This window comes from Momordica charantia (genome assembly GCF_013281855.1).
Source record: "Momordica charantia cultivar OHB3-1 chromosome 8 unlocalized genomic scaffold, Mcharantia_2.0 BLBB01000008.1, whole genome shotgun sequence".
Taxonomy (NCBI): Eukaryota; Viridiplantae; Streptophyta; class Magnoliopsida; order Cucurbitales; family Cucurbitaceae; genus Momordica; species Momordica charantia.
The window spans coordinates 6,316,127-6,448,521 of NW_028275166.1; the positions used below are offsets into that span (position 1 = coordinate 6,316,127).

Sequence of the window (132,395 nt, forward strand, 5' to 3'; positions counted from 1 at the left end):
ACTTTTGCAAAGGTATTTATTATTTTTCTGTCAAAATTGTTCGTATCGGCTGCTTTACAGATTCTGTCATAACTTCTCTTCAATTTTATTATATTCTATTATCATGAGGGGCAAATTATATATCAGTTCGTTTGCAGAAGTTTGTAGAAATTTCATCATAAATATCATTTTCTTAATTTGTAAGGGGTCATAGGAGAATTGGATGTTACTTTTTTAAAATGGGCTTCTTATGCTCAAATATTATTCCTTATCTACTTAATCTGAATTCTACGTGAACTACCGATGGCTCTTTAAAGTTACATTTACAACACTTGATATAAATCAATGAATCTCTATCGACCTTTTCCAGTGTCAAACATCTATTTAAAATTAACCCATCAAGAAAAATTAAAATGAAGGAAATATTTTCAAATGCCATAAATGAACCAGAAATTTTGAAAAGCTTAGAAATACTTCGAACAAATGACAGGACTCTTTCAAATGTGAGAGACCCACAAAATCGTAATCTTATTGTTTTTCTTGATGATATATATAGGAGAACAAGGGTCTTGAAGATTGACAACAAACTTTGATCTACACCATCAATTCTACATCTTATGAGCTTTTGATGTTATTTAATTCAATGTTATCCAAATAATTCATAATAGAGTAAATTTATTCTTATCCTTCTTTATTTAATACATGGTTTCACTGTTTTGGATTTATTCAATGTTTCGGTTAGGACTACAAGTGAGACGTCAAGCTTAGTTAGGTCATGTTTACTCGAATGGGAATGAAAAAATGAGAATGCAAAATTTTTCATTATTACCTTTGATGTTGTCTACCAATCCCCAAAAGACAAAACTCGACCCCTGAACATTTAGGACCACACCGCTCTTGATTATAATATGGCCCACATGTGTTGCAATTTTTTTTATTATTTTATTGAAATTCATGTCTCATAAATATCTTTTAATACTTTTTTAACTTTTTTTCAAAACTCATTTCTCGTTTCTTCTCCCCCTTTTTTTTTTCTCCGTACAATCTCTCACGCCCTTTTTTATTTTTTATTTTTATTATTATTTTTTTGTAACAGATTAATTTCCGTTCTGCATCCCGTTTAGGCAAAAAACCAAAAACCCAAAATTCAAAATAAACTTTTATAAAAAAGATAAGGTTAATGTGAAATTTCAGAACCCACCATTATTATTATTCTTCTTCTTCTTCTTCTCCTATCAAAACCAATGGCGACGGCTGTGAAAGTGTACGGACCACCGTTTTCCACCGCCGTGTCCCGAGTCCTGGCCTGTCTTCTCGAGAAAAACGTCGAGTTTCACCTCATTCCGGTCAACATGGCCAAAGGAGAGCACAAGCGCCCGGAATTCCTCAAGATTCAGGTACTAATTAATTTCTCAAATTCCTCTTCACTCATTCTCTTAATCTCACTCTCGTTTTGCTCCTCAATCTCCGATTCGGCAGCCGTTTGGCCAAGTCCCTGCGTTTCAAGACGAAAGCATCTCCCTCTTCGGTAATTAACGCTCTCTCACTCTTCCAATTCACCTAATTCCGAACTTCAAAATTAGCGAAACCTAGGGTTTAACTCGCAATTGGGCGCAGAATCTAGGGCAATCTGCCGCTACATTTGCGAGAAGCACGCGGAAAAGGGGAACAGGGGACTGTACGGGCTGGACCACTTGGGGAAAGCTTCGATAGAGCAATGGATTGAGGCGGAGGGGCAGAGCTTCAACCCGGCGAGCTCGGTTCTGGTTTTTCAGCTGTGTTTCGCGCCGAGAATGAAGGTGCGGCAGGACGAGAAGGCGATAAGGCAGAACGAGGAGAAGCTGTCGAAGGTGCTGGATGTGTACGAGCGGCGGCTGGGGGAGAGGCGGTTTCTGGCCGGAGATGAGTTCTCGCTGGCCGATCTATGCCACCTGCCCAACGCTCACTACCTGGCGAACGTCGCGGACACGGCGGAGCTTTTCACGTCGAGGAAGAATGTGGAGCGGTGGTGGAAGGAGATCTCCGGCCGGGACTCTTGGAAGAAGGTGGTTCAACTGCACAAACAACCATCTGCGTCTGCTTGATTGTTGTTTTGGCATTTGATCCATTTCTCCATGAAAACTATTTGTGGCATTTGATTCAACAAACCATAGCCATCTATTCAATAAATGGTGTTTATTTCAGTGAATTGTGTTTTACTAAACAGAATAAAATTGTGAAACTGTATTTGTTGAGTACAGGGTTTTTTCTTATTATAAATTTATATATTATTTATTTGAGTTAAAATCTGATTAGATAATGATCAATATTCATGGTAACACCTATATAATTTATTTTCATGAAATATGATGATATTCTCACACAAATGCGATTATTTTTAATTTCGAGGTATTTTATTTCTATATATCTATTGTATTGTTATTCAAGAATATCTTTTAAAACCTTTAACTAAACTAGTCTCTACAAATTAGACCACATCTCAACTGATTTAGATTTTTGAAAGAAGTTTTCCGTCTTAGGGCTAAATTTTAGTCACATAATTGAAAATGTAATTTTGACACAATTTTTTAGAATGTTTTTCACTCTCCCTAGAAAATAAATTTCAATTCTTGGCTAAACTATCCGGTAGTTTTCAAATTTCTAAAATTTAGGTAACCAAAACAAAGGAATTATACATTCTTATCCAAATTAAAAAACTAAACTACTTTTCAAATGTAAAATGTATATAGATATAAATAATGATTTGATTTTTTGATTGATTGATTTATTTTATATATAATATAAACAAAATGATAATTCTCAATATATGTATACCAACGGCCAACTCGAATTGCAATTCGTCCGTTTTGAGACGATGATATGAACAAGCGGCCGCGCCCCAGTGTGAGTGCCTTTCTTTAATCTTTGCTTTCCTGTCCGGTAAGGCTTCATCTTGGAATTTGTAGCATATTCACATCCCGTCATAATCTCCGGAGCAAACGCTGCACTGCGTTTGAAAGATAATGGTAGATGGTATTTTTGCCTCGATGCTGCTCCTTATTTCTGTTTCCTACCGAATTTTTCATCCGCCACTACCAGGATCCTTCAGTTCTGTTCAAATTCTTGACCCACTCAAGAAAACATCACCCCCTTCTTCTGCGGTCATTTCACTCGGTCCATCAATTAGAAACTTCAGAAGCGCTTGTTTCAGCTCTGGTGATCGCTGTGAACTCTTGCACTTCCGTCTCCAATTGCAGGACAATTCATGCCCGAGTAATCAAATCTTTTCTTTATAGAGATGGGTTCATTGGGGATCAGCTGGCCGCTTGCTATAATAATCTGGGTTGTGCAGAGGATGCACAGAAGCTGTTTGATGATATGCCTGATAAGGATTTGGTTTCTTGGAACTCACTGATTTCGGGTTTTTCACGAGGAAAGTGTCTTGATATGACCCTAAAAGCATTTTATTTGTTGAAGTTTGAAATGTCAATTAAACCCAATGAGATCACGATTCTATCGATGATATCAGCTTGTAATGAAGCTTTAGATGCAGGGAAGTATATTCATGGCTTTGCAGTTAAAGTCGGCGTTTTTTTGGAAGTTAAGGTCGTTAATTCTCTCATTAACATGTATGGGAAGTATGGGGATTTACAATCAGCTTGTAGATTGTTTGAGGCTGTTCCATACCCGAATACGATATCATGGAATTCAATAATTGGAGCTCAAGTTACTAATGGCTGTGCACAAAAGGGAATTGACTGTTTTAATAAGATGAGAAGGCTTGGGATTGAGCCGGATGAAGGGACTATCCTGGCAGTGCTTCAAGCTTGCGAGCATTTGGGTATAGGAAAATTGGCAGAAGGCATTCATGGTTTAATCTTCCGCAATGGTCTAGGCACGAAAATCAGCATAGCAACTGCTCTTTTAGATTTGTTCGCAAAATTGGGGAGATTAAGTGCTTCATGTGATGTTTTTTGGGAGATGGGCTGTGCAGACAGAGTTGCATGGACTGCTATGCTTGCAGGATATGCAGCACATGGATTGGGAAGGGAAGCGATCAAGCTTTTCGAGAGCATGACCGAGAATGGTTTGGTGCCTGATCACGTAACTTTTACTCACTTGCTTAGCGCTTGTAGTCATTCAGGGCTAGTCAGAGAGGGGAAAAGTTACTTCAATATGATGTCTGAAGTCTATGGAATTGAGCCCAGGCTAGATCATTATTCATGTATGGTCGATCTACTCGGTCGTTGTGGACTTTTGAACGATGCTTATGAGGTGATACAAAACATGCCTATGGAGCCTAATGCTGGTGTGTGGGGTGCTCTTCTTGGTGCTTGTAGAGTTTATGGTAACATTGAACTTGGTAAGGAAGTTGCAGAGCATTTGATTAATTTGGAACCTCTGGACTCCAGAAACTATATCATGTTATCAAATATGTATTCTGCATCTCGTTCTTGGAAGGATGCTGCCAAAGTGAGGGCCTTGCTAAAGGAGAGAGGTCTGAGAAGAAACCCCGGAAGTAGCTCCATTGAACATGAAAACAAGATCCACTGCTTCTTAGTCGGTGATCAATCTCACCCCAAGTCGGAGAAGATCTATTCCAAGCTCGAAGAATTGCTCGAAAAAATAAGGAAAGCTGGATATAGTCCAAGAACAGAGTATGTTCTACAAGACGTTGAAGAGGAAGTTAAGGAGGATATGATAAACAAGCACAGCGAGAAGTTGGCCATTGCGTTTGGGCTGTTGGTGTGTAAAGAAGGAGCAGCTTTGATCATAACAAAAAATCTTAGAATTTGTGGAGATTGTCATAACACTGCAAAGCTCATATCATTGATCGAAAGGCGTACCATTATTATCCGAGATCCAAAACGCTTTCACCATTTCTCAGATGGATTCTGTTCTTGTGGAGATTACTGGTAAGTCTTTACACTGATCCATAATGCCACTAATGCATATTCTAATGCATATTTATACCTTTAATATATATAGCTAAGCTACGTAGATCGATGACTTGACAGCTTGTTCAGTTTGTGTTTAATCAATCCAGTTAAAATGGATTGTTTAGTAAAGTTTGTCACATTGGATACCCTTAATTTTAGAGGTTAAAAAACACTTTCGGTACCATACTTTCATTAAAGTAGCGATTTAACCTATGAATTTTAGTGTAACAATTTAGTCATTGTACTCTCAAATTGGTAACAACTAAGACTTTAAATTTTATTATGGAACAATTTAGTTTCACTAGTTTAAAGTTTGTACTAACTTATTCCTTATCGTGGTTTTTTTTTATTTAATAAGGTTTTTTATATATGTAGATTGATCAACTAACGAGGGACCAAATATATATATAAGTTATAAAAAGTGAGTTGTTATACGATAAAAATCGACACTTAATTTTGATGAAATTTTTCACGATAGGGATTAAATCGTTACAAATTTTAAACTACAGAACTAAATTGTTACTAATTTAAAAATATTGGACTAAATCGTTATAAACTAAAGTTTAGGGAGTATATCATTACGAATTATAATTCAGGGACTAAATTGTTATTTCAACGAAGGTAAAGGAACCAAATGTGTTTTTTAATCAATTTTATAACTTGAAAAGATTATAAGGGTGGATATCAAAAATCATTGTGGACCATCCTACAACCTGGGTTGTAATAGGCTAGTACAACTTGTGCATCGTGCTTTAAAATTCGAGCTCGATATGTCGACATGTAGAGGGGAGGGGAATGTCATTTTTCCTTCTTGTTGACAAGTCGACGTGTCACTGTACAATCACATTTGTTTTTCTTCTAATGTTTATTTTTTACTTTTTACTTTTTACTTACTTTTTCTTTTCAAATTTAAATTCACACAATTTCCAAATTTATTTCTAAACTACTCTTCAATTTTTATTTTTCCAATCAAACTTGCATAAATTCCGAGGCTAATCTTAGTCACTCAAATTACTTTTTTTTTTCTTAATTTTAATTTTGAATTTTGTTTTATTATTTTCTACCGACTACAAATATCTCTTTTACTTTCACTTCTTCAACTCTCTCTAATTTTCTTCACACTTCAATCTAAAAATTCTCAATATTCTCTTATGGTCTCTAATCCTCTCCTACTACTTATCTTAAGTTACAAGTGAAAATTATCTTTCAAACTCTCTTATTTCGACTATTTTCTATATTATTATATGAGATACAATATACTTTTTAGTACTTGAGTTTGACGAAATCTCTATTTGATCCTTAGGTTTGAAAAACTAACACTTTAGTCTCCAACCTTTATAAAATTGTTCTAAACAACTTTATTTTAGGTGACAGTTAAATTTACTCTTGATTTTTAATTGAGATGGCAAAATATGTTGAAGTAATATTTGTTTTAGGGCTAATGTGGCATTTTTCCCTCTCTTTCCTTTCCGTTTGCAGGTTGCAAATCTGGAACAATTGACCTTGCGCCTTCGCTTTCTCTGTATCTGAAACTTTTTGATCTAAAACGAGGGAACTCGAAAGAGAGAGAGTTGTCGGCGGCGACGGTTGGTAAGCCAGTGGCGGCTGCAGGGAAAGGGTAGGGAGAGAGAAGGAAAGAGATATGAAAATGCCACATCAACCCTAAAATCAATATATTTTAACACCTCATTAAAAAAATCCATGTTAGCAGAGTCTATTGAGAACCATTTTTTAAAAGCTGAGGATTAAAATGTCAGCATTTGAAATCTATGGACCGGGTAAAAACTTGTAGTTGTAACTAAAAATGTGTTTTTACCCCATCATATTTTAGTTTTAACTTTTTTTTTTTTAATGATGTACTTATTATTAGTTTTCAATTCTTAATCTTTTTTTATTATTATTTTAGTAATTTATTAAGTAATATTAATTTTGTATAAGTAATTTGATTATTAATCTCTATTTTTTTTAAAAAAATTAAAATATCAATTATTATTATTCTTATTTTATGTATGGATATGAAAATTAAAATATCAATTACTATCATTCTTACTTTTATGTATGGATATTTCATATCTAGGTCAATTATGGAACTATTAGATTTGATATAAATTATTAATAAAATATAATTAAGTTACGATTGGACTTTAATTTACTAATTCAAATAATTTATATAAATTTTGATCTTATTCCAACATTTTCATTAACAGATGGTTAAAAGTGATACACTACAGTCTAATTAAGCTATAATTAAAATCTTACTTACAAATTCAATTAATTTCTATCCATTTATACAATTTTCATGATTTTCTTTTTAAATTTTCATCGACATCGACGTTTCAAACTTTAAGGTAAATTTCTCTTTTTTCTTTTTACGAGATAAGAGATTGAAAACCTAAAGTATGTTTAAAAGCTGCTCTCGTGAACAAGAACTTGAATAAGGACTTTCTTAAAATCTTCTCCCTCTCTCTCAACTCTTCTTCAGCCTCCACTGCCCCTATCCTTCAAAAGAAAGTTAATATTACAGACCAAAATGGAGCAAAAGAGTAAACTCAAAACTTAGGAACTAAAAATGACAAATAGAAATTCAACTCAAAATTTAGGAACAAAAAATATACTTCTCCCAAAACCTAATCTATTTTATTCTAGTAAGTGTAGTTTTTCTACTTTTAAAAACAAAACTTCCACACTGTAAATATTCACTAAAAAAAAGCCCAATGTATATACATTTCTTAAATATTCATAGGATAGGTACTAAATATTTTCTAGTGGGAAATAACTCTAAGCTAATAACTAGTACAAGAATTAAATCCGGTAAAAGTATTGAGACTAGATATTCTTAAATATTCATAGGATAAGGACTAAATATACTTCTTTTTATTTTTTCAGATCTCAAGATATGTTCTAGTCGAGAATAAAGATAATAACATACCAGAATATAACTCTGCTGGCAAAACTCTGTTAATTTCACCGATTACTATTCGAAGAATCGCCTAGAAAGTTAAAAACTTTACACACGGCCTGGCTGGATAAATATTCGATGAGTCCCTGAGTTGTCGGATAATCCCCACCGAACCAACTCGGATCAGACCCATCAAAAGGAACAATCCCTTCGAATATTCCTCTAATTCTCAGACCCCACTCTCTCTCTCTCTCTCTCTCTCTCTTCCATTTTAAACCCATAACTCTGCACTGTACCTTTCACTCTCTTTTCAGTTTCCACCATGAACTCTTCTTCTTCGATTTCATCCCTCTCTCTCCCCGACCAACTTCACCTCCTTCGGAAAGTCGAGGTTTTTAACCTCCATGGTCGTGATAAAGCTGGCCGGAATGTCCTCCTCATTGTCGGGAAATACTTTCCAGGTACTCAAATTTGAAGAACCCATTTGAAACTTGTGCAGGCACTTAATTGACATCAATTCAAGACCAAACTTATAGTTTGCTCTCTGTTTTACTTGTGGTGGTTGTTCTTTTGGATTCAGCTCGGTTTGTGAGCAGCGAGGCCGTGAGTTTTTACCTCAAAGACAAGATTTTCCCCGCCCTGAAAGAAGGGCCGTTCACGGTGGTCTACGTCCACACAGACGTTCACTGGACTGAGAATTTCCCCGGAGTCTCCTACCTGAAGGCAATCTGCGATGCCATCCCAATCACCGTTAAGAACAGCATAGAAGCTGTTTATTTTGTCCACCCTGGTCTGCAGTCCCGTCTCTTCTTCGCCACCGTCGGCCGGTTCATGCTCGGAGCCGGGTAAGGATTCTTCCTCCCCTATGCCCTGAATTTGAATTTCCACTGCACAAAGAAGTAAAAATACCAAATCTTATGGTGGGATATCTGGGTTCTTCTTTCTGATTTGCAGGTTATATAACAAGCTGAAATATGTGAAAAGGGTGGAGTTTCTATGGGAGTATGTTAGAAGGAAAGAGATGGAGTTACCGAAGTTCGTGTATGATCATGATCAGAAATTGGAGTTCTGCCCGGTGGTTTACTCTAGTTTAGAAAATGATTACCTCAGGGTCTTCTCCGCCGTGCCGTCGCTGGACTCGCCGGTTCCTACTTACTCCATGCGGTGTTTTGCCTGATGATCATGACCCACGGCAGCCGGTCACAGATGGCGGCAGGATACATGGGTCTTTTTGGGTTTTGCTGTAGGGGAAATAGCGGTAGAAAATATTGTACAGACTCTCTGTGGACAAAGTTGGAGGTAGGAGGTTTCCTTGTGGAAGAAAGGAACGGCTAATACTTCTCAGGAGAAGCAGTGAAAATATATAGGTTTAAATGAAGTTCTTTTGGTTCCTAAGTTTCCAAATTTTACTTAGAAGGAACTGCTCATCTCTGAATAAAATATATGCCCATGTCAGACTTTTCTAAATGACAAGGACTGAAAAATAAAAGAAACAGGTTTAAAACAAATACAACTTTTGAGGGGACAAATTTCAGGGTAATTAGATTCATAAAGGGGAAACATGCCGGGATATCAGCCATCAGGGAATTTGTTTATTACAGGGATGGTTCTGCCTTGGCTACATCTGGTATAAAGGCCAAAATGGACACTTTCCACCAACTTCGCTTTCACTATGATGGTTTGCAATAGGGATCTTTTTTAGTAAAATATACAGGAAACCATGTTGGGAAAAGAGGCAATGCAATTAATTAATGCTTAGGCAAAATTAGTATTTAGATGAAGTGGCATTCAAAGTGACAATTTTGTGTGTGTGTACAATATATAGTAATAGGATCACGTTTCGAGAAATACCAGTTCATTCTGACGTCTTGCCGTTTAGCCCTCTCTCAAACTCCAACCTTCGTTGCTGGCCGTCCGCCCAGTCCAGTCCACCACAGATCAGTATTGGCTCATCCAGTTACACTATGGTATTAACAGAACTATATAGTGACTATCTAAAATCACAATCAGTTATTGAAGCACTATTATTGAAGGACAAAATATATTAAATTTGTAATTTAGCCCTCATTAAATCATCTATTCTAATAATAACAAACCAACTGGAAAAATCTGGACAGAACATGTCTCTTTGAAAATTCGAAAGTTAGAAAAAACGTTGTTTCCACCGAGCGGAAGACAACAAGATTTGGCTCCTGTTTGCATAGCCAAATATCTTGGCAGGTTATCTTGAGAAAATGTTGCACATTAGTCAATAAACAAAATTTATACTCTCTCAATTTCTACAAAATTGACTCCATGCAAGATATAGGAATTTAACACCCTCTTGCTTTCAGATATTGATGGCTGTAGTATGAATGGCTCAGCAGCGACTAGCGAGGTAGTAGCTCAGTATGCGCATGGCTGTAATATGAATGTGAGGTCCATGAAATCAGAAAATACGTAGTCAGTCTTCTTCCTCAAAGACTTTACATGTAGTCCCAATTAGAAGGGTTCTCAGCCATAAGAGAAGTCCAAAATAATATGATCCTATTATTACTGCGGTGAGTGGTGCAACAGATCAGGTAAGTGAGAACAAGATGGGTTGGATTGAATCAGATATACCCAATAATTAGTCGGTAATGTCATACGTATAATGCCGTAGAATCTATATCTTCAGGCGATTCGTGAACTTCATCCTTCATATGCTTGCTCAATCTTCTTAACTCTCTACGTATATTTGCGATCTGTGGATGAATCTGGTCGCCAACAACAAACACATGAACCTGACTTTTCAATTCAATCCAACTACAACCTGGATCCTTATTCACCCCTCGAAGTTTCATCACCCTTCTAACCCGTTCGACATCATCAGACCTTCCCAGTGCTGCATAAATACTAGACAATAACACATAAGCAGATGATTCTTCTGACCCCAACTCCATTAGTTTCTCGCCTGCATATGCTCCCAATTCGTAATCGCGATAGTTTCGACAGGCTCCTAATAAGATACGCCATAAATACATACCATGATCAATAGTTGCAGATTCTATGAATTCTTTGGCTTCCTGTAGCTTCCCTGCACGGCTCAGAATATCTACCATGCAAGCATAATGCTCGACTCTTGGAATAATGCCAAACTCATCAAGCATCATCTTGAAATAGACCTTACCTCTTTCCACCAATCCCATGTGGCTGCAAGCAGAAAGAATGTTCACAAAAGTAACATAGTCGGGTTTCGTGGTGCCTTGCCGCATCTCTTCGAAGAGTTCAAGAGCTTTACGTCCCTCTCCGTTTTGAGAAAGGCCAGATATCATTGCATTCCATGACACAATATCTCGTGTAGGCATCCTCCTAAAGACAAGGTTCCCATCTTCCAAACTACCACACTTTGCATACATAGTTGAAAGAGCACTCCCTATTGGAACTTCAAGATTGAATCCATACTTGATTGTACGGGCATGGATTTGCTTGCCCTGTTCCAAAGCAGCAAGGCTTGAACATGCTCTCAAGACACTAGCCATAGTTAGCTCATTGGGCAAGATCCCTTCCATCTGCATTCTACAATACAGATTCAAAGCAGTTTCGTTTTCACCATTTTGAACATACCCTCCAATCATGGAAGTCCACAAAACAATATCAGGTTCTTTTAAATAATCAAATCCCTTTCGTGCATCAACTAGGCTTCCACATTTTGCATACATATCAACCAAAGCTGTCATTATGAAAATCTGGGATTCATATCCCATCTTCAGGGAATATCCATGCATTTGTTTTCCTTCCCCCAGAGCACCTATGTCACTACAAGCATTGATCACCCCAACAAAAGTAAACTCACTAGGCTTATTCCCATTAAAATGCATATATGAAAACAACTTTAAAGCCTCATGCGAGTCCCCAGCCTGCGCATAGCCAGTTATCATAGCTGACCATGTAATAGAGTTCTTATCACCAGTAAATTCAAATGTCTTAAGCGCATCATCTAAACACCTACATTTAGCATACATCGTAACAAGAGCATTCCCTACAGAAACAACTGATAACAACCCATTTTTAAGGGCAAGACAGTGAATTTGCTTACCATGGTCAACAAGCTCAGGAACCGTCAGTGCACTAAGTACACTGGTATAGATAAACTCATTATGAATTCCCTCTTCACGACACATCAATAAGAACAGCCCCCAAGCCTCGAGAGCCTTCCTTTGCATCGCATACCCCGAAATCATAGTAGCCCAAGAAACAGAATTTCTCTCCGGAATTCTGTCGAACACCTTACGAGCATCCAGCAGACACCCAATTTTGCAGTACATATTGAGAAGCGAACTGCCAACAAAAACATCATAAAAGCTAGAAGTCTTGATCGCAAGCGCATGGGCCTGAAGGCCACCCGAAGTTTCGGGCGAACTTGAAGCAGCGGTGAAAACACCGGCAAAAGTGTGGGCATTGGGCAGAGTGTTCTCCGCCCTCATTCTCTGAAAAATCTCCATTACCAACGGAGATCCCGCGGGACCCTGTTGAGAGTAGCCATTGATGAGGCAATTCCATGAAACCACGTCTTTGTTGGTTATACTCTCGAAGATGAGCTTGGCCTTCACAAGGCTTCCGCACTTGGCGTACAAATTAACGAGGCTATTGGCGAGGTAAACTGAGGAGAAGGAACCGGTTCTGAGGAGTTGAGCGTGAATGGCCTTCCCCTTCTGTAAATCTTTTAGATTGGTATACTGTAAGAGAGAATTGAAGAAGGAGCGATGCTGAGGAAGAAGAAGAAGACTCATCAACTCCGCTTCGATAACAAATGAGACCCGACCAGTCAGTATTATTTCATTTTGTTATTGGGCTGGGCCCACTTTCGGTCCAGGCCCTAAAACAATTGGGCCGGCCTGAATCTCGCAAATAGCAACTCAAAAAGTAAAATTTGAATAGGATTATGAATTTTAAAATTGCAAAGAATAAGCAATTCCCCCTTCATTCTTGTGACTGCAATGCTCTTTAAAATATCATCTCTTTTTAATTTCTTTGCATGTAGGGTAGGTTTAAACGAAAATTTGTTTTCAAAATATTATTTCGTTGGAAACTATAGAAAAAGCTTATACAAATTATGTTTGATTTTTTTAGAATAATTTTCTTAAGAAAATACTTTATTTAATTTTTTTAACATTAATCAAGTAGTTATCTTTTTAAAGATATATTTGAAAGTGTTTTTAGTTACCGTAAAAAGCTATTTTAAATAGCCTAAACTCCTCAAAATAGTTACCAAATGTACATAATTCTCACGACCTAGAAACAAAACAAAAGATAGATAACTCTTTAATTTTCAGAACTACTCTTCTTTAATTTTTTGTGTTCTTTTCAGCAATGGTCTCCCTTTACTCTAGTCCACTATTATATGTTGTACCTTAATTTTGTAGGTCACCCCCTTATAGTTTAGGCCATCCTTGATTATTTCTATATATATCTTTGACTTATCTTTCAGCCTTCTTAGTCTGTGCCTAGCCCTAATATGTCCCAAGACTCTAGTTTATTAGTTTATTCATTGAGAAATACAAGGCAACTTTACAAAAACTAACCCAAGAAAAGAAGAACAAGAACTTTTAACAAAAGTTCAAGTGGCAGACAGTGGATTATAATACTATCCCTAGTAGTAGTAGGACATTTTTTCCAACCAAAGTACCAAAATTTATCTTCCAACAACTACTCTTCTATTAGACTTCACAAGATTGTTGACGAAACATAATAAACCTATCTACAAAATTGTGCCATTCCGAAGTGCCTAGCTAGTCTTGGGGCAGAGCCTGCAGGCATCCCATCAATTTGTGGGCTATAACATTTGTGAGTTTAACCCAAAAGAAAAGATATATTTTAGTTAGCTAGATCCAGCTTCTTAAACGTTATCGAAAATAAAGGTGCACGTACCTGATCGATTGACATGTGTAGTAATTATCAATTCTATAAAACATTTTTTAACCATAGTTTCTTAGTATAAAGATCCCTCTTATTCTAATGTAATGTTGATTAATTTGTATAGCGTCTGTCCTAGCTTGCATATTCAAGTCATTTTCCAAGAGATGGGAAGGAAAGAAAGTAAAAGGATTAATGGGTGGAACAAAAAATGGTTCTACTACCACAGAGAGAGGGGGCAATAATTATAATGGGATGGATATGAATGAATTGATATCTCACCTGTTTGGTAAATGTCAAAGATATTGTGTATAGATTTGAATATATTTGATTGATAACGAGAGAAGTGGAAATGTGAGAGACAGCAAGTCACATGGTTACAAAGTGGAGAGGAAAAAAAATAATAATAAAAGAAAGAATCTATCCCACATCGATCACAATCATAAAACCCATCGTCATCTTCCCCATCATTCATGTTTTGAACCTCTCTAAAAGCAAATATATATATACACACACCAGAACACAAATGCATTATTCCCCAGCTCCTTCACAATCTCTAATGAATAATCTTTGTATATGATATGCTTTTTAATGTAAACAAATAGCATATAAATAAATATATAGTCGTTTTCTCGCGTGACATCAATAATTTAGACTTTGGAAAAGCAATAATCTCTCTTTTCCCATATAATCCTTAATCCCTTTTCTTTTTTCCTTTTAATAATTCTAAAACTCCAATGATTATATGTTCTCTTTTGCTTGACCCAAAGTTGGTTCCTCCAAAAAAGAAGTTAATTTGTTGCTTTCTGTCTCTTTCTGAGATGGGTGTTGAGAGAGAGTCAGCTTCAGCCCTTTTTTTTCTTTTTTCCTTTTTGATTTCTGGTATCGATTGCAAGTATTACTTAATCAAGTTAGTACATCCCTATAATCCGAGTTCATTGCTTAGGCCGAACAATATAAGATAGGTGGTACCTCAAAGTCCAATCACAATTACCACTACACCACCGTCTCCCAAGATACAGCTCAGCTCATTATCTTATGCATATTTTTTTAATCTATTCTTTTATTTCCATGTGGCTGGAAGAACTTGGTTTTGTCTCCTCCAAAGAGAGCCAAAACTTATGCGCATGGCGATTTTCCCAATCTGATGTTGAGACTTTGAGAAGCAATATTTTAGGGTTGCCTTTTACTGGTTATCCAAAAGGGGTTTTTAAAATAACCAAACAAAAAATTACAACAAAGATAAAGGTAAGTGCATGATTCTGCCCATCTGACTTGCACCAACGAGCATGATAATTGATATGAATTATGATGTGCTTCTTTTTTTTTTTTTTTTTTTTGCTCTTATGAAAGGGAAATTTTTATGAGAATAAATCTGAAATGTATATGGACCACATTATGCAGCTCACAATGATTATCAATGGTGGGTTCCCATGCATTGAGCTGCTCGATATGCCAAAGCCACCCAAAAACCCTAATGCCTCTCACTTTTTTTTTTAAAGAGTTTCCTTGTTCTTGGATTTTGTAATTAAAAATTTCGGTAGGTGAAGAATATGTATAAAAGATTAATATATTATGAATTATAATAAACTTAAATTTTTGGATTTGGTGGTAGTTTAAACATGTACGAGAACAAGAGATTAATTGGGTCCAAATTTGTGTAATATTTTGTCCTACTCCAATTAATATTAATGTATTGACCATCACTTGTTAGGTATTGTGTTGATTTCCAAGGGAGGGCGGAGTTAAAAAAATTTAAGAGTATGGATAAAATTTTACTTTCTGAGGAGGGAGAGAGGGGTATTGGATAGAAAATTTTAAAATCTTAACTTCTTTTTATATAATTTTTTTTACTCATCCTTGTTTCTCAGCTCACTGTATAACCTTATGGCAAGGATAAAAAACTATTAAAGATTTATAATATATATGGTTACGTCTCTATTGATAATTGATTTTTAGATAGAACTTTATGAATTTTGAAAGGGTATCAAAGTTTAGAAAGGCTCAAATGAGCATCGAGTATAAAAATTGTTCAACGGTTGAGAGATTGTCGTAGAAACCAGCTCCGAAATCATCCCATTGGAGCTGTCAACTAAGCACCAAAACGCATTTCAGGGAGAGAACCCGAACCAAAATTGATGAACCCAAAAAGCTATCATTTTAATATTCTCAAATCCTATAAAATCATTTCTTGTCCAACTAATATTTGATAGTCACATGTTGGATCTCGTTCTACATGCTTTGAAGTTTGTGTTAAAGATCCCACATTGGAAAATAAAAAGTACCTTACAATGGTTTATAATAGATATGGACTATCCCTTTCATCGCCAATTGATTTTGAGATGTAACCCAATGAATATTAATAGTTTGGTAGTAATTCAAGGTGATATCAAAGTCAAAATTCTCCCTATTGAACTCGAGGGATATTATTTTTTCTCAAAATGAACATTGATGATTATTTATTGGGTCTTGTGCTAATATCCAATCCGAGCCTAGAAAGGAAGAGTGTGTTAAAGATTTGAAGTGGGTTTTTGTTGGATAAAGCGAGGAGATTCCATGGGAGGGTATTGTGTGCATGTAAACATGATAAAGAGGAGATTTTTGGGGAAGTAGAGTGCTCACTCTGCAAGTAGAAATAAAGAGTGTTCCCCACCATCGCACCACGATGCTCATGGCTTTTGCCAAAAAGAAAAGAAACAAGGTCGAAGGAGGAATTTAAAGGTGGCCATTTTGGAGTTGCTCAGAGGCAAAGAGAACAAAAAGCATTAACCTTTTCTCCACTTCTGAGACTTCTAGGCCCGAACTGTACAAAGAGAGAAGGGAAAAAAAAAGTTGCTTCCTTTTTTTTCCCCTCTCTGTTTCAAACTTCACCTTCTGCCCTAAAAAATTTTAGGGTTTTTCAGTCATTGAAGTTTGAATATTTCTTTTCTAACACAGTGGTGGTAATAACCATACTATGTGATATGCATCAAATAATTCGTTGGAAGATTGAACCTTTGAACTTCGATGAATGTAATTGATATCTTATTTACTTACAGAATTTGCAAATAAATTTAGAGGTTAACTTGACATGAACTTGAGCAAATAAATGTATGATCTAAATTGATCATACGACACCTCGTCCGATGTTGAATTCATGTAGCTTTTAGATGTTAGTGCATAATAAAATCATTTACCACTTAACGACTTCTTCATTTACATGTTTAGATAATTGTTTTGACAAGTTTTATTTTTATTTTTCTTCAATATATATTTGACTATTTTTTTTCTAGTACTGCAGATTGAAAATTCAAACTTTCGAACTTGTTGTCTTGGATAGATGTTACTACTAAATGAAAAGTTTTATGCTTAAGAATTTATGTATAATTTCAATTTGTTCAATGATATATTACCATTTATATGTCCTCTTATATAGTAGTTCTTAACAGAATTTTTAAGTGGAAATAGAAAACTATATTTTAAAAAATATTCCTCGAACAAGCACGTAAATTATAACTTTTTAATAAATTACTAGAGACATAGCAAGACCTAAAAATATAAGTTAGATTATAATGTTGGTGTCCATAATTTGAAGGCTGTATTTATTTGGTCTCTATATTTTAATTTTTTTTTAACTAGTCTTTAAAGTTTTGCGTGGAAGAGGTAGCCTCGATAGCAAGGACATGACCTTGTGTATCACATGTCTTGAGTCTTGTATTTGAACCTTTGTGTAACCTTAATTTAAAAATTCTTGATGCTCTTTGGTGTCTGGTTTCGGAGTGGGCACAGGTGCCCCCAATAATTAGTTATGAGGGTAAAAAGCTAAAGAGCTATCGATTTCGATTTTAAAAAAATATTATTAATAATGCAATAACTCCGCTAAAATTTTATGATCGTATCTATTATTCAATCTTTGTGTTTTAGTTTAGTCAATAAGCTTTCAATTTTGCATCTCTAATAAGTCTCTATCGTTGACTTCATTAATTTAATGCTTACATGATATTATTTCACTTGTATTATATTTAAGAATTACGTTATAATTAGTATGCCAAATGATCTTTAATAATATATGGTTAGTGTTAAACGAATTAATGATATACATAGACTTATTAGATACAACTAGAAACACATAAAAAGTTAAATTACAAGACAAAATGAACACAACTCTAAAAGTTGAAGGCCAAACTTATAATTTAACAAAAAATATAATTTAGACTAATTTTACAGCATTGTTGCTAATATTTGTGTCAACTTTTAATTTCATTCTTAGGTTCTGTTTACTTACTCTCAATCATAATGGAAACAATCGTAATGAAAATCAATGGGAATGTGAATGTTATTCCATGGATGATTTTTACTTGAACATATCTGAAATCGAAATCACAAACAAATTTATGGTGTTTACTTCCATCTGGAATCAGATATATGTTGATTATCAAAATATCCAACTAATATAAAATTACATTAATTAAAAAGGATTTTATAGGATTTTTTATATTGAAGAAAAATAATTACTTATAATAATTGTTAGATCTACTTATATTATTTTATTTAATAGTAATAAATTATATATTTTGTATTTAAGTATAAAATTTTTTTTTCACTTTATTTGATATTATTATTACATTATTTATTATAATAAACTTTTCTTTACAAATTCAATTTAAAATTAAATAATTTTATAATACAAACAAGAGAAAAAGCGACAATGGAGCAGTTGAAAAAATAACCTAAAAGAAAGCCAAAAAATCTTTGAGTCTAGAGAAAAGGGCATTGGTTTTCAAATTACCAAAAAATGAATGGGATTACACAGCTATTTTGCGTGTAATGGGATTACGCATTTTTTGGGGAGTGATTCCAAAATTTGGGACGAGTCCCACGTTTTATTCCCATTCATTTATTTTGGTAAATATAATCAAATATAATGAAAATTTTGATTACGATTCCTTGATTACGATTACGTGCAAGTAAACAGGACCTGAATGTTTTAAAAATTTACATTTTATTTTTTATTTATTGATTTTTCTCCGCCATTAGTGCTATTAAAGGTTAAATTAAAATGATTATTGCGTAAGTTTTAAAACGATACTTTTTACAAGACTTGTTTGTTGAAATTAATATAATAGTATTTTTTAATAGGTTCATTTTCATTAATAAAAATCTATTTTGAGTTCGACTAAGTTACTATATATTTTTATATAGTTAATGAGAGGGGGATGAATATAGATCAACATATATATTTATTAACGTAAAACATAAGAGATGTTTTAGGTAAGGTTAATACAAAAATGTGTCAACTTGAGTGTAGTTCAAATATACTTAGAGTACATGTCTGCTCTAAGTCGTAAATTCGAACATCTAGCTCCTATTTTTAGAACGTAACATCGTTATTTTGTCAATAATAATATTTATTGATATCACATCACATCATTATTTTACGAAAACTATAATGAAGTCATCTCAGTGGACAGTAGGAGCAAGGAAAAAAAGGGACTAGAACATTTTAGATTCTATGTGGCTATCTACCTAGGGTAAAATTCCAACGTTGCAACTTTATGTTATAGTCTCCTACAGCTGCTTTGTAAGTTTAATCGAGTTGTACGTAAGCTGATCCATGCAATCACAATTATAAAATATAAAAACAAAGAATTATCCACAAAATTAAAAAGAGGAAGGAATGATTAGTAACAAAACCATATGTATAGTGAGTCATGGTTTTGAGTGGAATGGACACAAATGAAGACGAGAATGCCTACTTCTCTTCTATCTTAGGTTATAATTTGTTTGCTAAAAGAAGGGCAGCCACTTTTATGGCAGGAGATAGCTTGTACTACGTTCGAGGTAAAAAAGGGTTGAAGAAGAAGGGTGTTTGAATTTTGAAAACGAACCAAAGTTTTCTTCTCGAATTTTAATGCCAAGGAGAAGAAGAATAAGAAGAAGAATGTGTAGGAAAAGAAGAGAAAAAAGTTCAAAGAAAAAGGAGTAAATTGAAAGGGGATTTGGTTGGCAGAAAGGGACAGCCATCACCAATACAACTAGCTATTGAATGGCATTTTTTTTTACCAAGGAAATAAAGGTGCTTTAACTTGCCTTTTTGGCCCACAATTTTTTAAGTGCAGTCAATTGAGGGGGAAATGTTTCAATCTAATCTACTTTTGCTATACATTCTTTTTCAAATGTATGAATGTATTATACTTCACTTTTCAAATAGCATGAGATAGATTAGGGTAGGGTATGTATAGATATGTGTGCGTACCTATTAGAAAAAAAGAGAAAATAACGTTATAGAAATTTGGATTCAAACTGAATTATTTTAAGTCATCTTCTTTTTGCTAATTTGAATTGTCTTTGTGAATGTTCAAACATGTGTACGATACGATATGACTCATGCATATATCTTCAATCAAAAGATTGTAGGTTTAAATCTCACTCCTACATATTATTTTACTAGAAAAAACGTTCGTATCAAAGATCGCTACATTTTGATGTTTTTCTGCAACAATTTCACAAGATATCTAGTTCATAAATTAAGCTTGCTGATTTGCTTAGTCATTTCCAAACTATAGGTTCATTAATTTTACAAATATACATTCATGTTACATTAAACTCAAGCTCATAAAATCCCCTGCTTTTATGCTTAATATTAATTTTTACAAACACGACTAAATAATGTTAACGGAGTCTGTGTTGTCTTAAAATTGTTTTGATTGGATCCACCTATGAGAATTTCCACCCAATTTGATTCAGTAAAGCTCATCATAGTCTCTGTCTGTCATATCTTACTCTTTAATGTCTTAAATTTGTATATAATATATTCCTTCCAATAATCTAAATTACAGAAATTCAAAGTTTGTAAATTCAAACTTTGTGAACTAAAGCAGGTAAGAACCTAAATATATAGAGAAAATGGATGAAATTTCTAATACTAGAATAGTATAAACTTTTCATGCCACTCTCATAATCTCCTTGATTGTTTACCACATCAATAGGAGTATAAAATAACATATTATATATTATTTAACGATGTATGAGACAATATAATATATAGTATATTAGAAATATTTTGGAAAAAGGAAATGGTTTGATGTTCCCAATGATTTTAATCATGGTGAGGGGTTTGACAGCAACAGGTTGAGCGGTGCAGGCGGCTGCGGCTTGGTAGCTGGTATTGTACCTTACACAGAATAATGGGAATAACTCCAAACCACTATCTCTATTCTCTTCTCCAACTTGAATTTTATATATTCCTGCACAAACCGATACCTATAATACCATGTCTTTCTCTGTTCATTATTATATGATCGTTGAGATGCCAGAGAAACATTCATTGGGTTTGGTTGGGAGGTAGCTTTAACACCATTAATGTTACTCGTCAACTCTCCAGTATAGTTATAGTTTGATTAGTTAAAATATCTATTCTCGATAAAAAATGATGTGAGTTTGAATCTTCGTTTTACTTATTGTTGTAAAAGAAAAAAGAAACATCATTAATATACTCGTCCCCATCTCCAAAAAAATGAAAAATACCCACTTTCCACATTACTCATTATATATCTTATGTCATCGTTAGATATGGCTAAAAAATTATATTGGTATCAAATGAGTACTCTAGATTAGCACTAAAAAATTTATAATGCGACGTTTTGCATATCATCACATTATTGATGTTTACAAATAATTAATGTGAAATTTATTACAATAATTAATGTAACAAGTAAGAATGCGGTTGTTGTATTAACATGAACAATAGCTTCCTTAAAGTCGTATATTTATATACTCCATACTAGGTATATCAATTATATTAAGTATATACTTTATATTAGGCATATATGTTATATATCTAAAATATATTATATCATTGATATATCTATTAATAATAAAACTACAACATTGCTTGAACAAAAAAATCTTTCAACCTAAAGAAGATTTATGAGTGGATACCTAGTTAATATGAAGTTAATTATCATAGGTATTTAAGTTATATTAATGATATACTTTATATAAGTGTTAGACTAAAATGAAGTATATCACCAATAATTTGATTTATCAATAAAAATTAAAATGTTACTTAAACAAAAATTGTGCAACCTAAAAGATATTAATAGGTGATATATTTAAATATATTATTCATATATTTAATGGTACTGATATATTTATATTAATTATTAATTAGTTGATATTTTGTATATAAGTTATAGGTATATAACTTTATATACTCAATATTAATTATATTAGTAATATGGACAAAATTGAAATAACAGACAAAAAAAATTGAAATTTTGATTTTAAAAATTTGTCATGTTGCAAACTATAAAATTGTTGTTCTATTTGCAAATGTATGATAAATATTTTTGCGATCCATTAAAAAATACTCTTATTTATTTTTATACCCTTTAAAATACTTTTGAAAACTAGTTCAATATTAAAAAATAATAATAAACTAAAAACCTCCTTATGGTTTTAGAATTTGACTACGATAAAAAATATGTTTTAAAAGTAGATTGTTAATAAATATATATATATAAAAAGGATCAAACTTATCTCAAATTGACGATAAAAATAAAGTGCATGCAAGTAAATATTAGCAATGCTAATATTAACTATTAAGTATACTATTTGAAAATGCTAAAAACTTATAAATTCAATTTATACCTCTCTTTTCTTCGTTTTTCACTTTTTTTTTTTTTAAAAAAACCTTTTGATATCTTAATCAAATTTTAAAAATAAAACCGAATTTTCAACTACAGTCTTGAATTTCAATTCTACTGTAATTCACGTCGTCAGCATCGTTAAACAAAGAATGGTGATATATAGATTAGACAAACATTAAGTACTTATTTGAATTTTTTATTGCAATTCTATGCGGTTCCTATAGGTTCCTTTTTTATTTTTCTTAAAGATTGTAATTCTTATATGTTAAGTGTATTTGTATTTGTATAATTTAATATTTGTATTTTCACTATTCAAATCTTTCGAAATCTTTTTTCTCAAAAAAAAAAAATCAAAAAAACAAAACAAAACAAAAGAAATATTGTATGATAGGTTCATACATTTTATTACTATTATTTATATCTAATCAATGAAGGAAAAGTGGAGGGACTTTAATTTTATTCACAAATTTAATTCTCTTTATCTTCGCATTATACAATTAACATCCTTAAATAAATATATTAAGATAACATAACCTCAACATGTGCCTGATTCAAGCTTTATACATTTGTCTAAAAGTGAAAGGTTTGAATCTTCACTTTTACAATTGTTCAACTATAAAAAGTAAGATTGCATAACCTAAGAAATGAATAACATGATATACATACCAATAAACATTAATTGGTTTTCATACCACATGATATATAGGTAGAAAGAGAAATACGTACTCCTTACTAGTCAGAAAACCAAAATGTTCTCCTCACCATTAAAATAGCTTCGTTGGTAAGAAGCCAAATATTTTTCAGATAACGATAAATTGAACAAAAATAAGTGTGGCCTACCATTTACCAAACCAAAAAACATTATTAAAGGATGCTAAGAAAAGGATTTTGAGGGTAATGAAAGGTTGCTTTCAAAACTACACAAATCTATGCAAAAAGTGTATTATTGTTGTGGGAGTTTGTTCTTTTTATTAGAGGCAATTATAGTGAGAGAGAGTGAGTTGGGGGCTTATTAAGAAGCTAGCGTGGGCATTTGTGGGAGTGATGAGTGCGACTCATCGGTAGACAAAAGGGGAATAACCATTTTCAAAATTCCTCGCTGCCACTGCCTCCTTTTAAACTTTTAACTTTTTTTTTTTTGGGTGCGAGTGGGAGACTGCAAGTAATTGGCTGTGTTCCCATGAGAGGGTGCTACAATTTCTTCAATTTAGTGTCTAATAGATCTCTTTTTTTCATCAAAGAATTATGGATTTGAACTTACAATCTTGTGATCGGGGATCTATTGAATTGATATTTAGGTTGGCGTTTCTAATAGATCTTTGACATGCATATTTAAAAAAATTTGCCTATAGAATCATAAACATTCAATTTTGTGTATATAAGTTCATAAATTTAAAAAACATATTGATTAGGTCAAAGGTCTATTAGGTACAATATTAAAAATTCAAGAAACTAGCTAGTTGACATAAATTTAAAAATTTAGAGACCAATAAGACACTTTTAAAGTTTAGAACCTTCGGTCATTTTTAAACTTCAAGTATGTACTGACGTAAACCTAAAGCGTTGAAGAACTAAACTCGTAATTTAAAAAAGTGCTGGCTGCCTTTTTTAGGTTTCCAACCTTTTGAGTAAAGCCATTTGTTTTAATGGGAATTTAACAACTTAATTAGAAGTTACAAGTCAAAAGGGAAAATGTGGGTTTTTTTTTCCTCACTAGAAAGTGCATATGGGATTTCCTAGGATTCCATACTTAATGGTGAAAACAGTTGGACCCATCAAAGGGTGTGTCTGCCTTAGCTCCAAAAGTCAGTGTAGGCCACTAAAACCCTCTGTATTGACCATTGGTAAAATATAAACTCAAATGTCAATGGTGTTTTCTTTTTTCATTCTCTGTCTTTATCATGGTAGATATTAAAATTCCATCATCAAATTAATGATCAATGAAAACTTCAGCTAATACTGCTATGATACTTTTTAAAATGACATTAATGATTAAATCAAGTATATGATGATAAAGTTGTAGAGAGAATTCGGCAAAGTTTATGTATTTCAATGTATTTGTGTATGATGGTGTACCTCAAATAATATGAAAATTGACCCGTATAGAGGAGATAATTGAATTCTGAGTTCCTAAATAGATAGGATTGAAGATCTCGCCATAGATTATAAGGATGTCAAAGAAATTATGTTGTGATTGGTGAGGTACTATATGATATGATACGATGAAAAGTAAAGATATGCTACCTACTATGTGCCGAGATAAAGGGTCTTTGTGCTAAACAATGGTTAAGTAAAAGCGTACCTCGTGTCTGCCTTAAATCAAGTCATGCTAAGTGATATAAATTGTCATTAGCACTCGACGTTGTGTGACGTAGTTACTTTGTTTAATTATGAATTGTCATTGCCAAGTAAATGGACAAAAGTTATATCAATAAAATTATTTTTGAAGTACTAGTCAGGGTTGAAATTCTTTTTTTTTTCTTTTTCGTCCTTGAGAACATAGGGTTGAAATTTGATGAAAAGTTTATTCTTTTTACTTTTATCTTTTGTAATATATATAAAAGTCATAGAAGATGACCTTAAGCTTTGTGGGTGTTAAAAGCATATGAAAAGTGGGTTAAAAGAGACATGAGTGCTATATGGGTTGGTTCCTACTTTGTTTCTCAATTGATCCATGTTGTTGTATTGTATGTTTTATGCATATTTGGATGAATAGAAATGGCCAATTTGCTTAAACTCTGTGAGATGTTTGCTTTCAAAAGTTTGATCCTCCAAGTTTGAAAATTGGAAGTCAAAAAATTCGCCATTTAATTCCAAATTTTCTCTAATTTTTTTAATATTTCGTTATTAAAAAATTAGGTTAAATTATTTAACTTTAACCTTACTATTAATATATGGTTTATGTACTTTTATAAATTTTATTGTTATCCTTTAATTGGAAGCAATGGAAACTCAATATGAGAGGTTAATGGCAAAATATAACAAATGAATTCCATAATGTGACATTTCAATTCAATAACATGAGAGTTTTGAAGCTACTCTTGCTACCAATAATGCTAGTGTCGAACTAAAGAATTGATAAATGCTTGGTATTACAAAAGCTACTCTTGTAACAAAAATTTAATGGAATCAATGAACAATTGCCAATCTGTATACTTCTTTATCATTACAAATAAAGCTAATATAACATGTGTTTTTTTAAAAATAGTATAAATCACAAATAGTTTCTTTTTACCACTCAAATCCATTTGTAAATGCTACTATTCTTATGTCAAATTTTCTTTAGTAATAATATAATTCTATCGATTCTACTCCTCCATCTCACTTAAAATCTATCACGTGAATTTTCGACTCGAATTCAAACTTGTATCATAGGATTGAACATTAGAAATATCCTAACACTCCACTTTGGTCATAAATTGTTTATTATAGCACGTTAAACTTTCAAAATATTTTTTGAAAATTGAGGGAAAAAAATAGAAAGAGGGTGATTAAAATTGGGACGAAATTGAGTGGTGGATTTGAGAGTGGAGTTCCTATTGGGTGGCTTGGGAAAATGGTTGACAAGCGCATGCCAAGGAACAAACAGCAATATAATATCGTGCTCTAATGTGTCGTTTCCCATTGTTGACATGAGTGTCCCATCTTTGCCTTTCATTTCTTCTCATAATTCAATTTTCTAACATTGAAGCTAGGCACCCCAAAAAAAACAAAATTCTAAGAATTAATCTTCAGATATTCAAAATCGTCAAACATGAGTCAGTGACCTAGATATTCATTGTCTTTCTTGAGATTGAAGGTTCAATATCTCACACTCATATTTGCTATTTTAAAAGAATGGAGAAAATATTCAAAATAAAGCTACAAAAGTTGTTAAAAAAAAGCTACAAAAGTGTTAGGGCCATCGATAATGTGCATTTATCTCAAACGAAGAAATTGTGAGTTCGATATCCTACCCCTGCATGTTATACAAAAAAAAGTGTTAGGCTAGGAGAATACCTACGCTTAATCACAAAATTAAGTAAACAAGCAGTAAAATTTAGCAATACAATGTCTAAATTGAACTAAAAAAATATCCATGGAAGAATCAGTATCCACAAAATAGTCCTGTGTCAATCCTTTAAGAATGTTTATAACTAGCCACATATCTTTAAAAACAAAATTGAAACTTTACCTAATTGAAAGTATTAATCTCACTATTGGTAGAAATAGCTCAACCATCAAAACATCTACTTCTTCTCTTCAAATTGGAAGTTTAAATCTCCACCACTCTACACTCATTGAACTAAAAGAAAAAGCTCACAACTTATTCAACGTTGGGATTCAATTCAATAAAATTGAAAAGGAGGATAATCTTCTTTCTAAAAAGTATCAAACCTGTTTAACTCAAGAAAAGCTCTTAGTAACTTATTAACGACAAGTTTAAGGACCTAATTAAGACTGAGATGAGCTCTCTGGAGTGTCAAATTTGTAGTTTAACTCAAAAGAGAAGAAAAAGAAGAAAAGGATGTGGTGCAGAAGGCGTAACACTGGCCCCGAATGAGTTTACATAACTTAGGCATAACGTTAATGTCATACATACGTGCGCACAGCCTCCGAAACGTCCACTCAAAACCCCTACTAATTAACCTCAAATCTCAAGCCAATCTTTCTCAAAATTTGTCCCCTTTTTTGTTTTGTTTTGTTCAGTTGAGTAACCAAATTAAAATTAAACCCTTCACTTTTCCTCTTATTCTTCTTTTTATTTTCATTGACACCAAAAACGAGGCCACTTACTCACTCCCTCACTCCTCCAGTACTCCAGCCACAGAAAAGACAGATGCAAAAAATGGAGAGAGAGAGAGAGAAAAAAACCAAACAAACAAATTACAAACCCCTACTTTTCTCTTCTCTTGCGGGAAACCAAAATAAAAAGAAAAAAGAAAAAGGAAAAATAGTAGAGGAAGAAGAAGAGGAATAACTATAATGACCCTTTCTGTGTTCCTTCTAAATATGCCCCCTAAATTTGTATCCAATCTTCATCTCTCTCTTCACTTTCCCAACCCCACCCCTATAATTTTAATTAATTACACACCCACCCCTCTCTCTCTCTTCTTCTTCTTTCATCTTAAATTGTATCCATCTGCTCCCCCTCTTCTCTCCATCTTCTCTCTTGCCTTGCTTTGTTTCCATGGCAGCTTCTTCATGGGGGTTTCTCAAAGGGTTTCCAACAGAATTTATTGGCATTCTGTCCACCTCCACAACACCCTTTAAAATTCACTTCTTTCTATCATTCTTGGAGGTGGGCATACTGCCAACTGAGCTCTGTTTGGCTCCTCTTTGTAACACCCTTATGATCCATTTTCATCTTACTTGAGTCCCACGCACCACCACGGTAGATTACGGTAAATTTAATCTTCCTGATCTTTCTTTGTTTTCTTTAACTCAGTCGTAATTAACATATGCATATATATTTGTCAAGGAGGGTACCGAGTTCGAACCTTGAACACTTGTTCCAAAGAAAATAGATCCCGAATCTAGGGTTTCTCGAGCTTTTTTTCTTTTTCTGAAAGTTTGAAACTTTGACCCTGAAACAAATCTTCATCATCAGGGGGAAGTTCCCTTTTGCTTTCTTTTTCAAATGGACTTAAATTTTTACGTACATGGGCTTATGATTACGCCTGACAGAACCCATTAAATATTTTTTCTTAAAAGACGAACCCTCCTTCTCCATTTCCCTCCCAGAAAAAAACCCACCAAAGAAGAAAAAATGGAATTCTAAGCTGGGTGTGTGAATTTTTGAAGTTATTTTTGTATAATTTCTCGTGGGTTTGTTCTCTCGTAAACATAATCTTTGTGATGATATTTTTATCTTCTGATGTTTTAGTAAAGATGGCGTGCAAAAATTGCTGTCCCCTAAAGCGATGGCCCAGCTGGCGGCAGTAATGGAAGGCCTTTAGTTTCAAAATTTTATGATACAAGTATATGATATGAAAAGTAAAAAAGAACAATTGCTACAAGCAATTTGAAAGATAAAATATTTAGAATGTTTTAATGGAAGTTTTTGTTCTGAAAAAATAGGATTTTGTTTTGGACATACTTTCTCTAAACACTTTTTTTTTCCCTAGTTTGGTAAGTTTTCATTTTCTCAGTGTTTTATTTCTTCTTAGCTTTTTTTACCTTCTTTTTCATTTTCCTTGTTATCTTTCCTTTTTACATCAGAAATTAAACAAAAATGTGTTGGAAAATATTGACTTTTGTTCCCTTATTCTTTTAGGAAAAATCGACATTTTTGTTCTGTGGAAAAGTTTGTGACCATTTTATTTTATTTTTATGCTGTATATCAAACTCGTGAGCCATAAATAATTTTAGAAAAATAGTAATTTCATTAATTTTGTTACATTAGAAACATGGAATATGTAATACGCGATTTTTTTTCCTTAACATTTGTCTACAAACTTTAGGAGGGTTCTTTTAGATAATATGGAAAACCCAACACGAAAGCAAAAATTAGGAATTAGGAGTGTTACATAACAGCATGCTAATAAATGTTGGAACTTTGAAGGTGATGTTTTAGTATATAATTAAGTAGTTCTATTCCTCAGTTCTTTTTTAATATTACAATAATTTCGAATCTTTTAATTAGGGATACATATCTTAACCTATGCTCGAGTTGAGTTTTGTAGATTAATTAATTGGGTGGCAATAGATAAATGTTATATTCATCTCTTTTATTTTTAACTTTTACTTTATATTTAATTTTTTGAGAGTTATATAATTTTAATATATACTTTTAAATTACTTTCTGTAGGTGTGCAAAGAATCAAGGCCAAAATAATGACTTTGAAGCTTAGCGAAGTCAAAATAAAACTTCAAACTTAAAACCTACTAGACTAGATACATTCTTCAATTTCCTCTCTTGTTTTTTCTCTCTCTTTTTATTTTTATTTGATCATAGCGTCATATTCCAGATTCTTTTTTAAGTCTACAATTTATAATAGCTTTTTGCTTTAATTTCTCATATAATTCCTATTTTAAGTTCATGATTTTTTTTCCGTGTGTTCGGGCCAACTTGTGCCACCTCAACTAATCACGGGCCAATTGTCTTATCCTACTACATTTGGTTGATAAGGTAATTTGTAGGATATTAAATCCTAGGTACGTAACGATTATGGTTTGAACTCATTCTCTCTAAATCTTTTGCTATTTCGAGTTCATGATTGATCTCTTTTATTTAGGTTGAGTTAATCATTCTATTCTTAAAGTTTGTGATTGTTTGCATATACCAACTGTAAAATTAGATGTCTAAATCCTTAGACGAGAGTATTTGGCTTTTCTGATTTTGATTTTGATTATTTCCCTTTATTTCTTTCCTTATCATATCTTTTAATTATTAGTAAGTTTACAATATTTATATAACACTATCAGTTTTTTATTTGTATTGGCTTGTACATTTACAAAATAACTATCAAATTTTTGGTGTTGGAGCCTAATAGAAATTTTATATCATCTTTTTTCTTTATATCTTATCTATCTTAATTTATTTATTTCATTTTCTATTTTCCATTTTCAGTTTATTATTGGTCAACTTAGGTCTATGGAAATGTGGTTCTAGCATGTGAAGGCATCCATAGAATTCAGCAACTTATAAGTCATACCTACTACTTTGGTTCATCTTTGGTAATGGAAAATAAAAATCAGTTTAGGAGTGAATGTCTTGTTCAAGCCAGTAAAGTCTATGGACTTCAATTTCCCATTATTATTTCCAACAATTTGTAACTAGTCAAGATACTTAACCTCGGTCTATATCGTGGGTTTTGTTTCATGAGTATAGATATTAAATATTTGATAGTTAAAAACTTGAGATTTGAATGCTTGATGATAATAATTATCTGTGGAGGGATGATAACTTATTCAAGCCTAGTTCGTGAAAAAAAAATGTAGTAACAAAAGCTAGCTTCAAATTAAGGGGTTTTACTTCCTCATTAATGATCTGGTTAATCTTTTTCTTCTATCTAATTGATGATCAACTTTGCACCTTGGGTGTGACCTCGATGATTATAACTAACCTGTGTAAACTAGTTGATTAGGGAAATGACTCAACTTAATTAGTTTGAAAAGTCTCCAAGTTTGGTGGTTGTTGAGTTAGATATATTGAGGCAATATTAATGGTTCTTGTTGAGTCAATCATGTGTATTTGGACAAAGCCCAAACTTAGTGAACTAAACTTGATTGAGAGTTGGCTCCGCTCGACTCGACTTGGCTCGTGAGCTTAGGCTTTGGTAAATAGTTGTGTTAAGCTACCCTCTTTGCATTATTAGTGGCTATGGTTGAGGAATAATTCCTTATTGCCACCCCCAAAAGAGATTTTTTATGCATCTAAATGCTTTTAGATACTTTAACCTCCTAATGGAAGTGAAGATGATATTGCTTTCATCTCAAGGGGCCTTGAATTGCCAAGGATCAGGGTGTAGGTGGATATTTGTACCCAAAAATCAGCTCATCAACTTTAGTAGAGGGTCTTCCTTTACCTGACCTTCTTGAGTAGTCTTCCTATGTGTATTGAATATAGGGTAATCTCACAATACGACACAGCTAAGGTCGTCTTGTTCTTCGTCTACGAGTTAAGTTGCTCGATTGTTAACGTTTTTGCTTTCAAATCTTGCACATTTGTACCATTTGGTTTCACCAATGTGATTTGATTCTAGGTTTCTCAAACTTGCTTTTGTGCAGTTCTTAGAATTGATTGTGTTTATTCACACAATTTATATCTCTCAATTGGTCTACAATCTCGTAGATTGTTCTTTGCAAACCAATTAAGGAGGTTTGTCTTTTAAGCTCCACTAGATTGAAACATTTGAAATTTGGTAAAATATACTTTTGATACTTAAAGTCAAACTGGAATGCTGACATTGGTGAGTTGCATTATTTTTAACCATTTTTTTTTTTCAAAAAATTGTTTTCTTTCTCTTTCTCTCTCTTTCTATCTCTTCTCCTCCATTCTTCGAACTGTAATCCAATTGAATGGTACATCGACCTCAAAACCAAGTAAAAGAAAAAAAACTGTTTGGGTTCGTGATCATATGATATTCTTATGGAAGCTAGAATGAAGATATGCTTTCATTGCTTGGTGAAGGAGATGAATTGCAAGAATCACTAGCAAAAGACATGACGGTGGTTAATTTATCACTTAAATTGGTATTAGGTTCCGTGGAGGAAACTACTTGGCTCCTCACTAGTAACTAGTAAGAAACAACATTGTTCGTACCACGATTAAATATTTGACAACTAAGAGAGAGAAATGTAAAAACGTAAAGGTGTTTTAAAAAATGATGAGTTGTTAAATAGTGGTAAAGACAAAGTTGTTCTTCACTAATGAGGAGTCAAGTATCTTCCTTTTTCATAATTCATCCACAATCGAGTTTTACCCCTTCCCACCTCCCAAAAAACCTTGCATAATGAATTATTAGAAGCTATATGGTTTGTTGAAATTCCTTGTTGGATCCTGATGGTAAATTGTCCAATAGATGTCTAAGAACAACTAGAGGGGTCACGTTTCGAGAAGTAGGAGGATGGAAGAGATGGAAAGTGAAGAGTAACAGATTTCGGAGGAGAGAAAGATGAAGAGAAGGAAATAGGAAATTTTTGTTAAAAGATATACTACTCATCCATCTCACGTCAGCAGTTATACAACCATCCTACGCTAAACTATTTTTTGTTGGATTAGATTGAAATGTTTGAAATAATTCTTCAATGTCTAATTTCGCTCCATTTGCAAAATATGATAGATTTCACAAGTTTTATTTGTTTGTTTTCTAGTCGCAAAAATCACAAAAGTAAAACTTCAGCATGAGTTTGACATAGTCATTAAACGTACAACTCTTCAACTAGTTAAATCATGATAGTGGAGTGCCCCTAAAGTTGTACTCACAATTCATTGCATCTCTACCAACATGTAGAATGCTCGCAATAACATTTTGGTCTTTCGAGCACTAGACTGTGGAGTAGATGGTGAGATTTTTCCATTGATCACTTCCTCTGTAGCTCATACTCACATTATCGATGTTAGTCCAACTCATCTTTTGTTGTCAACTATATTTTTCTTCATAGTTCTCGATTCTCATGCTCTATAATGGCTATCCAGTTGAGCTCACCCAACTTCAATAGCTAATAGAGCCCAAGTGAGAGACCATTGCTGATGAAGAAGGATTAAACGTTTCTTGTTCCTACTTCGAAGTTCAAAGTATGGTCAACAAAAAATAAGTTCAAACTTGTACCAGTATGACATTTGTCAAAGCAACATTAATCTTCTAATCAAATGTTGATGGCTAAAGAATGAGGTAGTGTATTAAAAACATTTATGGGTTTCTGCTCTTTAATCTAATCAATCATAACATTTATATATCAGTTGTTCAAAATTAACTAAGCAAGAACAAAGTGATCTATTTTCTCCCAAACATATTCCCCATCTCTCTTAAATCTCATTTCTTTATCCCTCAAAAAAAAATCTCATTTCTTCAACACATCCCTAATATATATTGCATGCATTCACCATCATGCATATATAAATATCATGAAGTTATTAAGGGGAAAAAAAAAAGAAAACGATTTGTTTTGCAAATGTCAATTGATTCCTCATTATTAAGAAGATAAGTAATATATAGGAATCCCTAGGGACAACCAGTAACCACAAACAAATTGGAGTTAACCAACAATTTATCACAACTTCAAAGAAAAGTTGAAAAGAATACCAGGGAATTTGAAAGGAAATGTAGGGAAGAAAAAATAAATGGGTGTCAATAAATAATATAAACAGACAGAAAACTAATTTTGAAAACAAGGAAAATAATTACTAAAGTAGTTTCAATCATAACCATAGAGAATCAAATTGAAGAAAATTCAGAAGCAAATTAATGAATCCATTCACTGCATTAGTACATGCGTTAAGGAACTTTATTCCAATGACTCTAAAACAGAATAACAAGGGGTCAACTTATTTATTTTCAACATATAATATAATATAAAAAAAGTAGATTTATTATTATAAGATGAAAATAAATTTACAGTGACGAAGTTGCATGATGGAGATCCACGTAGCCAGACAACACACTCCGGTCTCGCTCCTTCACCTTTGTCTGATAAATTACCCTACATTACATATCCACACTTCTCACATTAGTTTCATGTATTTACACTGAATTTGGCCTCTTCTAAACCAAGTTTTAACTAATTTACTTTTCAAATTTATCCTCGCATTTAAAAGCATGCTTAAAAGTGAAAAAATCTAAAATTGATCAGCACCCATCCTTTACTGATCACTGTCAAACTTTTGACAAGAGAGAGGAATGTAGAATGGAAGATATTTTTTCTATTTTTCAAAAAAAAAGAAAATAAGACGACAAATTTTTAGTGGTGGTAATTAAGAAGATGAATGAATGAATGCTGACTGATCTATACTTAAGTATTAACAAAAAGTTTGTCACTTTTAACTAATTAAAAGCGCTTTTCAAAGCCTGCTGTGAAGAACTGAATGTTTGTTTATATAGAAAGTTACCATTTTTCTCAAATACCATCCAAACACACCTCTAAATACCACTAAATTTATTACTTCCGCTAAAATTAAGAACACTTTTCTCTAAGAACCCATTCCAAACACACATTACTAAAAAGTATTTTCAAAGTGCCTGTACTAGAAGAGCAATCAAATCAGTTTTTTTTTTTCAAAAAGTGCTTGTAGAATAAGAATTTCACTTAGAAATACTACTTCTACAACATTTTACTCCATAAGACTTGAAAGTTGAGATCTTATGAAAAGGAAGGAAACAAAACCATACCTGGACCCGTCAAGCCACATCTCCGTGACCAAAGTTTCACCTGGGTAGACATGCAGAAGAAACTTCCCTGATAAACATTTTACTTTTCTCGAGTCTCCTTTACAAATGCATTTAATTACAGCCCGCACAGCAAATCCCAATGTACACAATCCATGGAGTATTGGTTTCGAGAACCTATGACATTGCAATTGAAGAAGATTTTATGGTTATAAGATTGCACTGGGACATCCAAAAGTTGGTTCAAATACTATAATGTTAACCATTGCCCCTATACATCTACAAAAACCAAATATCAATAGCCCGTGGGATAGCGAGTGATGTCTTAAGCCGTTTGTTAATTAATGGAGAGCAGGAGGAACTAGGGAGGCGTTTCGTATAGGAAGGTGAACGTTCATATAACTCATTTGTTGTGGATGATACAATGGAACTTTAAGGTGGGCTAGGATTTCCAAGGTGACATCAGGTTTGAAGGAGAATATGGAGAAAACTGCTGCTTGCAAAATTAATATCATTATGGAAAGAATGGATATCATGGATGGCTACTACAAGTGCTTTAACCCATTGCATATTTGGCCATACCGTTGGAGGCAATCCAGAGGTGGAATTTTGGACAATAATATGAATAAAAAGTTGAAGATAATTGAGAAATTGAAGAACTTCAATCTTTCAAAGGGAAACAGAACTCCAGTCCTAACATTATTCATGAACAGTTAAGTTTATTCAATACGACATGCAGTGATCAATATGGCATCAAAATTTAAATCATCACTACTGTCCCCATAGTCTAGATAGTTGTAACTCAGTTAAAGGTATCCTGTACTCTCATCATACATTAAGGCAAGGATCTAACCAGTTTTATTGAGCATTTACGATGTAAGGATGTGTTACATACTTCTGCTAGGTTTAAATGAGATTATCGAACATATAAAACCACGAGGATTCAAATTATCCAAACACAGTGATAGGAATGGGCCTGAGGATAATTAGGTATATTATTAGGGCATTGAGGGTACCTTAGTAATTAGATAAGGAAGTTGTTAGGAAGAGTTGTTATAAATAGAATGGGGTGTAAGAATGAAGGTATCCAATTAGTGAGTATGGTTTTGGCTTGAGTTAGAAATAGAATACTCAAGAGAGGGGAGGGTCCAAGTACCTCGAATTACTTGATAGGTATTGTAGTTCTTATATCTTTTTACATCTCAATATAGTTCTTGTTTGGGTTCTATCACACAGGCAACCAAAAACATAGAAAATATTGGTCTCACTAGATCAACTAAAGCAAACTAAGAAAACATAAAGCAGCAAATAAGATGTGAGTGAGATACAAACCCTGCAATTTTCGCAATCATAGGATCGGAATGAAGCGGGTTATAGTCACCTGATAACCTATACAATAATGCCTGCAGATAAAAATCACAAGCAGAGTAAGTTATACTAATGCTACAACAAGATTGAAGTATAGGAATATTATTAATAGTACCTTAGTATAATAAAAGTAAAATAAAACTTGCCTGAGATGGTCGAGTGCAATCCTTATACACAGCAAATGGCTGTGTTTTTGGAATTCTTCCTACTGATTCTTGATCTTTCCGGTAGTTTGTGTAGGAGTAAGGATGAGAAGAGTTTGAGAATCCGCCAGCACCTCGCAGAAAAAGAGTTGTCCTGCAAATCCATCCATAGTCATTCCCTCGCATAACCACCTGAAACGCTTTATTAGAAATAAAAACTGCTTACCGATTCATGCATAATAGTTGTCCAGAATTTTTTTCATAACTTTTGGTTTCAATCTCAAGGATAGCTGCTTTTCCTGAAAATGATAATGGTATGGATATTTAAATGACACTTCACAGAAGAGGTTTACATTTAATAGATTCTCTCTCCAATAAACCCTCTTAGATTGAACTTCACTTTTCATAATTTCATCCAGCTATATGCAATAGAAATCAAATAATATCCAGTCTAAGAAATGCAAACCTTTGTCGTGCAGTCCAGCAAGAGAGACTTTATTATCCAACTGTGCAGGTGAAAACCCATAAAATAAAGTATTTCAGCATTCAAGAATGCAAATAGAAAAACTGATCTGGGAATTAATAGATGATAATATACATAGATCCAGTACGAAGCCTCACATTTCCACTTGATGGTAGTGGCTTGTACAATTCTATGTATTGCTGGCCATGAAGTAAAAGTTTCGGGTCATACCTAATGGCAGAGACAAGAAAAGAAAATATAATAGAACAGCTTTAATAATTAAAAAAAGAGAGATTAGATTTTTATTTGCTCACAAAAAAACCTCACAAGATTCTTAAATGTATACTTACGACAGCCCTGGCAAGTCCAGACCCCTTTCCATAGTTCCAAGCGTAAACAGAGCAGCAAAAGTTGGTAAAACCTATGGAAAGAAAAATTATAAGTAAAAATTCTAAACTACAAGCAGCCCATGATTCCATTCCTCGGTATTAATACATTTCATCTAGAAAGTTCATCCCTACTCCTGATAGGGTGAATTGTCCTCTAGTACATTTCACAAATAGAAGGAACTAGGAAGTCCCTTGGGTGAGGTTGTTAGAGAACATTTAATGAGTGGCATAAGTAGGAAGAGGTATGTTAGTGAGTGAAGAGTAAGGGAAAGAACAAGCCTTCTCTAAATAAAGATAAATGTGTATTTTCTTTTCCTCCATTTAGTATAAAAGTGTATATCCTAAAACTCTATTCAATCCATTGAATAATCCAATCATAGCTTCGCAGATAAGGCGTCTATTACCTTCCTCAAGATCAAAGGCTTATTAGTTGGTATCTCTCTATCTTGAGTATGCGGAGAGGGAAGAAGATAAAGAATCACAGGGAAATATTGGATTACAAATGACGAGTTGTTTTGAGGAGGCACAGAAGATTCCAACAATGAAAAGAAACATCGCCATGCATCCAGAAGGATTGAGCCAATTATTAAGAAGATACATAAAAGGAAACAGAACCTGATGGGGCAAGGGATTCTGTTCTGGCAAATGGGGAAAGACTGATTGATCATGGAATGAGAGGAGAAGTAGGGGAGACAAGTGAGGCTGACCTGTGACCGGCCTCAAATACTTTGAAGGGAATCACAGAAAGAAGGAAAAAATTGGTACAATGGAATGTAAATAAATGGGGAATCTATTTGTGGAGAACTGGATGTACTTGAGAGAGCTACTAGGGGCCAGGGCCTCTCCAATTACCCTTGGTGTTTATTTTCTTTGGATAAATGAATATAATAGTTCCTGTCGTTTTGAAACCAGAGTGATTAGGTTTCCCAAAAATGGGTGCTAACAAAAAGAATGGAAGTGACATATGATGCATTGGGACTAACAAGAAAACACAACAAACACAAGGAGCGAATCTGACTTTCCCAAAAATCATGATAATGCATTTCTTCTGGAACTATATTAATTGGTTCATCACCTCCACTCTCGGACCTCTTGGAAAACGAGAGCGAAAGAACAGATTGAAACAAGGAAATATAGTTATATATTAAGGGGAAAATCAGAATGAACTACAACTGAAAATTCCTTAACTAGAAGAAAATGAGAATCTCAACTTCAAAATCCAACATGCTCTGCCCTTCTAATATATACTTTTTACAAAATACTAAACAAATCACCTCGATGTATTCTTGCCCATTTTCATCGTAAACATATTTCAGCTCATCAGCATCCACGGCTTCCCGGCAACATGCTCCAATACCCAGAGCATAGAGTGCAACATCTCTGTCAATCAACAGCAATATATACACTAATTGACAGAAACACCAGCCTCCCTCAAGTAAAAAAGGTTGAATGCAGAAGCTCAGTGTATGAGGATTTACCTTTCACTATAGTTTGATGTTGTCTGCAGAAAAAATAAATTAGAACAAATCAATCTCTAAACAGCTAATAGAAAGAAGATCAAAACTTCTTGTGAACAGTAGTAAATTTTTTCCTCCAACCTATACATACAGGTTGATGGCCTCAGCTATTAACTTACTTCAAATTTAAAATTTGCAAAAAAGGAAAAAAAAAATTGTATGCATGGAGCTAACTAACCAAACTTTAAAAGACAGCACCTATAAAATTATGATCGATCAGAACTTGGTAAATATACCAGCTGACGTCAACATCCCAAAGCTAATGTCAAATAAGTGTAAACACATTCAACATCATCAAGAAATTGAAGAAAACAATTACACATTCATGATAAAGCAATGCCTCATAAAGGTTTTGAAAAAAATGAAAACCTAATAGTCATTTTTAAAATAATTCAACACTTAATAAGAAATAAAATATAAAACCAATTATCTTAATACAACACATGCTTAAGAAAACAAAGTTTGATGTTCTTTACTTAAAATTAACAATTTAATCTCAAATTTTGATATGTGTCCACATGTCATAGAGAAGGAGGAACGCCACATCGTTAAAGGGGCTTAGCAGTAAAGCTTAGGCGAGAACCCTAAAGAATAATTCTAACAAAAATCTATAGCCAAGTTAAGAAATTGGAAGAAAAAGTGGCTCCTCCGTAAAGCTTGTGTCCACAGTGTATTTGTTCCATTAACAGAAGAGAAATAGGCTTACAAAGTATTGTCACCAAAGAACCCTCCCCTGCTTTCTTCAGTACAACACTTGTTACATAACTATAGAAGAACGTCAATACTACGTTCCCCCCAAAATTTGTCACTTGTAGGCCTCCCGGAGTGCAAAGATAAAAAACGAACTCAAACTCAATAACAAATCTAAACCGGTCGAGATCCTAGAGATTTACAATTCTTTACCTTTGATCCCAATTCTTCGGGTTCCTCTCTTTCCTAATCAACAAAATGTGGGTTTCTCTTTTACGAATATTTTACAGTCTCTATGTCAATACTTGATTAAAACTTCGTCTATAATTTAATTTGATCTTAATGAAAGCTGGTTCGGTTATAAAATAAGGAGAGAGTAAGAAAGCGCACGAAACGCAAACACAAGAAGATGAATGAATCAAAAAAATCCATACCTCCGGAAATTTGTGTGCAAGAACACGATCAGGGTCAAACCCAGATGGATTTTCTGCCATGAGAAACCTGGAATCAGCCTCAGTCGCTGCGAGAGAGTGATGGAAACTGAAAGGCGGGAAAATCGGTCAAAGAATTCGCAGATGATAAGAGCTCTCAATCAGAGGAATAGATGGGGAAACGATGGGTTATTGACGTGCTCATTCAGCCAACTCTCTGAGGAGCTTCCGAGCTTCCATGCGCGATGGATAATTAATTTCTAGTTGAACAAGCCAAATTTTCCACAATTGGGATACTTCCAAATTTAAATGGACCTTTCTTACATTCTATCCGGTACACCAGAAATGTGTGTAATCTCATTTCCTGAATTTAAGTTTTTGAGTTTGATTGATTAATAATACACATTGCTTTTTTTCTTCTTTTCAATAAATATTAGTGGGACAAAGTTTTAATGATAATCTCGACAAAAATGTCTCATTTTTATAGTAATATTAATAAAAAAATATGGATAATATATCAACGTTGATGAATTACTTTTTAAAAATAAATCATATTTTTTAAAGTAAGTTGAAAATTATTATTAGGTTGAATATATGTTTAGTCTGTAATGTTTGGGCATTTTTTTTTTATTTCCCTCCTTATCGTGTAAAAGGTTTCACTGTTCTAACATTTTCCAATTAGTTCCTCTAATAAACTTATACAATATAACACTAGGTGAATTGATATAAATATAAAGAAATAAAAGAGTCATCGTAGAGTGAAAATTTTTTTAAAGTTTTATTCTCCCGATGACTTGAAGCATTTTTTTTTTCTTTTTACTCTTCTAAACTGAGATATGCTTAGCTGGGTCCCTACTTTAAATTTATGAACTAAACTAAGTGAAAGAAAATAATAATAATAATAATAAAACCCACACACAAATGCTAGACAAAACTACATATTTAGCCTATCATTGATAGCCTTAAACTCGTAAATATAAGAATATTTATTAGCCAAAAAAAATCCCTTCGAAACAACAAAAGAGGAAATTCAATCAAATACTATCACAATGGGGAAAAAATTATATAAGACCTCGAGCTGAGGACTTGTGATGAAATATAATATCCTTGGCACTAGGCAGAACAGAACAACTAAATATGAGAGAACATTTTGGTAGGCGAGCCACGTGTCACAATCGCACCTTTTTAAAGCAGCTCGAGCGATTGTGCGGCACTTGCTCTAGCTCAAACGAGCAAGTCAGCCAGAAAAAACTGTAAGTTGCGGTCAATCTCGGTCGTCGGTCTAGCCTCCGCTCACGTTTTAGGAGAAAATTGGTTTTAGAAAACGTGAGAGAGAAAAACAGTTGAAAACATCTTTAAAACAAGCATTGTAGACATTGGATGCAAGAAAGCTTTGATTGCAAGAAAGTATACAACACTTGGTCGGGGGGAGGTTTGATGACTACTTGGTCCCCCCTAAGGTACATTATAAGGCATTTTTGGTGTGGCAGGTGTAGACGTCCTAAGTGGCGAGGAGTCACTCGGTGGCCTACAGGGCCCGTGTGAACTCCGATTGGCTTGAAATTTGGCGTGCTTACATATCTTACTAATACACACCTAGTTCCAAAGCCGCTCGGCCAAAATCCACCTACAACCCCAAAAACCCGATACAAGAAAATTACACTAGAAAGCTTTAAAGACATGAAAGGAAAGCGAGTGGTGAGGATGGTTTGGACATGCGGCCATGGGTAACACACCCTGGACAAGCATGCCCACAACATTCTCCCCCACTTAAACGGTTGACGTCCCTGTCAACTGCTGCAGCTTGAAGTCCTCGATCTTCGTCTTCCAGGCTTCAAGGTCTTCTTCTCGTTCCCAGCTGGTCTCTGCATCAGGTAGGTCCTTCCATTTGACGAGGAATTCTCGAACTTTTCGAACGGGTCTCCCCACCTTTCTGGTTCTCTCTGCAAGGATCTCTTCTGCTTCTTTGTCTTCCTTCTGTTTGAAGTCGATGGCGGGCCGCACAGCAGTATTGCGTTCGTCATCCTCAAGGTCGGGGTGGTAAGGTTTTAAATTGCTCACGTGGATCACCGGGTGAATCTTCATCCAAGCTGGTAACGCCACCTTATACGAGACACTCCCCACCTTCTTAACGACTTCCACGGGTCCCTCGTACTTTCTCACGAGTCTCTGGTCTTTGCGTCCTCGGAAACGGATCTGTTCTGGCCTCAACTTGATAAGAACTTTGTCGCCTACTCGAAATTCGAGAGGGCGTCTCTTGCGGTCGGCCCATTTCTTCATATGCTTGGAAGCTTTTTCCAAATATGCTCGAGCAATTTCTGTCGTCTGCTTCCATTCCTTTGTGAAGTTGTGGGCTTGAGGGCTTTTCCCCGCATACGGGTGGTCAAGAATATGTGGCATAGACGGCTGTCTTCCGCACACAATCTCAAAGGGGCTCTTTCCTGTTGAGGAACTTGTCTGGCCGTTAAAACAGAATTGAGCCACATCTAACAGCTGGACCCAGTTCTTTTGTCTGGCATCGATGAAGTGACGCAGGTATTCCTCAAGCATGCTGTTGAATCTCTCTGTCTGACCATCAGTCTGTGGGTGATAACTCGAGGAAATGTTCAAGCTTGAACCCAGAATAGAAAAAAGTTCCGTCCAGAAGGTTCCAGTAAATCGGCCATCCCTGTCGCTAACGATGTTCGTCGGAACTCCCCATAGCTTTACTATATGTTTGAAGAACAGTTGCGCTGTCAGCTCGGCGGAACACGTCTTGGGAGTCGGAATGAAAGTTGCATATTTGGAAAATCGATCGATAACGACAAGAATGGCTTCATGTTCTCCTACCTTGGGCAAGTGAGAGATGAAGTCGAGCGACACACTCTCCCATGGTCTCGTAGGAGTTGGTAGGGGTTCAAGCAACCCTGCTATTTTAGTCCTTTCTACCTTATCTTGCTGACAGATAAGACAGGTCTTCGTGTATTGCATCACATCTTCCCGCATATTTGGCCAAAAGTACCCCTTTTTCAGCAAGGCGCAAGTCCGTTGCCACCCCGGGTGACCAGCCCATAGTGTATCGTGACACTCATGTAGGAGCTTCTTTCTCAGGTCTCCCATTTTTGGCACGTACAGTCTGTTTCCTCTTGTAAATAATAGGTCCCCTTCAACCCAGAACTGGCGGGTCTTCCCGGTCTTAACCAGCTCGACCACAGTTCGGGCGGAGGGGTCTCTTTGAAGATACTCTCTAATAAGGTCACGGATCGACCCATCCACTTTGCTGGCGTGAATGTGGGCTAACATGCACAGGGCCGCATGTTCTCCTTTACGGCTAAGAGCGTCGGCAGCTTGGTTGGACTTTCCTGCTTTGTGTTCAAACTTAAAATCAAACTCGGCTAACAATTCCTGCCACCTGGCCTGTTTGGATGTTAGCTTAGGCTGATTGAAGAAGTGGCAAATTGCACTGTTGTCCGTCTTTACCACAAAATATGAACCCAACAAGTACTGCCTCCAAGACCTGAGGCAGTGAACCACGGCTAGCATTTCTTTCTCTGATACGGTATAACGTCGTTCCGCATTATTCAGCTTGCGACTTTCGTAAGCGATCGGGTGACCGTCTTGGAGAAGGACACCACCTAACGCGTAGTCTGAAGCATCCGTTTCTACTTCAAACGGCTTCGTCACGTCGGCTAGCCCAAGTACTGGGCCTTTCATCATGGCCGCCTTTAGATCTTCGAAGGCGTCCTGACTTTCCCTCGACCACATCCAGGTCATTCCTTTCTTCAGTAACTCTGTCATTGGGGTGGCTCTCCTTGAGAATCCTTCGATAAATCGTCGATAGTAGTTGGCCAACCCTAAAAAGGAGCGCAACTCGGTCACAGAGGTAGGGACTCTCCATTCTTGGATCGCCTTTACCTTATCTGTGTCCATACTGATTTGCCCTTGTTCGATCACGTGGCCAAGGAACGTGATCCGCTTCTGTGCGAACGCACACTTTTCCTTCTTTACGTATAGCTGATTCTGCCTTAGTTTGTCGAAGACCAACCTGAGATGGATCTGGTGTTCTTTCAGCGTCGGACTGTATACCACTATATCGTCTAGATAGACTACCACAAACTGATCGAGATATTCGTGAAAGACCTGATTCATCATAGTACAGAACGTGGCAGGGGCATTCGTTAATCCGAAAGGCATCACGAGGAATTCAAAAGCCCCATACCTCGTCACACAAGTAGTTTTAGGCTCGTCACCTTCTGCAATACGCACTTGGTAGTAGCCCGACCTGAGATCCAATTTCGTGAAGTATTTAGCTCCATGTAATTGATCAAACAAGTCGGTTATGATTGGGAGGGGATACTTGTTGCGAACCGTGACTTTGTTGAGGGCTCTATAGTCAATGCACAGACGCAACGTCCCGTCTTTCTTTTTCTGAAACCGCACAGGGGCTCCGAAGGGAGCTTTAGCTGGGCGGATGAACCCAGCGTTTAACAACTCATCTAGCTGTTTTCGGAGTTCGGCTAACTCCGGTGGAGCCATCCGGTACGCATTCTTTGCTGGAGGTTTAGCTCCTGGAATGAGCTCGATTTCGTGGTCAATCCCTCGTCGAGGAGGTAAGGTCTTCGGTAAACTATCTGGCATTATGTCAACATACTCTCTCATGACAACTTGAATTTCAGGTGGGACATCTCTTGTCTCCACCGGCTGTTCGACCATCGGAATGGCCATAAAGGTAGGTTCCTCCCGGTTGAGGCCTTTCTTCAACTGTAACGCGGATATCATTCTTATGCCACCAGGTTGTTTGATGCTAGCTGTGACCACAGTGGGACTATTACTAGTGACAATCATACACTTGGCCAGAGGCATCGGTATGACTTTATGTTCGATGAGGAATTCCATCCCCAGTACAACGTCGAAGTCGTCCATGCGAACTACTACGAAATCGACACTGCCTGTCCACGTCCCTAATTTCAACGTCACTCTTTTAGAAACTCCCACAATGGGTAGAGCTTCGGAGTTGACGGCCTTCATCTTACCCGTATCTTTCTCAATAGTCAATTTCAGTCGGTGGGCTTCCTGTTCTGATATGAAGTTGTGGGTTGCACCCGAATCCACCATGGTGCTCTTTGCAGGGTTACAATTGATCGTAGCATCTACGAACATAAGCCCCTTTTCGGACGTTCCTTTGGGTCCATTGACCCTCTTTTGAATGGCAGATAGGAATTTTAACGCCCCCATTCTAGGTGTTTCTTCGTCTTCTTCCTTCTCACAATCCGTTCCAACTTCAGGTTCATTGCACGACTGAACGGATGCTTGAAGGGCAGTAAGGGCAGCTCGGTGTGGGCATTCAGCTACCCGATGGGGACCTTTGCACAAGAAGCATGATATCGGCCTTTGAGCGTTTTGACTTTGTGGATAGGGTCCTCGGGAAGGACCGGGATTTGGGCCTTGAGGTCTCTTGTCAGCTCCCCCACTCTTTGGGGTAAAGGGTTTGAACGTCTTGTTTCCCCCAATGGGGTTTGTAGCATTCTTTTTTGGGTGGGATGGTTCACTGCTATAGTCTAGCAATCTTTCGGCAGAGGCCATGGCGGTGGCAAGGTCTTGCACCCTTTGTTCATACAGCTTGGTTCGGGCCCACGGTTTCAATCCTTCGATAAAGACGAACACCTTGTCTTTCTCTGACATGTCGCGAATATCCAACATTACGGCAGAGAATTGTTTCACGTAGTCCCGGATCGTTCCAGTGTGTCGGAGTTCACGTAGCTTCCTTCTAGCCATGAACTCGACATTATCGGGGAAGAACTGACCCCTCAATTCTTTCTTCAGATCATCCCAGTTATTGATCGTGCATCGACCATTCTGAATGTCGTTGACTTTAGATCTCCACCACAGCTTTGCATCATCAGTAAGATGCATGGTGGCCAAAGTCACTTTCATCTCTTCTGACGTTGTCCCCGTAGCCTTGAAGTACTGTTCTACGTCGAACAGGAAGTTCTCGAGATCTTTGGCGTCTCTATTGCCATTGAATGGTTTGGGCTCTGGGACCTTCAACTTGTTGAACCCCATGTTCGCTTGGTTGGGAGCTTGATTTCCCACGGCTCGCATGGTTAGGTTCACTCTAGTGCTTATTTCCGTCATCTCAGCTCGGAGGGTGTCGATGGTCACTTTGAGGTCTTCTGTCATTTCGTTAAACAATTGCATCATTGCCGAATGCGAGTTGTTTAACTCTCCCATACGTACTTCTATCTGTGTGTTTGGGTTCGTGGAACTATCTCCACGTTCGAAGCTACCAGGACGTGTAGCTTTGCTTTCTAGGGTCTCAACCCTCATTGCTATATCTTGTATCGGCAACCCGTCTACACGGGCATTCACTGCGTCTATTTCTCCAAACTTCTCGGAGAATTCATCAACTCGCGCCTCCAGCAGACGGAGGGAATCAGGGACTTCTCTTAGGTAGAGAAGTTGTTCTTCTATCTCTACCAGTCGGTCGACGTGCGACTTGCTCAGTTGTTTCGTCGTCGACATGGTTCCGGACTTTTTCGGGTCGAGGAGCTAACTAAGCTCTGATACCACTTGTCACAATCGCACCTTTTTAAAGCAGCTCGAGCGATTGTGCGGCACTTGCTCTAGCTCAAACGAGCAAGTCAGCCAGAAAAAACTGTAAGTTGCGGTCAATCTCGGTCGTCGGTCTAGCCTCCGCTCACGTTTTAGGAGAAAATTGGTTTTAGAAAACGTGAGAGAGAAAAACAGTTGAAAACATCTTTAAAACAAGCATTGTAGACATTGGATGCAAGAAAGCTTTGATTGCAAGAAAGTATACAACACTTGGTCGGGGGGAGGTTTGATGACTACTTGGTCCCCCCTAAGGTACATTATAAGGCATTTTTGGTGTGGCAGGTGTAGACGTCCTAAGTGGCGAGGAGTCACTCGGTGGCCTACAGGGCCCGTGTGAACTCCGATTGGCTTGAAATTTGGCGTGCTTACATATCTTACTAATACACACCTAGTTCCAAAGCCGCTCGGCCAAAATCCACCTACAACCCCAAAAACCCGATACAAGAAAATTACACTAGAAAGCTTTAAAGACATGAAAGGAAAGCGAGTGGTGAGGATGGTTTGGACATGCGGCCATGGGTAACACACCCTGGACAAGCATGCCCACAACACCACGCACAAGCAGAGCAGGCCTTCGCCGCCCAGCTCAGGGTTTGGGATTTTGGAATTGTGTTCTCAGAGATATAAAGGAAGAATTATAGGGGCCTGGTTCGTCTCCCCGTGGCTCTTCCGCACAGCAGAGCATTCTTTGGAATTGGGTACTCGTCTCTTAACGAAGTGGATGGCGTGTAAACTCTCAAGTAAAATTGCTGGCCCAGGTACTGGCGTGCCCAGAATTCTGACCTTACGTTCCACATTCCCACGTTGTCCAGCGCCACGTATATTGCCGTCCATGACTTGGGATACACCTGCCAGTGCCCATTAACCCCTTCCTCCATTAACAACCTTCCATTTTCAATTCATACACATAAAAACTCGAGCTTTATCTTACCTGAGTGGTACAACGTGCGATTGCGTCTCGTAGGTTGTATTGGTTTCTGCTGTTCGATGTCCATTGCCCACCATCCATCCTGAATTTTCACAAACTTCCTCAGGAAAAAGGAGCCAGAAGAAGATGACATTACTGCAGAAAGCGATCGAGGTTAATGGTTCTTACCCAACGACAAAGAAGGAGTAGCCATCGAGGTGCCAACTCTGGATGAGATCTTCGTTGTTCTGGAACACGATTTCAACGTAAGCTCTGTAGTCAGCACCCATTACCGAGGTGTCCTGGTAGATTCCTCCACCGGTTGGCCAGTCGGAGATGCTTCCGACGCGGAAAACTCCTCCGATTTTGAAGAAGTCGGCGACCTTCAGGGGAGTATCCGCCGGAATAAACGACACGCTGTTGACGGCGTATCTTTGCTTCCCGTTGACAAACCCGGCTGAGTTCGACAGTACGATGGTTTTGGTCGTGTTGATGAGACCGTAGTGATAGGACCCTTGTGGGTTCGGCCGAGGCCCACTGGCTGTAAGATTGGTCCTGCATTCATGGAGACCCTCCAGATTATTAACTTGACGAAATTGAATGTATAAAGAAAATTTTGAAGTACAAATGGGTCTTTTCCCTAGATTAAACATAACATGATCTATTAACTTTAAACTTTTTGGATTTCTATTATTAACAAGCCTGCTATTATATTTAGAGTAAAATTTGGGGGTTACCTGATGGCTCGAGCTTGGTTAAGGGACCAATCAATTTGGATGGTTGGGCCACCAGGAGGAGGGCCTTGGACCGAGCCGGCAGAGTTGGCATAGCGGAGAATGGCGGTGGTGGTAAGAATCGGGGTGGTGAAGCGAGAGGAAACGACGACGTAGAAGTCCTGAGCGGGCTGATCCGCCGTGACGAGAACGGAATAAAATTGGCCGACATGAATGTCAAGGGAAGAGAATTCGGTTTGGAGGGTGTGGGTTCCTTCAACTTCAACCACCTTCAATCTGTGGCCTTGAATTCGGAAGTTGAGAGAGTTTTGGAGCCCCACGTTTGAGATCCTGAGCCTGTACGTTTTTCCTAGTAACGAACATACAGACAACGAATAATCAGAGCTGCCTTGTTGTGGCTTTTCCGGAATAGCGTTTTTATAATAGACGAAACAGAAGTCAATCTCATTCTCAATGACTTTTTTCACTAAAATAGAATTACGTAGAGCTCTTTAGTACCTTGTTCTACATTGAAAGGGGCAGTTCTATTGGGCCCGCGACCATTGATGAGGATACCGTCGGGGAGTGGAAGCATAGTACCATTGTCTAGTTGGGCCCTCAACGTCTGCAAACACAAAGCCAAAAAAAGATGATAAAAGTGACCAAATCTTAGGGGAAAAAAATACTTCTATAACATAATGCTCTAATCTATATTTAGTTATGTAGAAGATTCTCTTTCTACATTCTGGTATGGACATATCGTGCATCTTTCTTCTTTACTTGAGATGGAAGAACCATCTTAAGAACGAATAGATTTTAATAGTTTATCACGTTCCCAATCCTAGTAATAATGCCCCTCTTACTAAAAGTAGGTAATAAGCAAAAAAGAGAGAGAATAAGCAGGAATGAAATGAAAACCTTTCAATCCCCTTCATTCTCAGCTGGATTATTTGAAGAAAGGGTAGGTGTGACAATCATGTATAAACAGCTTATTATAAGGCAAAATTTTCGAACACTATTAAAAAGAAGCAATACTTCCCTAATCAGGCAGCAGCATAAACTAAATATTTTTGCAGCTATTTTTTTATTTTTTTGTGAAGAAAAGAAAATACATCTTCTCTCGGCACTCCCCTTTAATTTACTTGTTAAAAGTAACCTCAAACTCACACTATGAGTAGCAAGTTTTGGTAAAGATAAAAAGAAAGAGGAACAACCCATCTAAACCAAAGATAAACTTTTAAAAATGATGAAAGATTTACAAACTAGAACAATAAATTAAATGATTATGTAGGTGAATATAACTGTCCTAAAAGGTTCTCTGTTTTCCAGTATTGGGGAGTTTCAGAGGGTTAAACTAATGAGGATCCAAAGTTCGGAAGAAAGCGCGTTTGGGTAACGCCTTGGATTCAGTGCCAAAAGCGGAGATGTAGGGGCGCTTTCGTTGGCTGGCTGGATTGGATACAGCCCAACAATACAAATTAGCTTTTATATCAATAGACGCACATGCCAACAAATCAATTGGTTTCAGCTTATGATTCTCACAGTGACCAACAACAGCCATGGCCCGCGACACGAACACCCATTAAAGAAAGAAAAAGTCCCTTTAAGTAATCCAGCTGTTAATCCCAGTAAAGAGGGAGAGAGAGAGAAGGAAAAAGGAGATGAAGAGTCAAAGATTACAGGTCAGTGAGGCAGTGAAGCAAGCAACGGTCTACCGACAGAGGTTGAAGAAAAGTCAAGCTGAAAAGTGATACCCTATTCCCCGCCAATCTAGCTCATCCCGTGACTAATATTCAAATTCTTTCACCTCATTTCACATCTTCTAATGATTAATTTTGAGAATGATGTTGAAGGAAAAAACGGGAATATCAGTGATTAGTGATTAAGTACCGTATGATTAGCTTGGTACCAGTCACCGATGAGGACGGTGTAATCGCCGGCGGGATCCGGGAAGGGGACGGGAATCCGGGGGCGGCTGAGAATCCTGATCCCACCGAAACCACCGGCGGCCTTGTGGAAACCGAGAGAAGGGAAGTAGTAGAAGCTTCCGATCTGATCTTTCACCTGGAGAATGTAAGTGAAATTCTTCCCCGGAGGAATTGGGCATGTTGTTCCGTACACACCGTCTTCGTACGAGTTCCTTCTCTGCTGAATCCCATTCCTGAGCTCACAGTTCAGACCATCACCAGTTTTCAGTAAAACTTCCAATTCAAACCAGATTCAATCGATTAATTTTCAGGCATTGTCCTAAAAACTTCCTCAACTATCTAAACAGTCAAACCAGATCCAAGCCCTAAATTTAGAGGTATAAAAAAACAAGAGACAGAGAGATGTAATCAATGCCAACCAACTTCCAAAAAAAAACTCCATAAGTCCTTTTTGTTTCTTCTTAAGATTTATACTCCCAAGTCGTCTTTAGAAATTACAGAACAATTCAAAGCACATTTTCAGCGTCGGGGCTGAAAATGGAGATTTCGAAGGTGAGAGAGAGAGGTCAATTACCAGGAGAGGAGGAAGGGCTCGTCCAGGCTATTGAAGACATTGATAATGAGATTATCGTTGGTAACGGAGTGAATATCGGGGCCAGGAAATTGGCCATTAATGAGAATACCCTGAGACAGAGCAGATTCAGATCCATAAGCGAAGAGGAAGCAAGAACTCAATGAGTTGAAATTGAATCGAAAAGCTAACCTGTTGGGGGAGGCCGAGGGGGTAAATGGTGCCATAGGTGACGTTCCAGTTGAAGAATCTGTAAGGATCGTCGGCGGCAACAATGGCGAAGAAGGAGACGCAGAGGCAGAGGAGAGGGGCTGAAGCAATGGCCATGGCCGGAAAGGGAGGCAATTGCGAAGAGAGAGAAATGGGGGATGGAGGAGTGAGAGAAGAGCGCGTTTTTATGCTTAAGCGCGCTGCGCAGAGAGTAGGTGGTGAACGTACAAAGCCAGAGGAGGGAAACTGGGAGTGAAAGTGACGTACTCTCACCATGGAATTTTAAACATTCAATGTAAAATTCAATTTACAGAAAATAAATATTTGGAGACATTAGAATCACGACATTATTGTATTAGATTTATGAGACACAAAATTATTATTAGGCATAATATTGAATGTTTAGAGATATATTAAATAACTCATAAAATTTTAGAAATTTATTAAACCAATCCTCAAATTTCAAACATCATACTTATAATTAACTGAAAATAAATTTAGTTCGAATAAAGTTACTTAAACTTCAAAATTTAATGTTTTGGTGTTTTTCAATTTAGTACCTTATATTTTTAATATTTTTCAATAGTTTTTTTTCTCGCCGGCAAATACTAAAACTAGCAGTTGATGAGTGGAAGAATAATTGTTAGAAGAAAAATATGCTAACATGAACATAGATTAACGATTAAGACATATGGTTTATTATTTAGAGGTCAGATTTCCAATCTATCTTCTATGTTATACTAAAAAAATCTGAGTCTAATTTTTTTTTCTTAGGAATTTGAAGGAAAAATTAGAAATCTTGTACTAGTCTAATTCTTCTTCTAAATTTCATCACAGTCCCCATTTACTATTCAATTTGGAAAGGAGTCTTTATCAAAGAAAAAGAAAAGAAAAAAAAAAGTCAATTAGCAACCATTAATATGATAATTAAAGATCTAATAGCTAAATTTCAATTTAAAAATTTTAGGCTAGTGCAATTCTGGCTTATATGTATGAACAGAGGCAACATATTTGAATTCTTGAAGCAATAGTATCGCTGGAGAAAACTTTCTTAATATAACGTTTTATTTATTCAAAATTAGCCTTAATTTTGCCCATGGTTAACTTAACAAACGAGTTTTATTTTAAAAAGTTTCTAATATATTATTAAACTTTTAATTTTATGCTTAATAAGTATTTATCTTTAATTTTGTTGGTGATAGGCTGGCTGGCTTGGGATCTCAAGGAATTTCTGAACATATTTTTAGAGATCCAAAATCCTGTTATAAATTTATTTACTACTATTAATTTATTTATATATTATTGGTACTTTTTTTCTTGCAAATTATAATTAGTTATGTTGATAATTTCATTTGAAGCATATGGAGGTTTTAGAAAATATATCATGTTCATATGCTAGAATAATGATATTTTTAGAAGTATGCCTCACTTATGATTTTGGTTACTAATTACTGAAAACATATATTACATATTACATATTTCATAAATTTGTGTTTTTATTTGAAATTATTGCAACATAATTAAATGTAATTACCATATATATAAATATATAGAAGATTTTATTTATGACTTTGTGAAACATGTCAAATGCAATAACACATTTTTATAAAAAGATTGATTTAAGAGTAGAAGTCTATAATAGGGGCTGTGCGGATTGAAAGATTTCTTAAAGCTATGATTGGATGACTTTTCAATTTTCAATTTAGTTTCATTGCATTAATAGAATTAATTATCCATTAGGATGTTCAAAAGATCCGACGATCCAAAAAATCGATGTCCAATCCAAACCATAGAGTTTAGATTGGTGTATAAATTTGTTCGAGTTTTAGTGAGTTCAAATGAATAAAAATTCAATAAGTAAGTTGGTTTAAGGACTTAGCTAAAATAAATTTAGGTTGAATTAAATTAATCCGAACTTATTATTATTTTTTAAATCATTTCTTTTACTTACCAAAAAAATTAATATGGGATATATTTATTTTTTTATTTTATTTAATAATTATTTATGGATTATTTATTCTATGACAATTTTTAAAAGTAAAACTTTAACTTTTTAATAGGTGTACTTTTTAATCATATAAATAAACATTGACTTATCTATTATGATTAAATATTAAAAAATATATAAATAAATGTTTAAGATATTAGATTTTTTTTTTTGTTACACAATGTTTTAAATGAGTGACTCGAATGATCCGAACCAACTCAACCCAAATATTTCATGGTTGGGTTAATTGAGTTCATTATTTAATAATGGTTGTTTGGATCGAATAAATTTATAACACGAACAATTAGGCTGGAGTTAATTTTTAAATCTAATGTACCTCAACTCAACCCAGCAAACATCTCTTCTATACACCATATGCGTGATTTTGGTGTGAAGAGTGACCTTTTTTATTCTAAAAATCAAGTCATCAAACACACTAAATAAAAGAAGAAAAAATCCATTAACAATAATTCAAACATGTTTTTATTGAATTTTTATTCTAAAAAATTGAAAGCTATTTTAAAATGGTTCGAATTCGAAGGGTTCCAAAATTGTCTTCAAAATAGGTTTTTTTTTTCCTTCTCTCTAATGACAAGATTAAAACATTATTTGGATAACTTTTCTTTCTTTTCATATTCCTAGTGTTTCTTAATATATAATTTTGTTAAGTGATTTCAAGGTAACTAAATGATATTAACGTAACAGAACTTCCAATAGTAAAATCTAAAAATTAGTTTGAAAATAAAAACATAAAATTACTTTTGGAAATAGTTTCCAAACTATTACCAAGAGGATCCGAGAGTAGTTTTGTTAAATAACTTTATGTTTTTTGAATAAAAATGTAATAAAAATAGTTAAAGGTTGTATGCTTCTATTTTCTTTTATTTTTTTTAATTCGACCAGATGAAGAATCAAAACATCAACTTTTACGATGGTAATAAGTAATTATTCGTTAAACTACGTTTGATTAACTATTTAGTTTTAGTTTGTTTTCATTCGATTTTTTTTTAGGAATAATAGACTACAAAGGACAAACAAAATTTTGGGACCCCCTATCTCATATGAACAATTGACAAAAATTAATTTTGAGAGATGAAGAGAGAAACAAAAAAGTTCAAGGCAATAAACCTAGGTTGTTTGTTTTTTTAATAGATTTCTTACATTTGAGGATGAAAATTAACTTCCTTCGGTGTCTTTTTCATTATTGTTCCACTAATTTCCATATAGATCCACACTTTGAATCAACTTCACCATTCCACAAATTTTCTCCCATGAACTACACAAATCTTTTTTTTATTGATTTCTCCTTCTTTTTACTTTTCTAGTATTTTAATTTAAGAGGTTTCTGGTTTTTACCGATGTATGACTTTTCTCACAATACATGTAGTTTCCCGTGTAATCTTAGTCAAACTCTATCTCCTAAATCTATTTCCCCTCTCTAATTGAGACAATTTTGAATGTGATTAACACCCTTTAACTAGTCTAAAGTACGCCCACATGTAACTTTTATTTTTCAACTACTTATGGCCACATTATATTTTGTCTTCATATTAATTGGGAAGCTAATGAAGTTGTTTTGAAACAATTTAAAAGTTTTGAAATTTTAGAAAAATAAGGACAGGGATATAATTGAAACATGTCATATAAGCCACATGTACTACTATTTTACAAGTCACTGCCATCTTACTTTCTTCATTTTAATAGAAAAGTTGACGGAAAAGTAATTTTAAAATAAATTTAAAGTTTAAGAGTAAAATTGAAACTTGCCACGTATGTCACATGTACCACTATTATTTTATAAGTGATTGCCACCACATTAATTTTTAACAGAAAAATTGACGAGATGGTAATTTTGAAACAAATTTAAATTTTAAGAATAAAAATTTTTAAAATTTAAAGGTATTATTGAAACCTACCATAAAGTTGAGAGGTATTTTATATAATTTAACATTTAAAAAACAACCAGCAAAGATATAAAAATAAAATTTAAAAAATTACAATTTTATTTTATTTTTTTCCACTTTTTTAAAAAACAAATCCAAAAGTGTTGAAAATCTAAGCATAATCAAGTTATTATTTATTTTTTTTTAGTTTAATAATATAGGTTGAGAATTCAAACTTTTAACATTTTGATTGAGATAGCCTCTTTGACTAGTAGAGTTATATTGAGTTGGAAATATAGGTAAGATTTTAATTTCCGTTCCATCACATAACCCACCCTTTGGTCGCATGTTTTCCATCAATTTGCATACAAAACAAGTCCTATTTAGTATTTATAAACTAAATTGAACCACTCTCAAAATGGTTTTAGTATTTATAAACTAAATTGAACCACTCTCAAAATGGTTTACTTGCTTAAGCTTTAATCATATTTGAATTTGAATTTGGATCGAGCCTATTTATAATCAATAGGTTCCAAAATTCCTAAAACAAAACTAAAAAATAAATGTTATTTATTTTTCAGACCTAAATATGCATATAAATAACTCCCGAAGTAAACACTCTCATCCATCTTTCTTTCTTTCTTTCTTTCTTTCTTTCTTTTTTTCTTTTTCTTTTTCATCCCAAAAAAGACTAAATCCTAATTTGTCCATTTTTTTTTCTGCAGAATCTATACCCTCTGATTTACAATGTAATATGTTTTTTTTTTCCTTTTTCTTATTGATTTTTTTAAAAGAGAAATATTATGTTGCGTCGGTGCGTGGGGTTGGAATATTTGGCATACAATATACAACTTTGAAAAATAAATATGTGTTTTATGTCTCTCACATGGGATGCCATTGGCGCTTACCATAACTAAGCACGTGATCAGATTCAACACCTTGGGCCACTCTCTAGATTTTATATTATAAATATTTTATTTCATCTTTAATATAGCATTTACGATTGATATCCTTTGAGATAGGACTTTTAAGTTGTACCACATCGAGATGTGCTCTCTCCGATCCTAGGATAGGTGCTCATCCAATCTCTAAGTATGACTCATCTATCGCATTTAGAGATCGTTAAATATCTAATATACACCAATAACGCAAAGTCAGCTTGTTAGTGATTTTAACTTATTTGATTGTTAAATATGTTTGTGAGGTATGTTTATTGTATAAATACTTTATAAATCACAACATTCTCGCATTCTCATAGTCTAAATATATCACAAATCATAATGCTTTGAACTATTTTTTGAAATCAAAGACTACCCCCACACGTAAATAAATAAATAAGTATATACATATACATATATTTATATTTCTCATGCTGTTGAGACTATAATATATATATTTAGCCAAAATATAATGAACAAAAACACTATTAATTATAATAAAAAAGTCACATCATGATTTAAAGACAATGTTATATATTTTGATCTACTAATTCTTAAACTTACTATCGGATTTTTTTTTTCTTAATTTAGGGGATTAAAGGGTAAATTTTGAAACTTCAAATCAAATAGAATCATATAATACAACTTTAAAGATTAAAGAAGGTAACTTATCCAATATGTTTATTTTTAGTTGACAACTTATCCTATAGGTTAGTACTAAATTACTGACACCTTGTAGTTTAAAAAATAGATCAAAATAAAAGCTGATCACATAATTTACTATTTTAATTAAAAATAAATAAATTTAAATTCAAGTCAACATAATACTATTATTAAACTTATAAAAGACGGAATGGGTTAAATTAACAATTTAGTTTTTATGGCTTGGTTTGAGTTTAATATTTCAACGTGGTCTTTATAGTTTTATAAATTCTCGGTTTCATCAAATCTCACAAATTATCTATGATTTGAGTACAATTTGTAATTTGATTAAATTTAAACTTTTAAAACCATAAAAGAATCAACTTGAAAATAGGAATTAGTAATTTAGTAAAAAAAAAAAAAAAGAAAAGATAACTAGTTTAGACCATAAAGAAATAAGCTAAAAGTTAAAGATATCACGTGAAAGAATAAAAGTACTTAACAAAAGTCTTATAATATAAATTAGCTATTGATTTGGAGACGGAACCTAATTAATAACGTATTATAAATATAGGAAACTCAGATTTCTTTTTTTTTTCTTTTTTCTTTTTTTTGGCTTTTTAGTTTTTCTTCCGAAAATTCTCCAACAAAGTAACCAATTATATACCCAATGTGTTTCCATGTTTTTTTTCTCTGTGCCTTAGAAAGCGAAGCCGATTAAGGCACATTTTGATGGAATTATTTGACTAAGTTTCGATTTCAAGTATAAACCTAAGCTACCAAATGCTTTGAGAAAGGGCCAAAATTAATTATAATTTAATCCTCCTTTAAATTACTAGGCTGCTTTTTGTAAATTTAGTTGGCTAGGTTGCTAATAAGTTGAGGCCCTTGGTGGTTGATAATAATTTAACGTATAACAAAAATCAACCTAAATTAGTTATTTATACCCACGTGCAATATTGATTAGATCATGAAAAAGTCGAGATTAAAGTAATGATTTGTTTTCTAAACTTTATTTTGTAACGATTTTATCCATGTATTTTTAAATCGGTAGCTATTTAGTCTATTAAATTTAGTCTTTGCGCTTTCAAATTATTAGTAACTATTTAGTCTATAAACATTAATATGTAACAATTTTGTCTCTATAATTTAAAATTTGTAACAATTTTAGTCTCTATCGTTAAAAATCTCATTAAAATTAAATGTTGATTTTTATTATGCAACAATTTAGTCTGGGTAGTTTATAAACATATTTGATCCTTAGTTTTTCGATTTACATATATATGAAACCTCATTAAATTTTGATTACATTTTTTATAATAGGAATTAAATCATTATAAACTTTGAATTACAGGGGACCAAATCGTTACATATGCAAGTTCAATGACTAAATTGTTACAAATTTAAAAGGTCAAGAAATAATCATTATAAACAACGGTACTCATCGTACTCTAAGTATCTCTAGAATGATATGATATTGTTTGGTTTCATACAAAAGACCTCATACCAATAGAATTAATTGTCATCTCTTATAATATGATGGATCATTTCCTTCCCAAACCAATGTAGGATTTTGTTTGCACATTTTACAAACCCAACACTAGTAGTGATAGACCATACTATTGATCGACAACTATTAGTGCGATAAACTATATAAGACCTTTATCACCGATGTAATCTATCAATGATAAACTATATTATCAATAGAGGTTTCATAAATTATATTATCATTGATAGATGTCTGATCGACTACATTAGTGATAAACTATATTATTGATGGAACGAAAACGTAAATGAGTAAAAATGTCTAAATAGGCATGCAGAAATTTTTTTAAAAAGATAATCTTATTGCTCTATTTGCAAGTACAACGGTGTGAATGGCCACCAATTGACGATCACACCACACTATTAACACATTTACAAAAATCAAGACACAAAAAGAGCTCAAATAGCCCCTATATAATCTTTTATAAAAGGAATTATTAACAGAGGAGAGAATATTAACCTTCATCGTTAAGAGAGTTTGAATGATTTTTTTCTCTTCTGTGCAAGAAAAAAAAAAGTAACTTTGTTCTCATAAGAGGGGAGTTGCAGTGAGAGCGGGTCAGAGATTGGTAAAAGCTAAAGAGAGAGAGAGAGACAAGAGGGTGAAAAGAATTATGCCCTTGAAGGTAAAAAATGACAAGTTTGCAATTTGATGGTATGGCCAAAGTCAAGAATAAAGAGGTAAATTTCGCAAATTTCTAAAAAGTTTACTAATTTTACCGTACCAAGAACAAGAATATCTCGTGAAGGGCCTTTTCAGTTCATTCTGAGTCCATAAAAAATTGAAATAATAGAGTATGAAAACGAAAAGACAAATAAAGAGGGAAAAATATTGGCTGAACAATTAACAATAACACAGCATACGAGGGAGGAGGCTGGAGAATGGCAATGCCAAACCTTTGTCGTTGTGCTTTCTTTTCAGAATCATTTCTTTGCTCACATCACATCACCGACCTCAAATGTTAGGCTCGATGTTAAAAGTATTGACAAATGATTAACTTTTCCGTAACTTAAGTTAACATGATATTAGAGAAAGAGACTCTGAACTCATTTTCCCTTCCATAAATATTGACGATTATTAGTTAAGTCTTGTGCAAATTTTCAAGTTTCGTTTCCTAGCTTTTGGAATGTGGTTGTAGTGAGAATTCCTCGAGAAAAACCCTCATCTCATGTATTATTTCTTGGTTAAAATACTATTGAGTACTTCATGTATTTTAAGATTTATATTTTACACTATCGTATGTTGGCCCCGTTGGTTTAAAGGGTATTGATAAATTTTGAATACAATTAGGATAAATATTGATCATATATAGTCAAAGATCAAGTGTCCTTTATTTATAACAATTTTTATCGAACTTAACTTGTATTACAATTTTCTTTTTCCAAAAATAATCTCAGGTAAAACCAAGGCTAAAGGCTAACAAAATGCCCCCATGAGCTCTTGATCTAAATATCTATATATCCTAATTAAAAAAAATATCTAAACAAAAGAAACTGGGTAAAAGATAAAAAACAATTGCTACATGGATGCCCAAAATTTCCCAATGGACTCCCTCCTTCATATCAGATCTGCTGCTCACCTATTTCTTCTTCTCCACTTGCATTCTCTCTTTTTTCTTCAATCTCTAACAGAAATCAAGATCATCCAGCCGAAACAAATGAAGAACGTCGTAATGCATGATGATTCCCGTTATATAAATCCTTGTCCATCGTTTGATACAGTTAAAAATACAGAAATACTTCAGAAGTCGAGGGTGCCACACTGTTTGCTCTCGATGCTTTTCTCATGTCCACCACTTCCCTTCATTTCCCTCTTCTCCTCATTATCAAGACCTCGACTCCGCCCGATACCCAACTTCGGCAAACCTCGGTTTAGGCCCTCGAGCAGAACACAAGCTTTACACCATTTCTACATGAAGTAAATGGAAATAACAGATGCTCAGAAAATTAGAAATGAATGCCAAAATAAATAGTTAGAAGCCTCCTGTTGGTGTAAATTGATTAGGCATGAGTAAAAATAGGTAGAATGACAGTAGGTTTTCCAGATATGATAGTTTGCATCCCAAGACAAGTTCAGCAAGTTGGTAAAACTTTATTGGGGAAAAAAACTACAAAGGCTGTTCAAAGTATCTGGACATGATTTTGATTAGTGATCATTCTCAGTCCACACATTGCGACTATTTGGGGAGTAGAACTATATGGTAAATGATCCCAAATGATAGGCTGAAAAGCTCTGTACCAGAAAATGAATAGGGTTGGGGACACATGTAACAGAGAGTAGCTACAATTTCTTGTAAGCGATTACGTTGACGAGTTTCTGAACATATGGTGAGCAATGGAGAATGTTATCGAAAAAAGATGACAAATAGTTCCAGATCTAGAGGTACTTAAAAATCTACATACAATGCACAATTGTGGAGGTGATAACATTAGGAGTGCACTATAGTTACAAAAAGAATAAACCCTGGTACGTCTGGGAAATTTTGTGTTCTTATCATGTAAAATAGGAGCAGATCACACCTGGCTTGAAATGTAGCCGCATCGCTCACATGTCCCTTGCTCAGGCAGCTTTGTTGAAGTGGAAATCCTGAAATCCTCACCGGATTTAATGATATCAAGAATAGCCCTAGGTCTGCATTAGTGTTCATAATGTAACAAGCTTAGTGAGAGAGAATCATAGGTAACACAATCCTTGTCAGCAAGTAAAATAATAAATACTAGTCTTGCAATGACTAGTTAAAACTTAAATTGAAACCTGATTCGTTCCAAATCCTTGATAAATTCACGAGCAAAACCACGATAAGCATTTGGAGAGTAAATGCCTGCAATTTTGAGAAAGAGATTCAAAGGCATGTAGAAAGGAACATTGTAAAGTCAAAATTTCCACGGAAGCCAGTGCAAATCTACATAAGGCTTAGACCCAGAATATTTTAACATTTTGTAGAAATAACATCGTAGATTAAAGCATAATAAGAATGCCTCAAGTTGTCATGGATACAGAGATAAATGCAAAGTTTGAAGCTGACATATTTGAAGTTATTTTGAGATCAACACATCTCAGACATAGCACAACAGATGCAAATGATACTTTAGGACAACGAAAAGCAAGACATCTAAGACAGAACTAGTTTTGAAATATAATTGCAGCTCAAAGAGACAACCTATAATTGATGAATTCATACTCAGATAATGTATTTTTAAACGATCACTCGTTCAATAATAGTTAATTAAGCCAATTAGGACGTCAAGTTTATAGCAGCAAATTGAATATAATGAACCCATATTGGTTATCAATCATACACAGAAATTTGAGGAAACTAAAAACAAAAATGGCTAAAACAAGAAAGACTTACACTCGGTGGAGAAGTAGTCCAGCTTCTTGAAATAAGCATACGTGAAAATCTGGTTAAGGCCTTACAACTAGCATCAACCATTAATGGTTTTATAAAAAAAAATATATATATATATATAAACTAATGGTGTATGATGCAATCGTTGCTTAACAATTATGAGACTACAATAGAAGGATATATTACAATCTCCTTTTCATATGTGTACTTGAAGGGTTTGCATCTTGGAATTGGTCCATCTTCACCAGTTATTATTGCAGTACATCTACTCAATCTATAAATTCAAAACATCGGTTCAGTCTAGTGCAGACCAAATGAGGGAGCAAAAGTTTAAAAATCATAAAAAATAAAGAAAAATATTAATTTAGAGTACCTTGCAATATCACCACGTAAAATATTCAATAGAACTGTTTCAGCCATGTCATCTGCATTGTGCCCAGTGGCAAGCTTGTCTACTTTCAACAAAGCAGCACCTCTATCAAGAGCCTTCAGGAAAAAATCCATCGATACATACAATGAAACCATGTCAACCAAATTGATTTACTACGGCTGATTTTACATCTTAACATCATATATAACTTGCTATGCTTTATTTACAAAAACAATGAGAATATTATTCCATGATAATGCACAAGTAAAATTAAACAAGAGAAACGGGTGATCTTTAAGACCAAGTGGATCGAAAAGAGAAGCACAAAAAACCCATGTTGAGACAGGATGCCTACAATTACGTATGAGACAGTGCATCAAGAACTATAAAAGCACTAAAACAGGAAATTCCAATTCCTTGTGTTATTAAGGAGAACAACGTTAACAAACAAACAGGGGCGCTACATGATATGCAAGTCCATGAGCATGGGCACACACTGCCAGAATCACAACACCACCCTCACCTGAGCATTTATTTTATTTTATTTTATTTTCAGGGGCTGCATCAACACCATATTCTAACTTAGACACTTTTTTTTTCTCTCATTAAATAACAGCAAGCCTCAAATGACAATTGATGTACTCATGGGACAAACTCCTTTTTCCCAACTCATCGAGCAATACACAATGCAGATAATGAATGAAGTATATCTTCGTCTCCAATGCACTCACTCTTGTAAATGCTCGAGAGGTTCATATAAGATAATAACTGTAATAAAAAAATATAGTGGAATGGATGGTTTGTCAACCCTTTCCTGCAAAGAGGAGAGAAGTAAAATCCAAGCGCAGAATACCACTGTAAAGTCATAGAAGGAGTTGTTTCAGACCTGTCGACGAAAAACCCCACAAAAGGTGCAATTATTCTTTAAACCAATCATCTTCACTATCTCGTCCATTGTCCAGCCATATAAATCCTTGTATGATACAATTTGTAGGGGCAACCCATACTGAAAAGGAATAATTGAAGTGAGAATGCATATTAAAAAATCGAACTTTTTAGTATTTTGTTTCTATCACAATATATTAACTCAGAGAGAATCATAGAGCTATCAAGAAATAGTGGGAAATAAGAGTTGATTCATTACCCCGTGGAGGGGGGGACAGAGATTACAGAAGATGAGCGAGTCATATTCCGTTTGTTAATTAATAACTTAATATTATGTTCATCTAGAAATGATCTGCAATATTCCCAATTTAGTAATAGTGAGACTCAAACATTTCTAGAAGGAAGGAAAGGGGAGAATCAATCAAAAGGAAGTCAAGAAGGGTTCTTCACCTGAATTTCATTTCTTTTCACAGTTTCAAGAGAGTCATCTCTGTATCCAGTGATGCCCTCATCAACTGATAAAAGAAAGAGATCAAGCCCGTAATTGTGCCGCCGATTCAATTCTGATAACACATAAGCAAGAACGGTAGAATCTGCATAAAGTGGGAAGAGTAAATAAAATAAGGACAGGTTCTGAATTTCCCATCCCCCTCCCCTCAAATTCCTCCTTCCCACAAGAAAGGGGAAAGGTTAAGTCAAAACATGGTAAAAGTTAGACTCTGAATCACAGTAGATCAAATTGTTGCCACTCAATTTCTGTTCAAAGTGAGATACAAATCCTTCATGACTGAAAAAACTTCCATACTAAATATAACCAATAATTTTTTAGAACGAAGAAGCCACAACTTCTAACATTAATAAACGAAAGTAATATATTCACAAACCATCTCAGTAAACATGTTCTAAAATTTCAGAGTCTATCCATTTTAGTAGTAAAAGAAATAATATAACTAATTTCTAAAAGAACAAGGATGGTGCTTAAACCAAAAAATAATTCTCTTCTTCAAAATTCATCTCTCCTGTATTGTATGAGAGGATATAATTTACACGCCAGTAGTTTTTCACATAATCTTAAAGACTACAAATGATTTAGAACTATGAAGAATCTGTGTCCACCTTTTCCACCAGATGCACCAACAGCAATTCGTTCCCCAGGTTTGAACAAGTGATTCTTCACAATAACTTGATGGATCTCCTCCTCAAATACCTCATAGAAACATTCTCTGCATATCTGTAAAAGCAATACACATGGTCATATAGGATATATCCTCCTTGTAATCTACTTAAGCCCATCTCAGTTAGCCTTTCTAAATTGACAGTTAGGTCGCATTCTTCTCCTCTAGACAGACTGAAGCAGAGAAAATAATGAATTCTGCCCTCGACATCAAATTTGCATCTTAACGAACCCAGTAAATAAACAGATAAACAAGAAATCAGAAATACACAAAGGCTGTATCTCCTATCACAGCATCTGAAACTACTAAGAAAAATGAATGGTAGAATTGACAGAGTATCTCGACAATTAACCAGGCTACTTATAACTAACAAGGAAAGCGTGTATAATTTACATGAACAGAAATTAGAATCGCTGGTTCTTCAATGGTAAGAAGGAATCGGCATCGGGGAAGGAAATTTAACCTGTTGCAGGGTTTTTGGCCTCTTGAGGGAAGGTTTTCTGTTGTTACAGATGCAGCAAAGGGAAGAGACGCCCTTCTTGGCTCTGGCGCCGCCTTCCTCCATCGTCAGTTCGATGGATTTCTGCTCAAACTCACGACACTGACGACGACGAGGTTTGGAACAGCCCAAGGAATTTTTTTTTTCTTTTAACAATCATTTTTTAATTTTATTTGGAAGGTTTAAATTTGATTTTGAATTTTTTAAATTAGACTAAACAGACCAAACATATGGTTTACTCCCTAATGTCTAGGAGTTTTTCCGATTTAGTCGTCTAAAAATGTTGAATTTATTTTAATATTTTCTAACTTAATCTAATTTTAAAATAAACATGGATTGATATCAGTAATTACCTTACCTTATATAATATTTAGTGAATCGATAAGAATTTAGAAGAGAAAAAAAAAATGTAAACTCAAAACTTCTACTGATCGTTAATAAATTTAAACATGTTTTCCTTCGATTCACTAGATATCGTTTTGTATAAGTTTATTATTTAACATTTACAATGAGGGGAGATTAAATTGAAAACTGTAAAAACATAAGTAACTAATGTAATAGAATTAAATCGAAAAAAACTTCAAACTAAAACATATGTCCTCTAAATTATTTCATTTTGAATTTTAAATCTTTTAAATCTTTATTTATATTTATATCTATAAATTCTCAAATAGATATTTTGATTCTTAAAGTTTAAAATATAATAAGTAGATAATGTTATTTTGAATATGCATATTAATGTCTTTTCTTTTTTTACAACATGTGAGAGGGCGATTCCACCTTGCAAACTTTTTCGTTATAAATTGTTATTTTAACTAGTTGAGTGATGTTCAAATTGGTATATATATTAATATGTTAGTAGGAACATGTATTGAAACCACATAAAATTGATCGAAAAGAATATTAGGTGAGTAAATATTAAATAAAATAAAAAATGGATATTTGGAGAGTGACTAGTGAGGACATCTCAACAACATAGGAATCCTACAACGATAGATAGAATCCCCATAAAAATACCACTAGATCGAGCACCAGTGATTTCGTGTCCGGTCAAAATCTTGGCTAATTGATCGAAGTAGGTAGCTCCAGTAGACCCATAGATCATGGAACAAATAAGGTGGGTAGGCCCAACCACCACACTACACGTATAGACGTAAACCCCACTCGTTACCGTACTCTCACCGCATACGACTCGCACAAAGACTCCGTCATCCATCCCGAGCCTTTTCTTCCACCTCTCCTCTCCAATCCTCGATCAAACTTGCGTTCCCCAGGCGCTATGAAATGAGGGTCTTTCCTTCGCCTATCATATGTATTGGCTTGGCTTCGTGCAAAACCAAGGAGGCATTCTGGCGGGCGCGTGCGTGTAGGAAGGCCGACCACTACATAAGCTAAAAGACAACGACTACAAGCCAAACCAAGTTTTTGAATTCGTGTTTGAGTTTTATTATTGACTTTTTCCTTTTTATTGTCTGAGCTGTTGCTTTTATTTGTTGCATAATTACTTTTCTATGCAAAGAAGGCTTATCATAAGTTTATAGTGACTACTAACCTGAACATAATTCAATTGGTTAAGACACATATTTTCGATTAAAAAGTCGTGAGTTAGAAAAAAAAAACCTTATATGTATTAATAGACAATTTTTCATATCATTATTATTAAATTTATTTTATTTTTAACCATTATCAACTTTTTTAACAAAGAATTAAAGAACTCTTAGAGACAATTTTCTACCTGAATACTTCATTCTATTTTTCCATCAAATATAATTATTTCCAATCAAAAGAGGTGATCTAATGGTAAGCGCCATAAGAGTATAAATTCATATATGGAATAAAAAAATTAACCTCAATGCTGAACTTGATAATATTATATCAATTGTTATCCTAACGATTGAATTTCATCAACTTACATATTTAACTTTTGATTAGTGTTATAATTTTCACCTTGAACTTCAAAAATGTTGTAATGTATACCTTTGATAGATTTTTATATGAATAATTGTTGAAAAAATTATTTCCTTATGCATCAAATGGATTATAAAACATATATTTGATAGGAAACTAATAGAATATTTTGAGAAATTATGAAAATTAAAGTAAAAGAAACAGGAATAATTAATTAATTTAATTATTTTAAAAGTCAGAGTTCACCATGCACATTTATTGGTCAGCTTTCGTTTCGCCAGTCTCCACATGTGGAACTGAATTACCACGTGTCACGGCAAGAATCGTCCACGCCACAACGTCAACACGTGAAGAGGGAGAGTACAAATGGGAAAATGCGAGTGCGTGTGATTGAGGAACAGGAGAGAGAATACATGGGCCTCTCATCCGGGATTCTACCGTCCAAACAAAATGCGCAGCCTAATAGTTAATTATTATTATTAATATTTTTTTTATGTGAAATGTTATTTCAATTCTACAGTCAATCGAACCTAACGGGAACTCAGGTAAGTAGTAATGGACAAATTTTTCTGATTTAGAGGTTATGAGTTCAAACCCCTCACCCTACGTACTAAAAAATGAATGAAATCATGTGTCAATAATGTCTCCCCTAAATCCCTCCTTTGTAAAACGAAGTGAAAACCATTCAGAATCTCCATGTTCTCTTATCTCTAAAACTTATAACTTGAACGTTGGAGGATATTTGGCCGGGCACTTCAGGGTGTCGTCGTAGGTAACCCCGTATAACAACCATAGCGTCGGACACGTAAGCCAATCGAGTTTTGACATCAACCAGTATTAATTTTTTCCGGATAAAACTATGACAATATAATTTGATATTAATTTGTTTAAAGGAAAGTAGGATTATATATATAAATACATGGAAAAGCCAAAAAAAAACTACTAAAATCTAAAAAAGAAAAGAGACACCAGTTTGGACTACTAAACATTTTGAGTGAGAGTTAATGACTAATTAACTCAATGATCAATTTACATAATTATTGTCAATAATGGATTACTAAAAATGCAGCTTAACAAGTTGATTATCATCAATGTTGCACGTAACATCATCATAATATGAATATCCTACTTGTGACTGTGTCATTATTTTGTTTTTTATATTTTCAAAGCATTGATGTATATATGAATTATATGGCCGATCTTAGAGTGGTCTCACATCTCTAATCTAAAAAAATTAAAAAAAAATAGTTGGTTATACTTTCGTTGATTACATGTAACATCATTGTAATATCCTACTCATTCTTGTGTTACTGTTTTGTTTTTTTTTTATAAGCGTAACTGTGTGAATTATATATAACTGATCTATAAAGGTAGAGTGGTCTCATATTTCTAATTTTTTAAAACTATTTAGTTATTATAGTCTAATTATATTCATTATTACACGTGTGGTTTCATATTAATATTTATTAATAGTTAAAAATGAGATTCTTTTTAGTATTTAATTTAAAAATCTCAGTCTTGAGAGGTTTTATTAAATTGGGAAGCAAACGTATATTTAAAAAAGAGGTTAAATTTTTAATTGCTTAGTTTATTATCAAATTTTTAGATCTAAAATTATTGAATAAATAACTCTCTACCACACTCTTAAAAAACACAACGGAAAATATATTTTCTATCTTCTCTGCTTTCTCTGGTTTTCATTTTCTGCTCTTTCAAGAGCAATAGTAAAAAGAGGAGTGTTCTTTTGTTTGAGCCAACCTAATATTTTAGTTGGTTGTTGTGTATGTTGGAGGGGACACACCATAGAAGATCTGTTACAGTGGTTGATAAAGAAATAAACACCGTAGAAGGTTTAAATCTCCTTAAAGAGAGCGAAATACCTGCATCTCGACCTAATTGTTTACTTATTTGTTTCTCAATATATTTACTCAAATTAACCGTCTAGTTTATAACTTGTCACTTTTCGAGTAAAATTTAAAATTTGTTCTTCAAAATTTGGAAATCAACAATGCATGCGAAGTCCGGACGGTGGTGCCGGCCGTGATGGAGGCACTGACGAAGGTCGTTGGAAGAAGAAAAGGGGAGAAAGAATAAGAAGAGAGAAAAAAGATGTCAAATCATGGTCTATTCACCAAAAATAATATAATGTTAATATAATTCAATATAGCTTGAACTTCAGACTTCAAAGATATTCCGTGAGGTGCCAAGTCACCCAAACTATTCCTTGGGACCCTCTTTTTGCAATTTAATATAGAAGTTTAACTTGTTTCTCTCTAAATTCGTCTAATTTTAAGTCATTAATTTCATATCGAGAACTGTTCTGCATTCACTATAAATCTATGTCCAAATTTTTCAAGTTTTATTATGCCTTTAGACTTGTTAAGCTGATCGACTAACTTAAAATTGTTAAGGATAACAGTACCTCAAGTACCCCTCGTATGATATTGTCTGCTTTGATCATGACCTTCACAACTATGCTTTTGATTTCACTCAAAAGATCTCAGTGGAGATAATTGTCTTCATCTATATACTATGAATCATTCTCTTTCTGAGCTAATGTGTGACTTTGTTTATACTCCTCACAAACCTAACAAAAATATCTTAATTGAAGAGAAGGGATTTGGACCCATTGAATTGCAAGAGAAGTTACTAATTTTTTTTTTACTTGATTTAAGGGTTATATTTAGCCAAGGTTATCAATTGGCGAATTATAAAGATGGGAAAAACTCATGTACACATACGTATCATATTCTCCTTTTGTTTATGGTATAGTTTTGTCTTTATAAATAAATTTTAATATTAGTAAACCCCACCTCATTTTAATACGATATTAACATGATTAAAGAAATCAGAATGAGGTTTTGCATGTGAGAGAGAATGATGAGTCTTCTTGCAAGTAAGAGAATCGTTTTCACTTCAGAGATATGAAAAAATGAGAAGAAAAGAGAAAGAAGAGGAAAAACAACCAAAGGACTGACCGCTATATTAAGGATGAATAAATTATCGTCAAAGTGAGCATAGTTTAATGATAATTGACATATATCTCAAATGAAGAGGTTGTAGATCTCTCACACCTTCCATGTTGTACTAAAAAAAGGATGAATAAACTACCACTCAATCTAAAAGTTTGAGTTGATGGACTGGATAAATTTAATTACTTATCTCAACACACCATTTCACTGCTCGATATAATTTTAAAAACAAAGTTGTAAAGATTATATTCACAAAAAGACAATATCATATCATTACGAAAATGTGGGTATCCATAACTAAGATTTTCATTCAAAAGATTTTATCGAGGGATCCAAATTATGGATACTTGTACCCAAACTAACCAATCCAATCAAATAAAGAGAATAGAGATTAAATGAGAAAAAAAATAGCTAACATGAATCTAACTCACATACAACGCATTTTCTTTTAAGTTCAGAGTTTATAAATTTCAAAAATATTTTATATATTATACTAAAAAAAGGCAAGGAAAGATACAGGACAAATAGGAAGATGATGGAAATAGTATGAAGGTCAGAGTAAGATTGTAAAGTGTCATCCATGCAATGTTAATTAGTATTCTCTAATCAATATATATCTATGATTGTTCTTGCATTTTTCTTTTTGAAACGTGAATATAATATTTATAATTATTATAAGGTATGTTTCATAAATTATTATAGATATATATTTTATTTATTATATAAGAATTAAAAAAATAATTTATTATAAATATGTTAATATTTATAAATACACTACTAAACAAAAATTTATCATTTCAAATGTCGAGATCCAAATTTTGAATATAAAATATAAAATATAACTCTTTATTTTAGAATTAAACACATTCTTAATTCTTAATGTTTTATTAGATTAAATTTATTTTATAATTCAACATGGTCTAACCTGATATATGTGATTTTTTAAATAATTATTTGTTTGGATCTCTATTTTTTTAGGTATAATATGTGTAGTCGAAAACACATTAAAATCGTAAGGATCAAATTAAAACTAAACGATTCAAATCATAGTGAATAAAATTGTAATATTTTATTTGGAGGCAAATGAGGGTAACTCAATGATATTTTAAGACATATCCTCCTTAGTTTTTCATATTTATTATGGTAAATATTTTTAAAAATTTAATTTAACCTAAAAAATTTTGAAGATCAATTAAGAAATTATGTAGCAAAATAAGATTTAAACGTAGCCTTTTCTTAAACTTATATCCCATTTCGATTTTTTCTATATTTATTCAATCATATTTTCTAATTCTTTAAAATATCTATTTTAGTCCCTAAATTTTGAAGAAATAATATTTTAGTCTATGAACCTACAAAAGGTCTATTTTAATTCTCAAATTTAAAAGTAATAATTTTTTTGGTTCTTACCATTCTTAATATTTGTACAATCTAGACTATATGATTCTATTCATGTATACATCAACACTCTATTATACATATTTGAATTTTAGAAGATTTCAACTCACAACTTTTTAGTCGGAGATAAATGTCTTAATTAACCAATTGAGTTATGTTCAGGTTGACACATAATTACTTTATATATTTGTTAAAAATAAATAAAAGTGAGGATTAGAATAATTTTATTTATAGGTTAAATGTATATTTTAGTTCATAATGTGTTTTTTTGTTTTCTTTTATTTTGGTCTCTAATCTTTTGAAAGTTTCAATTTCATCCGTAATGTATTGAAAATTTTCTAATTAAAACCTTACTATCATTAAACGTGCAAATTAATTGCCAAAATGATTATGTATTGTCAAACTATACTTTATTTAATTGAGTTAAAAGCAATCTAAGTTTTAATTTGATGAGCCTAAAGCGAGCATAGCTCAACGCTAATTGACATATACCTCTAACCACAAGATCGTGAGTTTGAATCCTCTCCCCAACATATTGTACTAAAAAAAAGATTTAATTTGATGAGATATTTTTAATACTCGCTCATAAAATTAATAATTTACTCATTTCACATGACTTAGTATGTACTAACTTACCTTACTCTAAATTATTAATTAATTGTTATAGAAAATTGACCTATTAAAATGGTGATGTACTAATTGTACTTATCGGGTAAATTCGAGGCGACATGCCCTTGAGCCCCAATCGGCCACATGGACGAAACCCAGATTAAACCGAGCGCTGCACTTGAGCGGTCCGAATTAGAGTGTCGGTGGTCCTCACACCATACTCCCTCTCCCTCCGGATAAATGAAAAACTTGAACCTTGACAAAGTTATGCAAAGACTGTGGCACAAATTCTTACGAGAACTCTCTATGACATACACTCTTACACAAGACTACTCTTGTCATCTCATTATACATCTTCCATATCTCTATTCGCTCCCATCTTGAATACTAACTTAGGTATTAGAGTGTATTCGAAAGAGCATCACACCAGTGCAAAATTTCTGTACATAGGTGAAGTTCGAGCTAAGAAAGAAAGACATACGTGACACTCGTCCAAAAATCAGCATCTAACACTAACTACTGTCAAACTCATAAAATTACTGTTGTTAAATTCATGTAAGGTCATTCTTTTAGTTTTAGTAATTGGTGAGATCTTAATTGAAAAAAAAAACCAATGCATAAGAGTTATGATTGAGACTTTTAGAAGATTGTAGCCAAAAAAGTCGACTCCATTGAAACTAAAATTATGGTGGTGGGTCATAAGAGGTGACTACTGAACTATATATTTAATTGCCTTTTAAATTTTTTTGTCTGCTTGGAAAAAGTTACCAAATGAAGCTGTTATTTGCATTGTTTTTTATTTTTAATAATTAAAAATAAATTATGTTGTTCCACCTATTTATATTTTGGAACAAATTAAAAATGTAAATAAGAAAAAAAATTTATTTGACTTGTTTATATAATTTGAGAGAATTATTTCTAAATAATAAGAAACAAGAAAGATAAATAATTACACATACGCTTCAATCTTCGTGAAAATTGAAAACTTAAAACGAAGAACGCAAAAGGTTACCGAAACGATCCAATAATTGGATTGGAGATATTGCATTGGAACTTTCTCAACTATTATTGAACGGTCTACAATAATTTTGAGCAGCTCACGTTATATTAAAAAGCGTACAAAATTGCATTAAATAAATCTGCCTCCAAACTGTCTCCCTCCAATCCCAGGCTTCCATAGCACTCTATCTCTATCCGAGCTATCAGATAACAGTACACTTTGCTCGCCGGAAAACTCCTCTCCGACCTCCGCCATGGAAGGTAAATCGCCGGCTGCTACTGGACTTCACTCTATCCGCTGTAGAGGTACTTCTTCAGTTATCTTGTCTTTGGGATTGATTTTTTCTACCGAATGTCTCTTCCTCATCTCCTTTGAAATGTTTGATGTTATAATGCGTTTGAAATTTGTTAGCTGCTGTTTGCCGGAAGCCTGGTGAGCCACTAGTGATTGAGGAGATTTTTGTGGCGCCGCCAATGGCTCGTGAAGTTCGAATTCGGATAATATGCACTTCTTTGTGTCACAGCGATATCACGTTCTGGAAGATGAAGGTTCGTTCGTCTTGTAATGCTTCTCATTTTGAAATGTAAATTTTATAGAATGAAGTTAGTTTTTACTAATTTTGGATATTCCACTTCCGAAGGATTTTCCGGGGATTGTTCCTAGAATTCTTGGCCACGAAGCTATCGGGTGAGTTCGACATCTTTGTTCAACCTGCTTCTAAATTATTTTCAATCACCGGCGTTGGGATAATTAATTCGATCTCATTGAATGTTTCGACATTGAAGTTCCGAACTCTTGTAATTTGCATTTGGTATAGCGATATTTCAGAAGGATTATATAGACTCTACTAAACTAAAAATTTCTGAATGTTTTTTTCTCTAATTTTCAAATTTGAGCAATTTATGGCAATTTTTTTATTGTAAGCAGTGATTGATTGCTCATGCTCCGCCTAAAACAACCACAGATGAATAAACTCCTTGTGTACCAAAACATTTAACAATGTCGGTTCATTTATAATTGATCCCAAATCACCTTATGCTTGGGAATTATATTCATGCTGCATCTCTTTATGCTTGATCTGAGAATCTCTACCTTTATTTAAAAAATTTCTGCCTGTTCGTTTCATGTTGCAGAGTGGTGGAGAGTGTAGGAAAGGATGTTCATGAAGTTAAGGAAGGAGATACTGTTATCCCTATATTCATGGCTGATTGTGGAGAGTGTGCAGATTGCTTATCAGATAAGAGCAATCTCTGCTCTAAACTCCCTTTCCGGATAGTTCCGGGGATGCCACGCTGTGGGACCAGCAGATTCACAGATCTTAATGGAGAGGTTCTTCATCATTTTCTGTTTGTATCAAGCTTCAGTGAATACACAGTGGTAGATATCGCCAATGTACTAAAAGTAGATCCTGAAATCCCTCCAAACAGGGCATGCCTCCTTAGTTGTGGGGTATCAACAGGTCACTGCCTAATCCAGTACTTAGTATTGTGAAGATTTTGAATTTGTATTCACCTGAAACTGGATGATTTTGAGATCTGACATAATTAGTGATTCCTTTAATTGAGCACAAAAGCTAGTTCTGTTCTTGAAATGTGGCTCCTGCAGTTTCATGAATTTTGGGGAAAGTATAAAGGCCGTGGTTTTCTTATTTCTCTTTGAAGATTATGCTAAAATATCATGAGTAATAGAATATCATTTGTGAAATTATACTATGTTGTCTTGAATATTACGTATACTTGACTATTCTGAGAGCACTCATAACTTATCAAATTGTTAAAACATTTGGTTTTAGGGGTTGGTGCGGCGTGGAGAACAGCAAATGTGGAGAAGGGATCCACTGTTGCCATATTTGGACTAGGGTCCATAGGTTTAGCTGTATGAATTGTTTATTGACTTCGTTTTAATAAAACTTTTGACGGGCTATGTTACAAACTTAATGGTTCACTGTTGCTTGCTGTTATAGGTTGCTGAAGGAGCAAGACTATGCGGAGCAAGCAGAATTATTGGGATAGATATCAACCAAGATAAATTTGAAAGTGGCAAGTACTTTACTTTTCATTCTTAATTTCCCTTCCTTGGATAAAGGAACCATAATAAAAATCAAATCGTGAAGCTCCCCTTCATTGAAGGAGCAATGTGTTTCAAGGTACAATGCTCAATCATGTGCAAGCGTTGTTATTTAGACTTATAGATCACTATAAGCATTTATGATATATCTCATTGTTATTGAATAAGTAGTCATAAAAATGTGTTCATTTCCTAAACGCAGCGAAAAAGTTTGGAGTAACGGAGTTTGTTAATTCTGGAAGTCTCGAGGATAAATCTGTGAGTCAGGTATGTAGGTTATCAACAAGACTGAATGTGATTCGGTTTCATATTCCCATCAAACTTGTGGTCTTAACAACAAATAATAGCTTACCAGTTACCACTCACTTACCAGTTATCAACAAGACTACTGGAGATATTGTGCAGTCATACCGTTGGATTCTAAACATTATTTAGTGCTCTATTACGAGGCGATGTCTTTATTTATAACACTTGAAATCAAGTTAAGAGTGAGAATGGAGATCCTTGTTGCTCCATGAATGGTAAAGGAGCTTTGTAACACTTCGGTTTGATGCAAGTGCTGTTATTATACAGTTTCTGGCAACAGTAAGAAGATAGGAATCACCCTTGGGGGAATTTGGGTTATTAATAGAATAGTAAGAGTAAGTAATTAGATTGATTATAAATAAATAACAATTTTTCTTTGCCCCTTCTGATCTCAATGCTGTTCAGGTAATTATTGAAATGACTGGTGGGGGTGCGGACTATTGCTTTGAATGTGTTGGAATGGCTTCCATAGTTCAAGAAGCATTTGCAAGCTGCAGACAGGTCCTCCCAATTGACATTTTCTTTGATCATCCATACTTTTTGACAATACCTTTTTTTTGTTATCTATGTCTGGTTCATTTTTATCTTTCAATTGGATCAAGTGTGATTGATATGCTTGACACGGGTGATACCGACCTAACTTTTAAATTTTACCAATGTTCTTCGATAAACTAAAAAAATTTGGCAAAATTAAAAAATTCTATTTTTGAACCATAAGAATTGTTACTCGACTTATGACCTAATTGTTTGTGCAATTTTATAAGTTATTGGATATAATTGCAACAATTAATGTTAACCATCTTTATAACTGTAACAACTCTTATTGTTAAAGGCAAACTTATAGTAGTATAGTTTAAGTATAATGATTTTTTTAATTTGAAGATATAATTGCAAGTTCAAAGGTACGATTATAACAGTTCTACGATAGTTAGTTCAAGATTGACTTTACATTTATTGTTACCATTCCTATTTGACTTCAGGGTTGGGGAAAAACAATCGTGTTAGGAGTGGACAAACCGGGCACAGTTTTGAGTTTAAGCTCCTATGATTTTCTTTTTTATGGGAAGACTGTCATGGGATCGTTGTTTGGAGGACTAAAGCCCAAATCAGATGTTCCCACTCTCATTAAATGGTACACAGATAAGGTAACCTACAATCAATAATTGTATTGCTTCTAGATTTGAATTATCCACTATTATATATATCACATAATTTTATTGATTTTAGAATCTTTAATCATCAGAAACTTGAGCTGGATAAATTTGTTACACACGAAGTAGTATTCGAAGACATCAATGAAGCTTTTAATTTGCTAATTGAAGGAAAGAGCTTGAGATGTGTGATTTGGATGAACAAATGAGCAAGCTTCACCCCATCTTGTAATTGGTTTGGCGTCGTTCTTTATCACTGCACTGTGCTGATCATACCTTATGATCGACCTTAATGGTACAAATAAAAACTTTACTCCTATGGACCTCAGCTTGTACTTTGAACGTTCAACCTTTCTTATTCACTATCACAAATCTCTCTTTAGATTAAAAACTAGATTCCTAAATCTATTGGAGAGGAGGTTTTTTTTTTTGTTTTTGTTTTTTCAATTTTTTCGGGATAATCTAAATGTTGGTTCATAATACTTCTAGTATTACTATAAAAATAATAAAATAATAATAGTTAGGCATTTCCTAATATTATAGTTCATATTCTAATATTTTTTTATACATACTATAATTCACACAATGTTTGAGATATTATGATGATGTTACATGTAATCAATGAATGGCTATAGTCCAATATCCAACTAAATTATTTTTAGGGCAGCTGGGAGTATAGTAAAAAAATTAATAGTTAATTGTAAACATAGCAAAAAAAAAAAAAAAAAAATGGAGTTCAAACCCAAACGAAAAAATAGAAAATTTGGTTATACCTTGATATTGTTATACTTTTATAAAGTATAACATTCACACTAAATATATATGATATATCTAAAATTAGGGGGTGTAGGAGCTAAAGATATATATATATATTTTTATAAAAACAATTTTCCTTTCCTATATCATATACCTTTCACGTGCAATTTATATGAATTCATGTTTGATTTCTCTTTTTAGTACAATAACATTTGAAGATACAGATTCGAAGTCATAATTTTTTAGTCGAGGATATATGCCTTAGTTAATCATAAATTTATTAGTATTATTGATTATCATATAAAATAAATTTATGCTAGAGCGAGCATAACTAAGTGGTAATTGGTATATACAATCTATTAAATATATATATATATAAAATAAATTTATAAGTTTTCTAAATAATAATAATAAAAAAAAAAATTTATAAGAGTTACCATTTTGTAAGTAAACAATAATTTAAAACTGATTTCTTCTCGCCGGTCGGAAATCTGGAACGACCATTGCAGCGACTTCGTTGTTCCACATTCAGATCTGGTCGAACGCAAAGGGAAGGGAACGATCCTTCGTTATAGTGCGAAGGATCCACGGGCTTCAGCGGAAGCGAGAGGAAGAATAGGCGACCGGCGAAAAAAGGGCGGTTCGTTGAAAGAGATGACTGCGACGGCCATGACTGCCGGAGGATGAAGATGTAGCGTGAAGATGAAGGGAGAAGAGAAGGAGAAGGAATGAGAGAAAAATGCCACCTCGCAGAGGAAAAAAATAATAATAATAAAGTTTTTAAAATACAAGGAGTAAATATATTAGAATGTAAAAGAAATTTTAAATTACAAGAATTAAATAGCGACGTTCTCAAAGAATAATTTATAATATAATCATTCTAGGTATAATATATATAGAAAATATTGGTTTAAATAAATTTTGTACCTATTCTTTCTTTTTTGAGTGAGGGTGGAGGTGGGGTTCGAAAACATGACCTCTTGATTGGAGACAATGTATTAATTACTGTTGAGCTAAATTTATGTGTTGGCTATACTTATACTTTATTTTATTTTGATCACTTTTTCTTTCGACATAAAACGTCCGACAACTCAACAGAAGTAAGAGAATCCCTTACTAGAAGAAACAGAAGTGCCCGGTCATACTTCCCTCACATAAAGACTAATGTCTCGTTTGATAACGTTCCAATTTTTTGTTTATCGTTTTTAATTTTTTAAAGAAATTTAAACATTCTGCAACTAACTATATTTCTTGTTTCTCTTTTTTTCTAGAACATTTTCAAAATTATATAGAAATTTTGGAAACGGCCAGAATTAGTTTGTACTTTTTTTTTGTTCTCATTTTAAATTTGTTCCAAAATATAATTAAAAAATATAATTTTATTATATTTGAATTAACATTCATTTTCTTTATTAAAAATGAGAAAGAAAAATAAAAAACAAGAATCTTACCAAACTGAGTCCTAAATAAACTCGAAGGCTAGCCAACCCGCCTTTGATTCATTATTTTGATCGCTATGTTTTCAAAGGGAGAAACTTTGATGGGTAGCAATACATATACTCTTTTCTATTTGTAGATTTATTTCAAGGAAAACCATTTGTCAGATTTTCTTTTTAATTTCCACGAATATTTATAACATTTTAGGTAATTCCAACTTTAATTACCACCTCTTCTTCTTTTTGGAGTATCTTATATGGGAGCAGAGAATCAAACTCACGACTTTTTAGTCGGAGATATGTACTTTAATCACGTGAGCTATGCTTAGCTTGGCATAATCTTATTTCTTGTTATCTTAGTTTTTTTCTCTATATTTATAACAAAGGTCTCTTCCGACATATATACTAATGAATTTTTTGACAAAAATTTTGCATCGAAAAAACTTTTTCCAGAGATTTCTTTTTTATACTTTTGCCAATAGTTTTCTGTGTCGAAAAAAAATATTTCTAATAGTGTGAGTTATCTTCTTTATGAGGTTGATGGTTCTCACGACATGGGCCAAACATGAAACTTGTGCAGAAAAGAAATAAGCAAGGTTAGATTTTAGCTACCCTAATTTTATGTATGTTTTAATATAATATATGAGGTAGGATTCAAACTTACGATCGAAAATAAGTATCTTAACCAATTGAATTATATTCAGGTTGAACAACAACATAAAATAGGTAAAAAATAGTTTTTTCCAAAAGAAAAAAATGTAAAGATGAATTCCAAATAAGGTATTTTTCAAAAGTCATCCCTAACTCACACAAGTATCTTGTCATAAGCTTATCATAAAAAATAAAAAAAATAATATATTTGTTTCCTTTCCATTTTTCTTTTTCTTTTTCTTTTTTTCTTTTTGTTTAGAAATTAAGAAGAAACCAACTTAAAATAAATCAAGTTCCAAAAAAACTAAATTATCTGTCCACGTGGGAGTTTGACAACTCCAACTTTTCCCTCAAATCATCTTCCATCACTCGTCTGGCTAAACTATAGGCTACCTCGTTTTCCTCTTGACTAATATGTTTCATTGAGGCTATTTCCATATTTTCCATCATCTGTCGGATTTCTTTTAGAAGCCAAATAATTTGAGTTTGATCTTGACACTGTCTGGTAAGGAGATGAATCGCTTCAAGAGAGTTGGATTCCAGATGAACTGGTCGACATTGTTTTTATCGAATCGCATGCAAGCCCTTGTAAATAGGCATCACCTCCAGGTACGTAGAATCCCTTTCCTCTCTTGTTATTCTACAGCCTTCTGTGATAACTTGTCCCTTTTCATTTCTTAAAATCTAGCCAATTCCTCCGATGTTTGTATCCACTCGTCATGTTGCATCTGTGTTTAATTTCCACAAATTTGGCATTGGAGGGTTCCATCGGGCTTTTGTATTGTCTCCAATTCGCCTTGTCAGGTGCGATTTCTTGTTTGTAGAATTTCCTTCTGGATTTTTGTTTCCGCTTGCACTGTTGTTTATGTATATGTCAATCGCCATTTGAATGTCTTTGGTTTCTGGATGAACTCCTTTGAAATTTGATTTGTTCCTCATTTTCCAAATCTGCCAAGCTATGATCATGTTACTGTGACGTTCTTCTTCGCCATATCTATTAGCCATTCCCAATACTCTTGTGGTCCAGTTTGTCCGGTCAATGTAGAAAATTTTTTGCTTCAATAGAGATACAGTTCATCCATATATTTTTTTATTACCTTACATTCCTATAAGATATGCTGAGTAATCTTTTCTTTTTTCCTAAGAAAGACAAAACAGATCAATAATAATTATATTTCTTATCAGATTAGCTTTAGAAGGAAAAGAATATCATTATTATAACTCTTCCAACAACAAATTTTAATTTTTGGGGACACATCAATTTTCCAAAATTTGTTTCACCAAAGCTTTTGATTTTACGCCATTAGAAGAAGAACACTCTCTTACTTGCTCCAACTCCATCCCCAAATAATAGGTGCTTCTAAAAGTGAACAACCCACGTTTGTCTTTATTTCATATAATTTCATCATCTTGACTTTGTCGTTGTAAAGGAATTTTAAATTTTAAAGGATCATTTTAACTTCTTCCTCACAAAAGTTATCACGGACAAGATTTACAGACAAGATTCTATTGATTTAAACTTTACGCAATATTAGAAAAAAACCAATCAATTATCCTAAAATTGCAACCAATTTAATGTAAATTTTAATATATTTTCTTTTAAGGTTGGATTGATTTCTACTTTTTCCTAAATAGAATAGTTTGAAATTTCTATAAATTGAGCTTTTTCTATATATCACCATTTTTTTCTTGAACTCTCTCACAGATTCTTCCACCCTCTCCACAGTCCCTTCTCCATTTATTTTATTTTTCCCCTCTCCATTTAGCATTCCATCTACAGTCAACGCTGAAATAAGGCAAAAATCAGAGTCAATTTAAAAATTTGTGAGTTTCACGATCTTAAAATGCGCTACCATATATTATTAGCTAAGTTTGTTTAATAATGCTAACTTTTTTTATACGTATAATATATAATTATTTGAGTTGTTTGTGACATTTAAATCTTTTGAACAATATTTTAAATTTTTATTTGGTTAATTCATCCTGTCATAACTTTTCTTAATTCCAATTTGTGTGTATATATATATTATGTTAAAATTTTCATGTTTGTCATTGATGTATTTTGCTTAGTTACAATAATTATGTTATAAATATTTGAATAAAATTTTTACAACTTTTTGACAATATGTGACTTGAGATTTTTTGGCGCACCAAAAATTATGAGGCCTAAGGTTTTATTTAACATTAAGACATTGTAAAAGCTAAAGAGATTTCCTTTCCAGGAAGAAGTTTGACCGTCACAACAAATGAAATTTTTTCGTATAGCAAGAACATGAACAACCTCATTATTCTCTCTACGCACATGCAAGCATGTGCTATCACTTATAAAATATCTAAATATTATTTTATAATATGATCATAATGATTTTTCTAATATTATTTTTATAAAAATGTTGCAACTATCATTTTGAAATAATGGTAGACTTGTAAAAAAAGTCAACGATGGAAATTGAAAAAAAATAATAATCCTTTTAAGAAAATAAAGTTACACTTTAAATAAAAATTATAATAAAATAATGATTTTAATAGGAGACAAATTTTAAATTCTTTTACACAATAATATTCAAGTAAATTTAGACAATAGAAAATATAGGACTTAAAATTAAGCTAGGATTAATTAGGAGGGAACGTGTTCAAACTTCATAATTGACCACTTAACTTAAGAATTAGTAATTCCTATATGTTTCATGACAACAAATGTTGTATGGTCAAATAGTTGACCCGTAAAATTAGTCGATAAGCTGACTCGAACACTCACGGATATAAATAATAATAATAATAATAAACAAGCTGCAAAATACAAGGACGAAAATATATTTTAATGAATAAAATATTAGATGGCAAAGTAAGATGTAAATGTATTTGTTTATTCACAAGTAATTAGTTTTAATATAATGGTATAAAATTAGATTCAATCTGATTCCGAGTTCGAACGACTCATTAAACTGCAGCTTCATCCGTTCGCCGGAAAACTCCTCTCCGACCTCTGCCATGGAAGATAAATCGTCGGCGGCAACCGGAGTTCGGTCAATTCGGTGTAGAGGTAGTTGTTGGATTAGTATTATTTGATATATTACGTTTTGGGCCGAATTAATTATTAAATGTGTGTTCATAATTATCATATATATAAATAATTTGAAATTATTATGTTAAAAAATAAAATTTGTTAGCCGCTGTGTGCCGGAAGGCCGGCGAGCCACTGGTGATGGAGGAGATAATGGTGGCGCCGCCGATGGATCGTGAGGTGAGAATTCGGATAATTTGCACCTCCTTGTGTCACAGCGATATTACCTTTTGGAGAATGAAGGTTCGTCTTCTCTTTTATTTATTTATTTTTCTTTTTCTTTTGCAATGTAAAGTTTTATAGGATTAATTAATTTTCTTTTTTAATTAAGGTCCCAATTGGTAACATATTTTCTTGTTTTTCTTTTTGAAGAAAAAACATAACTTATCTTTGGTAAGTTTTTTATTCCTCTACCGAAACATAGCAATTATTTCTTGTTTCTCATGGTTTAAAATTTTAGATTAAAAATAAAAAAGTACAATTCTTACATGAAATTTATTATTAACATAGGGAAAATTGCACATATACTTATATATATTAGATTTTTATCATATACATATAGCATAACACTTCCATGAGTGGTATATAAGATGTATATCACATACATATTACAAGTATATCAGACACTTATGTCAGTAGTATATCAGATATATATCATATACATATATCAGTAGTCAGACATATTATAAATATATTACAGATATATTATTTGTTATTTTAAAATTCGACATCCGTTTTTTATAAGTGTTATATTTGAAAAAATTAAATGTGGTTACTATTTTGCTGATTTTACTGCATATATATTATATATATGTGTTTTGAAAAAACCTAGAAACAACAAACTTTGATTGATTTTGCTAGTTGTAGAAACTTTACTTAACCTTGAGAAAGGAGGAATATAAATACTTACTAAACTCTTATATTTCCAAAAAATGAAAAATGAGAAATAAAAAAAAAACGAGAACGTTATCAAACAGATCCTAAGTAATTTTTTTCACTCAATTTTGCATATTCCGTTTCCAAAGGATCCTCCGGGGATTTTTCCGAGAATTTTTGGCCACGAAGCTATCGGGTGAGCTCCTCCTTCCACATCTCTCTCTTCACTCTACTTTTAAATTTACTAGGCATCCTTAAGATGATTTTTTTTATCTTTTAAATTTTTGACAATCCACAAATGATATTATGCCATGCAAATTTATCATAATTAGCCAACTCTAACATTTACCATGGATCTAAGAACATGAATTAAAGGGCTTGGTTGATACTTGATACCAATACACGTATTGTTTTATGTTGTTGTAGAGTGGTTGAGAGTGTAGGAAAGGATGTAAATGAAGTTAAAGAAGGAGACACTGTGATCCCAACATTCATGGCAGACTGTGGGGAGTGTAGAGATTGCTTATCAGATAAGAGCAATCTTTGTTCCAAATTCCCTTTCCAGGTTTCTCCAGGAATGCCTCGCTGTGGAACAACCAGATTCACAGATCTAAATGGACACCCTCTTTATCATTTTATGTTTGTCTCAAGTTTCAGTGAGTATACAGTCGTCGATATCGTCAATGTCATCAAAATAGATCCTTCGATCCCTCCAAATATGGCGTGCCTCCTAAGTTGTGGTGTCTCAACAGGTCACTGCCTAAACCCGTTACTTACTATTATTCAAACTTACGATATTCTAGTCAAAGATAAGTGTCTATAAACGATCGTTAATTAAACATTTAATTTGGTTTTAGGGGTTGGTGCAGCATGGAGAACAGCAAATGTGGAGAAGGGATCCACTGTTGCCATATTTGGGATGGGGGCCATAGGTTTAGCTGTAAGAAATTTTCTTTTAGTTAGACTTTAATTTGTTTGAAATTAATACAACTTTGGGAGGCCATTTTAAAGGCTTCATTGTAATTTTAATTTATGGTTCTTGCTATAGGTTGCTGAAGGAGCAAGAATATGTGGAGCAGCCAAGATCATTGGGGTAGATGTCAACCCAGATAAATTTGAAACCGGTAATTATTCCAAAATTCAAATATCCAAGTCTCAATTGTATGCATGTGTAGACAGGTACATTGATATTAGTGGATATTTTTTTAAAAAAATTATATAAATAAAAAAAAATCTTATGAGATTATTTCAAGTCATAAAGGATAATGTTACCAATTCTTAAACAAATTTGTTTACAAGAATGGTGACATTCCTCTATTATGTATCTTAAATGTTTTGTTGGTATTTTTTATACTTCATTTATTGGCTTCTAAGATTGACGTTCAAGCCTCATATATATGAATATATCGACATATCAACAAATATTTTAATCCTTAATTTGTTCTGTTTCTATATAATGTCTATTTCTTGATATGCAGCGAACAAATTTGGAGTCACCGACTTTGTTCATGCTGGAAACCTTGGCAACAAATCTTCGAGTCAGGTATGCGTAGGCCATCAACGAGGTAGAATGTGACTCGGGTGTTTTATATATTCTCATCAATTTTGTGAGCAAGATGTGTAGGATATATCGATATATCAATGGATTTTTTTTATCATAGCATCTCCATAATATTGAACAGGTGATTATTGAAATGACGGATGGAGGTGCAGACTATTGCTTTGAATGTGTTGGAATGCCTTCTTTAGTTCACGAAGCATATGCAGCCTGCAGACAGGTCCAATTCCCTCTCTCTCTCTCACAATATTTTTAAATACTCCTTCTATTTATTTGTTTATGTGTTGTTTATTTTTATAAAAAGGTATAATTTCAAAATCTAAACAAAATTATGAAAACTAAAAAACTGTTGATTCTAATTTTTTTATTTTATAATTTAATTAATAATTTAAATGTAGTTTTTAAGAAAGGTAAAAAACACATTAAAAAGTTTATGAAAATCAAGTAAATTTTTCAAATGTAAAATTAGAAATGAATAGTTATCAAATGGGTCTTGGTAAAAATTTCGAACTTTTTTTTTGGAACTATTTGACATTGTTATAATTATTGTACCATCCAAGTTTCAATAAAGTAATAATTATCCCCATCAAACTTGCACGTTATAATGGCTTTTATGGTGTAAGTTTGGTTTAATTTGTGTATTTTTCTAAGCTATGACTAATGGAGTTACAGTAATATGATTTAATTACAATGAATTCAATAAAATTGGTCAAAAATCACTACAAGAAAAATTGGCTTTTAACGACGAAAATATTTCACAAACAATTTTGACAAAAAGTTTTGTTGCTGAAATTCTTCATCGCTGTTTTTGGCGACGAAAAGCTCTTCCCATCACTTTCAATCGGTGATGATCGTCGCTCATATTGGCGACAAAACATTCTTTCATTGCTATAAAACGTCCCTAAAACTTCTTTTTCTTGTAGTTAAAGCCGAAGAGGATGATTACAAATTTTTTTTGCCTAACTATTAGTTTATGCAAACTCATTATCTCAGGGTTGGGGAAAAACAATTGTGTTAGGTGTAGCGAAACCAGGGTCACTATTGAGTTTTAGCTTTTTGGATGTGATTCATTTTGGGAAGATTCTTGTGGGATCACTTTTTGGTGGACTAAAGCCAAAATCAGACATTCCCACTCTCGTTCAATTGTACAAAGATGAGGTAAACCTACAATTAATTAATTAATAATTGTGTTGCTTAATTCGTGATGTGAATTCCAAAATGATTTTAATTAGAATCTTTTAACCAATATCAGAAACTTGAGCTGGATAAGTTTGTGACGCAAGAAATAGGGTTCAAAGACATCAATGAAGCTTTTAATTTGCTAATTGAAGGGAAGAGCTTGAGATGTGTGATATGGATGAACAAATGAGCAAGGGCTTCACCACATCTCTTGTAATTGCTTGCCTTCCTTGTCTATCAACAGTAGTTATATGTACTTGTTTTCATAAAAACTTCACTACTATATAGGGAGTTTATATAGCTTGTATTTTTAAATTTTTGATGCTGAATAATAATCATTAGACATTTTTGCCTACTTCAATATTGTTCCTTTAAGGCCGGTGTATTTGACCAAAAAGTTGTGAATTCGAATTTTCATCTCCACATGTTGTGTTGTACTAGAAATAATAGGTATTTTTTAGAGTACGTAGTTCATATTATAATTCAGACAACAGTTGGGTATTATGAGAACTATCATGGATCGTTCATTGGTTCAAAGAGACGACTATGATAAAGTGAGAAGGGAATGAGTTCAAACACATGATAACCACCTACCTAAAGAATTAATTTATGTGTTTTCTGACGTCACAGACTATATATTATTTAAGTCGTAGCACAAGTCTCTTTATTTGTGAGTTGGATCCCCACCCCTCCCTTAAAAAAAAAATAAAGGCAAAATCTAAATGTGCTCATTTTACTCCAAATTAATTATAAACATTACCATTTAATTAGTACAATTGCTTGAGTGGTCTCATTTGGTGGGTTTGAATTTATGGACCATTCAATGGATCCTGATACCACGCGATACTACAGTTTACTTTTTGTTCAATTTGGCATGTGGATGGGCAAATTCAGAGATTAATTATTTTGAGTGGGCAAAATTAATAATAATGGATCCCAAAAGTGGACCATTGGTGAAGATTATTGTGGGAACAATAACCAAACTTTTGTCACTTTTTAAGTTATTCAAAATCAATTAATCATTGTTGGTAAGTTTTTTTTCCCCGCCAACTTGATGCTTTAGGTCAATGGAAGATCAAAATAACATAATGTTATATTCTAAAAGAAAAAGAGTCTACTGTTTCTCTAACCCCTATTTGTTTCCCACTAAATTTTGAATTTGAAATCATCATGTGGTTCTAAATCCATTTTTAACTTAATTTTTTCTTTTTTCATCCTAAATAGCTTTGGTGAGATTTTAGGTTGAAATTTATCTAATTTTAAATTTAACTGTAATTGCAGAAAATGTTAGGAAGTTACCACCTCTATACTCAACTATATATCTTTCGAAATATTATATTGCAAAGTTGTCAAGGATACAGAAAAGAGACTAGCGTGCAAGTAATATTTTCTTATACTATTTCTATCAGATTATGTTTTCTTGGTAAATTAATTACGTTTGAATTTGTAAAAAAATTTCAACGTGAGAGGATTTTATCATTTTTGGAACTGAGATATATGCTGCGTACGCATCAAATTAAAAGCAAATCTAGTAGATTTTTTTTTTCTTACTTTCTTTAATACTTAATTGGTCATCGTGTAAATTTGAGATGACATAGTTGGTCCAAAGGACATTCTATATCCAAACCGTGATACAGCTAAAGGGAACCACTCAGGACCTCGCCATGCCCTTGATGATCTCAGGAGTCCCTACGATCCTGAGGGGGTGTGGTATACTACTCCCTTTTGTTTGCCCCACACACAGAAAACCTCCGTTGCTTTTTCTCTATATAGGGAAATTAAAAGAGAAACCTTAATGAAGGTAAGTCATCTTTCCTACCCAACTCTTTGTGAGGACTCGCACAAACTCTCTAGAAAAATTCTTGAGATTAATGTCCTCTTATTCTTGAGTCTCCATACTTTAGATTTCAAACTTAAAATCTAATTATATTTAAACATTAGAGTGCCAACATTTGGCAGTGTTAGATTTTTGTGTGCAAGTATGGAGATGAAGACTTGCGTGGGACCTATGTGAACATAATAAAATCCAATTTTTGGGATTTTGTGGCATATCTAGAAGTATTTCCATGTTCTAAAATGACTTGTATTTCAGGACATAGTTGAAAGTGATTTTGGCATGATCAAAATCATTATTTTTTCATTACCAAAATCACTTTCCACTTAAAATAGGAATGTTTGAGAAATGAGAACGATATTCAAGCATAGTTTTTTTATTTATTAAATTAGATAAAAAAATTACAATAATGAAAATTAATGTAATTTTGATGTGTTAGAAACTATATTGAAAAAGATTGAGTGAGCAACCGAAACAATGGCATAAAATGCATAGAAAGGAAAAAAAAAAAGAGAGAGAGAGTATAAATTGGTCAACAATCGAAAATATCCATAGCTCGTAATAAGAAGTTACCTATAATTTATTTGACGTGGGAGAAAAAATAAAAATGCTTACGAATTCTAAGGCTAAAATAGTCATAATATACTTTGACAAAAGTATGGTCATCCTTTCATTTTTCAACTACATGTGTGAAAGTAGAGAGCATGAATGATGCTTTTACAGTTCCGAAGAGATGTTTTCAAATATATAGTTATTTGAATATGGAAATTTTACCTATGACATTCTAATGGTAAGAGAGACCTATTTTAAATTTCTAGAACTCATACGTGGTTTTTTTTTTCTTTTTTAAATTAATAAAGACATTGATGGTTTTATCTTAGCAATTGAAATGATTCATTACCAATTTTGTAAGCTCTTCCTATGACACTATTCCAAACTACAGTTAGGTTGTGCAATTGGCTAATTTATTAGCATGAGATTTCAATTCCGTTCTTTGAACATATACTTTTTTTTTTCTTTTTGAAAAGGAAATCAATCAACATAATAAAATCCTAGGTGAAATAACCATTGGCTGGGAAGATGACGTATACTATTTTTACCATGTAAAAAAATATATATTTATTTCTAATATCTTACTCTAACATTGTTTATGCAAAGATGAGCACAAGAGTGTGTTCCAGATTGCAGCTCGAACTCGGCCTCCGGACCGACCTGAACGCTTGGGCGGACCTGCACAAAAAGGTGAGCACTCCGACGATCAAGTCAGTATAGGTCGGATTCCAGTTTAGTTCGAGGCCCGAAATCATCGTACCTGATCGGGGAGTGAGGTCCTCTACTTATGGGTGGTAGTCCCGCTAATCTCGCGACGGTTACATTCGGTAATCTCGGGACCGTCGGTTACACCCGGTAATCTCGGGACCGACGGTTACGCCCGATAATCACGCCGCAGACAGTTGCTCACATCGGCCCCTACCGAGCTCCCCGGTAGGTCAGACCTGGGCCAGGTTCACCTCGGCCCTCATACTTAGCATTTGTCGACGTTAGTGGCGGCCATCTCGGCTATCCGAGCTGGGCATGACTCATGAGCCATCTTGGAGCACCAATAGGGGTCCTCCACGTGTCCAGGGTATTCCCTTCCCCAAACATTGGCCCCCTCTCTGTCTGGTCCGATCTCGACCTAGCAGAGAAGTTCATTCGACTTGCTTTGGACACGTGGCGACTTCCTATTCGTGGGAAAATACAACCGTCGCTGAAGATTTATCGTCGGAATATTCAAATATTCCGACGCTTCGGATCTCAGGGAGGATCCTAGCCGCTCGTTGATTACACGTGTACGGTGGGGAAATTCTTCCGACGGGCTATAAATGCCCTCAATCCTTCAGATCATACCTTACGTTCCCTGAATTCTTGGAGTTCGATCTGAAGGCAGCTCGAACCCTTGGTAGGTCGGTCTCTTCCCTCTCTCTTTCGAACGTAGTTGCCATGTCGTCCTCTTTTAGCAGCTACTTAGGATCCGATTTAGCTCGTAGGTTAGAGTCCGAGCTCGAGGAGATAGAAAACTTTAGACTCTCCGATGACGGGGAGGATAGTGACGCCTCCACTTCAGGTCAGGGTTTGGAATACCCTTCTAGGATACCTGAGCACTACCTCGGATCCCTTCGTAGGGGGTTCGCTATCCCTGAGAACATCCTCCTCAGGCTTCCGGAGGAGGGGGAGAGAGCTGACAATCCTCCAGAGGGATGGGTCACTCTCTACTTCAAAATGTTTGAGTACGGCCTCAGACTTCCCCTTCACCCTTTTGTCCAAGAATTTCTCTTCTGGACTGGATTGGCTCCGGCTCAAGTGGCCCCCAATGGGTGGGGTGTCATTTTCGCTTTGGCCATCCTTTTTTGGCTACGAGCTCGGGATAGTGAGGAGGCCGAGCTGTTGGACGTAGACCAGCTCCTCGCGTGCTTCGAAGCGAAAAGGATAGCTAAGAAGTCCGGTCGGTTCTATATGTGCGCAAGGAAAGGCGCAGGCGGTATAGTTAAGGGGCCGACCTCCATCAAGGGATGGGTGAGGAAGTGGTTCTACGCTTCCGGGGAATGGCTCGCAAAGGACGAGTCAGGTCGTTCCTTCTTTGACGTCCCCACTAGGTTTGGGAACCTAGGTACGGAGTAGTTCTTGCTTTTCGTAATTTTCTTCTGTCATTCAGGTCTAACTCGGATTTTGTCTTCGTGCAGTTTCAATCCGACCAGTCCCCGAGCTTACGCAAGCCTCCTTCGACACGCTGAAATACTACAGGGAGCGCTTTCCGAGGGGTAGGAAGGTCGGAACCCTGGTGACCGACGACCTGCTGCTTGAATCCGGGCTGCTAGATTACAACCCTGCAGTTCGTCCCATTGAATCCTCAAGGCCGAACTCTCTTGCCTCACCCCTTTTTCCTCTAACCTTGTGATGACCCCTATTTTTATTTTGTAGCCATGGTTTGCGGGTTTGCAAGCAGCGTGAAGCGCAAGTCCAAGGGCCGAGCCCATGCTCTTGAGGCCGCCCAGAGTTCGAAACCTACCACCCCTGCCGTGGCAGGACCTGCCTCGGAAGATCCAGCCCCAGTGGTCGAGCTGGAGTCTTTTGGGGGTCCCTCGAGGGGGAAGCGGCCCAGGGATCAGACCGAGGCGGTGGACGCCCTGCCTTTGGGCGAGGAGGTGAGGGAGGAAGCCCCTCTGAAGCGAAGAAGGAAGAAAAAGAAGGCGATCTCCCCCTCGGAGGTCGGAGCTCGCAGGGTCTTACCTGCAAGTTTCGCAGATCGGGTGGACGACCCTGCGGCTAGGATGGGCGGGACGTCCGACGTGACGACACGGTTCAGAGTTGAGCCGTCAAGTTCCGGGGTGAGGGACCAGGTGTCCCGCATCTCAGCTGCAAGTTTGGACCGCTGCCTAAGGAGAGCGTCCAAATTTGTGAGCGACCCAGGGTCCGTTCTGCAGAGGACCATCGACTACGCCGCCGAGGTAAGACTAGTGTCCCCATTTTTGCTTAATTTCGCCCAACAGGTAATTCGGTCTAACTTTTTCCTTGTACCGTTTCTCAGGCGTTCGTTGCTTCCATTCAATCGGCTCTGGCTGTAAAGGCCGAGCTGGATGGGAGGGAAGTTCTGGCAGCGAGGGAGAAAGAGGAATTCTCTGCTGCCTTGGAGGCTGCTTCCTCCACCATGAAGGATGAGTTGCTGAAGGCTCACTCTGAGGTGGAGATTTTGAAGGCCGAGGTGGAGTCCCAGGCCGAGCTGCTGAAGAAGGAAGAGGACAGGCGCAAGGCCCAACTCCGAGCTGCCCACGCTATCACCAGGGGCTTGGAGAAGGAGAAGTTCCAGCTCCTAAAGGAGAAGGACGACATGCTCCAGGCGCTTGAAGCGAAGGATAAGGAGCTGGAGCATGCGACTGCAGAGCTGGAGACGGCGAAGGAGCGCCTCAGCAATGGAGTCCTATTGGAGGAATCGTTTAGGCAACATCCTGACTTCGATGGATTTGCCAAAGACTTTTCTGACGCGGGCTTCAAGTTCCTCATGAAGGGCATTGCTTCCGACATGCCCGACCTTCAGATCGATCTCAACGGTCTGAAAAGGAGGTATGCCGAGAAGTGGGAGTCTGGGCCTGGCGGCACCCCTGGCCCCCAAGCGTTGGTGGATCAGTATGTCAGAGATCTGGACTCTGACTACTCCGATCCCGAAGAGGACCAGGTCGGCTCCACTCAAGAGGGCGCTCCTCAAGCAGGCTCTTAGGCGACCACCCTTCACGAGGCTTTTCGCTGTTCTTCCTCCCTTTGGTGTCGGCAACATCTTTCATTTCTTTGCCTTTTCCTTGAACTGCAGCCAATGTCACCTCGCACCTCTTACCTTTGAGGTCGCGCCTTCAGTTAAAATAGTTGTAAGTTTGAGTTTGAATCTCTTAATGTTCAATACATTGCACCAACTCTGGATTTTTAACATTTCACCCATAACTTAAAAAAGGTTAAAAGGCTAAAATCCTAAGTCCGTAGCTATTCTTCATATCGTTCCTCGTACCCCCAAGTTCGGAGGCTTGATCATTTTGAACTTTTCACATCGCCCCTTTGCCTTGAAGGTTTGAATTTTAAGTTCGTCAGTGGTTTTGGCATCGCACCTCGTACCCTTAGGCTTCGGAGGATTGAATTTGAACCAACTGCTGGAATGTGATCGCGTGGGAGTCCGTGGCCCCCATTTAATTTCTGGTCGAACTCGGAAGCATGAAATTAAATCATCACATTTATTCCGATCATAATTCTTTTGCAACAGTCGTTACAGATTCATTGAAAACCCTTTTGGCATTTCAAGGATAATAACGCTTCAGGTGTTCCGCGTTCCACGGGTGCGCGAGGACATCTCCTTTCAGATCGGCCAATATGTACGTCCCAGGTCGGACTATGCCCTTGATCTCAAATGGGCCCTCCCAGGCCGGATCAAGGGCACCCACATGCGTTTGGACCCTCCTTAAGACCAGATGTCCGACCTGAAAGGCCCGAGGTCGAACGCGGGCATTGTAATGTCTGGCCATTCTGCCCTGATATTCCGCCAGGCGTAGCTGGGCCATTGCTCTTCTTTCTTCCAACAAGTCGAGGTTGAGGAGCAGCTCATCCTCATTCGTCGTAGGCTCGTAATGCTCTACTCTGTCAGATGGCATGCCGATCTCAACCGGGACTACAGCTTCGGAGCCGAAGGCCAGGGAGAACGGGGTCTCACCCGTCGACTCTCGTTGGGTGGTCCGGTACGACCATTGAACCTCTGGTAGCTCCTCGGCCCACCTGCCTTTCTTGGAGTCCAGTCTAAGTTTGATGCCTCGCTTGATGATCTTGTTGACTGCCTCCACCTGCCCATTTGCTTGCGGATGTGCGGGGGACGAGCTAAGATGACTTATGCCAAGTTTGCTGCAAAAGTCTTTGAACTTGGCGTTGTCAAACTGCTTCCCATTGTCTGTCACTATGGCCTGCGGTATACCAAAGCGACATATGATATTCGTCCATACGAAGGACGTGACCCTGGATTCCGTTATGTGGGAGAGCGCTTCGGCCTCGGCCCACTTGGTGAAGTAATCCACAGCAACCACAGCGAACTTGGTCTGGCCCTTGCCCAAAGGGAAAGGACCAATGATATCTACCCCCCACTGCGCGAATGGCCACGGGGCCGAGATGGGGGTGAGCAGCTCGGGAGGTTGGTGGATTATGGTTCCGTAGCGTTGACAATTGTCGCAAGTTCTAACGAACGTCTTGGCGTCCTGGCTGAGGGTCGGCCAATAGTATCCTTGTCGGACCACTTTGGCTGACAGTGACCGGGCGCTTGAGTGATTGCCGCACACTCCTTCGTGGATCTCTCTGAGGACGTACAGGCCCTCTTTAGGGGTTAGGCATCTCAATAGAGGCAGGAAAAAGCCACGTCGGTACAATGCCCCATCTCAGACCACGAACCGAGCTGCCCGCCTTGCCAACTTTCTGCGCTCCTTGGGGTCTTGTGGTGAGTTGCCCCTAATGAAGTCCGTGATCGGGTCCATCCATGAGGATTCTGGAGCGCCGATCTCCATCAGCTCTGGCTCTAAGATCGAGGGATCATCGAGGATCTCGACGGGGACCGACCTGGCCAGGTCGGTCTCGTACGCCGATGCTAACTTGGCCAAGGCGTCAGCATTAGAATTTTCTGTTCGCGGAATCTGGCTTACTTCGTAAGTTCGAAACTGGGCGAGGTGCGATCTGACCTTGCCCAAATACTTCTCCATTCGGGTGTCTTTGGCTTGGTACTCGTCCTTGATCTGGCTCACAACCAGCTGGGAGTCACTGATGACCTTAACACAAGAGGCCCCCAATGCTCGAGCAATTCGCAGGCCGGCAATAAATGCTTCATACTCAGCCTCGTTGTTAGAAGTCCGGAAGCCGAACCGCAAGGCATACTCAAATCGCTCGCCCCCTGGTCCGAGCAAGAGGACCCCGGCTCCGCACCCCTTCTCATTGGAGGATCCATCGACATAGACTGTCCACAGTAGGTCGGACTCGCTCAGCTCGGAAGGTGGTGTGAGCTCGGCTATGAAATCTGCCGCTGCTTGTCCTTTCAACGCAGTTCTGGGTGCCTCCATCTCGATTACGGCTTTAATCTTTTCGGGGTTGGCCTCGATTCCCCGGTTATTCACCATGAAGCCGAGGAATTTTCCCGAGGAGACTCCAAAGGCACACTTAGCAGGGTTGAGCTTCATTTGATATGCCCTCAGAACCTCGAAGGCTTCGGCCAGGTCGGGAAGATGCGACTTGGACTGCTTGCTCTTGACAAGCATGTCGTCCACATACACTTCCATATTCCGGCCGATCTGCTTGGCGAACATTTTGTTCACCATTCTCTGATAGGTTGCTCCTGCGTTCTTTAACCCGAAGGGCATGACCTTGTAGCAGTACAGACCTTGGTTTGTTATGAAAGCGGTATGACCTTCATCTGGGACATGCATCTTGATTTGGTTGTACCCAGAGTAGGCGTCCATGAAGGTGAGCAGTTCGTGCCCGGCTGTGGCGTCCACGAGCTGATCAATCCTCGGCAGTGGGAAGCAATCTTTCGGGCATGCCTTATTTAAGTTCGTAAAATCTACGCACATTCTCCACTTGCCGTTAGATTTTTTAACTAATACAACATTGGAGAGCCACTCGGGATACGAAATTTCTCTTATGTATTCAGCTTTCAAAAGTTTGTTAACTTCCTCAACAATTACACCACTCCTCGACTTGTTTATAGGTCTTCTCTTTTGTTTCACAGGTCGGAATGATGGATCTATGCTGAGGCGATGCGTCATAATTCGCGGGTCAATGTCAGGCATGTCCTCATGGGACCACGCAAAGACGTCCGAGTTGGATCTGAGGAAGTGGATTAGCTCCTCTCTGTCGGTGGCCCCCAGCTTGGTTCCTATGCTTACCTGCTTCTCGGGACTAAGCAGAGGAACAAGCTCGAGCTCCTCAGTGGGTGCGGCAAACTCCTTCCTCGGCAGGTCGGCCTCGAACTCGAGCGGCCCATCCCTGCCGGCGAGAGTTTCGAGGGCGCAGACCGATGAGCCTTTAAGTGCGGAGGCATAACACTCCCTCGAAGCGGCCTGTTCTCCTCGGACCGTGCCCACGCCATTGGGGGTGGGATACTTCAAAACTTGATGAAGTGTTGAGGGAATGACCCGAAATGAGTGGATGATGGGTCGCCCAAAGATGGCGTTATAGGCCGATCTACCGTCAATTACCACGAACTCGGCCATTTGAGTGACCCGAGTTTGGTCCTGCCCCAGCGTGACCGGCAAGTCGATGCAACTCTCTGGGATGACCGATTCTTCAGAGAACCCAACCAGCGGTGTCGGGCTCCTCTTCAATTGCGACCTCGTCCATCCCAAGGCGAGGTAGGTCGGTAAAGACAGGATGTTAGCAGATGCGCCCCCGTCTACCAGCAGTCTCCTGACCACCACATGATTAGTCAAGGGAGCAATCACAAGTGCGTCATTGTGGGGCAGATGGACCTCCTCCAAGTCTGCACCGTCGAAGGTGATTGGGCAGGCCGGCCCCTGCCCCCTGATGATGCATACCTCGCGCCTGGCTGCACGGGCTAACTCCTTTCTTTTATGTCCGGAATGACCCCCGCTTGGCCCTCAAAAAATGGTATTGATGACCGCAGGTCGGTCGGTGCGTCGGGGTGGCGTCCTTGAACGCTTTCGCTCTTCCTTTTTCTCTGCTGAGCTGGTCCTGGGCTTTCCCACAAACTTCTTGAAGTAGCCGTCTTGAATTAGATCCTCAATTTGGCGCTTCAACTCCCAGCAGTCCGACGTGTTGTGGCCGTGCTCCCGATGGAAGCGGCAATACTTGTCCTTGCTGCGCCTCTCCAGGGCTCCCCGAAGTTTCTCAGGACGCTTGAGTAGTTTTTCCATTCCAGACTCCTTGATGTTTGTTAGGATCTCGGAAATTGGAATCGTGGTCGGGGTGAAGCGCTCGTAAGGTCGGCTCCTGGTATATCCGCTCTCCGCCCTTCGATACTCAGCTTGGCCGCTGGAAAAGGATCCCTTGTCCTTGGACTTGGGATCTGCCCTTTCTACATCTTTTCCACTTCTGCCCCGGCCGATCTTTCGTTCTGGTCGGCCGGTTTTGGTTCGGAGGAGCTCCTGTCCATCGATGATTTTCTTCGCCTTCTGAAGCACCTCGGCGAAGGTGGCCGGGGCCTCCTCTCCAAGTTTCACCGTGAGGGCTTCGTCGGCTAGACCGGTGAGGAAATAGCACATGGCCGAGTCATCGGAGCAGTGTGCAACCTTCAACTGCTCCTCCTGGAATCTGGTGACATACTCCCGCAGCGTCTCACCCTCCTTCTGCCTGATGGTGGCGAGATGGGTCGTTGTCTTTTTGTCATAGTGCCGAGAAGAGAACTGGGCGATGAACTCCCTTCTCAGCTGAGAGTAGGTCGAGATCGACCTGGCTGGCAGTCTCCGATACCACAATCGCGCGCTGCCAGTAAGCGCGATCTGAAAGGCGCGGCATTTGATTGCGTCTGATGCCGCTTGGAAGTCCATGAGGCCTTCAAAGACCTCAACATAGTCCTTGGGGTCCTTCGTCCCATCATAAGGCTTCACGGTAGGAGCTTTGAACTTCGGAGGGATTGATGCTTCCAAAACGTCCGAGGTGAAAGGCGATTCTCCCAAGTCGCCATCGTTCAGTGAATCGTCTTTCTGCTCACATTTGGCCTTTAAGGCCTCCACCTGAGCATCGAGCTCCCCCCTCAGCTGGTCGAACTCCTCCCTTGTGATTATCCCTGCGGGAGGATTCAGCCTGCTGGTTGGAGCTCCTGTGTGAGCGGGATGGTGACTGCCCTTTTCGGAGAGACGAGCCTCTCTTTCTGTTGAGATGCTCACGGAGGTCTCCCCCCTGGCGAGTGTACCCCTCGCTCTCGTTGTTTTCGGGACGTTCCTCCTCGGCTGGGCCGAGGTGGGAACCCCTTTGCTCGCGTACGTCCACGCGCGTCACTCGATTTTCAGATCGGGACCCTGCACCTGCAGCTAGCATCATTTCGTTATACATTTCCTCCATGGAGCGCATTTGTGTGCGCATTGCCTCCATCTCTCTCTTGAGCGCATCAAAGTTCTCGCTTGTTGGAGCCGGAGCTGGATCCCGGGCGCCCTTCTTAGAGGTCCCACCTCGGCCACGGGTGGCCTTGGACGTCCTCGGGTGCGCAGGCGGTAGGACAGACGCGGTGATCCGCGCCGACCTGCGGAGGGGTTCTGTTGCTAGGCCGTCGTGACCTTGCCCTCTACCGCTGCTGCTTCGACCTCCCTCTGGTGGGCATCGCTGGCAGCTAGAGTCCTTCGGTCTGTCGTATTGGTCGAGTTCGCTGGTTGAACCATGTTCGCTCGCGTGTTGGTTTAAAAGAATTGGGATGACTTAGATTGTCGTCCCCATAGACGGCGCCAAATGTTTATGCAAAGATGTGCACAACAGTGTGTTCCAGATTGCAGCTCGAACTCGGCCTCCGGACCGACCTGAACGCTTGGGCGGACCTGCACAAAAAGGTGAGCACTCCGACGATCAAGTCAGTATAGGTTGGATTCCCAGTTTAGTTCGAGACCCGAAATCATCGTACCTGATCGGGGAGTGAGGTCCTCTACTTATGGGTGGTAGTCCCGCTAATCTCGCGACTGTTACATTCGGTAATCTCGGGACCGTCGGTTACACCCGGTAATCTCGGGACCGACGGTTACGCCCGATAATCACGCCGCAGACAGTTGCTCACATCAGCCCCTACCGAGCTCCCCGATAGGTCAGACCTGGGCCAGGTTCACCTCGGCCCTCATACTTAGCATTTGTCGACGTTAGTGGCGGCCATCTCGGCTATCCGAGCTAGACTCATGAGCCATCTTGGAGCAGCAATAGGGGTCCTCCACGTGTCAGGGTATTCCCTTCCCCAAACAAACATATTTCTCTTTCTTATGTTAAATTAGAAAATAATTGTTTGAAAAAAATCAGAGCTATGCATGTTGGCGAACAATCCTCCATCTAAAACTTGTAAAATCTTGCAATTAACTGGACTGTATACTTGCTTCATTAATGATTGGATTTAATCGAGGAATGTAATTGCAACAATTAATTTAACTAGTGTCAATAAACCCAAATTTTACATGCTTCATTAATGATTGGATTTAATTGAGGAATATAATTGCAACAATTAATTTCATTAGTTTCAATAAACCCAAATACTACTTCAAGAATTGAACTATAACAACTCTACGATGATAGGAGAGTGGTTTGGTGCATTTTTAACCTACCAATCACAAATTGGTTAAGCTGTATATTCTCGAGCAAATTAAAATTGGAGGTTTAAATCTTGACAAAAATGACAATCACTATTTTAAAGTATATGATCAAAATAATATTTAAACCTAAAACGTAATATTTTAAAAGTTTGAGTACTATTTTGGTTCTCTTTCAAAACATCTATCTGGATCTTTATATTAAAAAAAAATGATTATTTTGATCCCTATCCATAAAATTTTTAAAACAACTTTTATACCTAATAGAAAATTCTTAATATGAATTTGTGACTACATTTCATGAAATTTTGTGAGTAAAATTATCATATTAAAATTTTGATTGAAAAAATGAGATAAATGAAAATGAAGCACTAAAATAGTCACGAATTAAAAGAATAATGACCAAAATAAATGTTCTATTAATACGTAAATAAAAGTTGCAAAAATCAAAATCGTCGTGCCAAAGCTTAAAAAGCAAGTGTAAGGATTAAAATAGTATTTAAAATTATTTATAATTTTTGATGAAAAAGTTAGGTAGCAAAATGAGATTTCAAACGTATTTATTTAAGGAGTTAGTTTTCAATATAAATAGTACGAAAATCTGCCTCCAAGTTCCAATTCCAACGACTTCGTACTCTCTCGCTTCTTCAACGGCCGAGACTTCCGGTCCCCAAGGCACCACCTTATCTCTATCCGAGCTCTCACTGCTCGCCGGAAACCTCCTCTTCGACTGCCGTCATGGAAGATAAATCGTCGGCGGCAACCGGACTTCAGTCTATTCGGTGTAGAGGTACTTCTTCAGTTGTGTTGTCTTTCAGATTGATTTTTGACCGAGCCTCTCTTCCTCATGGCCTTTGAAATGTTTGACGTTTTAATGCGCTTGGAATTTGTTAGCTGCTGTCTGCCGAGAGCCTGGCGAGCCACTAGTGATTGAGGAAATTATAGTGGCGCCGCCGATGGCTCGGGAAGTTCGAATTCGGATAATCTGCACCTCTTTGTGCCAAAGCGATGTCTCGTTCTGGAAATTGAAGGTGCGTCTTGTAATCATTCTTCTTTTTCTTTGTAACATTTATAGAGTGAAGTGATTTTCTTACTCATTTTTTGGATATTCCATGTCCGAAGGATCCTCCGGGGATTGTTCCTAGAATTCTTGGCCACGAAGCTGTCGGGTGAGTTTGATATTTCTGTTAATTCTGCTTTTAAATTACCTTCAATCATCTGCGGATTTACGGTGAATCGACTTCAATAAATGAAAATTCGGTGGTGAAGTTTCGGGTACTTGTGATTCGCATTTGGTATTGCGTTATTTCAGAAGGATTATGCAAAACTAAAAATGCTGCCTGTGTATCTTCAAATTTTCTGGATGTGTTTTTTTCTATTTTTTGGTGCTTTTAAAATAAGCTCTGTTCGTACGCTGCATTAACTGTTCCTGCTGCAAACATGTGCAATTTATGGACATTATTTATTGTATGCTCTGATTGATTGCTCATGCTCTGCCCAAAACAACCACAGATGATGAATATGCATGTTCTTATATTACTCGCTTGTGTACCAAAGCATCTAATAGTTGATTTGGTGTCAGTCCGTTGATGTTTGGCCATTAATTGCATACCAAATTTCTCACTGTAAAAATAGACCTTATTCAGATTCATTCATTTAGGATTTTCGAGGAATTCCAACCTCCCAACAATTTAACTCGGAGAGAGTTCAACGTTACTTAAAATTTCTGTCTATCTTTTCCAACTCAAAATTCGAAAATATAAAATCTAAACAAACTAATTTAAACAAAATAATGAAACGAGTCATAACAATACACCTATTGTTTCAATTTGCAGAGTGGTTGAGAGTGTAGGAAAAGATGTTAATGAAGTTAAGGAAGGAGATGTTGTTATCCCAACATTCATTGCTGACTGTGGAGAGTGTGCAGATTGCTTATCAGATAAGAGTAATCTCTGTTCTAAACTCCCTTTCAAGGTTTCTCCAGGAATGCCCCGCTGTGGAACAAGCAGATTCACAGATCTCAACGGAGAGGTTCTTCATCATTTTCTGTTTGTATCAAGTTTCAGTGAATACACAGTGTTGGATATTGCCAATGTAACAAAAGTAGATCTTGCAATCCCTCCAAACAGAGCATGCCTCTTTAGTTGTGGGGTAACAACAGGTCATGTCTAATCCATTACTTACTATTGTGAAGATTTGAATTGTATTGACCAGAAAATCCTTGAATTTAAGATCTGAATTAATTAGTGGTTGTTGTTTATATATATATATATATATTTAATTGAGCACAAAATCCAGTTCTGTTCTTAAAATGTGGCTCCTGCAGTTTCCTCCTTTAAAATTGTTCTACCTCATAAAGAAACTTAACTTGACTCTATTTGGTTAGGACTTCAATTTGTGTAGAGGATAGAGGCCTTGGTTTTCTTACTCTTCCTTTCAATGTTCAGTTCAAATATCATATTAACAGGATAAAATTTTGTGAAAATTATAATATGTTGTCTTGTATGTATTTTTGTGTATGCTTGACTATTTTGAGAGTACTAATAATCAGATTGTTAAACATTTGGGTTTAGGGGTTGGGGCGGCATGGAGAACAGCAAATGTGGAGAAGGGCTCCTCTGTTGCCATATTTGGACTGGGGTCCATAGGTTTAGCTGTATGCTTTTTTTTTGACTTTGTATATAACTATGGGAGCCTGTCAAAAACTTTATAGTTTATCATTGTTACTATAGGTTGCTGAAGGAGCAAGACTATGTGAAGCTGCCAGGATTATTGGAATAGATGTGAATCCAGATAAATTTGAGACTGGCAAGTACTTTATATTTCTCATTTTTTAATTCTCTTTCCCTAATTAAAGAACTACTACAAATCAAATCTTGAAGCTTCTCTCTATGGAATGAGCCATGTGTTTCGAGGTACCATACTCATTCATGTGCAAGCATTATTATTTAAACTTATAGTTCACTATAAGAATTTAAGATCATATTATTATTAGTTAAGTAGTCATAAAGATGTCTTAATTTCCCAAATGCAGCGAAAAAGTTCGGAGTCACTGAATTTGTTAATTCCGGAAGCCTTGGTGATAAATCTGTGAGCCAGGTATGTAGGTTATCAACGAGATTGAATGTGATTTTGTTTTATATTCCCATCAAACTTTTGACCTTATCAAATAAATAATAGCTTACGATTCACTATTGGATAAGAAAATTTTTCTTGAAGAGTTTTTTTAACTGGATTTAGTGCTGTGTCTATAGACATGAGCTTTCTTTTTTATGACACTTAAAATCAAGTTAAGAGGGAGAATCGAGATCAATATATTGCTGCTAACTCATTGGAGTGGATTTGATTGAGAATTGAGATGCTGCTTCATGAATGATTAAGGTTTCGTAACACTTCAGCTTGCTAGTATCCAATAAAGGCTCTTATGAGGCATCACAAGTGCTATTATTATACATTCTGTGAATTTGCGGCAATGGTTAGATTAATCTAACTAAATAACCTTTTTTCATATGCTCTGATCTCAATGTTGAGCAGGTAATTATTGAAATGACTGGTGGAGGTGCAGACTATTGCTTTGAATGTGTTGGAATGGCTTCCTTAGTTCATGAAGCATATGCAGCCTGCAGACAGGTCCAATCCCTCTCTCTCTCAACATTTTCTTTGATCATGCATCCTTAACCATGCCTTTTGATTTGTATCTGCCACTGGTTCCTTTTTATCTTTCAATTGGATCGAATGCCATAGATAACTAAAATCATTTTCTACACAGAATTGCAGAAACTATGTTGAAATTAAAAGTTATTACAATTGCACCAGAGTTTAGTTAGGTGATGTGTGCATCTTTTAAATCGCATCTCAGGAAGTTACATCCGAAAAGTTTAATTGCAATGATTTCATAATGTTGATATAATTTGTTGAAGTTCAAGGGATGATTTTCTTTGCATTCTCCAAACATTTATTTGTAGTCTCTTATTTCGACTTTAGGGTTGGGGAAAAACAATTGTGTTAGGAGTGGATAAACCTGGATCAGTATTGAGTTTTAGCTCTTATGATGTCCTTCATAATGGGAAGACTCTCACCGGATCGTTATTTGGGGGAATAAAGCCCAAATCAGATATTCCCACTCTCCTTAAATTGTACACAGATAAGGTGACCTACAATTCCCTTTTCTTTTTATTGGTGTGATTTCTCTTTTTCCTAACATTGTATTGATTTAGAATCTTTAACCATCAGAAACTCAAGTTGGATAAATTTATCACACACGAAGTAGGTTTTGAAGACATCAATGAAGCTTTTAATTTGCTAATTGAAGGAAAGAGCTTGAGATGTGTGATTTGGATGAACAAATGAGCGAGCACCCATCATGTCATTGGTTGCCTATCTGTCAGCAATTATGTCTATTCAAAAATCTCAAATAAATGTCTACGGAAATATGGAACTCATTGACATTTGAGAATGTTGTTGAAAATATTGATATGCTGATATAATTTAATATCTTCTTTGTACTAACATAATAAAATTTTTGCCAAAGAGAACATAATTCAGCGGTAATTGGCATGTACCTCAAACCATGAGTTTGTGAGTTTGAATCCTCCCCCAACATGGTGTATCCCACAAAAAAAAAGAAAATAATAAATAAAATTTAGGCTAAAGTATTCAAAATGCCCATATTTGATGTTAGTTTCAATTATACCCTTTAGTTTAAAAAGTTTCACTTATACCTTTTGACCTTTGAATTTTAAAATTGATTTGAGTATGATCCTAAATAATTTTACCATTAAAACAAGTGATTGAAATGGACAGAGTTGTTAACTTGTAAATGGAGCTAACTTTTAAGAAAATGAAGGGCAAATGTGAAAGAGTTGATAGCCACAAGGTAATCACTTTTTTGTTGGGAAATAATCCTCTTGTAATCTAATTGGGGCTAACGAATTCTCTTTCCATAGGAGCCGCCCGCCCCAAACTTTGGACTACTAAGTTTTACTATGATATGAAAATTACAATGGACATCTTACATGCTCTACAAGGTTTTCATGATACCACAACAACGACTACATGACTTTTAAGTAGCATAATGAATACCATAATAAATGGCTACTTAGACATTTACAACGGATGCTCTCGCCAAACCTATAGAGAACGAGTTGTCGTCAAAGCTCTATAACCTTCTCTTCTCTCACAAAATACAATTGCTGACACTTCCTCCTAACACAATTGTTGTTAACAAGAGAACGAGTTTTATTATTACTATTATTGTTATTATTATTATTATTATCTTATTAAAATAATTATAATAATATTAATAAGTAGATAAGTAGAAAGTTAAAAACAATATTATCTAATTAGTAATAATGGTGAGTAGAAAGTTAATTATTTTTATTCAAAAAAGAAAAAAAAAATTGAAACGCTCAACAAAAGTTTCAAATACATGAGAATGGTGTTAGATATCCAATATATGAATTAAATTTAATTAATCGGTCTTGTGTTTGAACTCTTGTATTATTATTTCTTCCCCATTTATTATGATTTCCACTTCGTTTGGTTTTGTTGCAGCTTAAGCTTTTTGAATTGAGTGGTGGTTTATTCATCTTTAAAATAGTATCAGGGTGGGAGATCCTAGAGAAGTTATTACTTAAATCACTACGCAAAGGTTTTAGACATATTCAAGAAAAGCTATTTTGTTTTTATATAATATCATAATATTTTGTCTCGAAGAGATGATTAAGAGACGACCATCTATATTTTTTAAATAAGTATGATAAAAAACAATAATAGTAAAAAAAAAAAGGTCCTTTGGAAAAACTCACTTTTTGTACCCACAAAAGAAAGGAAAAAAGGAGGAGAAAAACGCTATTCCTTTATTTGGAAAGTGAAAAGGAAGTGAGTTCTACTTCCGTAACCAACTTTATTTGGTTGAGAGAACTGAGAGCTCTCTCTAGTCTCTCACATCTCACCGATGGAACATAAATCGTCGACGGCCACCGCCACCGCCACCGCCACCGCCACCGCCACCGCCGGTAAGCCCATTCGGTGCAGAGGTACAAACTTTAATTTGTTGCTCTGTCTCCCCCTCTCTCTCTCTTGTAATTAATTTGTAATTGATATAATCTGATGTCATGATTTGAAATTTATTTGGCAGCCGCCGTCTGCCGGAAGGCCGGCGAGCCGCTGGTGGTGGAGGACATTTTGGTGGCTCCGCCGATGCCTCATGAGGTTCGGATTCGGATCATTTGCACCTCTCTCTGTCATACCGATATCAAATTCTGGAACATGAAGGTTCTCTCTCTTCTCTTCTCCTCTTCATCGACAATAATCGGTCGGTTTTTTACTCCTTTTCGATCCAATCCACCGGTCGGTCCATCACAAATATGTCTCAACCGGACCAACCGAAAAAAATTAAATATATTATATACCAGGTTTTTACTCCTTTCACGTGATTCAGCAGGTTGTTGCAATTTCCTCAATTTATTATTATTCTTTTTTTTTTGAGTTTATAATTTTTTTATTCTCGATAAAATTATTCGATTATAAATACTACTTGAATTAATTCCATGAGCTAATGGAAGAATTATGGCGCGGCCATTTTTACTAATTTTATATTATCTTCTAGATTCATGGCTTTTTTTTTTGCCCCTCTTCTTCTCGGGGGTTTGCTGCTCGCCGTTCTCCGACCACCGCCGTCCATGACCGATCTGACGACGACGGATGTTGTCTCTCTCGATTTGTTTTAATATATTTTTGTATGCATGTGTGAAATTGGTGGAGGAGTTAGTGAGATGTGTTTCTATGTCTAACTTTTTTCGGAAAAGAAACATAGGTGAAAAAGTTAAAATTTTAAAATAATGGTGGTATTCCCATCTCTCTCTTTTTCATTATATTGTTTAGGTAAGTTAGTTTTAAAATTATTTAACTTTTTATGTTGATTTTAGTTGGTGGTTAAATTTAGATATGGCATGCTGACTAACATCCAATAATTGGTATGATGTGACATAATTAGGGAGTTGGTTAACAAATAAGAGACCATACAAATTACGAAAAAAGATATTTAACGACGAAATACATTTAAAATTTTGTTGGCCCACCTACTACTTGTTTTATATATATATATATATATATATATATTTTAGTACAATAAGTTAAGATGGAGATCGAATTCACAATCTCTTAATTAGAAATATACGTCAATTGTCGTAAGCTATGCCATTTTGGCACTATTTTTATTATATGTTTCCAAGCCTCACACTCTAATTAACATACCATTTCAGCATTTAATTAATATTACATATAATAATGACTTATTACAATTAATTAAAATGGAGAGTAATTTAGACACTGGTTAAACCTTTTTAAAGTTTAACTATGAAATCACTAGAGACTAGAGTTAACTTAAAGTTTAGGGATTTATGGCTTAAGATGGTAATTTAACCAAACAGATTATATCATTCACGTTTGATAATTAGTTTTATTTTTCTGTTTCAAAGACACTTTATTTTTATTTTTGCAAAAGTTTAATAATTGAGATTTTATTATTTTAACTACAAAAAACAAATATAAAATTAGAGAGACTTCTAGGAGATATTTTTGGGAAAGTTTCCAATCCCTAAATAATTATTAGTGAATTACCTACATTTGAGTGGAAGACTGGACGTAGCGAACCAGAATAATTTGCTATGTCTTTATTATTGTGCTTTTACAGTTTTCTTCCTATTTGCATATTTTTGTTGTGTTTAGATATTTATGTGGAGAGGAAAATTATTCAAATAAATCAATTTCCCAATAGGGAGTACTTTAAAAATATATTTTTCATATTGAAAATTCACTAATTATTCTTGTTTCTTCTGTTTGAGTTCAAGAAATTTGATGATGTAGGATTAAACATCCTTTGACCTAAGACAAAGTATAAACAACTTAACCATTGAACTACGATCATCAACTAACTATTTATTGATCTTATCGTTATTCAAATGTCCTTAGGATCTTCCGGGGATCTTTCCAAGGATTTTAGGCCACGAAGCTGTTGGGTGAGTACACTATCTTTGTTCGGGCCGTTTGATAGCTATTTATTTTCTATTTCTAAATAAACAGTGCCTATTGTTGTAGAGAGGTAGAGAGTGTAGGAAGTGAAGTGAGTGAAGTAAAGGAAGGAGACATTGTAATCCCAAGTTTCATGGGTGAGTGTGGAGAGTGCAGAGATTGCAGTTCAGAAAAGAGCAACCTTTGCTCTAAACTGTCCTTCAATCTCTCCCATGGGATGCCTCGCTGTGGCACCAGTAGGTTCACTGACCTTAATGGACAGTTTCTGCATCACTTGTTGTATGTGTCAAGTTTCAGTGAGTACACTGTGGTAGACATTGCTCATATCTTTAAACTCGATCCTTATAATATCATCCCGCCCGACTGCGCGTGCCTCCTTGGTTGTGGCGTGGCGACAGGTTATTTTCTACCCTATTGTTATTTGCTAGCTGAATCAACTTCAACTTTAACTTTTAACTTAGTACGTGGTGAAGTTAATACTCTTAATTAAGTAAGTTTTCAAAAGGAAAAAAAATTCAAAGTTTTGGGGAGGCACTAAGAAGTGATTTTTGGGTACATATAATATTTGGTTACAGGGGTGGGTGCTGCTTGGAGAACAGCAAAGGTGGAAAAAGGATCAACTGTTGCCATTTTTGGACTTGGGACCATTGGCTTGGCTGTAAGAATTAATCCATTTCTATTTAATTGTAGAGTTCATTCAAATATTACTTCATTGGCTAAGGATTATTTGGTAAATTAGGTTGCTGAAGGAGCAAGAATATGTGGAGCATCCAGGATCATTGGGGTTGATGTCAACCCAGATAAATTAACAAAGGGCAACTACTTTTTACTTTTAATAATCTCTTTTTTTTTTGCCCAGTTTGATCTTTTATGGTGATTTTTTCTTCTTCTTTTATGCAGCAAAAGAGTTTGGAGTTACTGAGACTGTTAATTCTCGAGCCCTTGATGGTAAATCTGTGAGCCAGGTAAGAGGATTAATGAAACTTGTGATCTTGAAAAAATAGAAATATATCACAATATATATCAATTTTTTTGAGTGAAATTAAAAGCAAAGCCTCTTGAAAAATGGACTTTATATCATAAACCACTGTCTTTTCCAATAATCAACCACTCCATTTGGTTGAAGGACCACATCAATTTGTTGTCTGCCATAAACAAATAAATCTGATTTTGGTGGGTGGCCACAATGGAAGGCAAAACACAGATTTTATTCTGTCGAGTGTCGACAATTTTGTTGATAATGGTGGCCACACTAATGGTGTTGTACTATGAGATCTTTGTGGGCCTCATGAATTTGGGAATAAGAGCAATGGTTTGTTTATGTCAATATAATAATATCGGGACAAAGGGTAGAAATTGTGTCAGCTCAATTTAACGACACTCCAAAAACAGGGACATTTATATTCTATAGTAATAGAATAATTTATGTTATAGATAATATAATCTCGTTTGGGTCTCACGCATGCTAATTTATAAATCTACAAATCGCGAGAAAACATTTAGGAAGTTGAAATATACTCTAGCTTTTCTATTTAAAACTTTTGAATTTAGGGGTGTGATTATATTGAACGTTAAGTATATGCTCTATAGGTGATTAATGAGATGACAGATGGAGGTGCAGACTATTGCTTTGAATGTGTTGGACTAAGCTCCTTAATCACAGAAGCATTTGCTTGCTGTAGAAAGGTAACCATCTTTCCTTTTCTCCGACCTCTCTCTTTTCTAGTTAAAAAATAATGAGACGAGAAATCATATCATCCATCTCAGAAATGGTGATAGATTCCTTATCCACTTATTTTCTTGGATGGGCCAATCCTTCCCTTTCTTTGATCATTATGCTTGAGGTATTTTCTTTATTAATTAACTAATTATTACCATTAATTTGTTGCTTTAATGACTTTAGGGTTGGGGAAAAACAATTTTATTTGGTGTGGAGGATACAACGTCAGCATTAAGTCTGAAATCTGCGGATGTGATTTTCCAAGGGAAAACTTTGATTGGGTGCTTATATGGTGGACTTAAGCCCAAATCAGACATTCCCACACTTGTTCAATGGTACATAGATAAGGTGACCAACAACTTTGCCCTAATTCTCTTTTCCTTTGTGTGTTTATTATAATATAAGTATTTATTCTATATTCAAGCGCCTTAACTATAAATATCTATTTTAGTTTCTAAACGTACTTACGTGATAAACTTATTTTAGTTCTTGCTATCAAATGTCTATAATCTCATTTAGTAAAAACCTAACTTGATTAATTACCTTTTATTCATTTATTTGACTGAGTAAACATGACAAGTATTTGAAGCTATATGTATATATAATAAGTTATGTACGAACAAAAACATTAATGAGGAAAGTTCAGTGCTCGTTTGATAACCATTTATGTTTTTCGTTTTTGGTTTTTCTGTTTTTAAAAAAACAAAAACTATATATATTTGATAACTGTTTTTATTTTTTATTTTTGAAAAACTGAAAAACAAACTATGGTTGATAACCATGATTGGTTTTAGAAAATTGGAAATATATGTTCCAAGTAGAAAAATTTATCTAAAATATTAGAGATGACAACATTGTGGGGTAGGGGTTGAGAAGTCCTCTCTCATGAAATTTTTAATTCTCATCTCTAACCCATTCTCCGATTTTGGAAATCGAGGTCCAGGTTCAGGAATTCTGATCATTTGGGGGCGAGGTTGTTCATGAGAAAAATTATTGGTTTATAATTAATTTTAATTATTTTTAGAATTTAAAAAACAAAAAGGAGTAAAGATATATAATTTATATTATTTTACTAAAAAATAATTATTTACTAGTATAAATTATTAGATTCATATTTATTCATATTTTATAAATTATATTTATGTACACTAATTATTTAAAAAAAATAGAATGGGAGACGGGACATTGTGGGAAATTCATTCTCTATTCTTAAGGTGGGATTCGACTCTACGAAAATTTTTGTGGTCTCTAATGTAGACACGTGAAAATAAAAGTTTAGAGAGATGAAAAAAAAACTTTTAAAAGAGAAATTCCGGAGAGAATACATTTTAGAGAGTTGAAAAAAAAAGTAAGAAAAATAAATTAGTGAGAAAAAAATTAAAGTAAAAAATAGAAAATTATAGAGTAGAGTTGAGAGCAAGATACATGTTAGACAAAGAAAAAAATTAGAAAGAGAAAGGCAAATTATAGTGTGAACAAAATTTGGACAAGAAAAAGTTCAAAATATATTTATTACATAAAATAAATAAATTAAATGAAAATAGAAAGAAAAGTTACGAGGGAAAGAAAATTTAATAAGAAAACATTTAGACAGAAAAAATTTGAAGGTATATTTCTTAGAGAAAAAATGGACTAGATCGAAAAGGAAAAATTAATATTAAATTTTTAGAGAAAGAAAAAACAAAGTGATGTGTTAGAACAAAAAGAAAAAAATATAAATATAAATGAAAATTTTGGAGAGGGAGAGAAATATTTCGGAGATTAAAATTTTAGAAAGAGAAAGATAATTTATTTTAGAGAGAGAAATTTAGGTAAAAAATATTTTAGAACAAGAAAAAAATTATTAGAGAGAAATATGTCGAAGAAAAAAAATTTGAGCATTAGATAGAAAGAAAAATGAGATTTTGAAAAAGAAAAACTTGTTTTTAAAAACTATATGAACTTTACTCAGGATTAAAAAATGATTTTAAATAACAGAAAATTAAATTGGTTATTAAACAAACTTATTTTCTGGTTATCATACGGATCCTAAAAAAACTAAAATAAATATTGAAAAATTTATGGTCGTTTGGTAAAGTTCATAGTTCTTACTTCTTGTTTGTCGTTTTTTATTTCTTGTTTGTCGTCTTTTTTTTCCTTCTAGTTTTTTCCTTCTACGGAAAAAGAAACATAAACATATTTTGTAACTACTTTTGGTTTTTTGTTATCTAAAATTTTAAATTAAAAAAGTAAAAATTTTATATAAAAATTATTTTTTTGAATTAAATATTTCAATTTTATATTAAGATTTATTTTTTGATATTTGTTATTCATTTTATAAGTTAAAGAATGATATAAATATAACATTTTAGTAACTGACAATCAAAAGGTTGTGAGTTCAAATTCCTTCCTCAACATATTGTACTAAAAAATTTGAAATTGGAAACGTTTTTATTTTTAAGATTTCTACACAATTTTAAAAACGTTTCTTAAAAAATGAGAAACAAAAACAAAAAATTATTGTCAAATATTTGTAAAAAGTTGAAAACGATGAATAAAAAACAAGAAAACAGGGATGCTACGAAAATACTTTATATACTAAAATGAAATTAATCAATAACAAAATTAAGAGTGATGTGGTAAAATATAAATAGTATCTAAACTTTGGAAGGGTGCATGCTTTATGTTGTGATTCCTCTACATTAATCGAGCAAATTTATTGAAACTTGACAGAAACTACATTTGGATTTATTTATCACACACGAAGTCAAATTTGAAGACATCAACAAAGCTTTTAATTTGCTGAGTGAAGGGGAATGCCTTAGGTGTGTGATTTGGATGAGCAAATGAAGCAAGCTCATGCCTTGTTACTCCTCGAACAAGTTTCACTTTTACAAACTTCATTTGTTGTACTAAAGTTTAATGTTTGTGTACCTATGACACTGCAAAAGCGCGAGAAGCCCCGGTGAAATATATGTTGGTTGAGTTTGTACTTGTCTTTGATGATCCAAAGTGTCGTAGGCGATACACACCGGGATTGGCATCGATCGGGATGTCCCATTCTATAGTCGCTAAGCTGTTGATGAATGTGTTGTTGTCTAATGTCCATTTGAAAAATAAGGAGAAATCATCGTCATCATAAACCGATGTCCATCGCTCTTTCTCTAACCTTTCTACCACTGCATATGTCCCTTCGGTCAACAGGTCGAATCTTGGGTTTGCGCTCCAAAATGTGGCAGTTGGTTTCTGTTTTTCCCCTCTTTTGAACCAACCAGTTTCTGGTAATTTGATGTCTTGTTGGATGTCTCCAAAGTTGATGCCATTCCGCGGTGATTCCCCAATAGGGTCTAACACAAGTCGGAGCTGGACCGATGAGAGGTCCGGTGGTGAGACTATTGGCTTTGCTATGTTTTCACCTTTGGCTATTGCTTTTGCTAGTTTCTTGAACTCTTGAATGTATGCTGATAGAGTGTGTGGTCCGTAGAGAGTTGAAGCAGCCTGCAGATGAACATCAATGTTTCAAAATAACATGAGTATTCTACTAATCAGAGGAGTATGATCAATGTTTAAATTTCTCAAACTACAAAATTTAGATTAAAAAACACTTTTAATCCTCTACCTAATCAAAGCAAACAAATGATAAAAACTAGTCTTAGGAATTGTAAGGATTTTTTTGGGTTTACTTCATATCGTTGTTGTTCATATTCTTCAAAAGTGGCCACATATTGAGAGTAAGTATTTGTAAGCCCTGCAATCACAACATGGGTGTCGTCATCGAATTCACCATTTCCATTGCTTATCAGAGTTTCCTTTACTGCTTCCCTTAATCTTCGCCCCGCCATTGTTGTGAACTCTGCAACATTATATTCAGAGGGTTAAGGTTAGAGCGAAGAAGATTCCAAGTTTTATGGGTTCTTTTATTTGTACCTCCAGGTACAGAGAGTATGATCAGTTTTCCCAGCCTGAGAATTTGAATTGGAAGAATTGCTGGCTGCAGATAATTCACCCATCAAATTTTGATTCAAACAAAGTGCTATCTTCGTGACATTCCCTTCGAACTAACCAATGATAATCTAATACCATAGTGAAGATATATGTAGCTCAATAAATAAGTGCAGTTGGATCAAAAACTTCTATGAGGAAATCAATGAGAATAGAATATGTTTAAATGGGAAAGAAAAATCCAAACTTACCCTAAACCTGGTAAGTTAATGAATTTTACTATAAATTTTCAATCTCACCAAATTTCAACACACGCAAGAATACATTGTTGAAGATTTTTCAAACAAAAATCTATCAAAAAGTAAAAATTTGTAACACTGTTTTCAACGAGTTTTAAGGCGAAGATTATAATCTTTTTCAAGTTCAAGTTAAAAATTGCAACGGTGAAATTTGATGAAGTTGAAAATTTAGTAAAAACTGATACACCTTGCCAAGACCCGTTGTTTTTCCTTCAATATTTTAAACTAAATTTGTTAGCCTACTTACCCATACCCATCTTATTTTATCGAACTACCGCACTCCTCTGTGCCATCCATCACAATACTGTACCAAAAATCATCACTTTTGAACCAAACAAAAATTTTTAGTTTCATACCGCCCAAGCATAAGGTTGGAACATCTCCCCTGTGTCCAGCAAAACCGTCTTGGGTTTCTGGCAGGCCACCTGAAAGTCGCTCGGCTTCCTCAACGTATCTCTCAACTTCCTCCACAACTCATTGATCTGCAACAAAACTCAGAGTTTGAGGGAAAATCAAAGACTCACTCATAGCAAGAAACTGATTACTGACCTCTGTGTCACCCTGTTGAAAGCCGAACACACCAGGGCCGTCCGTAGTTCCAGCGGCAAAACCAGGGCCGAGGGCAGCCGGGCAAGTCTTCACCATATGCTTCTCATCCAACTCCACTTCAATGTCTGTAAAATTCAGATACACATGGCGAAAATCGATCTTCCCTGTCAGTTTCTCGGTGGCCGTGGTGAACAAATCCGCCGCCTTCTGGAACTGTCTCTCCCCAATAATCTTGGTACTCAGAATTTCATCTGGGTGCCTGTGTGGCAATATCACAAACAGGTGATGTGCAAGAAGTTTGTTGGGGGAAGAAACAGAGGGGGGGGGGGGGGGGGGGGGGTACAGGGTACGTACCCAGGCCCACGGCCGACGCAGAGGAGGTCGCTGCCGTGGCAAGAGGAGCGATTGAAGTCGCAGGGGTTGCCGGAATCGGTGCAAAATGCGCCGAGCACGTTGGGCGTGACATCGCCGACGTTTGATTGGCAAAATGCGGCCACGAACAGAGACCCGTCGTTCTTCCTCACTTTAGACGCTTGGCTGCTGCTTCTTCTACATTTCTTCCCTCCCGTTGCTTTTATCGTCTCCGCTTTCTTCATCAACTCCACAATATCTGTTTCTGTTCCCAAATTCCCAAAAGAAATTAGACTTTTTCTTAGAATTATATTATTATTTTCTATGCCAATTGTAGAAACAAATTGTTCTTTAAACTAACTTCGAACATGTTTGTGTTTCTAACGTATTGCATCTTTAAGTATGGAATTGGAGAGATTATTTAAGACATTATCCAGACCAATACTTTAGCACACCTAAAATAATCTCATGGATGGGACAATCACTTGACCCTATAATATTTATGCTCAAAATTACAAATAAATTACTAATTCTTAGGACAGATGACCACTAATTCGTAAAGTACGAGTGAGAGTTTTTTTTCTTTTTTTTGACATATATGAGTGAGAGTTTTATCACATGTATGATAAAAAAAAGATATTAAAAATTAAACACTATGTTTAGACCATGCATTCATGTGCGGACCATATTTCATAAATTTTCTTCGACAATTTCCATTTTTAGTCTCTCAAATTTGGAGGTAATTTCTCTATTTTACCAAGCACTTGCCCGCAGTTCCTGTCGCCTGCTTGGTGTCACGGTCCTACATTTTTCAACCGTGCGGCGCCATGATCTAAACTCGATCATGGCCAGCCTTACGGGGAACTCTAGCCCCAATCTACTTTTCGCGCCCTTTGTGGTTTCGTCGGACCTTAGGCGAGTTTCTTTCTTCCTCGACGAGCTTCACTTGCAGCGGAATTCTAACTTGTCTCGGCAATGCACGTCGCCCGTACGTACATTTAAACTCTATCGCGACTCTAGCCGACTTGTCTCTACACTAGGCCAAGCCCCACGGCTCTACCTTGCCCCTACTCTAGGCCAAGGTCTTCTAAACACAACGTCGCAACTTGTTTTCAACCATCTTGGTTCTCGGCCACTCGGCCGTCCCGCTTCTACGATGAGTCAGACCTTACCGGGATGAGTTCTAACCCATAATGGGGTCAGAACGAGCTTAAAACGCTAACCGGGTACAACCGGGACATTCCTGCCGCTTAACTATGTCAAAACTAGCTTATCGGGCCCAACGGATGCCTCTAAGACCAATTTTGTCGAGAAACTAGTCAATAACGGGCTAAACGGCCTTATCGGGACGGCCGGGATGATTCCTGTCGAGATCCGGACAAGGAATGACTAAACTTGGCAACCGGGATGAGTCTTGCCGCTTACCGGGCCAAGACTAGCTTTTTCTCACCTACCGAGTGCCCACTGATACTGTAGGATGCCACCCCGAGCATCGGGATGTCATCGGACTTCTCTGATCACTTGGGCATGTATACCGAGAATCGACCCATGGACTTGTATTTATGATCGGGACCTTTCGGACATCCATCCATCCGGACATAATCGAGGCACGACGACTCCCGCGGCCGTGCCTTGTCGTTCGAGCATAGCATAACGGCCCCTATGTGCAACCTCCAGCCCATGGGACGAGGTGCAATGCCGGCACACCTGTGCCGTCCGACACTGTCCTTGAGATTCCCATTCTTGAAGGAAGACGCCCAAGACCTTGGTCTTGCAAGCTCACCCACGCCATGATACACCCATGTGCCATGGGGTAGCTCACTTAGGCCACAGGGCCTAGGGGTGGTGGAGAGTTGACACCATGCCTCCCTAAAGTACATTCTAAGGGATTCTTGGTCTGGCAGGCGTGTACGTGCAAAGTGGATAGGAGTCACTCGCCAACGTAGAGTGCATGTCTGAACTCCGTTCGATACAAAACTTGGCGTGCTTACATATCTCACTAATATGCATTTAACTCTAAAGCCGCTCGTCCAAACTCTCGACGGAACCCCGACTTCTAGGGCCATGGCCCGAGGTCTCAACTAGCCCCATTGAGCTTATCACCGACACCACTGACATCACCTTCGCCTTGCATTCTACATATGCCTTCTCTAAGCATGCTTGAGTACATCCATGGGATGTGATAGGTGATGCACCATCCTCCTTGGTCGCATCACGACACTTCTCTCTCGGCCATCAACGTGGCCCGACAAGCGTCATATGCATGTCGCCACCACTTGTCCACTATGTGGGTGTCACAACCTACTCTCTACTAGTATGGTTGTGACACTTGGTGGGCTCTACGCTCGTTATCCTTACAGTTCTCTCTGCTGGGCCCCATGGCTCTATCCATAAGCTATGGCAGCTCCAGCTCGCAACCATAGGGGCTCAGCGGACAGGTCCACCCCCATTCGAATTACGTTAGGAGGTCTTTCGCTTTTGCCAGATCTAAAGAGATACTACGAGTCATCCATCCCAGATTCCATCGCCGCGGCCATCTGGTTCACCAGTTCTACCAAAAAGTTTCATGCTTACGTTACTGTTATTGATGGTTTTATTATCTTGGACCCCAGTCGTGCTTTTGGTTTCCTGGTTATTGAAATTTCAAAACTTACCATTTTAGTTCTTGAAGTTTGTCTTAGTTTCTATTTAGTTGTTTTGGTTTCAAAAGTGACCACTCTAGGCCATGAGGTTAGAATCTTATTTGTGGTAGGCCTTTGATATTTTAAAGTGATATACTTTTGGCCCCAAAAGTTTAAATTTGGTTCATGAGTTCAGATTTGACTATTTACAATGTTACAGATAATATAATGAAGTTAAGTTAAAAAAAAAATGAAAACACATTTGCATTGGGACAAAGGCATTGACCTCTTTGAGGACATCTCCATATGGGTTGAGATCGATGGTGGACCTAATAATAATGATTTAGGGTCGACAACCGATTTAAGCCTATTAACTACTATATCATCTTTCGTCAAAGTTAATTAATAATCAACTCACCTCAAATACTAGATTGAACCAAATCTTAAACTTCAAGAATAAAAATGTTATGCTTTTAAAAGTTTAGGAACAAAATAAAAATAAAATTCAAAATTTAATGATCAAAATGCAAGCTTTTGAAATTTAAAGTGATTAAATAGAAACTAAATCCAAATTTAGAGACTAAAATCACCATTTCTTCCTTGAATTAAAAAATGATAATAATGATTAGGGAATAACTTTTTTGATAAAATAAAAAATTAAACTATATGTTTAGTTCGTGAACTTGTTTAATTAATTTCTAAACTTTTAACTTAATGTTTAATGTTTAATAGTCCTAGACAACCATTTTCTTTAAATACACCGATCTATTAACCACAAAATTAAAAGAATTAGACTTTCCAAGGTGGCAATTTTGCAAATAAAACCCAAAATTTTACCTGACGTCCTCTTGGAGGAGGAGGTTATGTTATTGTTAAGTGTGGAAGTGGCCCAGTCCTCAAAGAACCTAGCAGCGGCGCCCTTATTATCCCCACTGATGAGTTTATTATCTCTGCTCATGGAAGTCCCATGCGTCGGGAACCAGCTGAAGGCGCCTAGGCTCTGCCCGCTCGCCCCATCCACCAACTTCAAAAGTGTCATTTCCGTGTCCACGTTGGCCCCATACCGAGCTCGCTCCTCCTCCGGGTTCATAAGGTAAGCGCTCGGGCTCCTGTTTATGCCCGCATTCTCGACGTCGCCTTTGTTGATGAAGATGGCACCCGGTTTGAGGCTGCGGTGGGCTTGGACGATGCTGCGCTCGATGGCGTCAACGATGGCGTCGAAGGATTGCTGGACGAAGCCGAGGGATGTTATGGAGTACACCAAGTACTGTAGGTAGCCGCCGGGGCCGGCGTGGGTGTGGATTCCACTTATTGCTACGTTTTCTTCTGTGTATAACTCCCCGAACCTTTGTACAAAATAAATGTTCTAATGTTTCAGTATTGACCCAGTATATTAATTATATTGGATATTATGACTTTTTAATCATATATATGTCAATATTTGGGTGTAAAAACCTAAACTCAAAACCATAATTTTATATCAGTGGCTATGAATAGCCCCAAATCTTAAAAATCAAAGGAAGAAAGACTATAAATTTCAGTTTTGTACAGTTAGAAACCACCAATTTGCCACTAACTCATGAATTTTAGAAAAGAAACAACTTCAACACACAACACAAACACAAACCAACGGTTAGATATTCAATATATGAATTAAATTTGTCTAAACCGTTAGTTCATCCCCAAGTTTCTGTAGAAGCTTTTATATTTTTTTGAACTAGTATACCGTATACCTAGAATTGAGCCTTTGGAGCAGTTTAATGGTGACTAACTGAGAGGCCATTCCAGCGTCCAGATTAACAAACGCAAATCTCCGCCCATCGACCTCGCTCGCAACTATAAAACTCCTGGCTCTCAGCCTAAAATGAACCCCCGCCGTGTTCTGGTCCATATTGGCGTAGCCCATCATGTTCACTCCCGCCGCCGGCCCAGTCATGTCGAAGCTTCCCACGCCAACCAACCAATCTCCATTGACACACCACCAGCAGCTCAGTACAGCTGCAATTACAGTGGCGATAAGCTTCAACCAGTGGCGCCGCATCTCTCTCTCTCTCGCTGGAACTGTGTGGCGTCTGCTCTCTGATTTTTGTGTGTGTGTGTATATATATATTTTTATGGTTTGAGTTTTGGAGTAATTGTGCAATTTGGATTGTTTTGTGCCCTTGCTGGGTTATAAACTAGGGGTTGGGTTTGTCCCAACTTGCCCATCGCACTAGGTATGTTTTTTGTATGCATTTAACCTTTCATTTTCCTTGTGTTATTCATTGATATATAACATTTTTTTTTTGTGTTGTTTAGATATATATGTGCGTTGATTGGATGATAGTGGAAGCACGATCTTAGGAATAAGTTCTATGTTATAAGTACTATGAATATTGAAATATATGGTATTTAGATGTTTGGGATATGGATTATATTATTTGTGTTTTGGATATATGTGCACAAGGATTATGATGTTTTCTAATTAAAGTTATCTTTGTTTCTTTCATACGTTTTTCTTTTGAAAATTTAGTTAATTAAATACAAGAGAATAAATTAATGATGGTGATTTATGGACTTGGCTATTAAATTGGCGTTATTTAATATATTATTATATTAATTATGATTAATAAATTGAAAATTACACTTTTGGTTCAGATTTTCTTTTGGGGATATTTTTTTAAATATTACTGAAAATAAAACTATTTTTTAAATATTATTCACCCCAAATGGATACTTTTGACCCTTGAGATTTAGAGTAAGTGTCTATTTAGTCTCATATATTTTAAATTAGACACTTTTAGTCTGACCGTTTGAAATAAGTGTCTGTTCTAATACTATTTAGGAATATCAAATCTCCCCTCCTCTCGTAAGCTCCTTCCATATATACGAGAATCACAAAGATCTTTGAGACTAGAATTAAGAAACTAACTATGAAACTAATATATACATAAACACTACCTTAAATTACTAACCATCTACCAAATACAAATAATTCTATTCTAACATAAACATTAATATATATACGTCAGTAAGAAAAATATGTTTGAACAATGAGATATTTAATGAGAAAAGCGGTAGGTAGAGAAGAGTTAGTGATATAGAAAATTTGTAGAAAAGAATGGTGGTAAAATAAAACTGTGTGGTAGAGAATAATTAGGAAAAATAAAATGTTTGTCACGAGAGAGACTAGAAAGAGATGAAGTATTTTAAAAGCATCATTTCATGATGAAAGCCCCTAGCAATTGCTCCTTTATATATTACATAACACTCTCGAGTCCTTTGATTCTTTTAAAAATGAATTTAAATTGCAATCAATCGACATAAAATATTTGAGTTATAAATGGATCACTTGAGTCTAAGATCTCAAGAATATTTCTTTAATTAGATATCATGTTTGGAATACAAATTAAAGTGGTTGGAAAGCAGAATGAAACCAAAATGTACCACTTTTCTAGGAAAACAGCGGGCTAAATTATGCAATTTGGATTACAAAATCTTCTGAAGATGTCATTTTGTTCTTCTGTTGAAAATGTTGGGGGAAAAGATTCTTAATCTTAAGAACATGACTTTTATTTTTCTTGGGTTCTTGTTTTGGATGAGGACCTGCCTTAGGGGCAGGTGGTTCAGTGACAATTCTTCTAAAAGCATTTCCAGCTGCAAATAATCCCTCATTGCCCTCTTCTTCTCCACCTTCTTCTTCGTCACTGTCTTGTTCACTTTTTTCATCCTTGCAACAAATTAGAAAAAACACAATATTTCTAGTTACGATATAATTTCTAAAATTATATACTAAATATAGATTGGTTTCTAAAATAAAGGAAAAAAAACTTGTGACCAAATATGAGTTCTAATTCATATTAGGTTAAGCTTTGTGGTGTTAATAATTCGTTGTACGACTCTCAATTGTTTAAGTTTCTAAATTTGCATAAAAATTAGGGTTACATATATCTTTTAGTCATAATGTTCTTTTGAATTAGAAAAGAAAAAAAAAGAATAGTTTTGTTATGGAGTCTGATGAGTTCAGTTGGCTTACTCAACCATGTTAGTCTTAATACTTTTTAATGACATCATCTATTTAACAAAATAATTTTATGGTTAGAATATATATAATTTTGATATTTATATTTTCATACTTATTCTATTTATTAAATTACAAGTTTTTTTTGTCCCCTAGATGGAAGAACATGGTGGAGATGAGAACTAAAAATTTGAGGACGGAATTCTAACTTCCACCCTCGTCTCTACTCTATATAGATTTTTTAACATATAATTTCAACTTTCTAACTTTTTAAAAACAACCAACAAAAATGGTTATCAAAATTTTAAGTTTTTCAAAAACAAACACATTTATCAAATATATATGATTTTTGTTTTTCTAAAACTACGTAAAAGAAAAAAAAATAAAGAAACCAAATACTAGAAACAAAAATTATTACCAAATATACCCTAAATAATACAAGTTGTGTAGCATATTGTAAATATTAAACCATTTTAGTTAACATTAATAACCTATGATCAGAAGCAAATTTAAAAATTTAAGAACCTATTATAAATTTTTTAAAAGCTTATAGATGTCATATAGTTTTCCGCCATGTAATTTAACGCATCCTATTTTAAACTTTGTACTTTCAATTATGGAAATTACCTTGGTACTTCAAGGAAATCTTAAAAGTAATCTCCTCCCTAGTTTATGGTTTCCACAAAAGAAAAGAAAAATAGTATGTGTGATAGAAATTACCTCTAAACTTTTGAGAAAAATATTCACACCGTACCCTTTCTTGGTTGATCTTTTTTTTTTTATCAAGATGAAAATTAATCTCAAATTAATGAGGTAGAGACTATTTTTAATATTTATTGAAAGTATAAGGATTAAATTTGAAAATTAAAAAATATAGAAACTAAAAATAGAATAAAATTTTTAGTTCAACAATGGTATATATATGGTTGGTATCAAACATCAAACCATCAACAATTTTTTCACAAACATAAAAACATTTGGTTACCATTCATGTTTCTCCTGTCTCAATTTTAAGATATGTTTTAAAAAATGTATAGAAACAACGAAAACCAAGTTTTCTATTTCTTGTTTTCATTTTCTAACTTTTTTTATAAAACATAATAAAAGTATTATTTTATCATTATTGACTTATAAAATGTATAATAAATATTCGTTTTCAACTTTTTCTAAAATATAATAAAAGCATTATTTTATTGACTTATAAAATGTATAATAAATATTAAAAAATATATATAAGATAACTTTTTTTAATACTTAATTTAAAATTTTATTTTTCATTTAAAGCTAGTTGTCTTAATTTAAAATTTTAGAGAACGAAAAACAAAAAAAATAGTTAGCAAACGCCAACATGTGAGCATATCTAAGTGATAATTAGCACCTACTCCTTCATTTGATACTGAATCACAAAAATGATAGGATTTTTTCTTGCTAAAAAAAAAAGGCATTGTATTGGTTTGACTCCTATCATGGAACCAGTTGCATTCTTTAATAGAATAGCTAAGAGGTGCTTAGGGAGTGGAATAGATCGGTCTTGCCGAACCATTATAAATTTTCGGTGTCAAATTTCTCTAACCCTCTCATATTTAAATTTTACAATTAATTTTCTTTATCATAATTTACATAAAATTAATTGTTATAATTCGTTGTTCATGTTTATGTTTATGGTCAATCTTTTCACTGTAATTTAATAATTAATTTTTATTAAAATTGTTTGTCCGTAAAAAATTCGTTTATTTATTTAAATTAGACCCATCATATTAAAAATTTTATAAAGTTGAACCTGTATTATAAACTATAAATTATAAAATGTGCTAATCCGACATGTAACTTACTGGTGAAGGAAAGAAGACTTTCTTGGAGTTACACCCCTTCCTTGGAGGGATGGACCCACTCGCCCCATCAATCGCCTGTCAAATTTAGGAATAAAAATTATTTTCTTCCCCTACTAAACTATCATAAATTATAGATTATAAAATATAGACTAAATAAACAAAATGTTTACCATTTCTTATCATTCTCAATTTAATTTTTAATCTTTTTAAAATCTTAAATTTATTCTAGATTATAAATTATAGTTTCTAAATTTGCATAAAAATTAGGGTTACATAATGAAATAAATAGATTTTATTGATGGTTGGGTAAAATTTTTGTTTTCAAGGCAAGGAGTTAGATTTTATATACCAATTAGCATCCTAGTAACATGGAGATTTTGTTAACATAAAGTTTAAAGTTTTTTCTATTAATTAATATAATTCATAATGTTTAATAAATTAATAGTATAATTGAGAATTTTAAAAGATTAAAGTTATGAATTGAAAAAAATTAGCCTAAAAATGTATTAATCAGATGAAACTTACGCCGAGAGTATTTTGTGAAGATGCCATAGAATAGAGGAATGGTCGTGGCGGGGGCTTCTTCTGTCCAAACATTTTCTTCAACAACAAATAAAATACACGGAGTTCCTTGCCCAGAAATAATCGACGCTCTTCATTCCCATCCGCACCAGCCTTTGGCATGAATAAAACATTGAAAAGACGAGTTGTATGAGTCAATTGTTTTATTTTTCATATCGGTTAATGTTTTGAGATTAGTTTACGCATACTTTGAATAATTTCACGTGGCAACCATCTGATTTTATAATATTGGTGTCAGAAAATACATAGAAATTACTAATTCTAATATAGGTGACCATCATAAGACCATTGACCATTGTTCAAATGTGATTTTACAAGATAAAACAAAAGAAAAAAGGTGCAGTTGTTTTAGAGAGTTTTCAAAGAGTTCTATGAGAATGACCAAATATAGAGCTTTGTGCGTGTTTGTAGTTGCTTTGAAAATAATTTTAAATTGGAAAAATTTCTCGTGTGACAATTCACATTCCCATATTTAAATATTGTTATGTAGTTTCTTTTTTAACCGTTATATATCATCCCCTCACATCTATTATGATAAGATTATATCACCGATAGATGTTGATCAACATACCAATGATACACTAGTATAGACAAACAAGAGATCAAAGATCTTGAACGACCGATCCTGCGAAACAATTAAAAAGATAAAAGAAGTCTCACGACAAACAAGAGAAAACGAAGGAGATGAAGAGGCTCAACTACTTATTAATTGCTTGAAGTTTTGTAATATTTCTTCTCAAAATGAAAAACTACTCTCTAACCAGTACACGAATAAGAGACTAGAGTTACAAGAGGTCAATGGGCTGTTACTAAGTATAAAATATATATATATATATATATAGCATGTAGAAAATTAGTTAACAAAAGAAGTAAAATGTTATATTGACGTTATAATTATTAAAGATCCCATGTTAAAAAGAAAAAGGAACCCCTACAAAATATTTATAATAAACTATGTGCTACTCTTCTCATTATCAATTAATTTTGAAATGAAATCTCATGAAAATTGATATGGTATTAGGACCAACAAGCCTAAAAAAACATCCAATCCAAAAATTGGATCCAACTGAGATCGATGATCTAAAAGAGCCAGAATTTTGAGAGATCTCATTGTCGGAGCGAACATAGATCAGGTTGTGAATTTGAACCTCATCCCACGGGTTGTAATAAAAGAAATTTTGAGACACAATATAAATATGTAATGTAAGCATAATTTATAGATATGAGAATGAGATGGGGTGAAAAGCATAGGAGTAAGATTGTAATGTAAGCAAATCAGGCATAATTTATAGATTATGAAATGTGTTAATTGGATAAAACTTACAGGTTGCGGATATGGAGGTGGGAAATGGGGAGGTGGCGGATAGACAGAAGGCAAATAGGGTGGCGGTGGTAGATGGGTTTGAGCTTGCGGTGGCTTCTTACCATTCTTCTCAACCAAACCCATAGCTTCTTACAAACTTTGCAAATTCTCCATTGCACAAAATCAAGATTTTATAACCCTAAACTAAACTAAGTCGCAGGACGACGCTAATGAAGTTTTTTTTTTTTTTTTTGTTCTTCCAAAGAAGGTGTTGTGCAAGGCTGTACTGACTGCTGCCTGCGTTGCCTTGCGACCCAATCAAACCATGATATTAAAATTAAAAATCGTTCCGTGTTGCAGCCCTAACGATGCTAACATGAGCATAGCTAAACGATGAAACTGATTCCTGACATTTCTTTATTAAGAAGAAACAGACTCTAGTGTTTAGACTCAAACGGTGCTATGGTGTGATTGAGGACATTATTGTTTAACATTTTCAATCATATATTTTAGCCCACCATTTTCAATACATTATTACTGAAGGGGTCGTTCTCATTTAGTAACTTTTGCAATGAGGTTAAATGAAAGTGTACAATATTAAGTTACATATAGTTCTCATTTATTACTTATTATTTTTTGTAGTCAATATTGTCCAAGCAAACCTAATCCAATGGTAATTAACATGTATTTCCAAGTGTACAATATTAAATTATAGTATAGTATGAAGATTATGTAAGAAAAAGAATTATCCCTGCGTATAATCCATCCATTTCATTCTATTTTTTAGAAGTTAGAAATGGATCAAGTTCAACTTCTTTGCACCCTACACACCTTGCAAGTTTTTTAGGTCTAATTATTCAATTAAATCTTATGTTTCATGCTAATGTGAACAATACTAGCTATCTAGTTAGTTTTCCGATTGAAATCACATCATACATGATACTTTTTAGAGTGTACTATCCCTATTGGTATTAGCGGGCTAGTTATATATAAAGTTTTTTTTAGTGAAACAAAAAATAAAGTTACGGAAAAGTGAACAAAATCATATTGTTGTAAAATTATAAAGAAGTCCTATTCATCGTGAATGTTTTAGTCTAACAATTTGTGGAGAATAAATTCAAATAGGTTTCATATGCATGTATAAAACTTCAACTTGGAAGAAAGTAATTTAAAATTATAAATGTTTAGGTAAGAGATTATCAACTATGTAGATATATATATAAACCCAACACGTATTTTATTAGTACATATACCTTATTTATTGACGCGCAATTTATTGTATACATATTAATACATAAACAAAGACTTGAGAGGGTCGACATTGACGCGCAATTTATTGTATACATATTAATATTTTACCTTATTTTTTGGTTGCCCTATAAGAAGAAGGCGATGGCCTTCCATTATGGGTAAGAAGAATGTAGAGAGAGTGGACCTAGTTTTTCTGATTTATTCCATCGGGGAATAATTTATCAGCCAACCCAACTCAACTTCACTACCAAACGATCATTCCAACTGAATAAACCTATATTTTAGACTAATTCAAGTTAATTACTATTCTATCTAAGATTATGAGCTTTGTGAATGGTTGAGAATGGAGCTAAAAAATCAAATTTAAAAGGCCAACGTTAATATAATTCAACGGTAATTTACATGTATTCATTTTTTTTTTAAAAAATGGAGGTTTGATCCACTACATCTCCAGCAAATTATAGTACTAAAATAAACAATATTAAAAAAGGTATCTATTGGGCCTAAAATAGAAAGCCCATGTCTTTCTTGTTAGGAGTGATTGTAGAATAATTGCCAAAATAAATAGGAAAATTTAGGTGTGAAGCTAAATTTAGATACACATTTTAAAAAATGTTTATTTATTTTTTATTTTGTAAAAATGACTAAAATATATTTTAGGAATTTTACAAAATATAGTGTTTTACTCGCAATGTCATTTCCATGTTTTTTGGAATTTTCTTATATTTAACCACCGTAACAAACGTTGTTTTGAATTAAAAATTGTGTTTCCTACCTTCAAGTAATTTTAAGTTAATTATTTTAATTCTTTTGTTTTGAATTTTAGTTGTTTTAAACATATTGTCATTTTTCTACAGTCTTCCATCTCACAACCATTCTACTTTGTATCTTCTTCTTCTAAGCTCCCTCTCCTCTTTGCAACAATGGATTGTGTAGTAATCACAATTCTATATGGGGTACGTGAAACGAAAAAAAATGTGTACAACAATTTCAACATCTCTCAGATGTTAGTCCGGAAGAACTCGACGTTGTCCCACATTAGGAAGAATATTCATTTAACAAACGGGGAAAAAGTTGCATTTATATCGTTGGTCAAGAATGATAGTCACAAGTCTCTTATTATTAGACTAGTTGAAGATAGGAATGTCACATGTTTTTTAACTGTATTGTCGAATGAGTTGGGGACAAAGTAGTGTATTGTTATTGCTACTATGGATACCTATATTGACTCTATAGATGGGAGTGAGACACCATGTCGGACGAATGTAAATATCAACATTTACCATAAAGCTATGAGAGTTCGACACAAGTGTAGTCTACACTAGATAGCATTGTTGTAGATACTCCCATTGACCGAATAAATGGAAGTGGGACATCAGTACACACATCCCACCATAAACGCAAGGAAATCGTAGTAATGGATCCGAGTCAAATTCATGGTTTCCTGTCCAAGTTTGTACTGAAAAAAGATTGTATTTTTCTAAGCCATGCAGTTTACTCTATAGCCTTAAAAGGTAGTATGTTGTTCGGATAAAGGGCAACGGAGGAAGGGTGGCAGCGACGGTATGTTGTTCGGACGATGAAGGTGATTGTGAAGATCGAATATACTGGTCACCATAACTGGTGTGGGGAGGTGTGCGTGAAGTAAAGAAGATGAGAGAAGGTAGCTCTTAAAACCCTAACTTTTTTAATTAAGTAAAGGTAAGAGTTAAATTTTTTTGTTTACCTAGTATTTACCCTCTTATTTAGAAATTTTAGATTTTAGATTGATAAATTTCAAACTCTACCTCAACACATTTTTAACAATTTTTTCTTAAATCTATTTTTAAATTTTGATTATCAATTTTAAACAGTTTTAAGTTAATTATTGTAATTTTATTCATTTTTTTATTAGATACATTTGGATTTTAAGGCCGGTTATTTTTGCTATTAGTTAAAAATTCTAAATCCTTAAAATATACGGTATATTTGCCTACAAAATATTTTAGAATTAAAAAAATCAATTAATCATTATTGCAATATTTCATAAATTTGATCATTGTTAAAAACGCATTATTAATTTTGACCATTCCTACCGTTGCCTAAAATTGGAATTTGTGCACTTGATAGGGATGCAAATGATAACTCTTGGTTTCAATAAAATAATTAAATACGTGTTGAAAATATGCACATATTTACTCGAGATGATAAATGTTGCTTTAATTCGATAGCTGGCAATGTAACGGGTGCATATAGGTGGCAATGCGTTAGGGGGCAAATTTCAACGTTAATTGACATATATCTCATAATTGACGTTAAAATCCACGTACCACCCAACTTCCATAAGTGGAAGCGGCCATCGTATATTCAAATATGTTATTTGATATAAGGAGTATTATTGTTTAACCATTTAAAAGTATTTTGTCATAGTTAAAAGTACTCCCAAACATACTCCAACGACAAAATTCATTGGTAAATTAAAACTATCGAATTCAAAGGTGAAAGTTTCGAACCCCTTGCTTTGGTCCCTTTTATACTCAATCTTCTGAAGATGTTGGACGGTTCTTAAGAACTTGTTAAAGACATTCGGCTTTCTTTTAGTTTCTTCTTCACGATGAGGGCGTGCCTTGGGAATGGGCGGTGCAGTGACCGTTCCTTTAAATGGATTCCCAGCAGGAGATGATCCATGATCGCCTTCCTCTTCATCTTCATCATACTGACAAAAAATTAGGATTTCAAAAACGTTAATAAAACAATAACTACTTATCAATCACATAATCCAAAGTTAAGTAGAGGTTGAATTATGATTCTATTATTCAAATTAGCTACTAGACTGTATGTATAAATTTATTCTTCTTAAGTTCAAGCCGCATGTGTCCTGACATTTTTTAAAACACATTAATATAATGCCATTGAGTGAAATTTCTCTCTCTTTTTTTTTTTTTATAATCCATTTAGCTATCATAAAAAGTTAACGGTTATTATTATTTTCCTTTTTGTCACCCAATTAGTGAATGCTTTAATTTAATGCCAACAATAATAGTGGACTCCAAATGATCGTAAAATACTTATTTTATAAGCATTTAAAAAATAAACACTAATTAGATAAAGACTTATCATTTTCTGATAGCAGTATATTAATGCGGTTAAATTCTCGTAAAACTCCTTTTAAATTCACTATAATGACTACATTTATAAAGTAGCAAGACTAAAATAAAAACAGTTGTACTCAAAAAAAGATGACTAAAATAAAACAAATAAAAATATTATTGAAGTAAGTTATTAATTAATTAAGTAGAGAAGGGTAAAATGATAATTTAACTAAATTTTTACTTATTTATATATGAAAGAAAAAAACTTACCCAACCATAGCAGAAACGTCTGTGGTCTGGGATTGTCCAATATGGGTCGTAGTGGTTCAACTGTTGGAGATGACAACCAGGAATAGGATTACACTTCCCCAATAGGAAAAATGAAATGACAAAATGTGTAATTTTCTTAGAATAATTTCTTTTTAGAACCAAAAGAATTATAGTTGGAAAAATAAAATCCTTATTCTAATTTTTTAGATGATGACATTAAAAAAAAAAAAAAGTAAAGACTAAAACATAAAATAGAATATTAATATATATATATATATAGTAAAAAAATGTAAAGATTTTATTCTATAGCAACACTTTCTTAAAGTTTGATATTTAACTTAATTAAAAAGAAACCTTAATAAAATAATAAAAAAAAAATAATTACAATATAAATAAGTCTAAAAATATAAGTAAAATGGGAGAGCTCTTATAGTCCTTTTTCTCGATATATATATAGAAATATTTGGTCCACCAATCTTATCCTCCCTAGGCCCTTGGTAAATGCGTCCATAATGAGTAAGATGGATATCTCGTATCCGAAAACTGCCAGTTCGCCGTGTCAATCCTCCTGGACCCAAATAACTCAATTTTCTCCCAGGAACTATTTGTGTCAATAGATTAGTTCCATCTAAAACTTGAGATAATGGGTGTAATCCGAAAAAAGATTCAAACGTGGTTGTTAATGGAGTTGAAGTTGCCAAATTTCGAGGAGTAGGTATCAATTTATGTCTAATTGCTCATTTAAATATTTGACAACTGATTACTTTTTTAAATAAGTATGTACTTTTGTATCTCTTCGTTCAAACATTGAATGGATGGAAGAAAAAGGTTGGTCCTCAGTTACTGATAAATACAAGCGTGCTATTAAACGTAACTTACAACTGTGCCGCTAGAGCCACTGCTGCCATAGTTGCTGCTATTGCCACCATTGCCACTGCTGCCATAGCCGCTGGTAGGGGGTGGAGGGCCAATGTTGCCGATGCCGAAGCCACCATATGGTTGTTGTTTAAGCCAACACGAGTAGCATAGCTTCCCAAAATGTTGAAGGTTACCATCATCACCCCCACAGCTACAATCCTATATTCTCGACCAAAATAAAAGTATTAAGTTAATAGATATATGGTTCTTAAACATTGAATTATCATTAATAAATTCAAAAATTTAAATTAATAAATAGGATAAATTTAATCATTATATAATATCAAACACTCTCCTCACTTTAAATGACAATATAGGATTTGACAGGACTTTGTGTGCTCTAATACCATTCTAAATATGATTAAATAATCAACAAACTTAAAAGTTTAAGTTGATAGATTAAAATAATAGATTATATATACAGGTTGAAAAAGGATTTTTTTTTAATTTAAGTTATTATAAATTATAGATTGTAGAATGTCCAATGGAATATAACAGTCTTATAATTTGTAATTTGAGGGTTGATTGTAATAATTTTTATAATTCAATGATGATTTGTATTTTGCCTATGTCACCACGGGAGTTAAAACGACAGGGTTTAATTACAACAATTTTTGGTAGTTTGAGGTTGGGTGATTGATTATGTTTGGAAACAGGATTACAACCACCCCTATAGTTTAATGTGATTTTTTCCAAATTTCTCCAAACTTAATTGTTTTGCTGCATTCTTTTAGTTCTAGATTTGCTCTAAAGTTTCAATTTAACTTGTATACTTTTTCGGTTTCATTAGGGCAAAAACTAGAAATATTGTTTTCTAATATAAATTTATAAAAATAATTTTTTAAAACTATTTTAAAGAATATTTTTGTTTGAGAAAGGTCTCTTCGGGACCATTTTCATTAAACCACATGCTAGAAATTCATCTGTGCAGAAAGCAATTTTTCAAAATCTTCGTTGAAGCTAGCTATATGCTAATTACCGTTAGTTCATTTTGACAGTTTTTCAATTTTCCTAAAAGAACAATTTATCCAACTTTAACCTATCTATATCTAAAACGAGACGACTATTTTACCCTTTTAATTTTAAATTTTTGTCTATAATTTGATGCTATTTTTGTCATTTCTCTCTTTATAGAAGTACACTATTTTTCTCTCCCTCTCAAAAATTACACACCCCATCCACATTTCCTACATCCCTCCCGAAAATTACACCACATTTCACATCCCTCCATCTCTCTACTACTTTCTCTCTCGAAAAAAATACATGTTTTTATTTCCTTTCATCCCACTTATTCACATTCTCCCGTCTCTCCACTATTTTTTCAAGATTATTTTTTTTATTGATGAAGTGTTAATTATTTTTATTATTTAATAATGACGAAAGTCAGAATATAAATAGTTTATCTTAAAAAAAAAATAAATATAAAGGGTCAGAGTATATAAAGTTTTGTGCCTTTATTTCTATATATTAATTTTACAAAATTGAGTTATTTTAAATTTTAATTAATAGGAAAATTTCAAAAGTGTTGTAACTTAATATCCCACAACTGTATAAAGAACCTTTTTTTTCTTCTACTCCCAACTTTTTCCTAAAAAATTCAATAATCTTCTATTTTTCTCATGAATATTTTTCTCTTTTAGTAAATGTCGTTGAAGAATCAATAGGAAAGTGAATAGCAATATCACTTGAATTACATTATTGCCATGGAGTTGGTGGCTGAATTGCTAAAAAGGAGGGGAGCCAACGTGAAGAAAGTGGAACACTGTGAGAGCAAAAGAAGATGAAATAGTGTGCACCTAAGTTTTAGTCTTTCTTTTCTGTATTTTATTTTATTCGATAAAATTGTATGAATTATTGGACATTAGATAACTTTGTCGAGTTTTTCTTTAACATTTTCTAATTTGTATTATTTAAATAAATATTAATTTAATTAATTTTGTATGTAACATTTTAATTGAATTAATAACATATATCTTGACAATCATAAACGTCTAATTTAATTTCGAAATTAATCTTCAATTTTTCACTCCCTTTAATCCAGCTCATTCACTTTTTCCATCTCTCCACTATTTTATCTCAAATTTATTTTTCTCATAAATTATTGATTATTATTTTTATTATTTAATAATGCCAAAATTAACGAATAGATCTATAATCAACTTATTTGTCTTTTTAAATTTGTATTATTCTAATAATTTACTTACTTTAATTCAATTATAAAATCAACATATTCAATTTTTGTAAAATTAATTTATATTATAAATCTTAACTATCTTTTTTTAATGTATTTTTTATACTTTAAAATAAACTACCAAATTTCAGGTACATCGCACGTATCGCTGACCTATTCTCTTCGAAAAGCCATATTTCAACTTTCTTAAAAGAACGATTTCTCCAACTTTAATTAAAGAATTGATATGGTGTCATGTTATCAGGTAGACTTCTTTGTTTTATATTTTCACGGAATTTTATTTTTAAATAATATTTATTTATTTTTATATTTCACATTCTCCCTCTCTATTTAACTACCAATCCTATCTCAAAAAAAAAAGAAAAAAAAAAAGAAGGCCTATCAATCATTTATTAAAGAACTGACATAAAATCAGCCCAACATTTTAAAAAAAAATTCCTATGAAATCTAATTTATTAAATAGTTGAGCCGGTCAAAATTGACTTTACATCAAGCTTAGATCAGATTTAAGTTGGACTTGAACCAACCTTTGAGCTTCTGACCCAATGATGATAAGACTGACGACTTAGTATGTCGAAAAGAGAGATAAAAGAAAAAACTCACGACTATTTTAGAAATCGTCTCTTTGATCATTTCATGCATGTGCTGAAACAAATACTTCAATTTTGACTTTCCGTTGATGGAAACAATAATATTTGTCAAAATAGTTTTTAAAGACTTATAAATAGTCATAAAAAAATATCAAAACGAGTTGTAATTAGTATATATCTCAAACTAAGCTTCTAAGTTCGATCCACACTCCACTCCACATGTTGTACTAAATGATGATAATAATAATAATAGTCATCAAAATAGTTATAAAAATGATAATGTATCTTTTCTAAAATCCTATTAAAAATGTATCAAACGTCCCTATGGTCGCATATAAATTATCTTGCCGCATTAAGTTCTTTTGGGGTGTTAGAAAGATTAATGAATGGACATATTATTAATTGCACTCTAAAAACAAGATTAAGTTTAGTCCTTTTTTTCCATCAAAATGATGGTTTTAAAACCTACCTGAATTCCATGTTTGTTTAAATGAAAATGTTGCAGGTAAGATATTATATACATAAGGTGAGCATAAAAGAAATATAGATATATGAAATTGAAATGGGGTGAAAAGAGTAAAATTATAATGTAAGCATAATTTATAGATCATAAAATGTGTTACTATAGGATTAAACTTACGGGTAGCGGATAGGGAAGATGTGGCGGATAAACAGAAGGCAAATAGGGCGGCGGTGCATAATATGAAGGTGGCAGATTGTATGGTTTTGGTGGGAGATGGGTTTGAGCTTGCGGTGGCTTCTTACCCTTCTTCTCAACCAAAGCCATAGCTTCTTCCAAACTTTGTTGCAAATTCTCCACTGCACAAAATCAAGATTTGTTGGACATATGCAAATTCTCACCGCAATTCAAACCCTGAATTTTATAGCCCTAAACTAAACTAAGTCGCAGGACCACGCTAACTCTGCAAGGCTGTACTCACTGCCTAGCTACTTGCGACCCAATCAAAGAATAATATTAACATGACTCATCAATCAAAGATCTCCACTTTTGTTGTAACTTAAATGTTGCGACGATGGTATGATTGAGGAGACTGTTTAACATTTTCAATACTTCTATTTTAGCCACCCATTTTCAATACATTATTATTGAAGGGTACAATATTAAGTTATATACGGTACAGATTAGGTAAGAAAAGAATTATCTCAGGTATAATATATCCATCTATTTCATTATATTTTTTAAAAATAATTAGAAATGGACCAAGTTCAACTTCTTTACACCCTACACAACTTACAAAATTTTTAGGTCTAATTCAACTAAATCTTATGTCAAACTACCCATGTCAACGTGCACGATATTAGCTGTCTAGTTAGTTTTACATTATCTAGACACAAGGAATTAAAGATGATAAATATATAAGTTATGACAACTATCTCCATTGGTATTAGTTGTCTGGTTATATATAAAGTTTTTTTTAATAAAACAAAAAACAAATTAGTCACCAGAATTTATGTCGAAAAGTAGACAATATCATATTTGTCGCACCGTCGTCGTGACGCGGAGCGGCCAACGTCATCTCCTGATGGGTCTCTTTCGAAATTAGTGTTTGGAATCGCCACCAATCATCTACGAGGTGTGATTGGTCACTTATTTTAAAAATTCGGTCTACGAAAAACAGATTTTAGGTTCGGGAGTTGGTTGAGCGTAGGGAAGGTTTTGTACGACACCCGTTCGAAAACAGTACCATATTTTGTCAAAAATCATCCTATTATTTTATTTGGTCCAAAAGAAAATTATTTTTGTATTTTGATTGAAATGTCTCACGTTATATTAATTCACTTTGTTATAAGATATGAATTAATAGATATGAGTGGCACGAAGACCATTAGAAAAATCTTATCACGACTCAATATACAAAGCTCGTACCAATGTGCCAACTTCTTAAGATATTACTTAAGTTTTTTTATATAAATGTTTTAATATTTAAAATTTGTTAAAAAGAAACGAAAGTTTTTTTTTAAAATATTTTACCTAAAATAGTAAAAATGAGACATGTGAATTACTCCTAACAAACC

At 34.9% G+C, this 132,395-nt stretch overlaps 13 protein-coding genes and 1 long non-coding RNA gene across 20 annotated transcripts; 9 read left to right on the forward strand and 5 right to left on the reverse strand.

The window, feature by feature from the left end:
• Positions 1 to 1,135: 1,135 nt before the first annotated feature.
• LOC111013921 (glutathione S-transferase) lies at positions 1,136 to 2,218 on the forward strand. The gene is made up of 3 exons (XM_022288470.2): positions 1,136 to 1,376; positions 1,459 to 1,507; positions 1,597 to 2,218. Exons 1-3 carry the CDS (start codon positions 1,224 to 1,226, stop codon positions 2,061 to 2,063), a joined length of 669 nt encoding a protein of 222 aa, XP_022144162.1. The 5' UTR covers positions 1,136 to 1,223; the 3' UTR covers positions 2,064 to 2,218.
• Positions 2,219 to 2,774: 556 nt separating this feature from the next.
• On the forward strand, positions 2,775 to 6,775 carry LOC111013924 (Tetratricopeptide repeat (TPR)-like superfamily protein). Of its 2 annotated transcripts, XM_022288475.2 has the most exons (2): positions 2,775 to 4,874; positions 6,378 to 6,775. In XM_022288475.2, exons 1-2 carry the CDS (start codon positions 2,989 to 2,991, stop codon positions 6,397 to 6,399), a joined length of 1,908 nt encoding a protein of 635 aa, XP_022144167.1. In that variant the 5' UTR covers positions 2,775 to 2,988; the 3' UTR covers positions 6,400 to 6,775. The 2 variants fall into 2 exon arrangements, with proteins under 2 accessions (XP_022144167.1, XP_022144168.1); XM_022288476.2 differs by lacking the exon at positions 6,378 to 6,775 and having other exon boundaries at positions 2,775 to 5,199.
• A 1,012-nt stretch (positions 6,776 to 7,787) lies between these two features.
• On the reverse strand, positions 7,788 to 12,548 carry LOC111013978 (Tetratricopeptide repeat (TPR)-like superfamily protein). Its single transcript, XM_022288555.2, has 2 exons — positions 9,649 to 12,548; positions 7,788 to 8,684 (listed from the first exon to the last, which is right to left on the reverse strand). The coding sequence occupies exon 1, from the start codon at positions 12,546 to 12,548 to the stop codon at positions 10,419 to 10,421; it is 2,130 nt and encodes a 709-aa protein (XP_022144247.1). The 3' UTR covers positions 7,788 to 8,684; positions 9,649 to 10,418.
• Positions 8,120 to 9,264, forward strand: LOC111013979 (uncharacterized). Its single transcript, XM_022288556.2, has 3 exons — positions 8,120 to 8,258; positions 8,378 to 8,642; positions 8,752 to 9,264. Exons 1-3 carry the CDS (start codon positions 8,120 to 8,122, stop codon positions 8,972 to 8,974), a joined length of 627 nt encoding a protein of 208 aa, XP_022144248.1. The 3' UTR covers positions 8,975 to 9,264.
• A 14,630-nt stretch (positions 12,549 to 27,178) lies between the features above and the next one.
• Positions 27,179 to 29,461, forward strand: LOC148209439 (uncharacterized). The gene is made up of 2 exons (XR_015792908.1): positions 27,179 to 27,685; positions 29,092 to 29,461. It is a non-coding gene; the product is annotated as an uncharacterized LOC148209439 (long non-coding RNA).
• Positions 29,462 to 33,168: 3,707 nt separating this feature from the next.
• Positions 33,169 to 39,406, reverse strand: ECH2 (enoyl-CoA hydratase 2). The gene is made up of 11 exons (XM_022288665.2): positions 39,116 to 39,406; positions 37,953 to 37,975; positions 37,749 to 37,854; positions 36,436 to 36,506; positions 36,244 to 36,316; positions 36,089 to 36,128; positions 35,849 to 35,921; positions 35,626 to 35,776; positions 35,444 to 35,514; positions 34,115 to 34,288; positions 33,169 to 33,428 (listed from the first exon to the last, which is right to left on the reverse strand). Exons 1-11 carry the CDS (start codon positions 39,173 to 39,175, stop codon positions 33,341 to 33,343), a joined length of 930 nt encoding a protein of 309 aa, XP_022144357.1. The 5' UTR covers positions 39,176 to 39,406; the 3' UTR covers positions 33,169 to 33,340.
• A 6,470-nt stretch (positions 39,407 to 45,876) lies between these two features.
• LOC111014083 (L-ascorbate oxidase homolog) lies at positions 45,877 to 50,280 on the reverse strand. The gene is made up of 8 exons (XM_022288703.2): positions 50,015 to 50,280; positions 49,826 to 49,935; positions 49,214 to 49,484; positions 47,843 to 47,948; positions 47,348 to 47,693; positions 46,800 to 47,165; positions 46,635 to 46,713; positions 45,877 to 46,551 (listed from the first exon to the last, which is right to left on the reverse strand). Exons 1-8 carry the CDS (start codon positions 50,147 to 50,149, stop codon positions 46,339 to 46,341), a joined length of 1,626 nt encoding a protein of 541 aa, XP_022144395.1. The 5' UTR covers positions 50,150 to 50,280; the 3' UTR covers positions 45,877 to 46,338.
• An 8,055-nt stretch (positions 50,281 to 58,335) lies between these two features.
• On the reverse strand, positions 58,336 to 63,458 carry LOC111014001 (cytoplasmic tRNA 2-thiolation protein 1). The gene is made up of 10 exons (XM_022288586.2): positions 63,271 to 63,458; positions 62,749 to 62,863; positions 62,083 to 62,225; positions 61,634 to 61,753; positions 60,751 to 60,863; positions 60,559 to 60,651; positions 60,381 to 60,421; positions 59,783 to 59,849; positions 59,548 to 59,659; positions 58,336 to 58,936 (listed from the first exon to the last, which is right to left on the reverse strand). Exons 1-10 carry the CDS (start codon positions 63,370 to 63,372, stop codon positions 58,769 to 58,771), a joined length of 1,074 nt encoding a protein of 357 aa, XP_022144278.2. The 5' UTR covers positions 63,373 to 63,458; the 3' UTR covers positions 58,336 to 58,768.
• A 7,850-nt stretch (positions 63,459 to 71,308) lies between these two features.
• Positions 71,309 to 75,148, forward strand: LOC111014078 (alcohol dehydrogenase-like 7). Of its 2 annotated transcripts, none has more exons than XM_088128145.1 (10): positions 71,309 to 71,498; positions 71,605 to 71,741; positions 71,834 to 71,880; positions 72,327 to 72,652; positions 72,986 to 73,068; positions 73,157 to 73,232; positions 73,463 to 73,527; positions 73,972 to 74,067; positions 74,547 to 74,711; positions 74,794 to 74,951. In XM_088128145.1, exons 1-10 carry the CDS (start codon positions 71,447 to 71,449, stop codon positions 74,800 to 74,802), a joined length of 1,056 nt encoding a protein of 351 aa, XP_087984271.1. In that variant the 5' UTR covers positions 71,309 to 71,446; the 3' UTR covers positions 74,803 to 74,951. The 2 variants fall into 2 exon arrangements, with proteins under 2 accessions (XP_087984271.1, XP_022144388.2); XM_022288696.2 differs by having other exon boundaries at positions 71,314 to 71,498; positions 74,810 to 75,148.
• Positions 75,149 to 78,040: 2,892 nt separating this feature from the next.
• LOC111014031 (alcohol dehydrogenase-like 7) lies at positions 78,041 to 84,592 on the forward strand. The gene is made up of 12 exons (XM_088127848.1): positions 78,041 to 78,169; positions 78,249 to 78,364; positions 80,512 to 80,603; positions 80,731 to 80,867; positions 81,650 to 81,696; positions 81,927 to 82,252; positions 82,358 to 82,440; positions 82,549 to 82,624; positions 82,979 to 83,043; positions 83,183 to 83,278; positions 84,052 to 84,216; positions 84,311 to 84,592. Exons 1-12 carry the CDS (start codon positions 78,074 to 78,076, stop codon positions 84,425 to 84,427), a joined length of 1,416 nt encoding a protein of 471 aa, XP_087983974.1. The 5' UTR covers positions 78,041 to 78,073; the 3' UTR covers positions 84,428 to 84,592.
• A 4,790-nt stretch (positions 84,593 to 89,382) lies between these two features.
• LOC148209440 (uncharacterized) lies at positions 89,383 to 90,360 on the forward strand. Its single transcript, XM_088127879.1, has 2 exons — positions 89,383 to 89,559; positions 89,640 to 90,360. The coding sequence occupies exons 1-2, from the start codon at positions 89,383 to 89,385 to the stop codon at positions 90,324 to 90,326; spliced, it is 864 nt and encodes a 287-aa protein (XP_087984005.1). The 3' UTR covers positions 90,327 to 90,360.
• A 7,080-nt stretch (positions 90,361 to 97,440) lies between these two features.
• Positions 97,441 to 101,349, forward strand: LOC111020255 (alcohol dehydrogenase-like 7). The gene is made up of 10 exons (XM_022296863.2): positions 97,441 to 97,645; positions 97,750 to 97,886; positions 97,978 to 98,024; positions 98,691 to 99,016; positions 99,429 to 99,511; positions 99,588 to 99,663; positions 99,890 to 99,954; positions 100,390 to 100,485; positions 100,840 to 101,004; positions 101,089 to 101,349. Exons 1-10 carry the CDS (start codon positions 97,594 to 97,596, stop codon positions 101,203 to 101,205), a joined length of 1,164 nt encoding a protein of 387 aa, XP_022152555.1. The 5' UTR covers positions 97,441 to 97,593; the 3' UTR covers positions 101,206 to 101,349.
• Positions 101,350 to 102,701: 1,352 nt separating this feature from the next.
• Positions 102,702 to 109,576, forward strand: LOC111020365 (alcohol dehydrogenase-like 7). Of its 3 annotated transcripts, none has more exons than XM_088127772.1 (10): positions 102,702 to 102,859; positions 102,994 to 103,131; positions 104,830 to 104,876; positions 104,956 to 105,287; positions 105,465 to 105,547; positions 105,629 to 105,704; positions 105,790 to 105,854; positions 106,480 to 106,575; positions 106,793 to 106,957; positions 109,322 to 109,576. In XM_088127772.1, exons 1-10 carry the CDS (start codon positions 102,812 to 102,814, stop codon positions 109,436 to 109,438), a joined length of 1,167 nt encoding a protein of 388 aa, XP_087983898.1. In that variant the 5' UTR covers positions 102,702 to 102,811; the 3' UTR covers positions 109,439 to 109,576. The 3 variants fall into 3 exon arrangements, with proteins under 3 accessions (XP_087983898.1, XP_022152710.1, XP_022152708.1); XM_022297018.2 differs by having other exon boundaries at positions 102,703 to 102,872; positions 102,995 to 103,131; XM_022297016.2 differs by having other exon boundaries at positions 102,704 to 102,893; positions 102,995 to 103,131.
• On the reverse strand, positions 109,304 to 116,406 carry LOC111020356 (neutral ceramidase 2). 3 transcript variants are annotated; one of them, XM_088127770.1, is made up of 8 exons: positions 116,084 to 116,406; positions 115,240 to 115,696; positions 111,733 to 112,085; positions 111,379 to 111,637; positions 111,186 to 111,311; positions 110,516 to 110,579; positions 110,272 to 110,441; positions 109,304 to 110,086 (listed from the first exon to the last, which is right to left on the reverse strand). In XM_088127770.1, exons 1-8 carry the CDS (start codon positions 116,389 to 116,391, stop codon positions 109,523 to 109,525), a joined length of 2,301 nt encoding a protein of 766 aa, XP_087983896.1. In that variant the 5' UTR covers positions 116,392 to 116,406; the 3' UTR covers positions 109,304 to 109,522. The 3 variants fall into 3 exon arrangements, with proteins under 3 accessions (XP_087983896.1, XP_087983897.1, XP_087983895.1); XM_088127771.1 differs by having other exon boundaries at positions 111,733 to 112,029; positions 115,193 to 115,696; XM_088127769.1 differs by having other exon boundaries at positions 111,733 to 111,994; positions 115,188 to 115,696.
• Positions 116,407 to 132,395: the final 15,989 nt, after the last annotated feature.

Coding starts and splice junctions, on each gene's coding strand:
- LOC111013921 (XM_022288470.2), top strand. CDS start 1,224: ATGGCGACGGCTGTGAAAGTGTACGGACCACCGTTTTCCACCGCCGTG. Junction 1,377..1,458: donor CGGAATTCCTCAAGATTCAG/GTACTAATTAAT, acceptor CCGATTCGGCAG/CCGTTTGGCCAAGTCCCTGC. Junction 1,508..1,596: donor CGAAAGCATCTCCCTCTTCG/GTAATTAACGCT, acceptor AATTGGGCGCAG/AATCTAGGGCAATCTGCCGC.
- LOC111013924 (XM_022288475.2), top strand. CDS start 2,989: ATGGTATTTTTGCCTCGATGCTGCTCCTTATTTCTGTTTCCTACCGAA. Junction 4,875..6,377: donor TGTTCTTGTGGAGATTACTG/GTAAGTCTTTAC, acceptor TTCCGTTTGCAG/GTTGCAAATCTGGAACAATT.
- LOC111013979 (XM_022288556.2), top strand. CDS start 8,120: ATGAACTCTTCTTCTTCGATTTCATCCCTCTCTCTCCCCGACCAACTT. Junction 8,259..8,377: donor TGTCGGGAAATACTTTCCAG/GTACTCAAATTT, acceptor TTTTGGATTCAG/CTCGGTTTGTGAGCAGCGAG. Junction 8,643..8,751: donor CGGTTCATGCTCGGAGCCGG/GTAAGGATTCTT, acceptor TCTGATTTGCAG/GTTATATAACAAGCTGAAAT.
- LOC111013978 (XM_022288555.2), bottom strand. CDS start 12,548: ATGAGTCTTCTTCTTCTTCCTCAGCATCGCTCCTTCTTCAATTCTCTC.
- ECH2 (XM_022288665.2), bottom strand. CDS start 39,175: ATGGCAGAAAATCCATCTGGGTTTGACCCTGATCGTGTTCTTGCACAC. Junction 37,855..37,952: donor ACATCAAACTATAGTGAAAG/GTAAATCCTCAT, acceptor GTTGATTGACAG/AGATGTTGCACTCTATGCTC. Junction 35,777..35,848: donor CAACTATTATGCATGAATCG/GTAAGCAGTTTT, acceptor ATGGATTTGCAG/GACAACTCTTTTTCTGCGAG.
- LOC111014083 (XM_022288703.2), bottom strand. CDS start 50,149: ATGGCCATTGCTTCAGCCCCTCTCCTCTGCCTCTGCGTCTCCTTCTTC. Junction 49,936..50,014: donor CCCTCGGCCTCCCCCAACAG/GTTAGCTTTTCG, acceptor GCTCTGTCTCAG/GGTATTCTCATTAATGGCCA. Junction 46,552..46,634: donor TCGCACGTTGTACCACTCAG/GTAAGATAAAGC, acceptor GGGCACTGGCAG/GTGTATCCCAAGTCATGGAC.
- LOC111014001 (XM_022288586.2), bottom strand. CDS start 63,372: ATGGAGGAAGGCGGCGCCAGAGCCAAGAAGGGCGTCTCTTCCCTTTGC. Junction 61,754..62,082: donor TGAAAAGAAATGAAATTCAG/GTGAAGAACCCT, acceptor ATTCCTTTTCAG/TATGGGTTGCCCCTACAAAT. Junction 60,652..60,750: donor TTACGTGGTGATATTGCAAG/GTACTCTAAATT, acceptor TTGAATTTATAG/ATTGAGTAGATGTACTGCAA.
- LOC111014078 (XM_022288696.2), top strand. CDS start 71,447: ATGGAAGGTAAATCGCCGGCTGCTACTGGACTTCACTCTATCCGCTGT. Junction 71,499..71,604: donor TCACTCTATCCGCTGTAGAG/GTACTTCTTCAG, acceptor GAAATTTGTTAG/CTGCTGTTTGCCGGAAGCCT. Junction 72,653..72,985: donor TAGTTGTGGGGTATCAACAG/GTCACTGCCTAA, acceptor ATTTGGTTTTAG/GGGTTGGTGCGGCGTGGAGA.
- LOC111014031 (XM_088127848.1), top strand. CDS start 78,074: ATGAATCGCTTCAAGAGAGTTGGATTCCAGATGAACTGGTCGACATTG. Junction 78,365..80,511: donor TCTCCAATTCGCCTTGTCAG/GTGCGATTTCTT, acceptor ATTAAACTGCAG/CTTCATCCGTTCGCCGGAAA. Junction 83,279..84,051: donor CATATGCAGCCTGCAGACAG/GTCCAATTCCCT, acceptor TCATTATCTCAG/GGTTGGGGAAAAACAATTGT.
- LOC148209440 (XM_088127879.1), top strand. CDS start 89,383: ATGGGCGGGACGTCCGACGTGACGACACGGTTCAGAGTTGAGCCGTCA. Junction 89,560..89,639: donor CCATCGACTACGCCGCCGAG/GTAAGACTAGTG, acceptor ACCGTTTCTCAG/GCGTTCGTTGCTTCCATTCA.
- LOC111020255 (XM_022296863.2), top strand. CDS start 97,594: ATGGAAGATAAATCGTCGGCGGCAACCGGACTTCAGTCTATTCGGTGT. Junction 98,025..98,690: donor CTTGGCCACGAAGCTGTCGG/GTGAGTTTGATA, acceptor TTCAATTTGCAG/AGTGGTTGAGAGTGTAGGAA. Junction 99,664..99,889: donor TCCAGATAAATTTGAGACTG/GCAAGTACTTTA, acceptor TCCCAAATGCAG/CGAAAAAGTTCGGAGTCACT.
- LOC111020365 (XM_022297016.2), top strand. CDS start 102,812: ATGGAACATAAATCGTCGACGGCCACCGCCACCGCCACCGCCACCGCC. Junction 103,132..104,829: donor TCAAATTCTGGAACATGAAG/GTTCTCTCTCTT, acceptor AAATGTCCTTAG/GATCTTCCGGGGATCTTTCC. Junction 106,958..109,321: donor TTCAATGGTACATAGATAAG/GTGACCAACAAC, acceptor GAAACTTGACAG/AAACTACATTTGGATTTATT.
- LOC111020356 (XM_088127770.1), bottom strand. CDS start 116,391: ATGCGGCGCCACTGGTTGAAGCTTATCGCCACTGTAATTGCAGCTGTA. Junction 111,312..111,378: donor TTCAACAGGGTGACACAGAG/GTCAGTAATCAG, acceptor GTTTTGTTGCAG/ATCAATGAGTTGTGGAGGAA. Junction 110,580..111,185: donor TCCAACCTTATGCTTGGGCG/GTATGAAACTAA, acceptor AATTATCTGCAG/CCAGCAATTCTTCCAATTCA.